General features: G+C 34.7%; 9 protein-coding genes across 11 annotated transcripts in view; 8 read left to right on the top strand and 1 right to left on the bottom strand.

The window, feature by feature from the left end:
• Positions 1-11,423, top strand: part of LOC129005416 (gamma-soluble NSF attachment protein-like) — a 13,835-nt gene extending 2,412 nt beyond the window's left edge. The window contains exons 2-9 of the mRNA XM_054434303.1: positions 276-343; positions 1,809-1,893; positions 2,316-2,333; positions 2,962-3,169; positions 8,629-8,699; positions 9,232-9,409; positions 9,978-10,208; positions 11,245-11,423. Of these exons, the coding sequence (XP_054290278.1) occupies positions 276-343; positions 1,809-1,893; positions 2,316-2,333; positions 2,962-3,169; positions 8,629-8,699; positions 9,232-9,409; positions 9,978-10,208; positions 11,245-11,289 (904 nt within the window). The 3' untranslated portion in view covers positions 11,290-11,423. The remainder of the gene's footprint in view (positions 1-275; positions 344-1,808; positions 1,894-2,315; positions 2,334-2,961; positions 3,170-8,628; positions 8,700-9,231; positions 9,410-9,977; positions 10,209-11,244) is intronic.
• Positions 11,424-17,104: 5,681 nt separating this feature from the next.
• LOC129005448 (uncharacterized protein K02A2.6-like) lies at positions 17,105-20,653 on the top strand. Its single transcript, XM_054434336.1, has 2 exons — positions 17,105-17,132; positions 17,898-20,653. The coding sequence occupies exons 1-2, from the start codon at positions 17,105-17,107 to the stop codon at positions 20,651-20,653; spliced, it is 2,784 nt and encodes a 927-aa protein (XP_054290311.1).
• Positions 20,654-22,633: 1,980 nt separating this feature from the next.
• LOC129005468 (autophagy protein 12-like) lies at positions 22,634-30,994 on the top strand. The gene is made up of 3 exons (XM_054434362.1): positions 22,634-23,081; positions 24,658-24,794; positions 30,459-30,994. The coding sequence occupies exons 1-3, from the start codon at positions 22,958-22,960 to the stop codon at positions 30,579-30,581; spliced, it is 384 nt and encodes a 127-aa protein (XP_054290337.1). The 5' UTR covers positions 22,634-22,957; the 3' UTR covers positions 30,582-30,994.
• Positions 30,995-32,649: 1,655 nt separating this feature from the next.
• LOC129005440 (uncharacterized) lies at positions 32,650-37,160 on the top strand. Its single transcript, XM_054434327.1, has 3 exons — positions 32,650-32,667; positions 34,155-35,200; positions 36,979-37,160. Exons 2-3 carry the CDS (start codon positions 34,160-34,162, stop codon positions 37,090-37,092), a joined length of 1,155 nt encoding a protein of 384 aa, XP_054290302.1. The 5' UTR covers positions 32,650-32,667; positions 34,155-34,159; the 3' UTR covers positions 37,093-37,160.
• Positions 37,161-39,950: 2,790 nt separating this feature from the next.
• LOC129005414 (PHAF1 protein CG7083-like) lies at positions 39,951-64,988 on the top strand. Its single transcript, XM_054434302.1, has 10 exons — positions 39,951-40,155; positions 50,727-50,809; positions 51,873-51,956; positions 52,489-52,532; positions 52,950-53,109; positions 53,347-53,563; positions 54,059-54,258; positions 60,345-60,494; positions 61,213-61,359; positions 61,733-64,988. Exons 1-10 carry the CDS (start codon positions 40,092-40,094, stop codon positions 61,796-61,798), a joined length of 1,215 nt encoding a protein of 404 aa, XP_054290277.1. The 5' UTR covers positions 39,951-40,091; the 3' UTR covers positions 61,799-64,988.
• Positions 64,989-68,568: 3,580 nt separating this feature from the next.
• On the top strand, positions 68,569-90,740 carry LOC129005422 (vacuolar protein sorting-associated protein 35-like). The gene is made up of 15 exons (XM_054434309.1): positions 68,569-68,628; positions 73,123-73,326; positions 79,295-79,418; positions 80,633-80,834; positions 82,571-82,765; positions 83,320-83,403; positions 83,894-84,109; positions 84,902-85,050; positions 85,289-85,496; positions 85,883-85,995; positions 86,836-87,001; positions 88,214-88,393; positions 88,588-88,821; positions 89,023-89,166; positions 89,537-90,740. The coding sequence occupies exons 2-15, from the start codon at positions 73,131-73,133 to the stop codon at positions 89,714-89,716; spliced, it is 2,391 nt and encodes a 796-aa protein (XP_054290284.1). The 5' UTR covers positions 68,569-68,628; positions 73,123-73,130; the 3' UTR covers positions 89,717-90,740.
• LOC129005423 (uncharacterized) lies at positions 74,124-78,428 on the top strand. The gene is made up of 2 exons (XM_054434310.1): positions 74,124-75,342; positions 78,395-78,428. Exon 1 carries the CDS (start codon positions 74,248-74,250, stop codon positions 75,226-75,228), a length of 981 nt encoding a protein of 326 aa, XP_054290285.1. The 5' UTR covers positions 74,124-74,247; the 3' UTR covers positions 75,229-75,342; positions 78,395-78,428.
• A 1,388-nt stretch (positions 90,741-92,128) lies between the features above and the next one.
• LOC129005456 (NADH dehydrogenase [ubiquinone] 1 beta subcomplex subunit 9-like) lies at positions 92,129-96,715 on the bottom strand. The gene is made up of 3 exons (XM_054434344.1): positions 96,557-96,715; positions 93,343-93,485; positions 92,129-92,550 (listed from the first exon to the last, which is right to left on the bottom strand). Exons 1-3 carry the CDS (start codon positions 96,661-96,663, stop codon positions 92,360-92,362), a joined length of 441 nt encoding a protein of 146 aa, XP_054290319.1. The 5' UTR covers positions 96,664-96,715; the 3' UTR covers positions 92,129-92,359.
• Positions 96,716-104,849: 8,134 nt separating this feature from the next.
• LOC129005402 (ornithine decarboxylase-like) lies at positions 104,850-138,421 on the top strand. 3 transcript variants are annotated; one of them, XM_054434280.1, is made up of 9 exons: positions 104,850-105,044; positions 123,503-123,787; positions 126,629-126,725; positions 128,702-128,793; positions 129,546-129,703; positions 129,924-130,221; positions 136,482-136,703; positions 137,169-137,377; positions 137,905-138,421. In XM_054434280.1, the coding sequence occupies exons 2-9, from the start codon at positions 123,698-123,700 to the stop codon at positions 138,053-138,055; spliced, it is 1,317 nt and encodes a 438-aa protein (XP_054290255.1). In that variant the 5' UTR covers positions 104,850-105,044; positions 123,503-123,697; the 3' UTR covers positions 138,056-138,421. The 3 variants fall into 3 exon arrangements, with proteins under 3 accessions (XP_054290255.1, XP_054290256.1, XP_054290257.1); XM_054434281.1 differs by lacking the exon at positions 104,850-105,044 and adding an exon at positions 118,577-118,721; XM_054434282.1 differs by lacking the exon at positions 104,850-105,044 and adding an exon at positions 118,587-118,726.
• Positions 138,422-144,179: the final 5,758 nt, after the last annotated feature.

Here is a 144,179-nt window from a genome sequence, read left to right as displayed (position 1 = left end):
TCATCCTTTTTCATGCAATTATTTAGTCTCTAGTTTATAGCTAATCATTTGAAACTAAATCAGACAACAATTCACAGCATTATTATGTGTACAGTTTAAGGCTTGTATCTGCGGGTAATAACACTGCTAGTAAATACCCACTTGACGATTTACCAAATTTATGTGCCGTAGAGGTGTATTTTACTCTTGAAATGTACATCTTTGAACTCAAAGCTGTATTTGATGTGATTTAACTATGCAGTAGTATAATTAAAACAATTACAAATTAATTTTAGTTTGAAGACATCTTTGCTGAAATGGCGACCGGAGTATGAGTTAGCTGCTGAGGAATACAACAAAGCAGGTGAGAATCAAACGTGTATTGGGTCAATAATATTAGATACTGATTAAAAGTGACTATATGCTTAACTGCTGGGCTTACATCTAAATTTTCAAACAGTAAATATAAGCTCTATATTATCAATAAGCTCATCATTTCAGTAAGAGGCCAATAAGTGAATCAACCCCCTTATAATGTATTTTTAAGGTCGGGAACAAATGTGTGTAGGATTCAGTCTTTGTTTGGTGTTGTGATTTAGTAAAGAGCTGAACATTATTGAATGTTGTATGCAATAAATACAAGCCCATGGGGCGTAGCCCAATGGAAATATGAAAATTAAATGATATAATATTGCATTGTTATCCATTTGTGAGCTATGTTTCAAGTTTCAAGTCTCTAGCTCATCGGGAAGTATTACAATTTTCAAGAAAGTGAGTTAATAAAAACAAGCCCGTGGGGCGTAGCCCAAGGGAAATATAAAAATTAAATGATATAATAATGCATTGTCTTCCATTTGTGAGCTATGTTTCAAGTCTCTAGCTCATCGGGAAGTTAGTATAAAATGTATTGCAAAATTTGTACCGGACAAGAAAGCGAGCTAATAAAAACGTTTTAAAAAAAGAGGAGTATTTTAGAATTAACAATTAACCTTAGTTGGAGGATAGACGTTTAATGAAGGCCTAATTTTCAACAGTACCTGCTAAAGACAACATTGCTTACATTAATTAGGCCTGATTAAAGTTCTGATCTTAACCGGAAAAAAATTTTGATGGAAAAATAAAAAGGTAAGATAATTTTATATTACAGGCTAACTTACCTTAAATCGTAATAATGAGAAAATAGGCCCTAATCCAAAATTTAAAGATCATTAATATAAAGCAGTAAAACAGGAACTTTTCAGCAAAAATTATTTACTTTGCGAGGGAAGTTTTATATAATTACACAAAACATGTTTCCAGTGCAATCCTTTTAAAAATCTCCAATGGCCAAAAGGTAGACTGTTTGGTCCGATCAATTACCGAGGGGTCTAAGCAGGGTTGCCACCCGTCCTGATTTTGTCGGGACAGTCCCAATTCTGGCCCCTTTGTGCCCGTGGTTATTTATGTCCATGTTAATACAGGTGGAGGGGAGGGGGGTCGTCCTGATTTTTCCCAAACCAATGGTGTAACCCTGGATCTAAAAAGCACCTGGCCACAAGAAAGCAATGTAGATTAGGGTTGACTCCATTTCAGTCAGTTCTAGCGTTCTAGTTTGCAACTGGCGACGAGTTCACTGCCCGTCGCAGAGTTTGATAGAAGAGGACCACCTAAAATGAATATTGGTTGGTGATAAGTCGATGATGCAGGCTGACCCAATCATATGCGTTGTGAATCACAACCACACAGCTTTTCTTAAATAGTTGTTGTAATTAAATATTTAGTGAATTTATTAATAAAGTACATAAAGTTTGACTCAAAAAACATTTCCTTTAAACTTAGTTTTGTTACAGCCACATGTTTTCGCATTGCCAAGTCTTTCGACCAGTGTAAGGAATGCCTGCTGAAAGCCGCCGAATGCCACAAGCAAAATCGATCGTATCCTTTAACATTCTTTGGTATTGCCTTGTGCTATACATTACTTTGTGAATGCTTCTTTATCTCACCTATTATCAAGTTCAATTAGTATTATTTCCATGTGAGATAGGGACGTCACCTATGTATTTTAACTTAAATATGGGTGAAGGGTGAGTGAATGGTGTGTCATGCCTTGTATAGCTTTGTTACTGACTAAGATCAGCTGTTGCATCAGTCAGGACCATTTATTGAAAGCCCAATGATCAAAGACAGCTGGGTCCAGTATCAAACCATCAATAGTTTATCAATTAATCAAATAAAACGTTTTTTGGGCGTTACCCTTGATTTATACATGTTCAGTCTTGTTCATTCTGATTTTGACTATACCATAATGATAGTCTAACTGTGAATTAATAAGTTTATTTCCTTAACTTGCAAGTCAGATGGTTTCACGCAGCAAAGTAAGTAATCTATTCTAATTTAAATGTAGATAGACCTATCTGTACTTAGACCTGATAAGTTGTCAAAATGCTATGTGTGCCCATATCAAAGACTGAAAAAACTTGAGATCTCTAAAACAAATCAAAACATAAAAATAGTTTTGAATATTTCCTGTAGGACAATAACATTTCTGTGGACAGGAAAATTAACGCAAAGATATATATATATATGCAAGATTTTTTCGCAAGCAAGGGATACGATAATGGTCTGTATGTGATTGCGGGACAGTTCAAGATTTTTTTGTGATCGGATTATATTCATGACGTTATGATAAATGCACACTAAACCAAACTTTTGGATACCAAAACCTGATACTGCTTTTTTATTGACGATAATACAAGGCATATGTTCAGTTCAGTAATAAAATAAATATTAACTAAATGTAATGTTTCAAATGGTGCTTACATTTCCCATAAGTGAAACTTAAGTTTAACCTGGAATAATCACCTCATTAAACTTTACAAAAGAAAATAATTATTTGTGTGACCAGGCTAAAATATAGTATGGCGATTTTATCTACAGTATTTATTTCCAAAAACTGATCAAACAAAAATCTTTCAACGTACACATCACTCCCATTGTGTTCAGGTGTATAGAGCAGGCGCTGTTGGTCAGCAAGGAGGTGGGAGACCTGAGGGAGGTGACACAGATGGCCGAGCGCGCCTGCAGCTTGTACCAGCAGCACGGCTCGTGTGACGCTGGTGCTTCAGTGCTGGACAAGGCTGCCAAGATACTGGAGCAGACCCAGCCTGAGGCAGCTCTGGCTTTGTATCAGCGAGCTGCCGACGTCTGCATGGTCAGTATCCGTCTTACTGTAAGCTTTAGATTAAATTAATGTTTTATAATTCCCATAATAAACCTTAACAAACTTGTAAAAAAGGATAAGGGTGTAAATTGGAGCACAAGAGCCTAGGTTATTAGGATTATTAGGCTTACCTGAATGAGAAAGAGTCCAAACTGGCTCAAAAAAACACACAAATTTACACTATATACACAAAGCATGGTGAGTCTGTGTCTCAGTCGGTAACGTCATAGACTTCAGGCACAAGGCAGGGATGTCGTAGGTTTTGATCCTGGTATCTACCGCTACTTGTTAACAGTACACTTCACCCTTGTACTGTATTGTACCAGATCATCCCTTACTTTGCTGGATACGTTCCATAGTCTATGTGGACAGGCAAATACAAGATTAAAAGTGGCCGCCCACCTCTTTTAGCGAATTTCCCATAGAGGGAATAAGCTGTTTTATATTCAAAGGGGAAAAAATATCCTTTACTGTAACTAACAGCATTTTCAACTAAGGAAGAGAGAGCTCGAAAGTACTAATATCTTAACTACTACTAAGTACTAATATCTTAAGTGAATAAAGGATGGGATCAATTGAATTATTTCGATACATATTTAGATTATGCACCATACAGGGTTTTCCTATATTCGTTGATCTTACAATGGTTATGAAACTTCAGTTAGGATTTATCCGAAGACTAAGATGGCATCTAGTTTTGTAAAGTTAACATCTTGAATTATGTCTCTGAATCAATTTAATAGCTCTGTTGAACAACGTTGCAAGTGAATAAAGTCAATATTTTTCAGAAAACACCAAAAAAGTTCTAGCCAAGCTAACCTATGTATTTAAAAAACAAAATACCAGTAGAGAATTTAATTTGCATTGTTGCTCTTTAGAAACCTCAATTTCACAAAATATGTTGTTTGCAATGTTATTCAGCGGTTATATTCAATTAAACTAGTCTCACAGTAAAATACAAAGAGCAGCTGCTACTTTTATAAATTTTATGAAATAATTTATAAATAAAAAACTTTTTTAAACAAAACGTTTTTAAACGCCCTAAAAAATGGAAAATAATTTACAAATAATTTATAAATATGTTGAGAGAGTATAAATACTTGTACGATTTAAAACAAAAAACGTGGGGTGCATGCAATAGATAGTTTACCTTCACCTACTGAACTAATGTATTATTATCAATTAATTGCATGCACCCAACGTTTTTCGTTTTAAATCGTACAAGGATTTATACTCTCTCAACATATTTATAAACTATTTGTAAATTATTTTCCATTTTTTAGGGCGTTTAAAAACGTTTTGTTTAAAAAAGTTTTTTATTTATAAATTATTTTATACTTTTTAGTTTTAATGTGTGTGCATGTTAAATCTATTTCAAGCATTTATATCAGATTAAGACAGAGGCATGTGGAAAATGTATGGCTCCGGTGAAATAGAACATTGTTTCATAACCTGATTAGGGTAGCACTTTTTCTTCCAGATATCACAACACTTGTCACAAAAAGTGTTTTTGGTTAGATGGAAATCACCTTCTCGTTGAGCATAGGCCTGACGCTGACGTAGTAGTCTTGCCGATTTACAAACCTGCGTAGCTCGCTTACGCCATTTGGCTAATCTTGCCGACTTACAAGTCTTCGATTCATGTTGCTTAACTTGTCTTTTTTTCTTCTCCTTCTCTAGCCGTAGCTTGCGTTGGGAGGCTGTCTCCTTCCAATAAGCCGTGGACTGAGCATAGGCCTGACGCTGACATAGTAGTCTTGCCGATTTACAAACCTCCGATTCCTGTTGAAGCTTAACTAGTCTGTAAAGAAAAAAAGAAATAAGGAAAAGGGTTTCCCCTTTCTACTACTTTTATATATTTAAATATTGTATTTAAATATATTTACTCCTTGCAATGCTCTTTAATGAATTCTTTACAAATGTTGGTTGCCCCTAGGTTGGAAGAACTCTAGAAAATAAAAATATCAGACAGAGCTTTTGGCAGTGGAAGCTTGATGTTATAAAAAATATGTGTGGGCCCTGCAAAATATAAATATTCCCCAAAGGTCCTTAGGGGACGCCCTTGGTACTGTTATGGTTCTTCCAAAAATGTAATACCTTTAATGAGAGCAATTTACCAGTCTTAATTCTACACTGAATTTACTTGCTCACTACTACACTAGTGTTTAGTGTTGCACTTAAAAGGTGAATCTTTTGTAGTGGCTTATGATTTACTGAATTACCTTTTGTTTACCAATTAGATACTATTGCATATACTGAATTACCAAGGTTATTGAGAACTAAAAAGTGAGTAACAATTTGATTTATTAAGCAGTATTTAAGATTTACAATGATTTCGGTTTGACAATTTCTGTTTGTGTGATGTAATATAAAATATGACCGTGAGTGATACAATCAGACTGAATTGTTTTGTTTGAGAACGTTGAATGGATTTATCAAAGGGGAATATTTGGCGCGGTTTCACACCGATCTCGAAGGTGTCAACGGAGGAGTGGTTTTTAATTTAATTTGAGATGACCAGTGCCAAGCAAGTCCTGTTCGTTGGCCAACGATGTAAATATGAAGGTTGATTCTCGAAGGTCAACTGATTAAACAGTATTGCGTTTAATCGTAATAATATTTACTGGAACGTCGCTTATTGTTTTATGGCTAATTTGACACTTTGGCGGTTCATCTATATGCAAACTGGCACAGCCTCCGATAACACTTCCGGATTCAGCCGAACCAGCTACCTAATCCCTCCTTTGATATTAATTGATTCCCCCAAATTTAAATACTGATTGTGACACTCTTTGATGAATTGTACCTTTAATAATGACTCTGTGCAAAATTCAAATACTATATAAAAATATTACAAAGCAACTCTGAATTACCCTATAAAAACATTTTCATCTATTTATTCTTAATGCTATTGTATTACCACAGTCTAATAAATAAAGAGGATTGTTACAATATGAATGGATATGAAAATCAGCGAATTGGGATCGAACCGGGGAACATGTGTTTATTCTACATGAATTAACAAAACAAGACAGGAAAATTTACAAAGTATGCGACTCACTGAAATTTAAATATATAACAAATAAATAACACAAATTACTTACAGTTTGGAAGTCCACAAATATAACACAAACAAAGGGATCAGGATGAGGAAATGTAACTAGTCGGTATTCTACAAGACGCGATCAATTGAAACTCGTGTGAACGTTTGAGAAATTTTCAAATGGCGGACCGCGTTTGGCTGGTAACGAACTTTTGCACTTTTTGACAACAACACAAATTCTAATTTCCGATCGCGAGGCAATTATATCCCTTAGGGATATAGGCTGAACGACTTTAAGGAAATTTGAGATTGCCCGACCAAACGCCGCGAGATGAATTTAATTTGCACAAACGAAAGTTTTACCGAACTAGTTACGTTGAGATTTGGAGAGGAACTGATACTGCTGGAAGCAAATGACCATCCGACTAGACCTTATCCCCTCTACTCCTTTAGTGCGTGGTGCATTCTGGTCTATACTGATCTATTGTTCAAAACAGCTGACTGTTCTTTGCGTTAACTTGTATTGATGTGTTGCCTTTTGCAACAAAATCGGTACAAGTCTTTTTTTTTCTTCTTCTCTAGGCGTCGCTTGTGTTGGGTGACTGTCTCCTTGACCATAATATGAGTTATCATGCAATATTCACAAATAATTGATATTATTACATGTTTACAGTTCGTTAATCCGAAAACTCACAGTATAAAATAAGTTTAACAACTATAGTTTGTTATGGAATTTCTCTGCAATGCATTCACTCGAAATATTTATTGTTTACTTTATAGAATACTAAATAAACAAAAATTGACATTATTTACAAACACCTTGATACCTGCAATCAGATTGTTTTTCTTTATTTTGAAATGTTTGTTTGTATAAAGAATCTCTTGGGAGCATAACCTGTACCTCTTAACCTCTGCTCATCGAACTGTCAAATTTGAGTATTTACAGCTGACTTAAATTAGTTGATATATTTACATCCTTTCAAAATGTAAACAAGAAAAATTTGGAAGCCCATGGGGCGTAGCCCAAGGGAAATATGAAAATTAAATGATATAATCCCTAATAGATGTCTTTTGTACTGTGTTTCTGATGTGGTGGGTTTTGTGTGTGTACAATTTTTACAAACACACACAAAACCCACCACATCAGAAACACAGTACAAAAGACATCTATTAGGGATGAAAATATCAAAGAAAGCTTCTCAAACATATTAGTTTTTTTATTTTTTCTCCGCTTTGTATAAATAAATGCCTGCATGGGCATAACTTTTCTTAGTGAGAGGTTATGTCTCAATTCATCAAATTTTCAGGAAACAAGAAACAAACGACAAACAAACGAATACTTTTTTTTCTCCAGTTAGACACTGCCTCTTCAATATTTGGAAACCCCTGGTCTATGAACCAGGAGAACAAAGACTTCGGAATGAAGCATTGATTATAAATCAGCAATTTTTTTCAAACCATATTAGAATTTTACATTTCTGCTGCCATTATTATGTAGCTTAGATAGGTGCCTGCCACAAACCGCCATGGAATTAGTAGCGCTAGAATATTTATATTTGTAAAAAGAAAAAGAAAAAAAAAATGTAAATTTTGTTTGTTACATTTTTGTGAATCAATTGGACCTCGCCGACAAGTTTTGCAAACTTGGCGAGGCCAGATTTTGTATTATCACAAATAAATAAATTTGAATTTTGAATTTTTGAATTTTTTGAATTTTGAATTTGAATATTGCATTGTCATGCATTTGTGAGCTATGTTTCAAATTTCAAGTCTCTAGCTTATCGGGAACATCGTTTAAAATTGATATCAAAATTTGTAGGAAAGCGAGCTAATAAAAACAAGCCCATGGGGCGTAGCCCGAAAGGAAATATGAAAATTAAATGATATAATATTGTAATATCATCCATTTGTGAGCTATGTTTCAAATTTCAAGTCTCTAGCTCATCGGGAAGTATCAAAATTTGCAAGAAATCGATTTAATAAAAACAAGCCCATGGGGCGTAGTCCAAGGGAAATATGAAAATTAAATTGTATAATACTGCATTGTCTTCCATTTGTGAGATATGTTTCAAGTTTCAAGTCCCTAGCTCATCGGGAAGTTAGTATAAAATCGGTTGCAAAATTTGTAGCGGACAAGAAAGTGACCTAATAAAAACGTTTTAAATAGCCTATTTTTCAAATTTATCACACTCTGAAGTAGCCTATGATGTATATTTAAATTGACTACCATGTTATTGCAAAAAAACTCAAAAACTTACTTGAGATAAAGGATATATTAGCAGAGCTTCATTACAATAAATTTATCATAGCAATTTGGTAATTAATCAATCATAATTTTTTTATAATAGGTTATAGCTTTTTTTCGTAATTCCGGTATATTTTTACACATGGATTTTTTTATTCGCAGGGCGAAGATAGCACCAGACAGGCAGCTGAATATATAAGCAAAACTGCCAGAATCCTTGTTAAACTGCAATTGTAAGTGGTCCTATTTAATATTCAATTTGTTTAGATGTACCACATAAACACAAGACTTGTCTCGTCTCAGATAACTATTGTAGTAAATAAATTGTTAAAGAAATGCTTGTAATGGATCAAAATACAATTTCCACCCTAGTGCTATTACTTATTTCAAATCAATAGAAAAAGTAGCCGTACCCCTTCGGCTTAAATGATTGGCAGGTTAGAGTTCAAAGTTTAAGATGTAAAAAACCTCTTTTCTTTTCTTCAGTAAACAACATTTTCAAATTTGAACACTGGTTTTATAATTATTTATCTCTGTATGTTTTACATTACAGTACTGAAGTTACTTGGTATGAGATACCTGTAATCTAAGTCACTTGAAAAGTATTTGAATTGCACCCATCTACATTTACTACCATTTGGGTTTTTCTCTGTAGTAACCCTTTTCACCGTGTCTTACCGAACCAATATTATCAACATGAGGTTATCATTTTATATATCTGAACATAGAAAGAGGTTAACGTAGCATGACCCTTTGGTGATACAGGTATGATAAGGCAGCCCACGCCATTCGCCAGGAGATAGGGCTGCACCAGCAGTCCGAGCACTTACCAGCTATTGGCCGGCTGGCCGTGGCGTTGGTGCTCGTACAGCTAGCCCGTGGAGACACTGTAGCCGCTGAGAAGGCTTTCAAGGAGTGGGGCAACTGCTGTGAAGCACCCGAGGTGAGAACTGAAATTACTCGGTGACATTTTGTTTGAAAAATGCTCGATGGGTGTACAGTAGACTGGGTAGTCCTTCCATGTGCTTTATTTGCTCCTCCAATACCTCACGCTTGTTTTAGGGATGGAATCTTGTACTACTACAACACTGCATTATTGAGTGCTAGATTATTTAGACCATACTGTAATTTAGTATCAAAAATTATTCAACAATGTGCTACTTTTAAACCATCTTTTTATGTCCCACCTTCACATCCTAGGACGATAGGCTCTAGCTGGGATCTGTTTCTCACATTCCTTCAGGCTTGGCCTAGAGGTTGTGGCATTATTACATGGATGAGGTAAAAGTATTTTACATCTAAGTAAACGTATTTTGTCAGGATCTTTTGAGCTGATTCAAATTAGCAACTTTGTTTAGTCATCTAGACCTTAAGATAAAGACTAGCGTTACTATGTTGTTTTAATAAAATTATTAAAAGCTTAGCGACTTCTTAACTTCACTTAAGGAGTGCTGACGGCCCTAGGCCAAATACTTGCCAAACACTATGCACTATACTTGTTACTTTTGTAGGTACAAACCCTGGAGATGCTTTTGACTGCGTATGACGAGGAGGATCCAGAAGCGGCACTCCGAGCTCTCAACTCTCCGTTCATCAAACACATGGACGTGGAGTATTCACGACTGGCACGTGACTTGTCTCTGCCCAAGGGACCGGACGTGGTGCCACCTAAAGCTTCAGTGATACCCGGCGCTGCACCGTCCTACGTCTCCCCCAATGCTAAGGGTGGCCAGGGCGAAGAGGTAAATTAGTTTGTTATTGAAGTTCGGAGGTGAATCACTAAATTGTCTGGTACAGGAAAACCTCACTAACACACTATGTGGACTCAGGGGTTGTCTAGAATAGATAAATTAAATAAATAAAATACTGAGAAATAAAAACACACCACGGACTGAAAACATGTTTATTATTTTGTTTATAGTTCAATTTTGGGGATGGTGACTTTATGTGATTAATGGGAGTCTTGCAAACATTCTCCACAAATTAAAAAAAGTATAAAAAGCCATTAACATAATCTTGTTATTTATTTACTTGTGTTAATTCACATTAGCATAGCATTAGTTAAACATTTCTTGAGAACAGTCCAAAGTCCAAACCATGGTCTTGTTAGGACCCTAGTGATAGTTCAATGACAAATGGTATCTAGGTCCAGTAACAATCTTAGACTTTAACCAGAGACCTAATAATTAGAGAAAAAATAGGATTCTTTGAAGCAACAGTAGTGGGTGTGTAAACAATAGCAACCCATCCCCCTCCACGCTAATTACCAGACAATCCATGGTCAGGTCTTGACTCCAAATTCCCTAGTTTTGGGATATCTTTTTGAGGCACACACTGACACTTTTTTCACCTCCACTTGCAACCTTTGACAACGAATTATATTTTCTTTGTGACTTGTGTATCTATTACTGTAGCCCCTGGACTCTATCTTTCTCAGGTAAGCCAGCTGAATTCCATGGAAAAAATTCTTTTCAACCACTTGGCTATCCTTTAAAATATAACTTAAAATCCCATTGGTAGTTAACTTTACAAATTTTACAATTAAACTGGAGCATTTATCCTAATGTCTCAAATTATCCTAATGTCTCTCGGAACGAAGGTCCTTCAAAGATCTTTATTTTTCAGAAATCTTAAATGGGGTTTCATTTTTCCAATGTTTTGACTAGGGGTTGATTTTATTCACTCAGTGTTTAATTTTTGATCGATCAGAAATATTTGTTCTGTTTCTAATAAACGTTGAATATGTGATTAAGCACCAAATGTATTTTTGATCTGCAGGCCAAGAAAGGAAGTGATGACGAGTATGATGAGGGTCTGTGTTGAACAACTCAAGGTCAACATAGTTCAAGGTCATCGGATCTCAAGTTCGGCAAACAGATGATGCATCAACACAACTCTTCACTCCACCTCTGGTTTTACCATTCTCTTTGCGAATACACATGGTTCGTCACATACAATCTATAGGCAGTTTCATTATTAAGCTTCTTGTTATTCAATTTTGTGGTCAGGTTTTTTTCTATGTGAAATAGTTTAGCTTGTTTACTTAAGAAAATTAGACCTACAAAAGTATAGCTACAAACAAATTGTCGTATAACATGACACTAACGCTCCTTTCACAATATACAATTTTGCTTGTACGATTATTAATCTGATTTGTAGTCGACCGTTGTAGCTTATGGCTTCTTTCAGGTTATAAGATTACCAATCGTATACGATTTTCACCCGCATAGCGACCGTAGGGGACCACTGCAGGTATCCGACTCACCTGCATGGGGTAGATGCATCCAGTGGAGACGGGCGCGTTTCTTTCTTTTCCTCCGCCGGTATATTATCAAAGCAGCAATAATTTGCTCGCAATCCATACTACTCAACACTCTCCAATGAAGTGTCAATGAACTCTGTTCCGGTGGAGTGGGAGGTTCTGATTTTTTAATCGTCCGATTCGATTACAAATCAGATAGTGTGAAAACAACTGACCCACGATGGTCTGCCCTTAAGATTTACAATCGTATGAGTAAAATCGTATAGTGTGAAAGGAGCGTAATTCCTCACCAATATAATCTGAGAAATTTTTCCCTTGGACGGAATATCACTAAGACCCTGGACTCAAAAAATAAACTAGCCGAACTCATTTTGGAAAAAAAATTCTTATCTGCCACATTGCTCTAAAAAGAATGTCTTATTTAACTTTTTTTATTTTATAAATATCTTGTGATAGTTTTGTATTTTGTATTGTTGTGCTTATTTTATAGCTTTTAACTATGTTATTTTTAGTATGGAAATTTGTCATAGAAAATATCACATTTTTATATTAATTGGTTGTTTGTTAAGTTCCAAGTGCCAGAAATATTTTTTTAAGCATTGTATTATTAAACACATTTAAATAAAAATCTAGTTTGATTTTATTCTAGACTATTATAGGCCATAGGGTCAACCATAATACATTCTTTAGTCCAGGAAATGCCAATTATTGTAAACATCAAAGTTGGCCTATATAATTTTTTTTGTTACACTATATTTTTTGTAGATTGCATTGCTTCTACGGTACTAATTTAGTAATTTAAAATGCCGAAAACTAACGACGATATTTCTGATGTTGATGTGTCATCTTAGTATTGAAGTCTAGTCTGTGAATATTTTAACTTGTTCATACATTCCTTTAAATGTTTATAGGTTGTTATTCCTTGTATGATAAGTAGACATTTTAAGCTACTTAACACGTTCGCTGCTGAGCGCTAGATGCCGGGACGGCGCCAGTTGCTGAACTACGCTCGGCCGCTGCGTGACATTGCCACCGATACACTGAATTACAGTAAAAACAACAGTAGTTATACTGGATGGCAATGTTCTGCAATAAAACTGGCTTTGGATATAGTACTAAGTGATTCTGATAGATAGCAGCACTACCCAGGTTACAGTCGGTAAAGTAGTGTCGCTATCTAGCAGGAAAGAGGTAAAACAAAGCCCTGTTCCAAACGACCCTGGTGGTGATTTGGGAAACTATATTTTTTATTGTCAGAAAAGTACGTCCCCACGAGCTGCAAAGAAATATAGAACGCTAGTGACGTGCTGGCTTATCCATAGCAACGTTAAACAACAATGAACGGTGACGTTCTGGAACGTTCTTAGCTCCTGGCGCCGGGGCCCGGCTGACGTTCCGGAACGTCCGTAGCAGCGAACGTGTTAAACAGTCGTTAACTGCTTTTCAAGTTTGAGCTAAAAAATTCCACTTGTAAAATTTTATAGATTACATAGCTGTTTTATTCACATTTTACCTCATACAAATTCTCTCGTCTTTGTAGTAACAACATCCGCAGACAGTCAGAATCGCGTTTAGTATTGTTTGGAAAACTACAATAATATTGTTAAAAAGTCAATTTATAACTGTTATTACAATAATCGGTTCCTTGTTGAATAGCTGTCACTTAAATTCTCTTCCTTATGGTTAACATCGTTAAGTCCTTTTGGCAGCCCTATAGGCATTTTCGAAGTTAACCCATAAATTTTCTTGTATAAGATTAATATTCAAGAAATGTGCAATTTTACTTTGCGTTTGCATACTATAGTATTATTTAGTTTTGTTTTTTTAAGAAAGATATTTTTGATCTCACGTTGTGTATTTTGTTTCATTTTGCAATTTATACTTAAAATTAAGATTATAGGTGTATTTTTATAAATAAAGTGGTATTGGTAGCCTGTGTTTTTTAAGCATTCAGTTAAATAAAAAACAATTGGAATTTTCTTAGCAGATGTAAGTTAGAATGTGATTAATAAGACGGTACTTGTACTCCGTTGGTAATCGTGACATTGTCGTGAAAAAAGGGGGTTCTTGTGTACCTACAGGAATTTAGCTTTTGTTGTTTAAAAAATTAAAATGCTTTGGCAAAAAAAGATGGAGCTGATCTAGTAGTTAAAGAAAAGGACTTTTATCATGGAAGGCTATAATCAAACCGATATATAGTATATATAGTCTATGCTTTTGGCTATACCTAATTCACCAGATATAGGTCCACCTCTCTAGAAAATCAAAAAGGTTAGATATTTTACGTGAATTTTCTTTGACGAGAACTCCCTTTGAAAGCGAAACTATCATATTTTTATCATAAGAAACTACACCGATTTAGAACTATTTAACATATCTATGATTGAACATAATAATTTATAACCTCTTTTTAGCCACTGTTTTTACATTTTGATCTGTTTTAAAAGGAAAGGGTGGTTTTAAGCTATAACTTACAGATATTTCTTGTAACTACACTAAATCTAAAATAAAACTGTAACTGACTGCTGGGTATGAAATTATATTCTCTTTAATTATGTCTCTTACTTTTGTGTTCAGTTTTTCATTAAAAGAAATAGTGAAAATTGTACAACAATGAAAAGTTTACACATTACCTTTCAAACCTGACGAGTCCTTTTACTACAATTTCAGATTCAGCTAGAAGACTATTTTCACCAGTAGAATAATTCTTAATGAAAATGAAGTATTGTCCAAAGGAACTATGAAATAGTAAATTTATATTGATTCAAAATGTATTAAATAAATTCATGGCCATGTGAATGAAATTCTGGTTTTGATTCCCATTAATCGATTACAAACGTTAGTGGTACAGCTAGCAAAACATAGACTATGTATTTAGTATGAAAATGCTTGAATGAGTTTATCATTTCCCGTACTGTTTTGATCTACTTTGTCACACATTCAATAGAGTTATTAGCTGTGTATATTGCAAGTAAATAATTGTGCTAACATGGTTTTGAATTTTGATCATAGTATTATGATATTTTGTACTCATACGATTTGAACGATATTACTGTTAAAGAACTGACTGTTATTGAGTACTTTTTTTGTTTCTTTCTTGCTTAAAACTGTATGTTTTCTGTTAATAAAATAAATAACTATCCTGTTACAACTGTCCAAATTCATTTGTCTCTCCAAAAATTATTTGTGTAACTACAATCATTTACTGTGTCTGTAAACTGGCAATATTTTGATCTCAATTTGAGTTTGGCAATCAGTGTTCCAAATGCTACCTATATACAACTGTCCAAATTCATTTGTCTCTCCAAAAATTATTTGTGTAACTACAATCATTTACTGTGTCTGTAAACTGGCAATATTTTGATCTCAATTTGAGTTTGGCAATCAGTGTTCCAAATGCTACCTATATACAGTCGTAGAATAATATCACATAGGTTTGATTTGGATTGGAGTTGACTAAAATTAATCCTAGATCCTTATTATTTAATGAGAAACAACCATAAAGAGTTTAATGGTATTTAAAAGTAGCCTTAGGTAAGAAGCTTTTAGTTATAACAAAATTATAATTGATTTTCATAAACATTACAAAATAAATTTCAACCAGGAAAATAGTTTGGAATCAGAATTTATTCTGATACGACAAAATCGTGAGCATCTTCGGTGACAGCAAACGTCATCATCGTCTCTACAGTAAGACAAGACTATATTGTAGTGTGAACGTCACACGTGTTGGAGGAATAATTGTCAATTCTCAATGGCACATTGTCACAGGCGCTTTTTTATCACTACACTCATTTCCATTCATACTTGGCTTAAAATGCCTACTTTGGTCGCCATTTCAATGTAAGTATTAAAATAAATGTTCGAGTCGGGTCTATCCAACCTGAGTTTTGGGCGAAAATTATTTCGGTACCCTAACAGGTTCATCAGGACAACGGTTAGCTGACTGACTCGACCCAACAATATCAGGGACCCTTACACACCTACCAAGAACTAGAACAGCTTGATGAGGGTTACTTCAAAGTTGTGAACCTATCTATTATGTTACAAAACCTAACAAAAGGTAGTATCATCAAGGACTTGTAAATATGAAAAATGAGCTGGACCGGCTATATTTTTTGTTTTGTAATGCAGGGACTGCTGAAGTTAAAACTAAGTACAACTCATTAAAGTTGCAGTACCGCAAAGAAATCAAGAAAGCCAAACTTGACCATAACAACAGTTTACTGCTAAACTCTAGTAATATTTCTAAAACATCCTGGTCAATCATTAATGAAATAAGCAACTGTAATAGTAAGCCTTTGTCTATTCCTGACTGCCTAACTGCCGATGGACTGAACTCCTACTTTGTCGACTGTGTTGAAAACCTGAGAAGTAATGTTCCCGCCTCTTCAAATGGTCCTGAGCAATATCTTAGAAATTTGACCTCTTGCAACGCTCTTCCGACTATTGAGGACAACAATGCTTTTAGGATTGGACTATTTACTGTAGAAGAGGTGTATGCAGCCATCAACAGTCTTAACAATAGCTCTTGTTTAGATATTTACGGAATTAATGTCCCCATCTTGAAGTTAGCTTCTAGTTACATAAGTGAAGTTTTGACTTACCTATTTAATCTTTGTATAACACAAGGCTGCTACCCAAACAAGTTCAAGATTTCTAAGGTTATACCAGTCCATAAAAAAGGGCCTAAAAATGTCATTGCTAACTATAGGCCTATATCTATTATCCCTGCAGTGTCGAAGGTCTTGGAACATCTCGTACATCGTAGATTTTCTCAGTATCTTGAGGATAGTAACCTTTTAGCAAGTAGTCAGTTTGGCTTTAGGCCCAAACACAGCACTGTCCAAGCTGTATTATAATGTTATATTCACATATCATCATATGTTAAATGTATCATATGTTAGTTGAAGGCTTGAAGGTAAACAATATCAGTCATGTTTATGTTTCAGTCTTGAGTGGAATTGGAAATAAACTTCTGAACTTTAAATGTTAAAGCTTCTAATTTTATTTATATTTTCTAACTAAAACATGGTGTCAGGTGTATTTTGAAACCTAGAAGAAATAATGGAAGTATCTGGATTGTTTAGGTTGCCTGAACCTATGAGTTTTGAAGGAAATGTGAGTGAAAATTGGAAAAGATTTCGTCAGAAGTTTGAACTGTACTTAATAGCTACTAGTCATGGTAAGAAACTTAAGGATGAAATTAAGATTGCGCAGCTGCTTAATCTGTTAGGCGATGATGGCCTAGATGTATATAATACTTTTAAATTTGAAGATAATGACAAAGATAGTTTTGATTGCGTACTTGATAAGTTTGAATCTTACTGTTGTCCTCTGAAAAATGTCATATTTGAGCGGTTTAAATTCTATAGAATGAAGCAGGAAGAAGGTCAAGACTTCAGTAAGTTTGTTATGCAGTTAAAAATAGCAGCTAAATCATGCGAGTTTCTTGAACCTGACAATATGATTAGAGATAGAATTGTCTTAGGTATAAGAGATAAAAGTACTCAAGAGCGTCTATTAAGAGATACAAAACTTGACTTGAAGAAAGCTATTGATTTCTGTATGATTGTAGAGAGTAGCAAGGATCAATGTAGGACTATTGTAGAGCACAATGAAACCAAGCTTTCGGGGACTAAGTCGGATCCATACAGTGTATGTGTTGTTAATAATGTACCAAATCAAGAACTTTCGCGGAGTATTGCAAAAGAAAAACAGAATGATCTATGTAGCTTTTGCGGCTACAAACATGTTCGGGGTAAATGTCCTGCATATGGCAAAACATGCTCGAAATGTGATGGTAAAAATCATTTTGCAAAGGTTTGTAGGAGTAAAACTATAAAATCTCATGCTGTTACAAACGAGGAACAACACGATGAAGACTCTTGTGTGAGCGATGTTAGTTTAGGCTCGGTAAGCTTAAACATTAGTGGAGTGAAAGGTCAAAGTGAAAAATCGTGGACGGAAAACTTGACTGTTGGTGGTACACAAGTTAAATTTAAACTAGATACAGGTGCAGAGATCAGTATTTTACCTGCTAGTTATGTACGGAAAATGAACATTACACACGTAAAACGTAGTTCTTGTGTACTCTCAGCCTGGGGAGATGAAAAATTCAAAATCAAACCACTAGGTCTTGTGATGTTACAATGTAAAACAATTACAGGTGTAACTGCAGATGTGAATTTTGCTGTAGTGAATGTCGAACATGAACTGCCAATTTTAGGACTGAACGATTGTGTCAATTTAGGACTCATTAAGAGAGTGTCATCGATATATTTGAATTTTAAGGATAAGGATGATGTTTTAACCGGCTACAAGACAGCTTTTGAAGGATTGGGACAGTTTCCAAGCACTCATCATATTCAGCTTAAGGAGGGTGCTATCCCACAAATTCGACAATCACGGAGAGTACCTTACAGTTTACAGGAAAAACTAAAGGAAAAGTTGGACCAACTTGAGGAAACTGGGGTGATTCGAAAAGTTGACAAACCTACAGCATGGGTCAATCCTCTGGTGATCGTGGAAAAACCCGATAAGTCTTTGAGAATCTGCATAGATCCGATGCCATTGAACAAGGTGGTAATGAGAGAGCACTTTCTAATGCCACACCCTGATGATATTCTGGTAACGTTGAGTGGTTACAAATATTTTACTGTTTTGGATCTTAAGGATGGGTTTTTTCAAATTGTTTTAGATGAGGAGAGTCGTGAACTGTGCACTGTCAGTACCCCATTTGGGAGATATCAATTTTGTAGATTTCCTTTTGGAATCTGTTCGGGTCCAGAATTGTGCCAGAAAAATAACTACAAATGCTTTGGAAACCTGAAGGGAGTTAACATAGTACATGATGATATTATTGTAGGAGGAACGACATCGGAAGAGCATGACGAAAATTTAAAGAGAGTTTTGGACGCAGCCCTTAAACTTGGAATCAAGTTTAATCCAAACAAGATGCAATTTAAGAAGAGCGAAGTTAAGTATCTGGGACACATAGTATCGGCTGAAGGAATCCAACCCGACCCAGATTATGTAAAGGCCATAGTTGAAATGGACCCACCCACGGACAAGAAAGGGGTAATGCGGTTATTGGGCATGCTAAAGTATTTATCGAGGTTCATACCAAATTTAGCAAAAATCACTGCACCCCTCAGACATTTGACAAGAAAGGATGTGGACTTCTTATGGACCGTAGAGCATGAAGATGCTCTGAAGATTATCAAGACGTTAATTTCCAGTGAACCAGTTTTGGTATACTTTGACTCTCGAAGACCTCTTGAAATACAAACAGACGCTTCTCAAGATGGCCTAGGATGTTGTTTGTTGCAGAGTGGGCAGCCAGTGGCTTTCATGTCCCGTTCATTGACTGATACAGAGAAGAGATATTCGCAAATCGAAAAGGAAACTCTAGCTATAGTTTTTGCTGTTGAGAAGTTTCACAGGTTTATTTATGGCTATAAAGTAACAGTTCAGACTGACCACAAGCCGCTTGTAAATATTTTTCAACAAGATTTGCACGTGGTACCAGGTCGGCTACAGAAAATGAGACTAAGGTGTTTGAATTATGATCTGGAAGTAAAGTACTTACCTGGTAGTAGCCAACTTATTGCTGATACGTTGTCAAGAGCAGCATTAAAATGCACAGGAATGACAGTGTCTTCAGAATTTCAAGTACACAGTTTAACAAGTTCATTGCCTATGACTGAAGAGAAGAAGAAATTATTCCAGCGTTACACTGAAGAGGACCAAGAAACTGCTATTGTGAAGAGATACTGCAAAGAAGTTTGGCCAGAAAGGAAGCAAGACACCCCAGAGATAGTACGCCACTATTGGAACCAAAGACATATGGTATCTGAAGAAGATGGTTTATTGTTTTTAAATCACAAACTGATTGTGCCACGACAGCTACGACAGGACATGCTTCAGCGAATCCATATCGCGCATGGAGGAATTGAAAAGTGCAAAGCTAGGGCTCGACAGATACTTTATTGGCCACGAATGGCTACAGACATTGAAAGTTTTGTGGCTCGTTGCAGGATATGTGAAAGGTTTTCCAGGAGTAATGCAAAGGAAACCCTTATGCCGTATCCTATACCTACTAGACCATGGGAGCGTATCGGATGTGACATATTTTCATATGGAGGAAATGTGTACTTGGTCATGATGGATGCTTACTCAAACTGGTTGGAGCTGGTTAAAATGCCATGTAAATCAGCAACGTCTGTAATATCAGCATGCAAAGACATCTTCAGTAGATTTGGCCCTCCTGATATAATGGTAGCGGATAATGTCCCTTACAACAGTGCCCAAATGAGGGAATTTGCCCGTGAATGGAATTTTGAAATTGTGACACGCAGTCCAGGCTATGCACAATCCAATGGGCTTGCTGAAAGGGCAGTTGGAATAGCCAAAGAGTTGATAAGGAAAGTACAGTATGACAATAAGGATTTGAAAATGGCTTTATTGGAGCTTAGGAACATGCCCGTTAAGCATCTGGGATATTCTCCAGCTCAGCTGATGTTTCAACGCAGGTGTAAGACAACAATCCCTGTTACCGAGGAACTGCTGAAACCAACGCTGAATGATGGAGTACAAGACAAGTTAAATACAAGACAACAGCTGCAGAAAAAATACTATGATCGGTCAGCCAAAGACTTAAGGGTTGTAAGAAATAACGAAAGAGTTGTCTACAGAAATGAAGGAAGGTGGGAGCAGGGAAAGATTGTTAATCAAGGACCAACTCCAAGAAGTTACTGGGTAGAAGGTGATAACGGAGCTATATTAAGAAGAAATCGCCGCCATCTGAAACCATCACTCACTCAACAAAACAATTCCCAGTCAGTTCCAAGGCAAGACGAGCCAGTACAACTAAGACCTCGTAGAGAAATCAAGCTACCATCAAGATTTCAGAATACAATATAATGGTCTTAAAAGAAGGGAGAAGTTTGGTTGGTTATTGTTTTTAGTTAATTCTTTCAAATTTGTTTGCTGTTTTTTAAAGGGGAAAGATGTATTATAATGTTATATTCACATATCATCATATGTTAAATGTATCATATGTTAGTTGAAGGCTTGAAGGTAAACAATATCAGTCATGTTTATGTTTCAGTCTTGAGTGGAATTGGAAATAAACTTCTGAACTTTAAATGTTAAAGCTTCTAATTTTATTTATATTTTCTAACTAAAACACAAGCAACCCAGGCACTGATATCAAATTGCTTTCAAAGTTTAGAGGCCAAAAGTGGTATAGTGTTCAGATCGTACGACATGTCTAAGGCCTTTGACACAGTGGCTCATGATCTCCTTGTGAATAAGCTTTCTTGCTATAACCTTGATGATGTTTTGGTTAGGTTTTTTCAATCTTATCTTAGTGACAGATGGCAAAAAGTCTATCTAAATGGCACTTATTCTAGTCCTGTTCGAGTGCCCCACGGAGTGCCCCAAGGCTCTATATTGGGCCCTACCCTGTTTATACTGTATATAAATGACTTACCTTGTAATATTAATGACTTATCTGTAAAAAGCTTTCTTTTTGCTGATGACTTGGCCTTGTGTGTACGGGGTAACTCTTTGAATGATGTTACAGACACATTGGACACAAAATCTGCTGTTATTAACGACTGGTGTAATGCAAACAAGTTATGTCTTAATGCTGATAAGACTCAGGACCTGACTATTAGTCTAAGCAGTAATGGTAATGATGTAAACACTCTGAAGTTTTTAGGTTTTCATTTGCAGTCAAACTTGAAGTGGTTTTCACATGTAGATTTTGTAGCATCTAAAATTGTAAAAGGCATATTTATGATAAGAGCACTTAGGTCCACTGTTTCAGATGATGTCCTTATTTGTATATATTATGGCCACATTCATAGCTATTTGTCCTATGGTACCTCACTGTGGGCCAACAGTTTTTATGCTAACAGGCTGCTTTTTACTTTACAAAAGAAGGCGGTGAGGTTAATTTGTAGTGTGAATAGAAGAACACATTGTAAGCCCCTTTTCGTGAGTCTTAACATTCTCTCATTTCCATCCTTGTATGTTTTGGCAAGTTTGTTGTAAAAGAAAACATTTCTCACTTTGAAAAGATATCTGATGTTCACAACTATTGTACTAGATATAAAGATAATCTGTCTACACTAAGGCATAAGTATACAGCCACTCAAAATAGTTTTGAGTACCAAGGTGTTAAAATGTACAATTTCTTGCCTGCATCCATCAAAAACCTGTGTGTTTCAAAATTTAAACATGTTTTAAAAACTACTCTAACCCAGGCTTGCCTGTATAAACATGAAGAGTACTTTGGTTTAGAGTTTTAGTTTTAGTTGCCATCTTGATTGTTTTCTTTTTCTTTTGACGATTGTCATGAACTTTGTACTCAGTTTTAACGACAATAAAGCATTTCATTTCATTTCATTTCATTACATATTTTACTTATATTGCATGTTAAAAATGACACTGTTTTGTTTATGTATGTAATGCTGAAGGACAATAAATTATTCAGATCCAATGTTAAATACAACAGTACTATTTAGTTTTTACATTACTTCGAGCTAGAACTAAATGTATTCTATCCACTTAGTTAGTCAGTCATCACGTTGATGACTTAGATCAAATCCATTGTTGATTGACGGGATTCAAACTCAGGACCTCGAGGACCGAAGTCCCACGCTCTACCACTAGACCAGCATGCCCCATTTCATTTGCATATTAACTACTCTATTACTGAAACCACTTGACTATAATCAATGCTGAAACTTATAGTGTGGCTACATGTTAACTTAACCAAGTGAGCTTTTAAGCGAACTACTAGAATAGAAAAAGAAGAAGAAGCTAAGTTGTCAAAGTGAAGTAGACTATGACAATTGACTTGACAATGTTATAGCTCAGTGACTAAGACTTCGACTGTACTGTCAAAATGTTCTAACCTTCATCTGCAATAACCTCTTCAGAATCTTCATTACAACTTCCAACAATTGAAGAATTGGCTGACAAAACACGACGGAAACCATAGAATATTATATTTTTATGAACTTTCAAAATCACGTCGAGATGAAGTTATACTTTTCTGAAATCAGCATACAGTTTCAGATCAGTCGGATGTTTTACTCTGCTGTTTAAATGAAGTATGGCCTAAATTAACACCAAAAATAGAGAAATCATTTTTCAGTGTGAAAAATATATATCTTCGTCTACGAATAGGCCTATCCTCAAAATAATTATATTACCATGGCTGAGTGTGAATCCCCTGTGAAGGAAAATTTAGAGGCCAGCCCTGAAGATATCAGTGAAACTGGTTTGAATGTAGTAGATAAACCTTCAGATGTCTCAAAATCGTCAAAAATAGAAAAAAGTAAGTAATGTAAGCTGGTATTTTTGGTCATGGATAATGAACAAGTGAGCAAAAGAGCTGTAATCACATTCATCCATAGGCCTAGACTCATCCTCCCTTAAAATATGCACCCTGGGGTGTGCCTTAAACTGTAACTTAATAGGCCTAGGCCTATCTAGGCTAATTATAAATTTGATTAGATTTTAGTTAAACCACTTATACGACATAAAATTATGCTACTACGCCAGGAAGTAAGTAGGTTTTTACAGTAGGCTTATGAGCATGCAAACGAACTGTAAACACCGTCACAGATGAGACGTGTATGATACTTTTGCCTCAGTGAACAAATATAACTTAGGCTACATGGTTTAAGTTAAGCCCCGTTCACACAGGGCGAGTTCACAAGCTACACGCCGGCTTTTTTACACGCAGCTAGTAAAATAGCTCAGTGTGAACGAAGTACTCGCTCAAAAGCTGCTTGTAAAAAGTTGACGCTGCCGCTATTTTACACACCAACTCGCCAGCTTTTGAGCGAGTAGGCGTGTAAAGTAGCCCAGTGTGAACACAGTTGCTTGTGCTTGTGCGCATGTTATTCAAAGATGTCGGAGGATTTGGTTCAAAAACATCGTGTGAACGACTACAAGTGCACTCGACGGCGTCTTACGTTGGCGAGTGGACAATCTCCGTGTGAACGAATAGGCCTACAAGCACACTCGCCAACTCGCCGGCTTCTTACATGCTGGCGAGTAGCTTGTAAACTCGCACCGTGCGAACGAGGCTTTACTGGTTTACAAGATTAATACAACCCACATTAGGCCTACATACAGTTTATAGAATCAAAGCATTGGCCTTACTAATTTTCTATCATTTTGCTACCTTGAAAAGATGAAATAACTTACTCCAACTCATGGCTGTTTTTGGAATCATCATGCATTCTGTAGTAACTAAATTAATAAATAACTTAATTTCAATAATCTTCACAATGGGTTCAATCAATCAAAGTGATTCACATTAAAACCAATGATATATTAGCATTGTTGCTGCTTGGCGAGCCTATTACGCCCGGGGGATTACAAAATTGACAGGTAAATTTCCCTTACTCCAGCTGACTCTACCGGTCCTTTTCTTTAAAGAATAACTTACTGGGCTAAAAAAACTATGCCTACAGAAAGCAGCTGCTTACTGTGTAGTACAGAGAAACCACAAAACAATGGAGATGTTTAAACAATAGTAAAGGTGTTTGTTGTTGGCCAGGGTTAAGAATGATTTGGTGACAGAGATATCTCTGCCCTACAGGCACTTATAAGGTGAGGTTGTAGTAGGTAGGTAAGTTAATCTGCATTTGATCACAATCCAACCAAAGCTGACCACAGCTAATTATTCCCCAATGGTGATTCACAATCATGGTTACTCTAGTGTCACAGGCTTGGCCCAGGGTTGCTGTTCAACAGTTTTACAATACTTTGTTCTAATAGTACTATTTAACCACCTCAGTTTTTATTAAATTATTCCAAGACAACAGTAACATTTCCATCGATCAAAAGAGTCTAATCCTATTGAATTTATAATAAAACTTATAACTTTTGTCCTTTTACAGTTGACATCCTCCTGAAACCTACAGCTAATGCACCAATAATGAAAAAGAAAAAGTGGTCTGTGGACCCAGATAAAAAGATTGGTATGGTTATAGAGTTCATCAAGAAATACCTGAAGCTGGATCCAGCAGAGACCTTGGTGGGTGGAAATTAATAGCATTTAATCTAGCCTGTTAAATAGTAGATAGGCCTAGCGTTAACATTATTATTGGGGACTGCAGTTATCTTATCCTCAACCCAGGCCCGCAGAGAGAAATCTCGGGCCCCTGGGCAATCGTTGCCGCGGGCCCACTCCACTCCCCCATCCCCCAAACGCAACGGCGCCGGCGCGGCGGTTGATGGTCTTAAACTTATTAATAGCACTTATCACACAATCTCAGAGTTTAAATACATTTTTAAGGCCATAAAGGACTTTTCTTTTTTTTCGAAAGAGATCTGTTATTTAAAGATCTCTAGCTTTTTAAATAAGAAGCTAGTTAGAGATATCTATATTTTCATACTTAAATACTGTTTATTGCTGTTAACACGTTCACTGTGGGTTACCGGACGCCCAGTAGTTCAAGCCCAAGCCAATGCCAAGCTTAGTCGAAGAAACCCACTAAGAGTTACTAGGTTATAATTTGATGGTAAAAAAAATAAATATCTGAATACAAAGGTTCAAGGCATGATTAAGGCACAATTTAAAAATTAAAACTAGTTACTAGTTTATTAATAGTTGGTCTCGAGTAAACAATTACATATATTCCCTTTAATGCATACATTAAGCAATTTTAGGTGAAAAAGGTTACACGTTCAATAATCTGTATATGGATAAACAATTATTACTCATTCTCAACATAAAGTACAGTAAGGAGAATTGCATAACTTTATGAGTTACCTACTAAATTGCCTACTAAAATGAGTTAGCAGTTTGCGTAACTTTCATTTTCCTAAAAGTTTATTTTTCTCGCTTTCTTGTTTGCAAACTCTACAATAATTTCACTAAAGTCAATTTGCCGTGCTAGATCACTTTCCATAGCAAGTGTTGTAAGGCCACACAGTCTTTCTTGTCCCATTGTAGAACGATTAAAGTTTTTGATCCGTTTCAAACTACTGAAAACTCTTTCGGCCCCAGCAACTGTCACAGGTAATGTCAAAAAAATTCTTAACGCCACACAAACATTGGGGAAAAGACAATCAAGCTTCATTTCCTTTAATTTGTTTAGAAGGTCAAATGGTTTCAGTGCCGTGCTTCCTAAATTTGTTCGATGGATTGTTTTCAGATGGATTATTTCTTCTTTAATATCCTTTGATATATCTTCTGGAAAAGTAACTGAAAGTCGGTTGGAATCCTCAACTATTGTCTCTTCTGTAGATGAGAGGTATTGCCACAATATTTTAAAAATATCATTTAGCTCTCTTGCGGTTTTAAATCTATGGGTCAATCCAGCTATCACTGCGTCAATAATTGTATAAAAAACATTAATTCTAAAATCTCTTTCTTGCTTGGTTTCGTCCTCGTTTCCATCATCAGTTTTTTCTTCTTCACATTCTTCATCAAAGAAAATTTTCCTTTTTTTACGTCTTCGTTCATTCAGTGTCGTTTCTGTGTTTTTGTCTATAGCAGACATAGCTTGAGTAACAAGTTTAGTCTCCGTCAAAATTTTGTAAAATTTTTCTCTTAAATCCTTCAACTCTTGTAATAGGCTTTCAATGTTAGAAATCTCAACATCAAGGGTTGCATCTCTTTTCTGCAGTATTTTGTTAAAGTGATCGATTGGCAATAATATTTTGTACCAAACGGAACACATTAAAGTACAATTGAAAGATTGGAGGTATTTCTCAATTCCGTTAAGTTCTGATTTTGCGTCAGCGCTCAGATTTAGCTCTGTGCATCTGGAAACAGCTCGTTTGACTCCAGGAAGATTTTGGGCTAGTGGTTTCACTGCGTCAACCCTAGCTGACCACCGTGTTTCAGACAGGTTATGGAGAGAACAATTAATTTCTTCTTCCAGAATTTTCCACCTGGTAGGAGATTTCGAAAAAAAATTGTACAAACGCTGCAGTATTCCAAAAAATGTCACTGCTTCTGTGCAGCATTCAGCAGCATTGGCACCACACAAATTAAGGCTGTGAGCGGCACAGTTTGAAAACAGAGCATATGGATTCTTTTGAAGTATCAGTGCCTGTACTCCTTTGTAAATGCCAGCCATGTTTGCGCCATTGTCAAAACCTTGACCTCGACAATCGTTTAAGGGAATCCCATGGTTGGCTAGTTCCTTTAATATCGCATCTGCAATGTCTTGGCCTGTTTTTTCACACAAACTGACATAACTAAGAAATCTTTCTGAAATTTTGAAACCGTCTTCATTTTCAAAAATGTATCTTAACACAAATGTAATCTGCTCTTCGTGAGAAACATCAGGGGTTGCATCAACTAAAATTGAGTAGTATTTGGCTTTTTCCCTTTCAGCCAAAATAACATTTACTACTTTATTGGCACATGTTTCTATAAACTCATTTTGGATTTGCCATGATAGATAATGTGCTTGAATTCTTTTTCCATCTTTTTGACACTCCCTCACTTTTGTTACGTGTTCATGCAGAACCGGGTCATACACGGAAAGTAGTTCAATGATCCCTAAAAAGTTTCCATTTTGCGGGTCACCGATTTTTGACGATGATCCTCTCAAGGGCAAACCTCGTTCAGCCAAAAACAAAATAACTGCTAAAATACGTTCTAACAGTTTATTCCAATATTTTGTTCTTTCTTTCAATTCTTTGTCTAATTGAGAACCAATGTCTGAACCTTCTTTTAGTCGCCTCTCTAGTTTTCTCCACTCTAAATAGCAAGTTTTATGGTGTTCACTCACTTCATGGTTAGGTAGCTTGTCATATAACTTTCTCCAAGTATATTCTTTTTTCCAACCTTCGTTGCTCATTAGTACTGAGTGATTTTTTTCAGAACTGTCATTCCTACTACGACCAAATAAACGGCATGGAAAACAGAAAAGTGATTCATTACTTTTATTCCATGTCAACCAATCCCTAGGCTGGGTTTCTCCATTCTTAGATTTGGAATATAGAACAACCTTCGGGAAGGGTCGTTTACCATCACTTGGGTCATACACGGAAAGTAGTTCAATGATCCCTAAAAAGTTTCCATTTTGCGGGTCACCGATTTTTGACGATGATCCTCTCAAGGGCAAACCTCGTTCAGCCAAAAACAAAATAACTGCTAAAATACGTTCTAACAGTTTATTCCAATATTTTGTTCTTTCTTTCAATTCTTTGTCTAATTGAGAACCAATGTCTGAACCTTCTTTTAGTCGCCTCTCTAGTTTTCTCCACTCTAAATAGCAAGTTTTATGGTGTTCACTCACTTCATGGTTAGGTAGCTTGTCATATAACTTTCTCCAAGTATATTCTTTTTTCCAACCTTCGTTGCTCATTAGTACTGAGTGATTTTTTTCAGAACTGTCATTCCTACTACGACCAAATAAACGGCATGGAAAACAGAAAAGTGATTCATTACTTTTATTCCATGTCAACCAATCCCTAGGCTGGGTTTCTCCATTCTTAGATTTGGAATATAGAACAACCTTCGGGAAGGGTCGTTTACCATCACTTGGTAAACATTCAGGAATTAAATTAGGCCCTTTACGGACATAACTTTCAAGTTGATCTGAAGTTGGACATCCTGGCAGTTGTAGTAGGTCATATTGATCAGATAATGTGTCTGTGACTAAATTAGGCCTAATTAAAGAAGCCTACTTTCGGGTGGAATATCCTCAATCGAAAACAGCTCACTCTCACTCTCACAAGTCTCAAATTGAAGCAATGGTTCTTTAGTACTAGTTTCTGCTTTATCCTTACATAGAGTAATCTCTGCATTCTGTGACTTTAATAATGGGGTTTCAAGCTGAATAGGCTTAGGCCTACTTGAGGATGGCTGTTCGTTTTCAACTTGAAATGAAGAGATTTGATTGTCATCTTTATCATTCTTACAACAGATTTCTGTACTTCTTGATGCACTTTCCAATGATACGTCTTCATTACTAGAATCTTCTTTTTTAAAACCAACTTCAAATAACGTCCTCAATCCCTTTTTACTAGCCTCAAGTCGCTTTTCTCGTTCTTTTCTTTTAAGGGCCCCCGATTTATGTTTATAAGGGTCCATAGTTGTAGTTACAAAACTCTCAGAAACGCACAGTTTTTCAATTAATAAACTAGGCCTATACACAGAACGATCGTCATTTCACAACAAAACAAGCTTAGAAAAACCAACGCCGGCAACGCCACTTCTCACACGGTAAACAGCAGAACAGAACATTAACCTCACTCACTGCACAATCAAAACAATGAACTGACACTAAAACAGTGTTTCCACTTCGCTTCGACAGTTCCTCCCTCGCCAAAGCCCGAAATTTCCCTTTTTTCCCTCAGGCTGAAACTGAAATTGCCCGTGGCGGGTATACAATCCTACGAATCGTAGCGAGCGTCACCCGCATAGAATTTAAATAAACACCGTGTTTGTTTAAATTCTATGGTCACTGGTCACCCGTCGTGCGTCGCCGTCGGTAATAATATCACATTAGACATTAGTGTCAGTGCCCCACAGCTTACGCAATAAGCCTTAAACTTAAAACTTTTGTAACAATTATCATCAATAAATCTTCATCATAAATCATCAATATGACGTTAAAAATGTTTTATTTTAAATACAACATGGATTGTGAAATTATTGAAAAAGTACGTTCAGCAATATTCTCTATTATATTATTACGTTATAACTACTTATACTACATACTACATTTTAGACCAGGCCCGGGCCCGGGCCCCTTGTAGGCCCGGGCCCCTGGGCAATGCCCCCGCTGGCCCCCCCCTCTCGGCGGGCCTGCCTCAACCGTTTGGAAAGAAACTACTATATGTAGGTATGAAATCAGTTTATAGTAAGTATCAGTTTATAGTAGTTTTGTTTTTTATAGTAAGTTTTTTATAAGAGTTTTTTTTTTATAGGATGCCTAGAGGTGACGAATAATGTATGAGGGATATAATTATAATATTTATAATTGATAATTTGGTAAAAATTTTGTAGGTTAGCAATGACAAGAACAAATACATGCAGGTTTTACAATTATGTTGTGATGTGAATTTGGGGTACGACATGTAATTGTTCGGACACCTGACTGACGTGTTTGAGGTTAGAAAATAGGGGTTTTTTTATATTTTAAATGATCGTAATTATATTTTACGTTAGTTACTGTTTTAAATAATCAACAAGATGGACGGTAAAAATTTGATTGAATATTGTGTTTTAATTTTTTTGAATTGACTGTAAATAAAGTGACAGAAGACTGACTGAAACCAAATGACTGAGAGATTACAGATGCGACTGTGACTGGTCTATGACAGAACTGTGCCGTAACTGATACTACGTGTAAATCGACCTTTATTCTCTTCTGAATCCTCACTGTGTAGCGTTGCACAGCAACTAGTTAATTTTAAGTAGTTTTGTTTTTCTTTACCTTTGATGTTTTTGTTTTTAAATCTGATGTGTTATTATTGAGGTCAATTTGTGGTTTTGAGAGGAGGAAAGAATGTATTTTTTTAGTTGTGGCTGTTGAGTAGAATGGATAAAAGTTGTAGAAAAAGTACTGGTTTTATTTTCTTATAAATCTTATAAATCTTTATTGGTCATTAAATAACATATGTTACAATAGACCTCGTTAACAAAAATTAATTGTATATACTCAATATAAAATCTTTGTGTGTGTTAAAGATGTTGGATGAATTAAGATTTACAAAAATTCATTTTTTTCAGTTTCTCTATGTAAATCAAGCATTTGCACCTTCGCCTGACCAACTAGTGAGGAACTTGTATGACTGTTACGAAACGGACGGGAAACTGATACTTCATTACTGTTTGGGACAGGCCTGGGGCTGAGTTTTTTCAACTATTTCAGGATGCTAAAGGAAAGAAGCCTTGGTAATTGTTAAGTCAATAGAAAAGTGTGTATCAGTCTTTGTGGTAGAACTTGAATATACAGCTGTACTGATCAATGGTGATTAATCTTTATTGTGATATTCAGAGTGTGTTGCTCCATTAAGAGTATGAAATTGAACTGATGATTCGTGATAATGCAGTGTGATTAATTTAATACTAGCTTTGTTATCTGAAATCCAAAGCACCCACTTTGGTGTTCCTGCACCTGGAAACCACAGAGGAACTGAGAGTAGTTTGAGTTTGATATAAATATTTTCATCCATTAGACTTGTCTGTGTAAATATTATTTAATGTGATTTATATATCTGTTTGTTGTTGTATATTAAAGCATATTTGTGTTTATTTTTAAAAAATGTGTCGTCTACTTACTATTCCCCATAGAGACAACCGTCTATTTAATATGTGTTAAGGGAAACGTTCCAAAGGAATATTTAAGTTTCATTGATAGTAAAAAAAGCTTAGGTTATTCAGTTCAAAGTTAGCAAAATATTAAAACGATACTTGTCACAACTGTACTTGACTCCACTCACAATTTGGAAGCTTTTTAATAGGTTCTCAATGTATAAATATGTATTTACATAGTTTTGTTAGTGATCATCAGGTAATCAAATTTCTTATCAAACAAGAACTTATTAACAATCTGCTCTTCTATACAAAGCTTATTGGGAAATTGACAGAAAAGCAGGTTTTTAAATAAGTCCATAGAGACACATATAAACAACACATAAGTTGAAATTTTCACTAGAGAAATGACAATTTTTGATAGAATATGTAAAATACATTCATTTCTTTACTTAACTATGAACATTTTACAACAAAAAATACCTTTTTACCCTCCCTGTTGCAGCAAACCTAAGTACTCGTTAAACTAATTCTATTTAAATTGGGAATAAATGTGATATTTTTCAGGAGGCATTATAGTGTAAATCTAATCAGGCAAATGGAAATTCGCTTAGTCTGCAGGTTTGCTGCAGCGGGGGTATTTTAAATATATATATATGTCCGTTAGCATAATAACTCAGGCAAAAATGATCCGATTTTGAAGAAATTTGGTACAAACGTGCATACCTACATTTATTCGAACGAGTTCGCGAACCAGCATAATCGGACAATGGGAACGGGGTTTTATGAAGTGAAAATAGGGTTTTCCCATTTTTGACCCTAAAAACAAACAAAACAGCAACTTATTTTCAAACCATTTTGCCGAGCTTAAAAAAAAAAAACAAATGATTTAGTATATTGAAGCGTTAAGCCCGAATGGCTACAGAGAAAATTTAAAAAAAAATTTTAATTAAAAATTCCCATGTTATTCTTATGAAGAAAATTTTAAACTGTTAATTGTAGTTTGCTTGTTTATGAGCATATTTTGAACAAATTTGGAAAATGCATTCATTTCATACTTAACTATTAATATTTTACAACATTTAATAATTTAATTTAATTTTAATATATTTAACATTTTACCTTTATAGGGAATACACGTGATATTTTTAAGGAGACATTTTAGTGTAAATCCAATCAGGCTCCTTCACAAAAACACGGAATCTAATACGACCTTCACGCAAATAGGATTGAGCACGAATACTAGAAAAATACTGGAATGGATCACAAACATAAACAAATGACGTTGTTGGCCCGAATCCTATACTAATAGCATTGAACATTTTATGTTTTGGCAGTTCCATTTAAGCAATGTTAAATACTGTTTATTTTCGGACCAAAAACGTCATTTGTTTATGTTTATGATCCATACCGGTATTTTTCTAGTAATCGTGGGATTGAGGCATCGGTGTTCGAAGTCATGATGTAATAAGAGCAAAAAGATAACTTTTTTGGCAGTTACTCAATTCACCCCCTAATCGTTAATTTACATAGTACGATGTCTTATAAAGCAATTAAACTCCGAGATCATAAAGGCTGTGGTTCTTTGACGGACCGTCGTGCACCTGTCTGCTTCTGTCAAGAAAGAACGTGAAATCCACAAGACACACGAAACCACCGTCCGTACTTTACTTTCTACTTTTAGGTTAGTAGAAGCTTAACAATTAATAGAGTGTTCGTAATTCGTCGAGTTTTTGAAACTGTAAGTTGAATGGTAAAAAGTAATATTCCATGTAATTAGAATAAATAAAATCTCCTAGCACAAATACTGTTATTATCATGCACCCTTTCAAACGAATAAAGATATTTAACTGGCTGTAATCGAAAGGTAAACAAACATCACTCAACTCAAATCTTAGGTCTCTTTTGAGCGGGGTTGGCCACTAGTATGAAAAAATAGTATTTTTTTTTTTCTTATTCTGAGCTCGTAAGGCTCAAGGCTTGGATAATTGCTCCACGCAGCCTGTTCCTGTTCGATGTCTAATGATAACTATTACCATGCTATTACTCACTGAATCCTTCTGTGGTTGTCTTTGGGCATTTTTGACACTTTCTGTTAGTGATGGGCGATACGGACGGGTATCGCGATACAGCGATACGATGCGTATCAGAAAAAAATATCGTATCGCCATATTTAATCGGGCGTTTGTATCGCGATACGCGAATCGTATCGTCAAAAATATCGAAAAACGATACGCATCGTATCGTTTCCCCCCTCCCCTACCTAACCTAGAAACGGCAAATTTATATAAGTAGGCCTACCTGGGGACCAAGCTTTGCTCGGGGAAAATCATTAGTTTACTCTGAAAACAGTCTTAGTATTGCAGATACATTAATCCATTTCCACACTCCACACTGCTCGCCTTTACTACTTCCTTCACAACTCCCTACGTCTTGGACCTGTTTCCCTATCCTTCCCATAGCATTTTAGGATTGCAGATACATTAATGTAATTGCCACAGACAGTTCCCACACTCTGCACTGCTAGTGCTAGATAGCACGCTAGTGGAAATGGACTGGTCTGGGATAGGACTGGTACATTATCAAGTAAAAACCAAAAATACAGACGTCAAAAACTCCTATTTCAAACTACACATCCACAGAGTACAGATTTTGCAGTTTGCTCGGCCTGCGCAAAAAAAGCTTAAAAATATCGTTTTGACATGAATCGTATCGCTCTATGTGCCGATATAAATACAAATACCTATCGTTTTAGGCGATACGATACGTATAGTTTTTCAAATATCGTATCGTCCCTCGCGCATCGCGATATTCCGATACGATACGTATCGCACATCACTACTTTCTGTAACAAAGGTTAGGTTATGTTAGTTACAAAGTTTACATTAATGTTGTTTTTATTTTGATTGTTATGTTTCTTTTTTTGTTAAGGAGCACACAATTGGCTATATAAGGGTTTGTTACGTTTTTTTCACGGATGTGTAAAACAGATATCTTTTTAAAAATAAAAGTTAAATTTAATAAAAAAAAATTTTGTATTGACCTACCAATTATTTTTTGAGTCTCATTGTGTACCTAACAGGTTTGCACAGTATATTCGCTGCTCCATCAAGCTGCTTTGGTGTTTGTTTATATTTTTTTTTATTCTAACAATCACTTTTTATCTTACAGGTACAATGGCATCTCCATCTGTTAAAATATGGGACCTACCAGATGAAATTCTTTGTTATATATTTTCAAAGTTGAATGCCAAATTTGTTATCAGAAGCATTATGCTTGTATGCACCAGGTGGCAATCAGTTGTGGAAGAAAACTACATTTTCTGGGTGACGATAGAAGCAGTCATTGATTGTGATTCCTTCTTAGGTCGCAGTTATCTACATGAAACTAATACCAGGTGGGAAGGCAAGGAAATATTGATCGGAGAAAAAGATGTTGAAAAAATATCCAAAGTTCAAAACTTTAAATTCATTGAAGGAAGTATGATACTTGACAAATCAATTTCCCTGCTCTTGGAGATTTTTGAAATTATTAATACAAACTGCAAAAATATTAAGAAAATAGAATTCTTCAATTGCATAGGTGTCACATCATATGAAGCTGTGAGGTTTTTAACAGCAAACTATCGCAACAGTATCACTGAAGTAAGTTTCGGTGTCAATGAGTTTACAGATGGGCTTTACAGATTTCCATGTGATGAAGTCTCAAAATTTGTTAATTTAAAAAGGCTAGTTTGTCATGACACAATGTTTCAAAGTGATAATTTGTATGATCTCTGTGAAAACTGTGAACACTTGGACAGTTTATGGATTTTATACTGTACATCTCTGGAGTCTGATGCGTTGATGTATTTTTTAGAAAAAAAGAAGCAGGTTTTAAAACAATTGGGCATAGGTGTGCTGTTGAATGACTGTATTCTTAACAAACTTAATAAATGTCATAATTTGGAAGCTCTGTTTGTTGCGAATGCCGGAAGTATAAGTGACATTTGCATAAGATCCTTTGCTCAGCAATCGAATCTAAGGTATTTTTCTCTTCAGCAAGCAAATATCAAACAAGATACACTAGCAGATCTTGTTTCATGTAATAGGAAACTAGGTGTGTTCAAATACTTGAAGATTTTAGACATGACTGGTCATTATCAATGGTGCAATGATGAAAGGATATACCCAAACTTGTTTGAAGAAGAATGTTGCACGAGCAAGAGGCATGACCAGGTAAGCCTGTTTAAAAAACTTAATCTACTGCTACTCTAAGGTGGTAACTGGCCAACACTGTCTCCAGGCTTCCTGATCTGCGGTCTCCTCTTCCCTTCTTCCTAGTCTTTGCTAATCTGGTCTTAGATCTCAGCTTTGGCCATTCTGCTAGTCTTCTACCCACGTGATTTTGAAACCGTATTGTTTCGACTAAGATGCTGATCTCTTCCCTTGGTACATACTCACCTGCTTTTGGGCCCCAGCCACAATATTCTGGTCCAAAGAAAATTAATAAAATTGCCTCAATTCTCTGTTTGTGTTAAGCTTTAATTCTTTATTCTCCATCTACAAAGGATGGCCCAAACACAAAAGCTTGTGATCCTAATAAACATTTTTTTACAAATTTAAAATAATTTAATCTGTAAAATTACTTTAACATTGTACCTACCCTAAAGCACCTATAAAGCTAAAGCAGTAAAGGAACCATTATGTTATTACATTTTATTTCTGTATCCAATACTAATGTATGAGCAATGTTTGCTTGTACGTATGCTTGCTTGAAAAAATATCTCAAAAACGGCTTTGACGATTTCCTTCAAATGTTGTAGGCCCTAAATAATTTCTGTCCTAAAAATGTGATTGAAAACAGCCACTACCTCAGGAAAATTTGTATTTCGCTAAACAACTCATTTGAAAAATTAACAATAATTTTTCATCGGCCTTATGGGTTGCCAAGTAACAATGTTGGTTGAACAAAATAACAAGGAAAACATAAACAAAATACTTGTCACATGTGTTTTAACAAGCCATCCACAATATACTATTAAATTACAATTTCCAGTACAAAGGGGGGGGGGGCTTGGCCCACGGTATTATATACTGTAGGCTACTATCTAAGTGCTCGTAGTTTGCAATTAATTAACTAATGGTATTAAAAATTTTAGCTCTTATTATTATTTTATTATAATCCAACAGTTTGCCCGGTCTACAAACCAAAATCTTGTAGGTAGTCAGTTAACACGTTCAATGCGGCACCAAAATTTGCTATATCACTCGTATGGCTAAAATATGATATCTTAAATTAACTTATCAAATGTCGTCTTGAATGATGATCAGATGTTATTTCGTCAAAATTTTCAATTTTTGGTGTGATATGATGTCATCATTCGTGACGGCAATACTTGTCATATGTCGCGCCGTCCAGTTGCCATGTAGAACTGACGCACGTGACACTAAAAGTAATCCCTAGCTTGAGTTGTGAACGGTTATTTTTCCGTATCTCCTAGTTCATCTTCAGTGTGAAAGTTTTGTGAAGAGTTAGCCATATTCATTCACTATTGCACACCACTTACATCATATAACACACTAACACACAGATAACAAAACCGTGCATGACGGGAACGACGCTGGATCGAGGATCATTTTGTAGTGGTGCTTTTATCAATTATCAATCAATCATTGAGATGGGGACACCACCTAGGTGCATATTTTAACCCAAATATAAGTTAAGGAGCCTGTCAGCACGAGCGGTGACAAGATTACTCGTTACCTGCATTGGACGTGTTAACACCTTACAAGCTGATATACCCGGAAGCTTTGCAACGGGAATAGAACGCGGGTGAGAATTAATAATGCCAGCTTGTTATTTAGATCTGCTGTATAAAATACAGTAGTTAGGCTACACATAAATTATCAATTTAAAAGAGTACAAACTTATTTTATTTTACCACATAGTAAATCGTTAAAAAGTATAAAAATTGAAAAGTAAATGTTGCTTGAATGTTATGCTTCTTTTTCAGACGCACATAAGAGTAATTTACAACAACCGGATGAACTTTAAGCAAAGATCTTATTCATCTTCTATTAGCCACTGGATGTTTGGCTCCCTAAGATATTTTGACTCTAACTGGTAAATATCCTCCTCCAATTAAGTGCAAAGGTCAATTTATGTAGCACTGGTACAAAAAAAAAACTCTACAAATCAGCATTTATCAAATAAATATAATGCTTCCTTAAGATATTTGTGGTTTAACTCATTTTTTGATCCCCAACCTTATTTCAATTATATCAATCATATCAATTATTTAAGATGGGGACACCACTATGTGCGTATTTTAACCCAAGTATAAGTGTAGGATGAGTGGCGTGATCTTGTAGTCTTGTTAGTGATTAAGGCCGACCCGACATATTCCTTAGACACATAGCCCATACAGCTAATGGCGACTAAGGGACCCACAGTTTATAGTAGAATCCCAACCACATTTTTGCCTTTGTATTAACGAATTGGTCTAATTATCAGTATAGTACTGCGGATTGTCATAGTACTCACTAGTTCGGACATTAATCCACACCAAGGAGTATCGCATCCACAATGCATGTCTATAAATATCCACAATTCGTGACCTAGTAGCTGGATTACAGGACGATGCCACTGTACCAGTCTATCAAAGTTATAATGCCGCAACCCCGAGGTCTAGCCTGAAGTAATGTGAAAAACAATCCCAGGCTTGTGCCCAACATCCTAGGACAAAAAAAGGGAGGCATGGTTCTTTGCCATTGCTGGAACCATGTAGGGTAAAATAATACAGGGTAGTAGTGCAGATAGGTGGTCACTATGATTACTGCAATGTCAAATGAGCACATATCGTCACGGGCACGTAGACAGCAGGACCGCTTTTATTAATGGGTCCAGGCCCAGGGGCGCAATTATCTGCAATCTGCGTGCCTGGTACACAGTCTGGCGTGGTATCAGTGAACCAAAACGTTTATCTCATTGTCAGTGGGAATATGGCTGGAGCATGCATAACGACATTTAATAATCGACGTTCTTGGATTCGCGTGTCCCACTTCAGGTTTTTACTATGGTATGTCTATTTTTTTTTTTTTTTTTTTTTTTAATTTCATTTGTTTATTTTTGGAGCAATTTTTCTCCTCCTGAGATCTGTCGCGAATAGGCACTATCAAGGAATTTAAAAATATGTCTGCTTAAGACTTACATGTCTTGCTGACAATTTTACAGAAAATAAATTGTTGGGCTCTGCCATATTCTTAGAACTGCTTGTCAATTATAGAATTAATTCTCACTCAATATGACCTTCAGGCAACGTCTTGGGAAATAGTGTCTTTGATTTCCGATCCGACAATAAAATGTGTGTGTGTGTTCCACTTCTTGACAGGTAACCAACTAGGCTGCAACCCACCAGAGAGTTACTGGACTTGACCTGCTCCACTGGGTTCTATTTTTGTACCCAAATAAGTGAAAGTTCTCTTGCTCTTCTTTATACTACTATATAAACGGTATCAGCAATCTGACACATACTTTCTCCCATTTAGCTTGTCAACAACCTTTATCATGGGTAATCGGTGGGAGTAGGTGGGGGTAATCACAAAATTTCCGATAACTTTTGAACCCTAATTTTAACAGCATTGAAGGGTTGCACTATTTTGTTCAGAATTATAAGAACCATAACATACTAATTTGAACCAAAACCGTTTTTTTTTTATCCGACTTTTTTTATGGGAAAATTACAGAAGTGAAGTTACAATAACTTTATACCAGTCTAAAGTAAATAGGTACCATTTTTGAAAAAAATCTATTCTTCTGTTAATTTATGGGTTTTATGAGAAAATGACAATTACAAATCAAAATTTAAAGAAAAAATAAAAAAAAGTGTGGACATACCATGGGTTAGTTACCTAAGTTAAATACAAAATTTCATCAAAATCGAACCACAGGCGGCATGGTCTGTAGCTCTGTACACATCCACACATACAGACAGACACTCACACTTAACATCACTTCAAAAACCACTTTTTAGGGTCCAGGAGGACCCATAACGGATGTATTCCCCACCACCACTCAAACTCAAAGTTTTTGACAAAAACAATACTTTCTCCATATAATTCTAGGGTATATAGGGAGAAAGTAAAATTTATCCGTATAGCAAAAACTTATAGTGTGAAAGGAGCAGGCTGTGCTAATATTCCACATTTGGTTGTGGACCGATATACTTTGTCATTTTAATGTCCCCTATTTTTGATAACTTGAGTAATTTTTGTCCGTTTTTGACGAAATTTGGCTTGAAGGTGTAGGGCGGGTTAAACTTGAATGAGTTCATGAACCAGCATGATCGGACCAGGAAAACAGGGTCTTATGGAGGCTTTATGGGGTAAAAATCGGGTTTTCTAAAGACATAAAATTTTCCAATTTCTCTCAAAACCACTTTAAAGAGCTTAAAAAAACAATTAATTTTGTACGGTTTGTTGAGGTGTTCTCTTTACTGGTTATTGTATTGGTTACAGAGAAAATTAAAAATATATTAATTAAAAATCCCCATGTTATTCCTATTGATAATAAGTAAACTATTGCAGTTTGATTGTTCTTGGATATATTTTGATCAAACTTGGCAAATTTATTTATTTTATACTCACCTATTAATATTTTTTTTAAACGCACCTTATTACCCTCCCTGTAGCAGCAAACCTAGGTACTGCATAATGTTAAATTAAATATATTTAATTAAAAACCAATCTAATCAGGTTAATATTAAATGCGCTTAGTCTGCAGGTTTGCTGCGGCGCGGCGGGGTTATTAATTATTTCACTTCACCTTCAAATTATCTCCATCAAAATACACGATGCGACGATGGACGATAATACATGTTCCGATGATTCCACCAATCCACGATCTTTGTCACATGAACAGCTGTTTCTGTGACGTCATTGATGGAAAACATATGATAGCGACAGCTGAGAGCTGAAACGTCAAAATGGCGTTTAGTGGATTGTTTTGAGTGTCAGGACAAAGGGAACTCAGTTACGTTACGATACGTTAGTGGTGAATCAAACGAAAAGATTCTAGTTTTCACATTCGTAAACTCCAATATCTTATTTTGTTTGCTTATTATAGATCATGCTTGAACTGGAAATTGTACCAGAAAGATCGATTGGATGCGAACAATGGGAATTTATATTAGGTGAGTCATTAATACAGAGGGGCAACTATTTTGCGTTCTAATTTATGAGCGACTTGTATCTCATTTCTCATTTCTAATATTATTAACACCTTTTCTATCTTTATTTTGTTATTTCACCCGTGATATGAATATTGGCTAACTTTTTACAATGAACAAAAATGATAAAATGCAAAAGAGGCCTAGGCATTTTTCTATTGGGTCAATGTCGTTTGGCATTTCTTCATTACACCTAAAGCAGTTGTAAACAATTGATGTATGTTCTAGAAATGAAAGTCGACAATAAGGTTGAATAAAATCCTATAGGCAGAGTTTAGACCTATGCCACATAACTTAAGACCAAGTATAAAAATTGACCCTGAGAACTTTCGAACCCTGATGTCACTCCTTAAGGGCCAAAAGTAATCATTTTGAGTACAGTTCCAGAAAGAACATAGGCTATAATCATAAGTATAAAATTTTCATTTGATATAGGGCCTAGGCTTAAGTTAAAATATTTTTCAATAAAAAAAAAATTCATTTGACAGATAGCCTAATCAGTAATTTACATACGTTAAGCACAATCAGCCAGTGGCTCACATCAGCTATGAATATTTTGATAAAAAAACTGGTGACAACTTTAACGTGGCCAACGTGGGGATTTGAATGTCTTAAGTTTATGTGTTTTCAATATTTAGGCTGTTTAAGGGAAGAGTACCTGGGGACCGAGCTTTGCTCGGGAAACTTTATCACTACGCTATACTCTGAGAGTATTCTTTGGTCAATGTAATTCTATCCCAAAAATAATAATTTGTGGTATATTTTTTCTCGACATCTATTTAACTTCTATTAAAATAATAATATCATAGTTTACTGAAATGATGAGATAGAAGAGTTTTTAAAAATTTGTTTGGTTCCCCTAAACGGCCCAAACTATAGAAATTACCCAGTATTTTTCACGCTGAATTCGAAAAAGGCTATCAGCAGTAACAAAATCTTCGTCACTGCAAGAACTTGGACTCGCTCTGAAACCAGAACCGAAACCTTTAATTTACCCTTAAATTTTAAAATGTAATAAGTTACAATTTTCCGGAAACTCAGGACACTTTCTGACTGAAAAAAATTACGGTTGATCCTTGTTGGTGAGTAGGCCTACTAAAAAGGAAACTTAGGTATAAACATGGTTGTATATCCAAGTTTGGTTGTCCTCGATATAATTGCATTATTTTATTTATTGACACTGAAAAATTATAGACTAGGCTGCCCTATAAGTTAATTGGGAGTTTATTTGATATCTCGTCCTAAACTTATAGTCCATCTTAAGGCAGACATAACTAAAACCTAACCACAGAGATATAAATATAAGTGATATAAAAATAAACACTTATATTTTATTTAGGTTAGGATTAGTAGCCTACTTTTTTGAGAGAGTGTCATTATGAACTGAACACACCTAGATGAGGTAGGGTATTTTATTTTATTTTGCTTCCAACGGTCCAAACAAACCAATTTACAATTATTTTTTTATATAATGCTTACTCAATGTTCCTATAACTAATTAAGGTAGTATTAGTAATTCATGAAATTATTCATTTATAAATAACAACCTAACCGAGTTACCGTACCTTAATGATGTCACCTACCCAGTATTTAATACAAAAATTAAAGCTTATGCCTATGTATATCTATCTATATATTAATAGGCAAGCATGTTTCTTTAAAACCTTTTTTCTCAGCTCGTGTTCATCGTAGGGAAAATCTACGCATACCGTTAGAAAACTATTTTCCTGTAGGTGTGCAGAATCCCTTTATAAATTTAAATAGGCTCAAAGATAAGCACAAAAAATGAGTTTAAAAATTTGAAAATATTAACATGGATCTTATGCGTTGCCATGCTGGTAACGAAAATAACAACGAAATATAAACAGAAAACCAAAACAAATGGAAGAAACTCAAATCACATGTTTTATTTACAGTGTGGGGTGAAAATAGATAAGTGAGTACATTACGTATTTTTGGTCGAGTTTCGACCACTGGACGACCTCTCGTTAGTTTTAAAACGAAAGAATACGGCACGTATAATCTAGAATAGGCATTGATTAGTGTTAATAAACTAAACATGGATGAACCACTAAGTCAAGCTACTAACCCAGTTGTTCAGGCTAGGCTAAACTGAGTCCTGAAAGCATCCATCTCAAAACGGCCAAAACTTAAGAACAGATCCTAGGGTTTGATTTATTTTAAACTATTTTTTCTCAAGTAGATAGCTAAACTGTCCAGTGCAATCATCCCACACTGCTTATAGCAACACTCAAACTTAGTTAGGTAAGCTAATTGTAGGTTACAATTAATTATTATCCCTGTGACCGATTCAGTGTAACATCTGACTTCAGTCAGAATCAGGCGACATTATTGACGACACGACTCGACAACCAACCAAAAGAGTAATTTAGTGATGATAATTATTATTAAGAGTATTAAAAATAATAAAAAATAAAAGATATCGCTCGTTAATATTGGCAAAAGTATTAAATAAACAGTAATAAAGCGGAGGATAATGTGGTAAGAATAGTTTATTAGTGGATTAGAAATGTATTACTCAGGAAAGTTTTATAATGTAAGGCCTAATACAAAATCTTATACATCAAACGATTTAATGAACTGGAGCAAAGTCGAGTCGTCCTCTTTCTCTCTGTCTCAAGTTGACAAAATTGTATGTCAGAAGCTAATACACATCAGAAGTACAACAAACAGTTACCTCGGAAAGTTCTTCAAGAGCTTTCTGCGCATGCGCAAGCTGAGGTGCCCGTGGGTACAGAATTTCGAGTTATGTCTTAAAATGTAAACAAATGACAATAATGGCGGAATGTTTTCTCATAAGGCCCATGTTAAATTTTCAAAAGTTTGTACTCATATTATGGCGAAAATAGATTTTTCCTGGCTATACCACTGGTCTAGAACTTATTTTTGACCCAGAACTTAGTTATTCCGTAAATATAAACGTTTTTGTTACAGCCGATTCCCAGATCGAAGTAACAAGTATTCAAACTTTACTCTTATTATATATAGGATATCCCACCACTTTTTTTGTAGTATACTTAATGTGTGTTACTTAATCAGCTGTTGAGCTATACAGTAATTTTAAAGGTAAGGGTTAAGTGGAGGGGAAGATTTCCTCTCCTGAAACCAACTAAATTTTGTGAACGTAGTAGGCCTAGTTGAATCAATAGTCAGATAATTTTATCTGTGAACAGTGGATGTAACATAAATCTAAAAGCTTAAGTCAGTTCTTCTTTCTTAACCTAAACTTTGACTTCCTAATTTGCTAACTTAAACCTGATTTTAAAACCCTTAATATAGGTAGTCATAAATCTGCATAAAACCTGACCTACCTTCCCTACATGCCTAAATGAGAACTTCATTACAATAGACAATAGACAATAGACAATTCTTTATTCCGTTAAACAATATACATTGCAATAGGAAAGGTCAATACAATTTAAACTATAATACAGTCATCGTTTTGTAAACATTAAACAAAAGTTTTACAATCTAAAAAATCTTTGGTAGAGAAAAAGGCATTTGCTTTAAGGAGTACAGAGATGGCTGACTTAAATTTGACATAATTGAGATTTCTTAATTCTAGTGGTAACTTATTGTATAACTGCAACTGTTGATACAAATGACAATTCAAGGTTTTACTTAGCCTAACATGGGGGGTGGACAGATCATTTCTATTTCTGGTTAAGTGTACATGACAAGAAGCTTGTGTAGAAAATGAGTTGATTTTTTGTTTTACATGGAGGAGGTTACTAAAAATATACAAAGAAGGCACAGTCATAATGTTTAGCTCTACAAAACTAGCTCTACAACAACCTCTAGAGGCAAGGTTAGCAAGTACTCTGATGGCTTTTCTCTGCCATCGAAAAACTTTGGTTACATGGGGGGAATTTCCCCAGAGACGGATGCCATAACTAATGAGTGAATGAAATAGACCATAATAAGTGGTAATCAAAGTATCCAGGTTTACAGACAATTTAAGTTTACGTAACAAGCCAACCACACGAGACAGTTTTTTACACAAATTAAGAATATGTGGTTTCCAGCTTAACTTGGAATCTAAAGTGAACCCCAGAAGTTTAACATCACTACTTACATAATCAGGAACTTGCTTGAGAGAGAAATAGATCAATTCAGTCTTTTCTTCATTTATAATTAAGTTGTTGGCTTTGAACCAAGATTTGGCACAAGTAAGAGCTTGAGACAAGTTCTGTTTTACATTATCAAATTCCAAATCAGAACACATTAATGTTGTGTCGTCCGCATAAAATACTGAAAAGGTTGGAACATTACAATACAAGTCATTTACATATATAAGATACAAAAAAGGTCCGAGAACGGAACCTTGCGGAACACCTGCTGATACATCAAGAAAAGTAGAACATTTGTCTTCAACAACAACCCTCTGCTTACGATTAGATAAATAAGATTTTATAAGATTCAACTCACTATTTCTTACACCATAAAAAGCTAACTTATCATATAATATTTGAAACGTAATACAGTCAAAGGCCTTTGTTAGGTCAATTAGGTTGGAGGCTACCACATGTTTATTTTCAAAGCTATTTACAATTTCGTTAACAACGGCTTCCAATGCAAGAACTGTGTTGTGATGGGGACGAAACCCATATTGATGTTTGTAAAGCAAGTTATTTACATTAAAAAAATTATAAAGTTGTAAAAACAGACATGATTCTATAATCTTACCTAATATTGGTACAATAGCAATAGGACGGTAGCATTCCGGTTTCATTCTGTCACCTTTCTTGAAAACTGGGGTCACATTGGTCATCTTCAGACAGTCTGGGAAAATGCCTTGAGAGAGAACTAAGTTAATTAAGAAGGTCAAGGGGTTGATAATAGAGTCACCAGTAGATTTGATTACATAATTGGATAGGCCGAAAATATCTTCACTTTTTGAATTGCTTAGACCTGAAAGAACTTTGGAGACCGTCTTGTTATCCACAGGTTTCCATCTGAAGCAGGAATCGGGTAAAGGCTTATTAAAGTTTTCCAGTAGATTGCAGTGGTTAACGTCACTTCCGTCTAAATCAGAGTTCAATTGAGCAGCTTTAACCGTAGTGGAAACATTTACAAAATAGTTATTTAAACTATCTGGGGGAATTGGTATTTCTTTTTTTGTTGTGACAAACCCAGATTCACTTCTGATAACCTTCCAGGCCATTTTACATTTGTTTTTAGCAGTCTTTATAAGATTATCATTAGCAGCTTTTTTCTCATTGCCAATCTGCTTGTTATAAATCTTTCTGAATTCAATATATCTACACTTATCTTCTATATTATTAGTATTTTTCCATCTGTCATACATTGCAAGTAAAACCCTCCGCATTAGGTGTAATTGCGGTGTAAACCATTTATTAGACGCTGAACTTTGTTGAGGTCTACTAGCAACTTTCCTGGGCAGAATGTTTATTGAGGGACACATATCATTAAAACAGGTAGACAAGATATTTACAAAGAACAAAAATGCAATATTTACATCACTTAGTCTATAGAGGCTAGACCAGTCATATTGAGATAGATAGTTTATGAAGTTCCCAAGCCTATCACCCCTGAGAAGGCGAACAGTTTTTTTTGGTATCTTCACATGATAGTTAGTTTTACTTTTGTTACCATTACAGTAGTTGAACTTTGTCCATACACCTGCATGATCCGAGATGCGATCCTGGCCCAGTAGCGAAACTTCAAAGTGCTCAGGTGTAAGGTTAGTGTAAATGTTATCAAGGCAAGCCTTGAAACGGGTTGGCCTGTTGTTTGTGTGATAGAGATCAAAAGATCTTAGTAAATTTAAAAGTTCAAAAGACTCAGAGCTATCACTTTCAAGCAAGTCTACATTTAAGTCACCAGCTAGAATTAGGCACTCGCCAGAACTGACATATTTGTTAGTGACATGGAGCAAAAGTTGTTCCATATTTTCAATAAAGATATTGAAGTTCACATCCGGTGTACGGTAGACACATAGGATCACCATATTAAGATTGGTAAGTCTAATAGCAGCCCCCTCACAGACACTATCTTGGCAATACCTGGATATGTTGACACAATCATATGAGAAGTCTTTTTTTACATAGATAGCTGAACCCCCGAAGGAGGAGAGCCTAGCATAATAATCTGCCAGTACAAAACCCTCAGGAACATAAAAATTAATCTCTTCCTTACTGAGCCAATGTTCATTTATGCAGACAATATCCGCCGGTTTTTCCAGCAGTACTAACTCTAGTAGGCCTAATTTATTTTTCAAAGACCTAATATTTAAGATACAAATGTCAATCAAAATATTATTACTTGGTTCATTTTCTGAGGTTCGGGCATTAGTTGATTTTAAAGAAATATCTTCTATACCGGCCCGTTCTGTTTGGATGTTTGTACTAAAAAAGACCTATTGTCATTAGGCTTACTTGTGGAGTACTTATTTAGTCTAGGAGCTCGGTACTTTCCCAGAATACAACCTTCAGGCCAGAGATCTGGTGTAAGGAAGACCTCGGACATGTCAATCGGAACCCCCACTTTAAAGGAATTGTAGCTCGAGTAGCGAGATTGAATTTTCTCACATACATATTGTTCATCTTTGACTATCTTCAGGAAAGAGTTAATATCTTCACAGTTGACTGAGGTGTCTAGTCCAGAGACAAAAAGCCAAAATAACCTTTTGGCAGCTTTCAGGTTGCTGTTACTACCTTTACTAGTCCCATGTATAACAGTTCTAGGCTTTAAGGATTTTAGAGCTTCACTATACGTTTTTGTTTGGGTAGATTGCTGTCCCTTATTTGAAGTAACCAAGGGACTTTTATTATCTGACAAATGACTAGAGTTGCTTACCCTTTGAGGCCCTAGCCTAGGCCTGCCCTCAGACCTAGGTCTACTTGCCGACTGAGATTGACTCTTCTTGTAATTCACGGTTTGCCAGTCATAATTTGAATTTTTAAACACTCTCCCATTCAAGTAGTGCTCAGAACTTGGGTCATTTATGTTTATCAACTTTTTATGTACTTTATTAGTTGATCTAGATTGACGTTTATCACTTGATTTAGAATTAGAAAAGGCTTCTGCTAAACTCACTAAACTTACTGCAATGATCAACCATAAGTAAATAATTTTTCTAGATGCCTTTGACGTTTTTTAATCTTTCCAATCGAAATGCCATGATAGGCCCATCATCCAAACCGCTCAATGGACCTTAAATTCGTAATCTTTTATTTTGTTTTTTGGACACTTATTACGTCTCTTTTCAACAATTTAAACAAATTATGTTTTAGGATTCAGCATGTAAAAACTGTAAGTGGGCACACAATAGGCTCTTAAACCTCACCTCAATAGGCTTAGTTGGTGTCTCAAACCTCACTGAAATCACCCAACAAAAAATGGAAAACCAAAACCTTCATATCTATTTTTTTTATATGGATCTATTGACACCATCATATTTGTGAAGGTATTGAACCAACAACATTGAACAGAAAACATTTCTAAATTATAGTATTTCCAATGGTATCACTCTATGCTGATTACTGTTACTTTTGAGAATCGTATCATATCAGTTAGCCTAATGCTTTCAGTCATTGATTAACACACGTTCGTACACAATGTATGAAACCCTAAAATTACACAATTACATAGGCAAATTAAATAGCCACAATAAATTAGAGAATGTGCACCGAATAAAATAAAATAGATTACTATCAAATATTAAATATCAAACAGCATTTGCAACACAGACTGAAATTGTTTCGGTACTTTGGTATTATCCAGAGGCCACCTTTATACAGTGTGCTGCAGCGGTTATGTTGGGTTGGTTAATCATTAATGGAAAGAACATACTTTAATTGACTTACTGTCCATATTTGACATGATTACAATTAACGGCCTTTGAGTTCTGCCTCGGCAGAAGGTAGCAAGGATTGAGTTGAATGCGTTCCCGCCGCTAGCTGCCACACCAGATACAGGCGGTGACAGGACAGGTGATGCGCACGCTCCATTCAACGACCTCACCTTGGCCTACTTGGAGGGGATTTGGCAAGCTAAAATATGACTCATCTGGTATTGTTTGATTAAAAAGAAACGAGGAAAGTCCTATAAACATATTTATGATACCCCAACCTAACATAGCCGCCGCAGTGCGCTGTAAAAGGGTGGCCTCTGGATAATACCAAAATATCATTGTTTCATTTCTCCACAACATGGGACCTAAAATGTATAATAAGCTTTCTTTCAACGATAAAAGAAATTGATAGCATATCAACATTTAAGAAAACACTTAGTTATGGCTTCTGGAGCCTTTATACCACTTAACGATTACCTAAAACATGTATAATTATTTTTACTACTGGTTTTCAGAATTTTGTTGGTTGTTGTTTGTTACAATAGATTTTAGTTTTAAGACAAAGTGTAGCCTAAAAGCTAGGAGGATTAAACATTAAGGAGAGGACACGCTGTAGTTTCGTTGAAGCCAGCGTACTGTGGAGGGGGGAGGCAGCGCTACTCTCCCGCCCCCCTCTCATACTGCGTTGTATGCGTTACTGGAAGATTTGGTAACAGAAATATCAATTAACTATTTAAAAATTAGACTTCATCATCCTACGAAAATTAAAAAGTTAAATTCTAACCGTAATATTAGGAACCTATTAAGAGGAAAGTCATATTTATGAACCAATAGTACGTTCAAAGGTGAGTAATTTACACAAGGATGACTTATTTTTTTAGAATTTGTTGTCCTTGTTTTTATTTTTTGTCATACTTGTATTGTGTTTTATTTATAATACTCTAACCAGAGCGCGGGACTCCGGTTCCTGGGGTCCCGGGTTCAAATCCCGCCATATCACCAATGGATTTTACTGTTCATAAATTAAAACTCAAATCATGAGTAGTACTGTATGTGTATTTGAACATTTTCTTAAAGAGAAATAAAATAAGTTTTTATCCTTTAAAAGAATGATAAACGCACTTTGGCGGTCAGAAGACGCGATGATTGTTGAACATTTACACTTTTTACTCGAAGTTTCTTTAGGTAAACAGATCAAATATAGTTCAATATGATATTAAAAAAATCAAGAATTTGATTGCCAAGAAATTGTTTTACTTTTTATGATTGCAATTTAATTGTAACGGCTGTTGGTGTAAAAAAAGTTAGAGCGGCTTTGCATTTTTTTCTTAACTTTGGCTATTTAAAATCACCTGCCTAGCACATAAATGACTTACAACTAGTAAAACATTATATTAACAAATCGAGAAAACTATGAAATATGCAAATTTAAAATGTATTTCATCACCCGAATTAAAATTTTCATTTTAACCTATTATTAGTAAGATTGTTTTATAAACTGGAAAGATTAAAAAAAAACTTTATTGTAATTATTTTTCTAAATACCACTTTTAAATATAGGTAAATATATATTTTTTATTTCCAGAAACTCTTAAGGAACACGAATAAATTGTTAATTTGTATAGATACATCATATTTTTTTCAAAAACGTAATTATAGTAATCATATGTTCAAAGTCCAGGTCAAACTTTGAACTTCAATAATAAATAATAGTTTTTATAGGAATGATTGACACCGTTCGATAGGAAATTTAATTTACTTTAAGAATGCCATCGGTGAATAACACAGGTGTTTTAGTTTAGCGGCAATTTTAATTTGAAACAGCGCGCGTCGCGTTTTTCCCTATCTCTCCCATGTTATAGCCGAGGCTTTTTGCCACTCTACGGCTCCGCGTGCCCCTCTAGTGTTCTGCTAAAGCTGGCTTCACCGCAACACGTGTATTCCTATTCGCGTGCCCTCTCCTTAATGTTTAATCCTCCTAGCCTAAAAGTGGCCAGAATATACAGAAAACTTTGAATTTTAAATGGTTATGCCAAAGCAGCTGCCAACCTGTGAAGCACTATTGTTAGGTTTACTTAGCTACCCTACCCTAAAAATCATCGCAAAAATATGATTGACTTAAAAGTATAACCAACTAGTATTTCCCCATGTGCTACAAACTTAAACTTATAACAACTATTCTGAGCGTTGTTTGATACATTTATTACCAAATTTTACTTAAGGGTCTTGCCGTAGGTGGCATGGCAATACCAAGACCTGGAATTTATTTACCTACTTTTTAATTTTCATGTTCCCAGAGGCCATAAAAAACATTAAGCGTTGACAAATATTTGAGGCCTGTATAAGTATTTCTTAGTATACAAAAATGTGTGTCCGCAAACACAATACCTAGGGTAATTTTGATCAGACTTTGCTGTAATCCATCATGAATGTGAAGGACTAAGCTTGAATGAGTTAACATAACAACCAGTAAGGTCATGGAAACGGAGTGTTATGGGGCTTTATTTTTTATTTTTTGATTACCGGTAGATTAAATTTTTACCAAAACTTAAAAATGTCCAAATATTATTATATCCATTTAGTGCTTGAAAAAAAAAACAATAATTTAGTATAGGTATTGAATTATGTTTGTTCTATGACTAGGTTTAGAGCAAAATGCTTAAGTTAAATTTTTTTTTTCACATCAAAAAATTTGCAGGAATGCACTTCAGCCAAGCAGTGGCTATCATACAATCACAAGTCGGAATCATCAAAGGTGTTCAAGCTATTTACAGCGATTCAGTAAGTCTGTCTTCAAACATTATGGCTATTGCTAACCTTTTTATGATAATACTATGATGTAGAATGTACTATCATTTGACCTTTTTAACTTTTGTCTCAAAACTTAAAAACCGATGTTTATAGTTTCAAGTAAAAAGGTAAATATTTATCAACAGGCCTACTTGCTAATTTACTAACATCTTTCTACCCGACGCCGTACCTAATAGACTACAACGTGTCTAAAAAGTATTGATTTAAAATGCTTTAAAGGTATGGTTATTAATAATCTATATAAAGACACTTTTCTTTTTAATTTGTAGTCTCAACAAACTAAATAAACAGTAAAACTACGAAGACGAGCATTAATTACAGCACGTTCATGCTTTTAGAAGTCTAGTTGTAAATTTTATTCATTTCAGAAAATTTTACTCCTTTAAGAGTCAAAGGTTTTAAACCAAACATCTTCTTAAAAAAAAGGTTCAAAACATCTTCTTAATTAGGCTTGCGTCGCATTTGATTTCTACAAGTTTGTTGTGGACAGTGTTTAACTAGAGCAACAATATGATAAGCTATCAAGTTCTGTTACTCTATCAACAACCTCCATATCTACACATTTTTATCTTTGCTGAGTTTGTTGAAAAAAATGTTTATTGAACCTGCAACTTTAGTCAACAAAGGTCGTGTTGCGTGTTTCACAACATGTGACTAAGAATTGTTTGTAAGGCTTATGTTTACAAACATGCTAAAAATTTTGAGGAACTAAATTAGCAGCATCCATAAAGTATTTATATTGAGCTTATAAACTGTTAAAGATTGTTTTGTTTCGTTATTTGTGCTCTTTTAATATTTCCTAGTTCGTTGACCCTTCAATATAATCCAGTCAGATTCCTCCTTTAATGATGATGACTTTAGTTTTTGATTAGACTTTTAGATTGGAAACCTCGTAATATTAATACTCGAGAAATATTATCGTTCAGTTCAAGACATTATTAAACTTGTTGAAAACAGTGATTGATCAATCAGGCTTGTTGACAAAAACAAACATGACTTTGCAAATCTCAACGCAAGTTTTCTGTGTACGCAGAACCCACTGGGGACTGACCTGGTGCTGAATCTTCCACAGGATGGGATTCGACTCGTCTTTGACTCTGTGGTTCAAAGACTTAAGGTAAACAAATCCGCATCAATACAATCCTCATATGTGAGAAATATTAAATGATTTAACACAGTTTTCTATATAATCACATTTAGTCATGAAAGTAACCCAAATGAATGTTGAAAGCAATATTATTTAGATGCCAGTTTATATTCAGCGAATTATTGTGAGAAAACATAGCACTTAAGTTCATAGACGTTTCAAAAATAATTTGAATATCTTAGAGTAAACATTTTTGACAAAACTTTTAATATTAAAACTGTTAACCATACATAATTATATTTTCCTAATAAGTAATATCATCCACATTTGACCCAGAGAACTTATCTAAATTAGATTCTATAGGTGTTTTTTTTAGCTTTAATGGCTGGAAAATGTAAGCAATAATTAAGTTTGAATTAAATTAATACCGGTACCTAATAATATTTTCAAGATATGGTTTTAGAGTGTGTATTGTACTTGTAATTTGACCATGTTTCAAATATTTACTTTCTAGATATCTTGACATATGCAAAGACAAATACCGTATAATATATTTTTTCAGATTATCGAGATTTATAACATGAAGCTGGTGAAGCTTAAATACTGGTAAGTGTATGTTATTCAGTTGTTAAAACTTACTTGAGACGTTTTCTATCCAGTAGCTCATGGACCAAAACCCTTCATAACATCAATTTATTATGTTTCAAGCGCTTATTGGTGGGCTTGTACTTTTACCAATTGTATAGCTTTGTATTTTTGTATTTATGTATTTATTGTACAATGGTTTTTGCTGTAAATAAAAAAAATAAAAACCATGACTGTTGTTTGTTTGGATGGTCACAACAGTTTGGTTAAATTAAAAATCTGGTCTTCAAATAGCCCTAGTTTAAGAATGTTGAATGTAAAGAACAGAGAATCCTGAATGAATAATATACTTTTAACATACATGTCTCCAACAGCCCAAACAAAACAGAAATCGAAAATCCTTGAAGTAAGTTTTCTAAGTTAACTCTCTGTTCACAGTGGACTGGTGTTCAACTCACCTGAAGTGTGTCCGAGCATTGAGCAGATTGAGCACTCATTTGGTGCGACACACCCGGGCGTGTACGACGCAGAGAAACAACTCTTTGTGCTCAACTTTCGAGGTCTTTCTTTCTCCTTCCACGTGGAGACCAAGTTTCAGGTATGTACATTTTGTCTAAATATTTACTGCAAAAACTTGCCTTGTGAAAGATTAAATAGTTTGAAAATTTTCTGATAATTCATCTAAAGTTGGGATTTAATCAAGCAGTTTTATGATGAGACATATTAAAATATTAGTATGTTTAAGCACAACCTAACTTTATCAACCTATGTAGATGTGCAGCTCTTGGGTGAAAAGGCTTTTAATTTACTTTTGTAATTTTGGTCTTGTTAACAGCCGAGCCACACAGCAGGGCTGGGGTCGTTGCAGTTCGCCAGTGGCTCTTCGCCTTGTGTCTCCGCCACCAGTGTATACTCGGGACAAAGCTTGGCTGACTGTTCGCCTCCTCCCCTCCCCCTCTCCTGTTACTACGCGCAGCTGTATCTCAGCTACGTTGACGTACTGCGAGACAACAAACGCACACGCGGACTGCGACTGCACCTGTATACAGAGGGTGAGTTATTGGCATTAGTAACATTATAAGGTTCTATGTTTTAAGTTTCCAAAATGAACACAGTATAGTTTATATAAACTTAATATGGAAAGCATTTTACCCTGCTAGACTAAGAAATTGAAATGTGCGGGAAAAGCGACAAGTCACCTGATATTTTAAACTCTTAATGGCCTTCAACATGATTGATTACTCAACAAAAAATTATAGAAAGCCCTAAAACTTTAAAGAATAACATATTTATAGATAAATAAATCAATTTAGAAAAGTTATTGAAAACATTTGAGTGTGGTATAGTTTGCTTTGTAGACACCACAATCTGACATGAAAATTTATCTGGATAACTCGTCATACAACTAAAAGAGGTTAAGAATTTAATCATAATTTACACGATTTCCCAATTTTTTGTCAATTGAATTGCCTATATAACCTAATCCTAACCGAACCAAATTTTTTTGCGCTTTATAAAACAAAAGTTATTTTAAAACTGTTTGGCAGGTCTGAACAGGCGCAAACAGACTCTTGTCAGAGAAGTTCATTTCTCTGACACTTGTCAGGACGTTGCTACGCTACTAGGCACTCCGCAGCGGGTCTTCTTCAAAGCCGAAGACAAAATGAAGATACACAGCCCCAACGCTCATCGTAGAGTAACGGCTCGTAGATCAGACTTCTTCTTCAATTACTTCTCTCTGGGAATGGTTCGTAACTAATGTTATATAATGGTATTATTTTTATTGTGTTTTTCTCCACCAATTGCAATATTGATATTTTTTTGTAAAGAGAATAATTTAAACCCGAGGTCTTTTTTAATCGTAATGTAAGTATTTTTTGTTTAGTTTCAGAACTAAATGATTTTATCTTTTATTCAGATTGTTATTTTTTTAAGTATGATAAAAGTGGTTTATATAACTTTTTACTGCCAAACAGTTCTTTTAGTCCTGTCTAGGCACCAAATATTTACACATTTTACTGCTATAGATTAGCATTACTATAAACAATACCTTCCTGCGCACCATTAGACTTGAAGATATCTGTCACCCAAACCCACCTTGGTTGTAGCTGTCAGTGACAGTTAAATATTCCAACATTTGTGTGAAGTGTAAAGTCTTTTGCCATTCTCGTGCTAGAGTAGACTCTTTTCACTCAGATAAGCCTAAAGCCCTAAAAATTCCTTAAAATTACTCCCTCGCTACAACCTTAACCTCACCAAAACTCTTATTACATACCATACATACAGGGTGTCCCACAAAGAGGTTTTAACATTTGATTTTATTTTTCTTGCCCATTTATAGACCGAATATTTTGAAACTTTACAAAATTTATAAAGTAGGTTTTAAAAATATTCTGAGAAAATTTCAGCTCCCTAACCCTAACCCTGAAAAATGATGCTTTAACAGGGTTGCCACCAGCCATGAAAACCTTGAAAAGCTTGAATTATGCATGAATTCTTGTGACCATGAAAATAGGCATGGATTATGCATGAATTTCTCCATTGCACCATGAATTTTAAAGATCAGGATTAATTATTCAATTAGTACAATTAAATTGGCCAAATAATTTTTGTTCATATTTAAAAACGGTTCAGAGAAACCAACACCAAGAGAATACTGTCTGGAAATGATTATTTAACATGTTCCACGATCAGAAACAATTGCTTAGTTAGTTCATTCCAAGTCATTCGAGGTTAGATGCTGATGTGAGCTGAGTCTTTCTGAAGACATAATATGGTTTGAAAAATCATTAGTAGGCCAACTTCCACGTATGTATAAAGGGACATGGCAATCACAAAAACAGAAGTTTTAGACCATGCTCGGAATTGAAACGGGGTGTGCAATAAAACAAAATTTCCGACTCTTGACGCCTGATTTTAATAGCTTTGTGGATAAACCAATCATATCTTAGTACGTTGAGTAATAAGATAAACCAGTAAAAATAAAGGATATTTTGTGACATTCATGTGGAGGGATAAAAAAGGACTTTTTGGCCAGGTGTGCGGGATCTTTGTTTTATTCCGGTGGAAAGACTGAATTAGACCTCTACTTATATATTTTACTATTCTTCTCCAATGTGTCATATAGAATAGCTGGACCCATTTTGTTTTCATCTTTGTTTTGAATGTATATTTATGAATTACTCTAAAATAGTTGAATTTCATGTATGGAAAGGTTATTCAATAGTAACACGCAAAGAAACTGCCTCTTTAACAATTTCTTAAGTCAGCAAAAATGAGCGCACCGACCATGATTTTTTTTTTTAACTGCCCATGAAAACCATGAATATTGCATAGATTTTTTCATCCCACTATGGTGGCAACCCTATGAACCTTTTCCAGTGTTTGAAGGAAAACAACTCCCAAACAGGAATATTTTGAGTTAGGAATAGTTTTCCAGAAACATTTATAAACTGGCCTTCCTAATTCTAAAATATTTCTAGGAATTTAAAAATGAGCTAAACAACGTACAGAGACGTAACATAATATCATTATGAGTAACGCATTTATTTACTCCATAAAATAATATGGTGATTAAATTTTTTTTTTAATTTGTAATTTTTTTAAGTCTTCTATTCCATATCTTCCAACTCCATGTCTTCTATTCCACATCTTCCAACTCCATGTCTTCTAGTCCACACCTTCCAACTTCATGTCTTCAAATTCCATATCTTCCAACTCCATGTCTTCAAATTCTATATCTTCCAACTCCATGTCTTCTATTCCACACCTTCCAACACCATGTCTTCTAGTCCACACCTTCCAACTCCATGTCTTCTATTCCACACCTTCCAACTTCATGTCTTCAAATTCCATATCTTCCAACTCCATGTCTTCAAATTCTATATCTTCCAACTCCATGTCTTCTATTCCACACCTTCCAACTCCATGTCTTCTAGTCCACACCTTCCAACTTCATGTCTTCAAATTCTATATCTTCCAACTCCATGTCTTCTATTCCACACCTTCCAACACCATGTCTTCTATTCCACATCTTCCAACTCCATGTCTTCAAATTCCATATCTTCCAACTGCATGTCTTCAAATTCCATATCTTCCAAATCCATGTATTCAAATTCCATATCTTCCAAATCCATGTCTTCAAATTCCATATCTTCCAACTCCATGTCTTCTATTCTACATCTTCCAACTGCATGTCTTCTATTCTACATCTTCCAACTCCATGTCTTCTATTCCACATCTTCCAACTCCATGTCTTCTAGTCCACACCTTCCAACTTCATGTCTTCAAATTCCATATCTTCCAACTCCATGTCTTCAAATTCTATATCTTCCAACTCCATGTCTTCTATTCCACACCTTCCAACACCATGTCTTCTATTCCACATCTTCCAACTCCATGTCTTCAAATTCCATATCTTCCAACTGCATGTCTTCAAATTCCATATCTTCCAAATCCATGTATTCAAATTCCATATCTTCCAAATCCATGTCTTCAAATTCCATACCTTCCAACACCATGTCTTCTATTACACATCTTCCAGCTCCATGTCTTCAAATTCCATACCTTCCAACTCCATGTCTTCAAATTCCATATCTTCCATCTCCATGTCTTCAAATTCCATATCTTCCAACTCCATGTCTTCAAATTCCATATCTTCCAACTCCATTTCTTCAAATTCCATATCTTCCAACTCCATGTCTTCAAATTCCATATCTTCCAATTACGTGTCTTACAGGTTGATCACGTTAAAAAAATGTCACGTTGGTTTATACCAGGTACATATATATAGTCAATTCTTTTAACAAAGTCTGCAGTTGAAATAACGGTTTGCAAAGTTTAAATTAATTTATTATTTTTAATATCCATGGCAACATAAATCAATAATAGTTTAAATAAGATAAAACACAAAGGCAAAAGCTATACAAAATGTTATAAAAGATTAATTTGTTGACCTTTAATACTCTGTGTTAAAAATTCTTTTTCTAGACTAGCTGTGTTCCCGTTCTACGCACGGATAGTGTAGTCAGTTGAAGTCACTGGTTAAAATACTACCTCAACCTCACAATTTAACACTTTATTCTGGTTGACATTTTCATTAACAAAGGTGCTCTTGTCTTTTTCGTGAAACACTGAGGAATAAAAACATTAATGCGTCAACACCAGACATACACACAAAAATACAAAAATTAATTAAGTTAGGAATCTTCTACGGTTTAACCATAGCAAAGTACATATAAAATTATTAGTAAGCGCCGTCAATGAGTGGAAACCTAATTTTTGCAAGCTATTGGCGACAATGATTTAAAAAAAGTAAGTTTCCCATCCGTAAACAACACTGATTCATGGTCTTTTTCCCGGTTATCAAAACCCAAGAACAATTTGATGCACAAAGAATCTCTGGTTCCTGACGTGGATGACGCCTAGTTATTTAATTTGATTTACCGTTACACAATATTGCACTTGCGATTAATTAAATCCGTTATCTAAGTAAAAACTTGTTTAATCTCACTTGGTTTGAATTTTCTTTCAAATCGTGATCCGAAATGGTTGCGGCATTTGTAAACAACATAATGAATGAATGAAAAAGTGCTTTATTAACACAAAAATAAACTGCATAAATACATATGAACTTATAACTAAACATAATCTTCTGCATAACAACAACAAAATTACTAAAAACAGCACATTACAGCAATGGTCATAAGACCGTCTGCTGGGTTGACAACATTTTATTTTATACAACTAAAAATGTGAAATATTTGTAATAAGCTATAATATGTATATTGTTTTGCTGCTAGACATTGAATTCTAAAACCAAAACCCACCTATACTTCCAAGCCTCTTTAAGAAAATTTGCCAGCGAACGCCAATCCTTACCATTAAAAAAATCTATAAACTCTGAGCGAGTTAAAACAGGTTTCAATAGCCATTTATTTCTAATTTGGGTTAAAATTGGACAACGAGCAACAAAATGATAAGTGTCCTCATTCCCATTTAGATTACACAAAGAACATATAAAATTAGCATCTGTCATCCAAGGTTTAAAATTTAAGGAAATAGTCTCTGTCCTTACTTTGAATACCCATCGTCTAACAATATCAGGAACGTTATCTGATAGATATCCATTATCTCCAAGGTCAAGATTCAGTGAAGCATAAGTTGTGTGCTATCGTGAGGCCAATGCCGCCTGGACTAACCTCCGCCTGCTCTCCCCCCTTACTGCTTCTACTACTGATAACAGGTGTCGCTGGGTATCCTCAATGGAATTCACATCAAAGGATAATTCAATTCCATGTTTACTTCCAAGACCCTTCCAATCTCTGCTCCAATAAATATTTTCGCTGATTATTTTCTTTGCTAATTTATTTGGTAGACGGTGGACGGTGGGTGGACCGATGCTTCTAGGTGTCGAATGAGGCAACTCAAACCGTGAATTACATTAATGTACTCACCCCAAACTGTTGTTAATTAATTGATTATGATTCAAGTAATGGTAAACAACATAATGTAAACATATCAGTGACGGCTAAAAAAAAGTAATCTTGATCCAAACTAACAGCTTTTTGTTATTTCATAGATGACGTATGTGATAAACATTAGGAAAAAACTTTGGAAACTGGGGAAAAACGCACAAAATTGGGTTTTTGAACGCCCGTCATTTTATTTACAAAGTAGTGAGGCCATATTTTAATGGCTAAAGACACTCTCGCCAATCATGTGAATACATGAAAATGATTTGAATCTTGATAGATACTCTCGTTTTCCTGGAGAAGATAGCGTAGAATGCCATCTTGAGTGTTGCAGACAGACAGAAATAGAGATAAGACTAGTTTCTGCTTCTTTAATGTATAAAACGTAAAAATAACCTAAAATATGTAATTCTGAGCAATGTACAGACAAAATTCTAATTTTATTTATATAGCATTATATAATCTTTTTCTAACACCTGCCCCACCAAATTACCAAATATTAGGGTAGAAGAGAATTTTGAAATTGGCGCTCTCTTTGAGTGACTATTCTAACTATTGTCATTGACCATAACAAAGGACCATAAGGCTGGGAATACACTATCATAGTTCTATGACATTTATCTATTACCAATTGTCTTTGATGAAAATATTATAGTGTAATGGACCAACTTACTATACAGTATGATATTGTGTCTATGAAAATCCTAAAACGATCTAATCATAAACAATAACTCGTCCCCTAGTTATACAGTAAAACCAACTAGCGTCACTAGCGATCGGTGTCACCGGACATGAACTAGACACAAAAAACGAGCATCAAAGTGTTCAATGGGATGAGAAGTCTACGTTACACCGAAACAAACCCAAAACTTATTGGCTGATAGACTCTCTAACAATTAATTTACTAAGATAAGATTTCATTAAAAATCATTAAAAATTGTGTTTTTGTCATTGTGAAATATTTTTATTGTTACATTCTTTGGAAATTAGGCTTTTTATCAGGAAACTAGAACATAGCCTGGTTAAATCCTAAAAGTAGAGTCCAAAATTATTCAAACTGTGATCAATCCACAGCAACACACTGAAAATTAACAAGCTTAACAAATTAACCGTAGGCTCTTACACAGTTTCTAATGATTTTTAAAGCATTTTTTTTTTCAATTTCTACCATTTTGTTTCTACTTGTTAGGGAGCTGAAATTGTTCCAGAATATTTTTAAAACCATCTTTATAGGTTGTGTAAAGTTTCAAAATTGTTGTGCACAAATTGGCGAGTGATATAATCAAACGTTAACCTCTTCGTGCGACATGCTGTACATTGCACCATGCCTACATTAATCCATAATAATGTTTGTTTTTAGGATATTCTATTCGATGCCCGGACTCAGAAGGTAAAGAAGTTTGTTTTGCACACTAACTATCCGGGCCATTACAACTTCAACATCTACCAGCGATGTGAGTTTCACTTGGGCTTCCCACCGCAAGCTGCTGAGGACAAGAAGACCATTCAGGTACTGAAGTAGACAACGGACGCCATAATCAGTGATGTAGTGGGAAGCTTTGCCACTCTGCCTTTTCCAGTATACTTTATATTAATAGGCCACCTGTGCTTTTGGGATTGAACTATAGCTAAAAGGGTTTTGTAAAAAATAAACTTTACAGTTGCCTTTGCTTGATATGCAGAAGAACTCCAACCATCTGAATCGTCAACTATCCAAATTGCTTACAGGAAGAATAATTTCCAAAACTCAAAACTATAGTAATAAGAATCGTTATTAAAGAAGGCAAGATTTACCCTTGTGCTACAGCGTTTTGTACAAAAACAATATTTTAGAACATAAATAAACAGTCTATTTTCTAAAATTAATAATTTGCCACGATTTTGAGTGACGATAATGATGTCCATATGGTTACAGGAATGTTTTGTAGAGATCATCGGCTCCCGCAGTCATGGGAACATTATCATCGTCTTCTGTAACCGTGACAAAATCCAGAACATGTTCCACAGTCTTGTTAGTTGGTTGTTGTTGGAATATCATCATTGTCCCCCGCAATAACGGCAAAAGAGTGAATTTTTTTTTATCTTTGCAAATACCATTGCAATATAGGCTTGACTCTAAAAAAGTATTTTATTCAATATATAACACTTTCGGTAAAACCATTATGTAAAAACTGAATCCAAAACATTATCGGCAATTTAATCTATAACCAGCTTTTGTTTTGTGGTAGATCTCGGCGTACACAAAGTGGGATAGTGTGTGTGAGAGTGTGAAGCCGTCCGAGCGCCCGGTGGTCCTCAACAGGGCTTCCTCTACCAACACCACCAACCCTTTCGGTTCCACCTTCTGCTACGGCTTTCAAGACATCATATTTGAGGTAAATACCACAAAAAAGTGTATTTTTCAATTTTCTTACTAACAACTCAAAACACATTCAACTCCATCTTCTGCTATAGCTTTTAGGACATCATATTTTTAAGGTAAATACCACTAAAGCAAGTGTATTTGATGATTTGCTAACACCTTCAACTTAAGTCCAACACAGAAATACATTTTTTTGATGCTCCTTTAGTGAAGAAATAGTAATCCAAAGTAATGTTAGTCAATATGTTTTTTTCACAGGATAGAGAGATTATATGTTGTCAGATTAGGGGTTTGTCTGAAAGAGTAAAAAAAGTTAAAAAAAAAAAAATCGCAAAACTTGATTGTTTGATATATTCTTTTCTGAGGTTTATTTTGTCTTGTCGCAGGTGATGTCCAACCAGCACATAGCCTCGGTGACCTTATACCTCGCCCAGGAAGGTAGTCAAGTATGACGATGGCTCACCGCCATGTATCTAGTCCTGGCGGGAACGTTTTGCCATTTCTGAGCTCTTTAGGTTCACGGGCTATTCAGTGCCAATCACAGTTTATTGAGTATTTTCAAATTCTGGCTTTTGTTCACATGAGGGCAGACATTGCTACGTTTGATTAGTGATAGATTAAAAAACCCAAAAAGATACTTTATCGATTGAAGCTCAGTTCAAAATTGTTAACTATTTTCGGTTATTTGTATAAGTATATAAAGGTTGCGGAACTTGTTTACATTTTACCATCCATTTCAATGTTACAAACCTCTATATTGAGCGTTGTTCAATATGAAGGTTAAGAGCATATTTATATCAAATCGGTTCTTACATTGAAAACTAGGAATTGGTTACTACATACTCCAAATTGCTACAAATGAGATATTTAAAAATATAAATAAAGAATCTTACTTTTGATGTTATTTCTATAGAGAATCAGGCAAGCAAGCACTATGTGTATTTTTGGAACTATTCTGATGGCGTTTTGTGACCTTTACATCATGAAATGCTGGTCATTATTTTTGTTTTCCTTCTGCAAAACAGCCTTAGACTCTTCTAACCCCATTGGCAAGGGGTTCACGGAAAAATTACAAAAAAAGAGGCATATAACACATTTAAATTGTAAAAAATAAAACAGGTAGGAAGGGGAAAATTTTCCTTGTAGGTCTGCTGTTACAGGGATGTTTCATATTACCTTTTAGCTCTGTCTGCCCTCTAAAATATTATCCATAGCTAAGTGACAGCAAAAATACTGTATAGATTACCCGTTTTAATTATTTTTAGGTTACAACATGATCCCCTCTACCCTACGATCTATTACATTAACTGGGTCCAAATTAATAATATAGATTTTAGTACTATTATCTGGTCAAGTAAATTACAAATCAAATAATTATAATTAATAATCAATTAATTACACGTATCTGTTTTAAAAGGAAATACAAAAACATTTTATGTTGTAAAAATGTTACATGTTTGACAAATGAAGGGTTGGTAGCTGTTTAAAATGTTGTTACTGTCTTCTTAAAGGAATGGTCTTTACGTGTTGGCAGTAAAATTTACAAAAGATTTAAAAGATATAATGATTGGTATTACCGTATTACTTAATCAGAAGGATTGTGGAGGATTAAGGCTACGTTTTATTTTCAAAAAATAAGTACGTATGTTGAAACTTGAATTAACTTAGTTTATTCAGTTTTATTTGAACGTGAGAATAACATTTATTTGTATATGCTTGGTAAAAGACCATTTGCATTAATTTTTTGTTCAAATCGCTGTGACTGCTGAGTTAAACACAGCATTCTGTTATAAGGTTTTTTGTTTGGGAGATTTGTTTATTTTGCTTACCTGCAGTAAACAAAAATCCTTAAATTTTCCCTTGTGCCATCACAGCATTCCGTTCGTTAATTTCTAATCAGTTTTGTGTAAAGTTAACTCTTTTTTTTCACCAGTACAGGGTAGAGTGGTAGATCTGTTATAAGGTTAAGTTAGCTATCACCATGTGCAATAGTTTGTAGTCCAACATTAAGTGATTTAGCCCTTATATCCCTAGAGTGCCTTTCTTCTTTACTGACTTGATCGGGTTCACAAAGATTTTAAATCCACCTCATTTTTAAATATTTGTTTTTTTTTACAATTTAACCTTTGTTTTTTAGCATTGCTGATCCAAGCGCAGTCCGAAATTTGTAAGCACTTTGTGTTTGATTGCAGTTACAGTAGATTTTCTCTCACTGAAAAACCTCTTATTCGAACTAAAAAGTCTGAATGATCAATTAATACCGAGTTAATGGATTGGTTTAAAACCATACATTATGCGTGCAAAATTAATTAACCATGGTACTGTAAAGGAAAAAAATAAGGAAAGCAGCAGTTATGGTTTTGTACCAAATATAGGTAAAAAAAGGTTTTTATATGTTGGTATGGTCAAAGTGTCACTTCAGTATAGGTTTTTTGAACCTAACAAATGCAAACCGATGTGATTGAATCTACTGTAACTTACCTCAAGTGTGTGCAGACTTAGCGTTAGTATAAAGTCAAGTTACTGAAGATAAATAAAATATAGTTATCAAGCTCCTCTTCTATTTTGTTCGCTCAGAAATCGGATAAAAAAGAAAAACGAAAAAAAATTAGTAATATTACAAAACCCCAAAAAAATGTAATGGGCAAGTAATAGATGTACTTATTAATCCCTGAGGAAGTGTTCATTTTAAGCAGTTGCTGTGTATATAGTGTATCGTGCATGTTTGAACCGCTTCTATGGACTTTGTTGTTTATTTTCTGTACATATCCAGATGAAATTGTTATTTATTCAGTGAATTGTTAAACCATTATTGGTTATTTTACACCAGTAAAGTCAAAATATTGTGATAATCGTGTGAGGTAGTGATGTTAAACCGTACCTCGTTTAATAGACATTTAATAGCAGATTAGTTTGCATCAATAATAGCGAGATACAACAGCATCTTCTCTTTTACCCATCCAGTGTTAGACTACATGACTACATACTTGTGTCAGTTGTATCGAGTTGAAAAAATAAAATCTACTAAATATTATATATTTTAGTATTTTGAATTTTTGTATAAATGTTAGATATTGTAACACTACACGTAAAAAGTTGGTTTCATTTGATTTACCCACTTATAAAGCAGTATTTGAAACCAATTTGTGAAATCTAATGAACTTAGTCCGCTGGACGGACGTTCAATTATGCAAATTGGTTTTCACCAAATCTTTTAACAAGTTTTGTTTCTTCAGTGTCCCGTTGTACACTACAGCAATAACTTTTGTTAGTATTACACTTTATAAGTAATATTTTGGTTGTAAATGTAGGTGAGTTCAAATGATTCTTCTTAGGGAAATGTGTTGTATTCGTCTGTATATTTTGATCAATTGAAGGATCTCAAAACAATTGTTGTGTGTTGTGTGCAGGTTTGTTATTCGTATTACGAGTGAACCTTAAGTATAACTATGGATTGTATTTAATTAATTCTAAACCCTGTTAACACCAAGTATACCTTATGGTTTGAAGGCAGGGACATTTTGAATGTTTATCACTAGGCCTATATAATACTTTGCAAGCATTGTTTAACCAATTTACACTCTTTAATATTGTTTTTTGCAATTATTTAACACTTTCAGTTAGTTGTAATAATATTATTGATAATCAGATTTGATTTGTGTCCATACAAAATTAGTATTTAATCTAATTGTAGATGTTACAAATATTTTATTAAAATTAGTGATAGTGTATGTCATAAAAAATACTTTTATTTTTGTATTTTGCACGAATATTTTGCTCAAAAGTGTCATATTTTATTTGAATGATGATTTAATTCCATGTTGTTATTTTACGTTTGGCAAATTTGACAATTAATAAACATTTGAAATATTTTAATGACTATTCCTGGAAGGTAGTCCATATAAATTATAATGTATAGCAAAAATTGTCAAAAATTTAAAAATTAAATTTTTAAAAATTTATTTTTTGGTGTCTTTTTCTCATTTAATACACATAACCTACTACTAAGCACTTTAATTTGCTTACTCAAGTAAATCTGTTGGCTATGGCATTGGCATGGGGAAAAATAACTATAGAATTACAAACTGCCATACTACTAATTAATTAGATATGATATAACTATAAAATATTTTTATCAGATCTCATACAAAGGCTGTATTTTTCAAAAAAAGTTGTTCCATGTGGCATTTCAGCATAATTTTTGTAGGCTGTATTAAAATGGCCCTCAAGGATATATTCTACTATCACGTATTACTTAGTAAAACAAATTGAATACATCATGTTTGTTTACCACAGAGCCGGCCAGTTTAAAATTACAATACAAAGAAACTTACCTTTGTTAAAAAAGTTGGTTTGTAATTTTAATCCACCACCGATTTGGCTTGGATAAACTGTTTGATGTCAGGTTTTTGGGGCTTTGTGTTTTCCCAATTGACCTTTTAAGTTAATTACTCCACTGATCGTCTAATAAAAAAAATTGAGATTTATAGTAGTATTTGCTCAGTTTCTTTGCATTTTACTGTAGCTCTAAATATAAAATTCCTTATGAGGAGTCTGTATATTAAAATGTAAAGGGGGCTTTTGCAAGGACATGAACATCACAGATTTTCATTAGTCTTCTATTGTAGAAATAAAGGTTATATTGAGGGAACAGTAGTGGTACTAGGACCTTGTCAAGGGGGGGGGGCTACCTAGTGGTTTGGGGTTTCCCAAGAAAGGAACTCCCCTGCTAAACTTGGTATTTTTAAAGCTGTTAGAGGACTTTCTAAAGCCATTTAAACGTTTAGAAATGTACCTGAAAACCTCTTTTCCGTTTATATGACAAAAAGTATGTTAAAATCTATTTTCCAGGTTTCAATTGGGGGAAAGGCTTGGCCCCTGTAGTCCTCCCCCCTTGGAATTGCTACTGGTAAGGGATGTTTAATTTTAGGGTTTATGTTAACATCAAATTTCCCATGTAGGGAATAAGCTGTTCCATTTACCGTAGGTCTCCTGGTAAGACCTGGACCCGGGACCAATTTACTTTATTGTTTTGGGGTCCCCGGAGGCCAACCGTTCAAATTCATATATACCGGGTGTCCCATAATACTCCCTCCCCCTGGTAAATTTTTGGACGGCTGCATACATTCAAACAAGCTGCGATACAAGTTAGGGTAATGTAAAGTACTTTTTGGTGGTATTTTCAAATTCACCCCACCCACAAGAGGGGCTAAACACTTTTAAATGCCAATCCCTATCAAGTAGTACATAATCTTAGAGCTCATAAATAAAGGAAATTGCTGCTGAAAATCCAACTTTGATACGAGGAATCTTCAAAAAGTTATGGCAAGAAATGTTAGACGTTAATTTAACTGGAATTTTACATTCCATCACTTTTATTTTTTCATGGGTGTAAATTTTCAAATAACCTTCAATACACACGGGCCCATGCACATGGGTGGGGAAGTGGAGGTGATATCACACACTTTTTAACATGATTTTGAATTTCATCACCCGTCCCGAAATAGTGGTTGGTGGGGTTTTGATATTAGCAAATTTCCCTATAGGGAAGTAGCTATTACCGTAGGTGCCAAGGTAAGATCTAGACCCGGCCCCCGGGACCGATTTACTTTTTCATTTTGATGTCCCCAGAGGCCAAAAACACCACTCGTTCAAATTTATATACCCGATAACGCGACAACGCAAGTAATTTTTGTCATTTTGATGAAATTCGGTTTAAAGGTGTAAAGCGCGATAAACTTGAATGAGTTCGCGAACCAGCATGATCAGACCATGGGATTCATGGGAACGGGGCTTTACGGGGGATTTATGGGGTAAAAATGGTCTTTTCTCACTTTTGACCCTCAAAACACAAAATTTCCCAATTTCTCTTTAGACCTTTTTAAAGAGCTTAAAAAACATATAATTTAGTATATAAAAGTATTTTTGTTCTGTTATTGGTAACAGAGAAAATTAAAAAAATTGTAAATTTAAAATTCCCATGTTATTCTTATGGAGAATATTGTAAAATGTAGTTTGCTTGTTTATGGATATATTTTGATCAAACTTGGCAAATTTATTTATTTTATACTAAGCTATCAGTATTTTACTACAAAAACAAACTTTTATTAGTTTCCTTGTAGCAGCAAACCTATAGGTACTCGTTAAACCGGGTAATGTTATTTAAATATATTTAATTGAAAATTAATTCAGAGAAATGGAAATTCGCTTAGTCGGGCGGGGGTATTTTTAATACAAGTGGCTGTGCCTCTTATCATTGTGAAAAGTCACAAACATTTGATAAAAACCAGCTCTTAGAATAAAATTGTTAAATAAATCATAAATCATTTTATTTGGCCATTAAATACAAACTGTACAATAGGCTATAAGTGATATCAAGCATTACAATTCAACATGCACAAATCAAACATCAAATAATAAAAAAGAAACATGCAAGCAAACAAAATAAAATCAAGAGTTCAAAGCAAACAGCATCTGCAAAGCAGCAAACCATGCATCTTACCACCAAGCTATACATTACTTGTTTCTTTAATCATGCTAGAGAGATCTGCTTCATAAAACTCATCCAAGCTATATAGAAGGTTTGACAAAAGCCATGATTTTATGGTTTTTACAAACTTAGTTCTACCATAGATAAAACATACTCCCTTGTGTTGGTTAGTCTATGGTTCTACACAGGTTTTTTACGGATGTTGGTAGGCGATTGAAAAATGTCATACCTGAAACGAAACAGGATAACAATTCAAGACCAAACTTAACCTAGATCTGTTCATGTGAATTTCTATTCCTTGTATTATACATATGAATGTCGCTGTTTGTCAGAAATACACTCTCATTATCTTTGATTGCTACTAGGCACTGAAAAATGTAAATATTAACAATTAGTCATTGCACCACACAGTTTGAACAATGATTTGCAATGGGCTCGGTGTTGTGCATTACATACAATTCTCACTGCTATTTTCTGCAACAGAAGAACATAAAACCCAATGTATCTCCAAAACACGTTGGAGATATATAATCAAAGCTTTATTTATAAAGCTCCGAGAACCTCTATGGATCTAGAATAGAAGCATAGAAACTCGAACTGTCAAAGCTGTCGCTGTCATACCAACCACCAGAAAAATAATCTACACTCAACAGTCAGCGAGAAATCGAGAAATGTCTATTTGTCCGGTTTAGTTTATGGTATTTTTGTGGTTACCAAATAGATTTTGCTCATAATCATTGTAACAGTAGTGCATAATTTTACCATCCTAGCTTATTTTAAAAGCTTAAGAAGGTGGGCCTTTTTTTACTTACTTATTCTTAAATTAAATTCATAGTAGATTGTTTTCTTGTTGAAAAAATCAAACAACTCCTTGGGAAGGGCACTTGATCCTAGTATATCGTATTTGGATATTAGGTTGGGACCTGATTAATTTTGTTTCTTTACTGGTTGTTTTGTTAGGCCTATTTATATAGTTGGTTAGGATATCTTTTAAAGTATGATTTTACCACTAAGTTAACTTAGGCTATGTTGTAGGCTAGTCCTGTACATCAAATAGGGTTCTGCCATATTTTTGCCTAAGAAAACTGAGACCAACACATCCCATTGAAGGGGTGAAAGGAACTGGACTAGGAGTCTATCACATATAACTTAAGCTATTGGAATTAAAATAATTCTGTTTAAGTTTAACACTTAAGTTACCTATAACAACAAGGTGACCAGAGCACTTAGCGCTAGCCTGTTATGAAATTTAGCAAGTGACTTACCGGTATTCATTCTATTAAGGTTATCTTGAAAAACATCCGAGGTAAGTTAAGTTTACTGTTCTGGAAACAGAGTCAACTAGAAATGAAAGTGAATGTATAAAAAACATTACAAGTTAGGCCTACATTAGGCCTAACTCGCCTTTTAACTGCAGCCTGTTAAATCAGTTCTATTACTAGGTACAGTTCCGCAGAGAACTTGCTAGGTATATATTATTTGTTTAAATCTAGATTTTGATTTGGATCGATATTAAAATGGCATCAAATTAAATTTTACCATATGACATAAATTAAAACAACAACAACATTAACTTAATAAAGTTGTTTGTTCATTTTATTGGTACTTTGATACTATCCGGAGGCCGGCTGCACTTTACTTTAGGTCCTATACTCATTCGAATGAAAATATCTATTAATCGATTGTTTCATTCGATATATCGTTTGGTTAGTTAGGTTAGGTTAACCTTACCTAACTAACCAAACGATATATCGAATGAAATAATCGATATGTCGATCGATATTTTCATTCGAATGAGTGTAGGACCTAAAGTAAAGTGCAGCCCGGAGGCCACCCTTATACAGCGCGCTGCGGCGGTTGTATTAGTTTGGGTTATCATAAATATGTTAGTAGGACTTTCCTCGTTCCGTTATGAATCGAACGATACCAGATGAGTCATACTTTCGCACGCCAAATCCCCTCCAAGTAGGCCAAGGTCAGGTCGTCACCTGTTACTGCCTGTATCTGAGGTATTCGGTGGGCGAAAGTAAAACTCATCTGGTATCGTTCGATTCATAACGAAACGAGGAAAGTCCTATTAACATTTATGATAACCCAACCTAACATATAACATAGGCCTAAACCCAATACATACCCCATACAGAACAACTTAAAAATTATTTGTTTTTTAAGCTCTTAAAAAAGGTCTAGAGAGAAATTGGGTAATTTTGTGTGTAGGCCTAGAGGGTCAAAAATTAGAAAACCCATTTTTTACCTCATAAAATCCCCGTAAAACCCCGTTCCCATGGTCTGATCATGCTGGTTCGCAAACTCATTCAAATTTATCCCACCTTACACCTTTAATCCAAATTTGATCAAAATCGGACAAAAATTACTGAACTTGACTGACTTATATATACAGGGTGTTTTTTTTTAAACTTGCATCTTTATTTATGTAAAAACCGCGATAGATAGAAATATGCAGTTTGCGGGAATCATCTATTGACGTAGGGGGCCCAATTTTTTTTTAATTCAACGTTACATTCACATTCCCCCACTTTCCCCCCCTTCCACCAACTTAATTTTTTTAAATAGAAAGGTACCCCTTGTGACATATCAAATAAAAGAGCATGAAAAAAGAAAATGTTTGATGAAAGAAAATTGAAAATCGGTTCATAAATTTGCGAGATATATCCCTCCCCGGAACTTTTTTTTTTTTAATCGCAAGGTACCCCTTGTGACATATCAAATGAAAGAGCATGAAAAAAGAAAATTTTTGGTGAAATTTATTTTTCATTTGATTGGTCACAAGGGGGGGTACCTTGCTATTTTAAAAAAAGTTATGGGTAGGGGAAAAGGGGGGGGATTATCTCACAAATTCATGAGCCGATTTTCAATTTTTTTTCACCAAACATTTTATTTTTTCATGCTCTTTCATTTGATATGTCACAAGGGGTACCTTGCTATAAAAAAAAAAAAAGTACCGGGTGGGGAGGGGGGGAATATCTCACAAGTTTATGAACCGATTTTCAATTTTTTTTCATCAAACATTTTCTTTTTTTATGCTCTTTCATTTGATATGTCACAAGGGGTACCTTGCTATTTAAAAAAAATAAGTTGGGGGAAGGGGGGGAATGTGAATGTAACATTGAATTCAAAAAAGTTGTGCCCCCTACGTCAATAGATGATTCCCGCAAACTGAATTGGTATTTCTATCTATTGCGGTTTTCACATAAATAAAGATGCAAGTTTAAAAAAAAAACACCCTGTATATATAAATTTGAATGAATAGTGTTTTTGGCCTCTGGGGACATCAGAATTAAAAAGCAAATCGGTCCCGGGCCTAGGTCTTACCGTGCCACCTACGGTAATAACTACTTCCCTATAGGGAAATTCGCTAAAAAACTACTATTGTAGATTACTATTGTAGACTACTATGTTTATAAAATTGTTTGAATTGATAAATAGAAAAAAATAAGCTAAAACTGAAACGGCTTTCCTCATTTGTTGTTATGAATAATTTTATCCGAGTCATTGTCATTTCTAAGGTGTTACAACTCTTAGGCATAATATCATTACTTTTGAACTTTGACCTATAGGCTACCTTAAAAATCTATTGCAAATATATCGCATCCATCTATTTATCCTCAGGATTGGTCTGGCAACCTTAGCATTAAGTAACCAAAAATATAATCTTCTGACTCACTGTCTCTGCCAAGTTTCACATAAGATTTTTCCATCAGAACATTTACATCTGTGAACCGGTCACTTTTAATCATAGTTTTAACAGGATGTGATCGGCTAGAAATAATAGCTGAGGATGTTTTTCTAAACTTAACTCTATTACTCTCGGTTTCAAATGATAAAGCTTTAAATCTGTTTACGTAATAAGTTTTAGAGCACTTATTTTTATCTGGCCAAATCATCCGGTCAGGCCTTCGGTTGGCTGGGTGAATAAATGATAACTCTGTAGCCTATAATGTACTTAATAAGTAACAATTTTTTGGTTTTGTACTCTTAAAATAATAGTCATATATTTGTATAATTTATAACATCGAGTTTAATAATATTAATTTTTCCATTAAATTTAAACAATGATTACAGTTTCTATAATGACGTGATAGTTTGTAGGCCTAATATTAGCTGAAAGACTTAAACATTGTTGTTTGTGTAAACGGCAATAAACAAATCAATCTGTAAACAGGCCTAAAGAGTCATTGTTGGCATATAACATAACATATTATTTGATTTGATTTGATTTTAATACATTTTCAATTTATAGAAACTAAATTGTATACATTTGATTAGAGTTAAATTATTGTAAATTACATCCTCGATATTATCTTCAATGGAGATTCAGCATTTGAATGTTAGGTGACCTCCAAACCTCTGGTATCTTATCAGTACCCCTTCAGTTGAGATCTCAGCATAGTCATGTCACAGTTCATTTACTATTTAAACGTACGAAATGATGACTCCACTGATGGTAATGTAATAAAAAACAATTATCGTTTGAAGTTTATAATATGGTGTAGCTAAGTGTTTCAGAGACGAAGTATTTTTAATTTTTATTTTTGCCACCTTAAGTTGTGTTTATTTTCTTCAATACCGATTTTAATTTTATACTTAACTAACTGTTACCCTTAATAAATAACCATAAAATCTCATTGGTTAGCCATGTTTGGACACAGTTAAATTTTCACAGGGATAATATAATCCAATTATATTTAGTCAACTTAATTTTACTCCTCTATCAAATCCTAAATCCTAGATAGCGATACAGGTATCAGCAATTGAAAATGTTAATAACTCTGATTATCTGATAACGTTAAGATAACCTATTTTGAGAGGTGATCCTGTTAAACAAAATATTTTTGTGTTATTTAATCTTGTTTTAAGTCTTGAAAGATGCAACACACACATAAATTCAATGGCATATTAAGAGGTAAATAATTGTACCCATGTTAAGTATCATGGGTTTTGTTAACCCTTTAACAATTTTGTATTAAAAAAAGCTTTGATAAATAGCTACGATTACATTCATTAGTAGTTTTACTAGTCCAATATAATATGACTATAGTGTAATATCGGGAATTGGAATTCTGTAGGCTCTTTAGCTAGTGTTGAGTACATGAAATAAAAATTCCTTCTGGTTGAGTAAAAAGGGCTTTTGTGTTCACTGTTTGTTGTGGTAGCTTTAGAGTACTTTTTCCACCCCGGTTCACACCACATTGAGAAGCGAGAGTAAAGCTGGTTCAAAATGAAAACAACGTTATGCCACTGTTGTATTTTCATGTTTGTTTACAGTGGGAGCGATGACGCCGCAACTGTCACCCGTCGAGGAGCAAGACAAGTTACTGGAGGAGGCCCTGGCCGTAGTGAAGGTCCAGGCATTCCAGATGAAGAGATGTCTGGACAAGAGCAAACTGATGGACGGGCTCAAACACGCCTCCACCATGCTGGGCGAACTACGCACCTCTCTGCTGTCTCCCAAGAGCTACTACGAGCTTTGTATCCTTTGGTAGCAAATGTCTAAACTATAGATGGTAGTCATCCCTTTCTCATCTTTGAGTAGCCTTGAATAAGAACAATTGTACAGTCTCGTTCACGCGTCACAGAGGCTAGGATGGATAACCTTTTTAGTCAAAATTCATGTTTTTGGCCACTGGACTATATTGTTAAGACAATAGGTTTTACATACCTCCGTCAAAGCTTAGTCCAATGATCCAAACATAGTCCAATGATTAATATTTGCAACTCATCAAAAACACTATTAAAGCAAAGACAACACAAACCTAAAAATCATTAAAATGATACGAATAACTTGCACAAACATTAAGATAACGCACACAATAATACTGATTTAGTCCGGCACAACGCGGGGCTGGTAGCAGACTCGGACACGTTACTGAGTGTGTTAACTGTTAACTGTTAATTTGAGGGGTGGCAGTTAGTACATTTTTGTTCCCAGGGTTGTTACCAGAGTACTAGCAACTAGGCCTATGCCATTTCTGTTATATATTGGCAGCTATTTTAAAATTAAAATTATCAAGTGCTCTTCCAGTATGATGTATTGTTTATGGTCTCTGTGCTTGTTGGTTTGTTGTTTACTGAGCCAATAAATTAAAAGGTTGGCACTACTGGTGCGATTCAAAGCAGACGTGCGCGATTGCAAGCTCCTAAATATTCTTCAATTTTCACAATTTAACGACATTTTATCAGTAAATCTGAGTGAAATCCGGTTATGTTGACTGATTTACACGGAGTGATAAGCTAAATTTACCGCAAACCGGCAGTAAACAGCAGTTATAAGCGATAAGTGGTGCGGCAACGTGGTCTCGGCTAAACCAGTGTGGACTCGATAGTGGACAGTGAGTGACTAGTGGATTTACCATCTAATTATTACAATTGTAGTGCGTGTTAAGTGGTCATATGACAGAATCAAAAATCGATAAATATTTTACACCAGTAAATAGGTCATTCAAACGACAGAGATCTTATTCGTCGCCGGAGTGTGCAGACGACGTCGAGACGGTAACGGCCAACATGGGCAGCGAAGAAAAGGTAGGCGATATTACACGATCCCAACTTCTGAAGGACTTGGGCCAGTTGCTTGATAGTAAATTAGAAAATATGGCAACCAAAAAGGAGTTCTCTCAACTCACGGGGCAAGTGTCGGAGTTACAAAAGGAGAATATTGTACTAAGGAAACAAATAGAGGACTTACAACAGAGAGAGAGTGTGGTTATGTCTAGGTTAGTCGATCTTGAAGGAAGATCTAGGCGTAACAACCTCATATTTAGGGGGTTGAAGTGGTCCAAGGAAACTCGTAACTTCAATGAAATCGTGCGAAAGTTTTGCAACGATGTTTTCGGGAGTGCGGATACTATATTTGTAAATAGAGCCCACCCTCTAGGGGGAAGTAACAATGCAATCATTGCACACCTACCAAATGACGCCGACATCTACTATATTATGTCACGTGTAAGAGAGTTAAAAGGCACCGGTTATTCAGTGCATAGAGACTATCCTAAAGAAGTGCGTGAAAAACGAGCATGTCTGTCAAAGCTTAGAGACGAAATTGAAAGTGTGGCGGGGAAACAAAAGAATAAGATATCATTATATTTCGACCATATGACTTTCAAAGGACATCGGTTCACATGGGAGGGAGGTGAACTAAAGGCAGGCAACCAGGATGGTGCTCAATTGTTGCAGACACTCTTCAAACGTGATTTTTCAGACTTCTTACGTGATCTTAAAGTACCCAGATCTACAGTAGTGATGGACATGTCAACAGAGAGGACAACAGCTTCAACAACGCAGGGGTCGGCGAGTGCTACGGGTACGTCGAAGAACGTGTCAGTTTCAACACCTACGCAGTCGCCTCGCGTTTCCAACCACGACAATGAGTGAGGAGGTGACGCCAATCCATCTACAGAGGGACTAACTCCAAACCACAACCCAACGACGACCGGGCTTACTCAATTCAAGGTTTTATCTTATAACGTTTGTGGATTAAAAAATAAGGTAAATGATTTATTATTTTTAGAGTTCATAAAGGAGTTTGATTTAATTATATTTTTAGAGACATTTGTCGCGGAAAATGATCAAGATATTATTGTAAATAGGTTAAGTAACTTTGATTTAACTTTTACTTTCGCAGTTAGAACTGCTAATGTTGGTAGATATTCAGGTGGTCTAGTTTACGCATTAAATCGTAACTCTCATTTTATAAGCGATGTAACGTTTGTAAACTTTGAATATTTTAATGTGGTTAGGCTCGACAATATTGTTGTTGGCTGCGAGCAATTGTTTATAGTGCCTGTTTACCTAAATTTCAATTGTTGGCAAATAGATTATAATAGGCTTCAAAGTTTCTTTGATAATAGCTGTTTCCAGAATATAGTCCTTATAGGGGATTTAAATGGGCGTATTGGAATAGAACAGAGTTTTTCTGAAAATATAATTAGCATTTCGAATAATAGGATTGAGGACATTAGACATTCAAAAGACAACATTTTAAATTCAAATGGGCGTAAAATATTAGATTTGTGTGACAATTTAGGATTAGTAGTTTTAAACGGAAGGTCCATAGGGGACAAAGAGGGTGAATTTACTTTTGTTGGACATAGGGGTAACTCAGTCATAGATATAGCAGCGGTAACTTTTAATTGTTTACATTCGATTCACGACTTCAAAGTTGTTGGTTTTCCCGGATCAGATCATATGCCAATAGAAGTAAGTTTAAATGTTGAGACTCCTGGGCCTGTGGGAGGGGGTGCAGGGGAGGAGAAAATTATACCATTGTTGCCAAAGCTGAAATGGACGAATTTTGATTGTCTGAACTATACTAGCAAAGTTGAGGAAAGTATGAAATCTTTTTCGCCGCAAACTGTTAATGATGTATTAAATGTTATAACTAATTCTGCACATTATAAGCTAGGTTCAAAGAGTAATACACCTTTTGTTGGTAAACAACCTTGGTTTGACTATCACTGTTTAAACGCCAGAAAGAGAGTGTTTAAACTGTTACAGCTTTTTAGACAAACCAATTCAACTGAAATAAAGGCTAAGTATGTTGAGGAGCAGAGGAAATATAAACAGCTATGTACAGGAAAGAAGAACGAATACAACTATTCTTTAATCTCAACTCTTACTGTGTCTAAAGATTCCAAAACGTGTTGGCGAGCAATAAACTCGTTTAAGTGTAAAAACAACATAAACCGAGTAGGAAATATAAAACCTGAAGAATGGGTTACACACTTTAAAACTTTACTAAATCCTCTGGTGGAGAGTACTATCTCGTTTGCAGAACCTTTTATTGCCGATGATTATCTTGATAAAGACTTTGATTTCCTAGAATTAAAAGTTGTTTTGTCCAGCTTGAAAAATAATAAAGCACCGGGCCTAGATAGAGTCCCATATGAGTTTTATAAGAATGCCCCAGACCTATTTTTGACTAAACTACTTAGTATTTATAATGACATTTTTCGGAATAAGGTCATACCTGAAAGCTTTAAGAAATCGATAGTTTTTCCATTGTTTAAAAAGGGTGATATTAATTCAGTTCAAAATTATAGAGGATTGTCTTTTATAAATTGTATTGGTAAAATATTTATAGGAATGCTAAATAATAGACTTACAAATTGGGTCAATGAAAACCACATCTTATCGGAGTTCCAGGCGGGTTTCAGACAAAACTATTCCACTATAGATAATATTTTTAATTTGGCATCGATGATCAAACTACGTTTAGCGGAGAAAGGTGGCAAATTGTATGCATTTTTTGTGGATTTTTCAAGTGCGTTTGACACTATTGATAGACGATCGCTTATGTTAAAACTTTCATCAATCGGCGTATCAACGCACGTTTTAGATGTTTTGAGGAGTTATTATTGTAACACATCTGCAGCGGTTTGGTGTAAGGGCGGCATTTCAGATGAGTTTGAGACAAAGACAGGTTTAAGACAAGGATGTATAGGAAGTCCTCTCCTGTTCAGCTTATTCGTAAATGATTTGCCAGAGGTGCTGGAAGGTGGCTGTAATTTCGGTGGAAAGAGAGTAAATGTTTTGATGTATGCAGACGACATCGTATTGTTGGCCCCCACAGCAACAGCATTACAAATGATGATTAAAAACTTGGAGTGTTACAGTTCAATTTGGAACCTTACAGTAAATATATCCAAATCCAAAATAATGGTTTTCAGGAAAGGCGGTAGATTATCAGGACATGATAGATGGTGGTATAAGGGCAAACAGGTTGAAGTGGTAGATAGTTATAGATATTTGGGAATGTTATTTACAACGACATTGTCATGGGAAAAACATTTCATAGAGAAGAGGAGGCTAACTAATTATGCAATTAATTCAGTATGGCAAAGGCTAGTAGACAACAACAAAGTCCCGCTGCAGATTAAAATATTATGCTTCGAATCTATTCTCAGAGCTATTTTGTGTTACGGCGCACAAGTATGGGGGTTTTCAGAAATTTCTCAGTTAGAAAATGCTCAGAAAACGTTTATTAAAAGGATGTTTAGATTGCCACATAACACTCCCAACTATATTGTTTACTTAGAAACATGTTTTGAAAAGTTGTATTTCTTTAATCTACAAATTAACGCAACATACATTTTTAAGGTTTTTAATATGCCAGAATCACGCCTACCAAAAATTATTGCTAAATCTGTAATTGGAAAAGGTATTTTTTGGACCAAAGAGTGGAAATGTCTAGGGCGAAAACACGGTTTGGATATTAATTTCGAGTCAGCAGATGTTTTTGAGGGATTAGTGAAGATAATTGAGGCGGAAAGAGATAGCTGGAGAATTGATATGGTTGGCAGAGCGCGTACATCGCAATATCACCAACAACTGCTTGCCGTTGACCTTGACCTAGGGCCCAGGAGTTTTCTCACTGATAGCATCAATATAAGTCTTATCTCATGGGTCATTAAGGCCCGAGCAGAGCTGGTTGATTTGAATCACAAACCATGGATAACGAATAAAAATCATTTCTGTAGTTTGTGCAATTTGCGTGAATTTGAAACAGTTTTTCATTTTGTTTCTATTTGCCCAATTTTAGGTGATATCAGGGAGTATTGGTTTGGAAAACGAAGCATGCATTGGGAAGAACACATAGAATACATAAATGGTAGGGATTGGCGTAAATTAGCAAACTTTATGAGGGAGGCGTGGAGAAGGAGGTGGGAGTTAATTAGAGAATTTAATTACGAATAAATTAAATGATTTTTTTTTTTTTTCAAATTCAAAATTGTTTTATTATCTTTCTAATTTATAAATTAAATCAAAACAATAATTATGTCAAACAACTTGTCAGTCTGTCTTCTTAAATATTCATAGTAATTGTTATAGTTTTCATTATGCGTAAACCTTTTAAATTCTAATAATTTAAAAAATAAAATAATAAAAGTTATGTAAACAATATTATGGAAAAGGTATTTTTTTTAGTTTTGTTGAAAATGGATGTAAAATTGTATGTATATTTGTGTATGTTAGTAAGTGTATTTTGTTTCAAGTTAATTTTCATAAATGTGTTTTCCAGGTGTGCCAACCAAACAGACGGTCGTAGACCATTGTTTAATTAAGTGTATGCTTATGTCATGAGAGGAATGTTTATGTTAAAATAAAGCACTTTATTCATTCATTCATTCATTCATTCATTCATAAAAGTGAACTTGTTTGTTTGAAACTGGAGTACCGGTATATATACAAGTTTCAGTATATTTATTAGATAATTAATTTATCTGTTATTTATGTTAAGAGCTTTTATTTTCAAAATAGTACAAAGTATAATTGCTGCTGACAAAACCTCGCACAAAATAGCAGAAACTAGCTACTCAGACATCAATATTGCTGTCCTTTTTTTACAGAAGGAAGTACTGACATAATGGGCTCTGGAAACCCGTTTAAGCTACATATAGTGAACTTATTTTACCTATTTTTCACCTTAATCAATGTTTAGACATGGCAATCACTGATGAACTGAGGCATCTGGAACTGTACCTCCTGGACGAGTTCCAGAAAGGACGGAAAGTCGCAGATCTGTACGAACTAGTTCAGTACGCTGGCAACATCGTCCCTAGGCTGTGAGTTTACTTTGCTTTCAAACTTTAACGTTGAGGAAAAACTGATAAAGTAATAATAAGTATTTTTATATTATCCATATATTTTATATTATAGTTTACCATATTGGTCCATTTAAAAGTTGTAGTCTCGACACCATAAGGGCAGTGCAAGTAGTTAACCAATATTTAATGAAGGGTCCTTACACAAATTGCTTACTTTTATATAGTTCAAACCTTGTTAGCGAGACACATAATCCAATACCCTTTTCCACTTCAAAGATTAAGTACAGCAGACTCCCTCTTACCTGGACACCTTTTAACCGGACATCAGATTTAACCGGACAATTTTGATCAGCACATTGGTTTAACCGGACTAGATCGGCAGGAAGCAGGCAGTACTGAAACGACCGTTCTCTTGGGAAAGATTTGAGAGACAACCACAGAAGGATTCAATGAGTTATAGTTAACATTAGAAATCGAACAGGCTGCGTGGAACAATTATCCAAACCTTGAGCCTTAAGAGCTCAGAATAAGAAAAAAAAAAGATTTGAGACCAGTGATCACGTGTCTAAATACAATGCTCTCCTAAATATAAGTTGAATAACACAGCAAACAGTCCGTTTTAACGAGTTTTTGGGGACATTGCTTTAACCGGAAAACCTGTTATCCGGACTGGTCTCGGTCCCGAGGAGTCCGGATAAGAGGGAGTCTACTGTATGTTTGTTTAAGACAATTATTAGGTGAATAAAACTAATAATTTACAATAAATTAAATTTGTTGGTTGTAGATCTATACTATAAAAAAGTGTTTTACCTATGTAGGTTACAATAATTACTAAAAGTAGTGTAGGTCATTTCAAACCCATTTTCAAAAACTGTTTCGTCTCTTGCTAACATCTGACTGTGGTTAAACATTCAACTGAAGTATCAGCTGTTATTAAACTACAACTCACATATTAAATCTTTATATAGAAGGTTGGGCTGCATAACTGGATCTTTGATAAAGGACTTTAGAAATGAAATGAAAGTGATGGGGAGTGAATCCCTAAAAGAAATGACCTGTTTAATTACCATTCGCAGGTGCACTAGACCGTAAGCATTAAAATGACTCATAAATCGTAAAATCTAGTTAAGTAGGAAGGACAGAAAAGGGATGTTTTAGAGAAAACACTGATTGTATTTGAGTATGTACATAGATAATTTCATTTCATTACATGTGTATTTTTCTGGTTTCAGCTACCTGTTGATTACTGTTGGCCTGGTTTATATCAAGACCAACACCAGTCTAAAGCGAGATCTGCTGAAAGACTTGGTGGAGATGTGTCGAGGCGTGCAGCATCCGTTGCGAGGACTGTTTCTGCGTAACTACTTGTTGCAGTGCACGCGCAACGTTCTGCCTGACAACCCTGACACAACGGGGGACGACGCCGAGGGAACCGTGAGTCAGATTTGATACATAATTGTTTTCTTCCTATTAACTATACTCAAACATTTTTAGCTTGGAACAGAACATTCAGAAATCATTATAAACATCCTCAGTAACCCCTTGAAATAATAAGAGACCTTATTCTTTGACCAGCAACATTCTGAGAATAGTCACAAAATAACACAAGAGAAATGTTCTTGAATTATTTTGAAATTTTCTGGAAATATTCTGAGAACATAACATGGAATTTTCCCAGAATGTTGGACAAGTACCTATGATGTAGAATATTCCATCTAGTTTTCTAAAGCGGAATATCCCCAATATATCAGGTAACCTCCGAAGAATATTGTCTTTGTTTTATGAGTTATTTTACTTTTAACTACCTGTCAACGTAGATTACTGACATTGACTTTAGAATACTGAAGTAAACACTATCTGAGTGGACCATCTCCAGCCAATCTTATACAGTAGACTCCATACTATTAAAACAAACAAAAATATAACAATAACAATCCATTGGTTGTAATTGGTGAAGTAAACAATAGCAATTCTATAGCCTCCCTGTGCCATGATGGACCTCCTCACGCTAAATATCACTGGCCGTCACTGTATAATAACTTGCTTGGTATATTTTTTATTCTTATTGTTTGGTAATTGTGTTTAATCTACTCGTGGATAATTGGGAGTCTACTGTAGTTGAATTTAAGCCCGTAGATATTAGTGAGGTTTCACAAATTTCTCGGAATATTTCAGAATTTACTAATAAGTAACTATTTGACTGTTTAAAACGAAATTCAAAATATTTCCAATGTTTCTGAAGCCATTAAATTTTTCTAACATTTATTTATTGATCTGGTTAGAAACAAAATTATCTTGTCAATACTTTATTTCTTATGTCTGCAACATTGTGTTAGCTGTTATGTCAAATGAGCCATCGATGACATCAGACTTAAGATCATTTTTCTGAAATGCACATCAGCAAAACATAACTTAGTTCATACACAAGTCTGAGACATTATTAGTAGTTGAACAGACTACTGTATGATTACTACTGTATGATATAAATATTTATTTTTATTTATACGTTTGGTGAGTGCAAAACCGTGTGTTAATTCCCTTAAGCTCGTAAAATGATGGGACAGTGTTGTTATTGTATTGGTGGACATGACGAGGTAATTTTGGTTTAATTTAACGTCAATACAATTAGTACTAGGCCTATTTGAAAGTGAAACATCATTAGTTTAATTTATCGGATTCCATGCAAACGCTTAAGTGATTTGTTGCAAAGTAAGTTGAATCTAACTAACTAGATCATAATATTTTGTCTACAGCAGTACTAGTGCTCAAGCCTGCATTCTTTTGTTATGGTAGAAAACCTTTAACCTTGTCAATAATAAAATTTTTAGTAGTTGGTTCTTTAGAGTACGGTACACGTCATACTTCAAAATAATTTTTCCATTTTGACTAAAATTTTTTGAAAGTGTAAGACACACAATCTTGGTGTGATACGGACTGGAAGCCGAGTTTGAGAAATGCTTGGTTATTGGGTAGAAGGAGAAAAATTAAAACTGACACATAATCAGTATCACTCTTCTTATCAGTTAATTTTATCTTTAAAATGAGTTATGTAGATGATAAATTTTGACCGCCATGTAACTATGTGCTGAGTTTGCCGGACTACACTTTATTTAAAATCACATTTCCTATTTTGATAAATATATGTACTTCTTGGCAAGTTCTTGCTACAGGTTAGGGACTCCATCGACTTTGTGCTGATGAACTTTGCGGAGATGAACAAACTGTGGGTTCGGATGCAGCATCAAGGTCATTCACGGGACAAAGAGAGACGGGAGCGAGAGAGAGAGGAACTGAGGATACTTGTGGGTACGAACCTAGTGAGACTCTCGCAACTTGAGTCCATCAACCTGGACAAGTACCGCAAGGTAATTAATTTTACGTTCAGTGTCATGAAAATGTGTAATTGTCATTGGTCAGACAGTTGAGGTATATTTACCCGGACCTCACAAAATAAAATAAATGCCATCTTGGATACAAAGAACTGGCAGAGTAATAAGGAATCTGCCGTGTTGTTGAGGCTCTTTTACTCTGCGGTGCACCACAAGTCGCTAGTTTGCGTGGGGTATAAAAGCTCCTATTTCTGCTATATATTCGGTGCACATTTCTGCAGCTTGTAGCTGCGTCACCGTGAATCCAGCCCGCCGCATAGTATGAAAGCTCTCATTCTTAAAACACTTACCAAGCCACAAGACACAGCAGCATGGTATAGCGTTATGGAGCTTAGAGAAATTGAAGGTTGTTATGTTTTTATTAATTACTGATTCTTCAATTTTTTGAGCTTAAAACAGTTGATTTTTAGTTTTGGTGCAGTCAAACAATTTATTTTTGTACTACTTTTAAAATTTCTAATGATATTTTGTATTAGATATTGTATTTATATTATGTAGGAACGTTGTATTTACTGGCACTAATGTTTCAGCTGGTGTTACCTGGTATCTTGGAACAAGTGGTCAGCTGTAGAGATGCCATCGCTCAAGAATACCTCATGGAGTGTATAATACAGGTAAGTCAAGAAATTCATTATTTTAACACACTGTGATGGACCCAGCTATCCTTGATCAAACAGCTGGTCTTAGTCAGTAACAAAGCTACATGTACCTCACTCCATTCTACACTCATCCTTGCATTCATATTCAGCTTGTAATACAAATCTTAGTAATCACTGTCTGACTGAATTGCGTAGAACCTATAAAAGTACTTTGTAAGAAGTTAAGTTGTTTGATAACACTACTAAATTTGTATCAATAAGAAGTATATTATTTAATGTTTTATGCAAATTGTTTTGGTCATACTCATGATTAAAAATGAAATTAACCTTGGTAACAAAATTTATGAGTTATTGTTTCTTAGAACCCAACATGTAGGAGGAGGTTTCTTTAGCTATGTTACCCAATTTATCAACTAGGCAATCTGAGCCTATTAAGAACCTTGCTGTTTTAGTTCTGAATCTTACTTTTGTCATGAATTTATGACTTCATTTTGTTGTCACACAGGTATTTCCTGATGAGTTCCACCTGGCCACACTGAACGCATTCCTCAAGTCGTGTGCTGAGCTACAGGCCGGAGTGAATGTCAAGAACGTTGTCATCTCGCTGATCGATCGGCTCGCCACGTTCTCTCAACGTTCCGAGGTGCTCACTCCTGACATGGAGCAGGAGATATCAAAACTCTTTGATATCTTCTCGGATCAAGTCGCATCCATCATTGAGGTAAGGGACGATTTGATAAGATCTAGGTGGGTCATACTGATACCTTATACATTGTGTTGTGTCATACATGTGAGTTTTGTTTGTCTAACTATTTATGTATGACGTCTTTTAAATTACCTACCAACCTATTTCACGAGCAACCTGGCACTCTTGCAACAAAGAGACGTAGTGTCACATTGATGTCTTGAGCTGTGTGTAGTTGGTTTTGGAGAAAAATGTCTCACAAACAATAGAGGTCAAAAACATGATGTATGTACCAAAGTGTGAATTGCCTAGAATTACATCTTGCTCTTAGTTATTGTAATTTCAAAACTAAACCTTTTCAGTAGGCAATTAGATGGTTGAATACTTAAGCTTGTAATGAAGAGTTTTTGATATCTTTCAAACGGCACTAGTGTAGTCTTGCTTAGATATAATAAAATAGCCTTCCTGCGCGAATCCCAGGTCTACCTGTATAACACAGTTCTGTTATTGTTGTAGTCTCGTGTGGACATGCCACCAGAAGACATAGCCTCTCTGCAGGTCTCCCTGTATAACACAGTTCTGTTATTGTTGTAATCTCGTGTGGACATGCCACCAGAAGACATAGCCTCTCTGCAGGTCTCCCTGTATAACACAGTTCTTTTATTGTTGTAGTCTCGTGTGGACATGCCACCAGAAGACATAGCCTCTCTGCAGGTCTCCCTATATAACACAGTTCTTTTATTGTTGTAGTCTTGTGTGGACATGCCACCAGAAGACATAGCCTCTCTGCAGGTCTCCCTGTAAAACACAGTTCTGTTATTGTTGTAGTCTCGTGTGGACATGCCACCAGAAGACATAGCCTCTCTGCAGGTCTCCCTGGTCAATCTTGCACTCAAGTGTTACCCTGATAGACTAGACTATGTGGACAAAGTGCTGCAGTCTACTGTGACTGTTCTGCAGCGACTGGGACTGACCACGTGAGTATCCTCCTACAGTGCTCATATTCATTTTATGTATTGATTAAGTAAAGTATAATTTTTACTGATTTGTGTTAAATATTCAAACAGAAAAAAACAAAAAAAAAATTTATTATTTTAAATAAGGCCACTACATCAACTTTAGTTATTATGTGAATCTATGATATAACACTAGACAAAATAAATTGCATATATTAAACCGGAGTATTACACTCCACTACATTACTCTCTGTTACAGTGTGGTGTACTCCAGTGGTGTTGGAAAGGAGATGATGCACTTGCTCCGTCTACCAGTCGACCAGTACAACAACGTGTTGACAGTGTTGCAATTGGAGCACTACACTCCGTTGTTGCAATGTTTCGACTACCACGGCCGCAAGACATTGTCCGTTTACCTCATCAACAACGCACTTAACAGTGACACCTATATCAACACACCAGAGCAGGTAGCCTCAATATTCTGGCATAGGTCTAAAGGCCAAACAGTTTTATAAACGATTGGCAGTGTCTTAAGATACACAATAATGGCTTGCAGGGCAACGATTTCCTTTTATGCTCTAAAATTAGCTGTATGATTGCTAGTTTCGCAATAACAGGGGTTTTTAAAGACATTTAATAATCTTGCACCTCCAAAGTCCCAAACGAGCCGGTAAATGAGCATCCACTGTATCTATCTTTGCAAGCTAATTTTTTGATTCTTCTATGAATACAATTTGCTTGGATAGCAAAGACAATTACTAGTTAGTAATCTCTATACTGTTTCTTGTACAAAAACTGTATATTCTTTGTGAGGTAGCACAAGTAATGAAAAATAACAAGATTTATATTGTAGGTTGACACCGTGCTTACCATGATCAGCACTCTTGTGGAGGATCAGGCTGACCAACCGCCTATTGAGGAAGAAGATCCGGAGGACTTTGCTGATGAGCAAGGACTCCTGGGCAGGTAGGATGGCATCACTAACACTGAACTAATAACCATCAGTTAGTTTTTTTTAAAAAGTATCCTGTCTCAGCTCAGTTTAGAGGTTTTTTTCTTTGTTCAGATTTTGATGAAGAACGACCTCCTAAAATGTCAAACTGTTAAGGTGGAACCTGATGGGATGAGTTAATATTTATTGATTTGCATGTCTGGTTATATATTTCACTTTTTTTATCCATGACTCCCTCTTGGACAACTTGCTAACCGAACCCTTTTCTGAGCTAGTAAAAATTCAAACTTTGAAAATTAAAATTGGATAGCTAGTGTTCTAAAGTCACAAATTGTGTGTGCAAAATTAGTGAATTACAGTACTATACAAAACGATAAAGGAATGTAGGAATAACATTTGCTTACACCGACTGGCCCCGAGACGGAGCTTGATGAAGAGGTTGTGACTTACAAAATTACGAACAAAGCGGTGTGCTCCAGTCTTACAAAGGATCAAAACAAGAAGGTGTCTACTGTATTTTTAACTTATGTTACTCCGTTAAATTTGGCATTATAAACGTTTGAAAAAACGAATAAAAACCTAGTTAACCTTGAGTAGTTATTTCATTCAGTTCAAGTGGTAGAGGGTGGGGGTTTTGGTCCTGGGTTGATTTCCTGCCAATCACTGATGACTATGTGACTCTGCCGTGACCCTCTTGGCCTTGGAGTATTTTGTAAAACGGTTCCGAGCTAGAGCCTTGCGTCCTAGGACATCAAGGATAGGATAAAATTCAATTTAAGTCATAAACAGTCAAATAGTTGATCCTGATTATCAATGCAGTTGATAAAACTTAATCTAAATGTCATGATTGACAGGTTTATCCACCACCTAAAGTCCGAAGTGCCAGACCAACAGTACCTCATCCTCAGTACAGCCAGGAAGCACCTAGGAAGTGGAGGTCGGCGCATCCGACATACGTTGCCACCTCTGGTGTTCCAGGCTTACCAACTGGCGTTCAAGTACAGCGCCATGAGCAATGAGGTAACGTTTGTTTTTTTGTCAGAATTACTTTGTAGTAACTTGATATGAGCACTCATTGGTATAGATCGTGTGATTGGTTATAAGGGGGATGGCATGTAAGGAGAATAATGCAAGAAAGACATAAATCTTTTCTAACCACTCTTCTACTACTCTGAATATGTACGGTTAATTTAAAAATTAGCTCCTTAAAATTGAACTGTAAAAAAACAAAAGCTACGATGGGTGAGAAAGGGTTCTTTTGCCAATGTACATCCTGCTCGCCACTTTAAATTATTCTATCTAAATTCTAAACCCTTAGTTAAGTAAGATAAATAGTGTTAGATGTTTTCACCAGAGGATAAAACGGGTACGGGCAGTAGTGTGCAGGATCATGTTTTTTAACTGGCGGCTGTTTTAAATTGTATTTGATCATGATAAAGTGAAAATGAGTAGATAAAACCAACTGCTGTAGTTCTCGTTTGGTGGATCAATGTTAAATTTCAATGTACAGTAGACTCCCTCTAGTTTAGCTTCAAGGTCCCACTTGCACTGACAATCATCTGCTCTTGCTCTTTACCCAACTGATGTCTGCTGTGTGCTTGCTATCTCACAATAGTTTGTGATTGGGTGATTAGTAACCATGGCAACTTGTTGAATGTGTGGATAAAGAGAAACCAAAGAAAGAATAGGAGAACAAAGAAGAAAGAATAAGCGGTGTTTTTCGTCATCCATTGTTATCTTTATCATATTTTACGACTGTCTTTATCATCTTTAAGACTAAATACTATGATTTTATGCTGTTTTATGAATGATCTAATGTTTTTGTCGACATTCTTAAGTTCTGAAACAATATGTACTCGTAGCCTATGCTGACTACAGTAGCAGTAGCTTGCAGTACTAGACTCTCTAATGTACTGTTCTTTACGTGATTTATTGCTGTACGTACAGTGTTGTGTAATTTTTGTTTTGCTTGAGTAAGCGGGATTTTAAACGTTACAGTTTTTATTACTGAAACAAGGTTAATGACTTAACATATCACGATTGCGCAATATTATTATTTGTACTTTGATTATTTGAAATGCACTACAGCCGGTTAGTCCGGCCGTTTTGTAGTCCGGCCAGTGGTCCGGTCCCGAGGTGGCCGAACTAGAGGGAGTCTACTGTAATAGGAATCTTAGAGAAATTCTGCCAGAGGCCTTTGTTGTTCTGCTGTAACCAAAGTTGATGTCGTAGGATGAGAACTGGCAGAAGAAGTGCACCAAGATATTCCAGTTCTGCCACCAGACGATCAGTGCGCTGTGCAAGGCGGAGTTGGCAGAACTTCCCCTGAGACTGTTCCTCCACGGAGCTCTAGCCATTGGACAGATCAAGTTTGAGAACCACGAGAGTTTGGCTTACGAGTTCCTCTCACAGGTAATTCACAAAATGTCCATAGATAACTTATAAAAACTAGTTACACCTCCCTGATATCTCCAACCTTATGGAAAAGTCCCCTATATTTCATTTTGGTTCTAAATGTCCTGGAATCTGCAGAATTATATAATGCATTTATCTAATTTTTAGACAGTCCTCCATAAACTAAACATTATGCTACTTTGCATCCACAGGCGTTCTCCCTGTACGAGGATGAGATCTCAGACAGCAAGAGCCAGCTGGCGGCCATCACACTGATTGTTGCGTCGTTTGAGCGCATGACGTGCTTCGGTGAGGAGAACGCAGAACCAGTCCGCACTCAGTGTGCGCTCGCTGCCAGCAAACTGCTCAAGAAGCCAGACCAGTGTCGCGGCGTTGCCACCTGCTGCCATCTGTTCTGGTCAGGGAAAACCAACTCCGGTGAAGAGGTCAGTGTTTAAATATCTCTGTTTCAAGTTTATTGTGAAAGCTTAGCAGCGTTTATTTTATATCAGACACAAAAGTAACAGAACAAAACTTCCACTTACAATCTATGCAAGTATAACTCAACCAAAACAACTCATTGCTACTCTTGTCCACTTTACTTATTTGTAAAGTACAACCTATTACTAATTGTATGATTTTTTCAGCTGCACGAAGGCAAGAGGGTTGTAGAATGTCTAAAGAAGGGAGTGCGAATCGCCAGCCAATGTATGGACATGTCAGTCCAGACTCAACTGTTTGTAGAGTTATTGAACCACTACTTGTACTTCTACGAGAAGGGCAACGATCAGGTATGTTGCTTATGAAGTTTTTAAAATCACACCTTTGCTCTCATATGATTTAAACAAACATTATAACAAAATTACTGCAAAGAATTAAAAAATTGAATGTTAAATCCAGTTTTCCACTTCTAGATGCATGCACACTTACTTAATAGTTGTTGGGGGGGGGGGAGCGTAAAATCAGACGCTTGTTTGTTTGGTGTATTGTGCCTGAAAATTTGTTGTAAATTGAGTAAATGGCCCAGGTTTTTTTTAACCTCTACTAGTTAATAACATGCAGATCCACTTCAATGATGTATCTCGAGTCCTATTTTTACAATCTAAAATACATTTTAGATATTCTTTACGCAACAGCTTGTTCAAATAGTTTAATTTCCAGATAACTGTGGCAATGCTGAATCAAGTCGTTAGCAAGATCAGGGAGGAACTGCCTAACCTCGAGTCTAACGAGGAGACAGAACAAATCAGTAAGCATTTCTCCAACACTATCGAGCATCTTCGTAACCGCATCGAGAGCCCGGAGTCAGAAGGAGTTAACTACGAGGGACTGGTGTTATAAATCATCATAAACTATAATAAATGTCTGAGGAAGTAGGTTTACAAACCGCGAGAGTTAAAAACTATTATGTTCTTCAAGAACTTATTTAAATGTTTTAATATTTTATACGTATTAAAAATAAGTTATACTTATTGTTTATTGTGCTAAATGTATTAAACAGATCTGAGTATTGAATTTTAAATTATATATTTTAATTGTATATACATAAGATCATTTTTGCATGGAAATTCGGGAAGCGATTAGGGTTGAACAGATTTTATATAGTAATCACCAGTGAATTGGTCAATGGGACAGAGACGAGTAAACGTTCCTCCACTGGAAAATTAAGACTACACCACTGGTGATTACAGATTAATATATGGAACCAGTTTTTTACTATTTATAATTATAGCTGTATATTTTATATTTTCTTTGAATTATGTTTGTTTCCTTTTATTTCTGTTGAAGAACATTGCATGTGTCTATAACCCGAGGTTTATAATGCCCTATTGGTAATGAAAGTCTGTAACTTTCTGTCTTGTAATTTTTGTTGAACACATTTTCTATGAGATAATCGTGTTTTTAAAATTGTTATATTATACAGTATTTTATATCATCTAGCAATTTATGTTTAATTGTTATTAAACACATATTAATTTGAATCATTGCTAACAAATGTTGGCAAAAACATTCCTCTTTCCCATAAGATTAAAATTTTAATTAGAAATTGCTGGACAATGCCTTGTTTGTTAGAAATATGTTATTTTATAGTAATACATGATGCTTGTTGTTTTGTTATTTACTCGGAATCAATGGCCAATAAATCAGTAATGTCCAAGTAAGTACTATTACTTAAAAAGATCCGACTACTTTTAGAAAAAGTTTATAACATCTTATTTCTTAAACTAACCAAAACTAAAAACGTGATCTATTAAAAAAAAAAAAATTTTAAATAGGAATATGGAAAATCTGTGTTTTTTTTAGGTAATTTACTTGTTATTTTCCTTAGAATTACAGAATGTGAGATTTTATGTATTAGGCCAACCGGTATTGCATTAATCCTGTTATATCAATGTACAGATAGATTAATCTTTGTAAAAACCTTATTGTATTGTAATAAAACTATATTACGTTATTGATTTTTTTTTTCTTATCAATATACTTTATATTAATGGTTTTCCCTGTAACATCCCTTTTCCAGCCGTCCTACTTAACAGATTTTTAAAATTTAGACGTCAATTTAAAGCTTATGATCTTGCTAGCTAGAGCACCTGCGAAGGGTAGTAAACAGGTAATTTAATTTAGGGCTTCGCCCTCCTCAAGTTTAATTTATTTCTAGAGTCCATTTTCAAAGACCCAGTTACGCTGACCGACTTTCCTTATGACAGTTTGATTGTGAATTGCAATTTAACAGCTTCAGTTCAATCTTTAACCAAACAGATAATAAAAATGTATTTTCAATAGGCTACTTTGTTTGAAAACTGTAGTTAAGGTCTAAAATCAACAAATTTGTAGTAAATTAGTAGTTCTATTCACCTAATAACTGTACTAAAGAAGCTTAATCTCGAAAAGGTAATTGGGTACCCTATTGCACTGGATTCATTTTGCCTCAGATACAAGTTTTGGACAATTAAACATGCTGCTTATTGTTCCTAGAAAGCTTTATTACTCATCCCCTTCTAGTGCCTGCCAAATAGCCAATAATTGATCAATTTGTTTACGCCACACTACACTATTTTGACAAACTCCCACGCAAGGATTTAGTCCAGAAAACAGCTGTTTGCCACCAGCTTAATCAAATAGGGTTTGTTGATTACATACTACTGTACTGTAATGAGTTTTACCGGACACCAATCAGCTGATTATACTATATTTGGGTGGCAATGAGTGGTTATAAACAAAAAAATAACCTCTCCTAGAGGTTATGACAAGTGATTTTTAGTCCTTTAGTTGGTGGTAATATATAAGGATTTGTTCAGATTTAGTAGCATGGCGTAACTATGGTACGTAACTCGTCCAAAATGTGTGTACCGGACTCTTATGGTGATCCCGTACTAGAATTCGTCTCGCAAGGGAACGCCCAAACTCATCCGGTAAACACTTATTTTCAGGATGCCAACTAGTAACTTGATATACTCTTTCGTTTTGCTTGAAAGGCCAATTCTATGGATCACAACTACAGTATCAACATACTAACTATTTATACTGGATTACAAAATTTTTACTGAAAAGATATAATGTCATATTGCATTTTTGGTAACGCTCTGAGAAATCAAATTACTGTATTATTTACCTATTAGTCTCACTTCACACTTTTTACTAAAGTACAGGGACTAGAGCTTAGCATTTAGTGTTTTTCAATGTTTCAAAATCAAAACAGCAGTGTTGAAATAATTGAGTTGTATTTAAAACACCGGTAATAGAAATAATTAATTAACAGAAACAAAACCTTTATTGGATAATTATAATTATTTTTTATTACAAACATTTGCAGCTACATGGATAAAATCTTTTCTTACATTGAAATTACAATCAACCAATAACCTTCCTCAATAAATTAATGTTTCAAAATGTACATTGTCAAGATATAATTTTGATTTTACAAAAACTGCCCCATGTAGCTGAGAATGTTTAAAAAAATTTACTACTAAGAACTATGAGTATTTAGTGGTGATCGTCCAGTGAAGGTTTGCCGTAAGTCTTCTCCCACCATTCTATGTACTCCTTCTTGCGCTGTTCTCTGCGAGCGAAGTATTCGGGATACTGAGCCTTCTCTAGTGGATGCCAGTAGTCCAGGACCCAATCCGGGGTGGGCACGTACCTGTTGTAGGCACATCCGCCAACAGAGTCCGGGACTAAAAACAATGGTCAAAATCAAATTGGAGGCTTTCAACATACAACAAATTAATCAATATTTTAAGAAAATCGTAAACAGTAATTTTTTTGAACACATTTACCCAGGACTTGTTGGAGGATTTCTCTATACAAAATAAGCTTGCTAGGCGGTTAAGATGGGTTTGTGGGTAATTGGCTTCAGTTGACTGTAGTAAGGAAAATGCCTCATACTGGTACCAATCAACAGCCCTTAAATTGACTCTCACTTTCAGAAGTTAACCCTTACTCTTGTAATATTGGATCATTGACTACTTCATTGTAATTGGATCATCTTTGGCATTTTTTAAATTTTATCATAACTAGCTTTGAAGTGAAAAACTACAAAACAACTAGGACTGAAAGTGAATGACTTAAAAAAATAAAGAAAAACTATATGTATACTTTTACGCTTTATCAGAAATCAATAAAGCATATCCACGATGGAATGGCCTCTAGAGATCGTCTGAATTAACCTATAGTGGTTTGTATTACCTTGTTACTGTCCAAAATGAACCTTTAGGAAAGTGGGAAGGATCGTTTTGGACAGTAACATGGTAACAGTAACAAGCCACATAGCGTAGTTCAAGGCCCTCTCCGAGGTGATGGTTATGAAAGATAAAAATGTCCTGCTGAACAATGAGACGTTTAGTTAGAACATACCTATAACTCTTTCTTGGGTGTTGATTGGTAACGCAAGATTAGGCCTACCCAATAAGCTGGGGAAGAAAACAATATTGTTACAAAATCACTCAACATAATAATTGTATACTTACATTTTTTTGGCTGATAGTGACTGTTCTGGAAAAGTTCTTTGTCAGCCTCTTCCAACAGTAAATTGGCTCTTACAGAATCTTTGCAATTTATAATTTCATCAAATTTTGCTCTGGTTTTAACAGCTTCAACTCTGAAGTCGGCCCTGGAATTAAAATTGTCTTTCAGTAAAAACATGTATCATGTACAAGTTTGTTAGTTTTTGCCTGTCTATAAAATATATTTTATATTCTTTAGGTTTAAAATGCAATAACGTAATAATGTAGTATTCATTTTGGTAGCCCCTGGACTATGGTATGTCTTTTTAGGCTTAGGCCCTACTTCCGTCATTAGTCCAAAATTGTGTCTAACTTATATTATTAATAGGTGACATGTTTTATTGCAATGCAACATTATCGGAGCTTGCAACATGTCAAAAATATCAAAATTTAAACACATAATACACACACATTTATACACAACACGGGACATTTAAACATGAAACATTAAGATAGCGCTACCATGACACAGCGGCGGTTGTAGGTAGACTCTACGCTACAGGGTTATAGCAATATTGCTTTGCAACGAAACATGTCAGCTTTGAATAGGCTAATTGAAGTTAGACACAATTTTGGACTACTGACCTCAAGCCTTAATAATAATAAAGGTAACATTTTACCTGAATAGAAAACAATTCAAAATCAAGATGAAGATGTATCTCATCCCCCATCTCCATAAATGGATCATTAAAATTAAGAAATAACACAATCCTAAATGTCTATTCACCAGTCTGCAAATTACTGGATACAGTAACTTGAATTAGGCCTAGTCCTTAGAGCCTATTTAAATCTACACCCATCGTCTGGATGCTAGGCTCCATCCCCAAACTATTTTACACTATATTTGAGGCTAGACCTGGAGAGTTGCGGGATAATCACATAGCTAAAGCCATTGATAACTGGTGGGATTTGAACCCGGGAACTCAAAGACTGTAGCCCCAAGCTCTACCAATTCATTGGCTTGCTGCCCAATCATTAAGTACATACATTCTACAAGATCTATCTGGTAGGCCTACTGACCAACTTTGGTATAATATGGAGGCCACATATTTTACAGCACGGTGGTTATGTTAGGTTGGGCTATCATAAAGATTGTAGGACTTTCCTCGTTTCATAATGATGAGTCTTACTTTCTATTTATGATAACTCAACCTAACATAACCGCAGAGCCCGCTGTATAAGCGTGGCCTCCATATAGGCTAGTACTAAAGTAACTTACCCTAACTTTGTTAATAGGCCTATTTTTTAAATTTTTTATTTAGGTAGGCCTAATATTTCATATGATAAAATTAAAATCGATGAAATATTAATACCAAACCAAATCAAAATTGATAATATCGATATTTAAACTGCATACCGCAGGTTCTCTACGGAAATGTAATAGGCTAAGTTAAACTTACAGTAGCGCATTGAACCTGAGATTTATTATAGGATTGAATATCGATAACTTATTTATCTGTTTTGATTAATAGGTGTAAATAGGCTATATAGGATTTAAGGTAAACTTAAGTAGGGTTATAATTTATGAATAGTTCCAGGTTCCAAACAAAATAGACCAGATAGCCTAGTGATAGGAAAGCTAGCAATCAATCAAAAGGTTGCTAGTTTGATTCTAAAATGAATCTCTGGACTAGTGTTGGGACATCGAACCAGTAACATCGATCTTAGTATCGATAGTCATATCGGCCTTTAAACATCGATGTCAAAAAAATATTGAAGTCAAAATATCGATAAATAACGGAGAAAAACATTGATATTGAGTAAAACATTGATCAAATGCTAAATAATTAAAAATATCATTTAGGTCTATATTTTGTTAGTTACAGCAGAATATAAGTTTAAATAGGGTATAACTTAAACCAAAAAAGTTTGCCTCTCAATGTTTTCTTTGTAGGTACTTATTGGACTTATCCCAAAAGGGCCGCTTACCCCAAATCTATATTAACACAGACAATCGTGGTTTAGACTAAGTTTTAACCTCATATTAAACCTCAGGCTTAAAACTAATTAGAGAAAAAATTACTTCCGATGCACCGTGAGGCCGTGACAAGTTATGGTAGAAAATTAATATTGGAGTAAAATATACTAATATAGCCTATAAGCTATTAACTTAGGCTAGCAAAAATATTGGAGTAAAATATCGATACTAAAAATATATCGAAAGAAGCTATCAATGGAAAAAATGGCTGCACTTTACTTGACGTCCTACACTCATTCGAATGAAAATATCGATCGATATATCGATTAATCGATTGATTTATTCGATATATCTTTTGGCTAGTTAACTTAGGTAAGGTTAACCTAACCTAACTAACCAAACGATATATCGAATATGAAAGAATCAAATGAAAATATTGAATCGAAAAAACCAATCGAATGAGTGTAGGACGTCAAGTAAAGTGCAGCCGAAAAAACATAAACTTTCGGCTTCAAAACATCTATATTTTCTATATATAGACTATCGATATCCAACACTCTTCTGGAGTCCGGAGCATTGGGATGTACATTAACCTCATTATGCTTTCCCTACAGGTCAACTTCCAAAAATAATATGGCCAGGATAAGAAATGTTTTCTTAGGCCGACAAATATTGTTACCGGTTAAGTTAAGACACAGACTCTTATACACCATGAGGATATATATAAAATACAGCTATTCTGTTTTAAAAAGGAAGTTTAACATAGCCTATTAAGTTATTTTATGGCTGGGGTACACTTCCATATCTGTTGGCACAAACAACAGAATGAAAATATCGATGATGTATCGATCATTTGATATATTGTTTGGTTTGTTAGGTAACGTTAACCTAGCCTAACTAACCAAACGATAGTATGGAATTAAACAATTGATTAATCAATATTACTCATTCGGTTGTTTGTGCCAACAGATATACCAATTTATTACATTGTATTTCATATGGAAGTGTACCCTATGGCTGGACGTAGGTGTAGGCTAGGTCTGAGATTCAATAGGCTTAATCTAAAAAGATTTAGGTAGGCTGATTGGTCTATGGAATTCAATAGAAGTTGAAGTATCTTAGATATCCATCATAAACAATACTTCAAAATGACATGTATAAAAACCACAAACTGAAATAATAATAGCTTAATTGATTAAAATACATCTCTAATCACCTTGAAGTAACCTAAGAAAAATAACTTAGATTTATGTACACTACCTGTCATGTATCCAGTCTTCTAGGTTCCTTAAAGATTTCTTGTACAATATCTTCACTTTATCGTTAAAATTTAGATATCTATAAGGAATAGTTATTGCTTTTGACATATTTAACAACTATAATTAATATTATTACAAGTAACTAAACAGGCAAGAGAGAAACAAGACGGACGACGACGGTCGACAGCTACTGAAAGATGAAAACATTGCAGTTGCAGACAGAACAGAATAAAAATTTATTGCTATTATGTATAGCAGGGTTTTATGCTATGCAGTTTTAAACCCATTTTATGAGTTTCAGCTATGTTTTGTTTCACACATAAATATACTCATATCATTTAAGCATTGAGAGCAAGACATTTTATTGAAATTACTGAACAAAACACTAAAATACCGGTAGTATGTGTCAAGACAATATTCCTGATTCCTAATGAAATCAAATAATGGAATATTTGTTCATATTTATTCTCTTTACTTAGTTTATCGACATCTAATGGAGTTATTTTATTTCAAAACAACTTTAATAAAACAATTTTTCAGTTCTTCCACAACGTTTTTAATCTCACTTGGTTTGGATGTGCTAACAAAACTTGATCGGAAATGGTTGCGGTATTTGTAAACAAATTTTTGAGCGGAGCGAGCGAAGCGAGCGAAGCTCTTAGACGTCGACTCTTATGCATTTCGTAATACGCAAACTCCTCCTAGACGGATGAATCAATCGTTTTCAAATTTTGCATGGTGATAGAGACCATATCGATGAGTGCCAACATCTATATGGCGTTAAAAAAGTCTCTCAGGAATCCGCCCCACTGGGTCTCAAAGTTTCAATGTAATCCTTATGGAAGCAGTATTTGACACATAAACAAAAACATATGATCAGCTGTTGACTTTTGAATGCAGTAGAAAAGAAATAGCTGATAGCATTAATCCACAGATATTAGAACAGAAACGGTATGGATCATAAATATAATCAAATGACGACACTAGCTTGAGGTCCGTGACGTGGGAAGTGGTGAAGGAAGTAGTAAAGGAGAGCAGTCTGGAGTGTGGAAACTGTTTATGACGATTAGATTTAGGTATCTGCATTCCTAAAATTTTATAGGAAGGGAGGAAAACTGGTCCGCGACGTAGGAAGTGGTAAAGGAAGTAGTCAAGGCGAGCTGTCCAGAGTGTGGGGACTGTTTATAACGATTAGATAAAGGTAATATTAAAGGCATTCCTAAAATTCTATTGGAAGGGAGGAAAAGGGGTCCGCGACGTAGGAATTGGTGAAGGAAATAGTCAAGGCGAGCTGTAGGGAGTGTGGACTGTTTATGACGATTATATTAAGGTATCTGCAATCCTAAAATGCTATTAGAAGGAAGGAAACAGGTTCTCGACGTAGGAAGTGGTGAAGGAAGTAGTAAAGGCGAGCTGTTCGGGATATGGAATCTGTTTATGACCCTTAGATAAAGGTATTTGCAATCCTAAAATGCTATGGGAAGGGTGGAAAACAGGTCCGCGACGTAGGAAGTGATGAATGAAGTAGTCAAGGCGAGCTGTCCGGAGTGTGGAAACTGTTTATGACGATTAGATTAAGGTATCTACAAACTTAAAATGCTATGAGAAGGGAGAAAACAGGTCCGTGACGTAGAAAGTGGTGAAGGAAGTAGTAAAGGCGAGTTGTCTGGAGTGTTGGATCTGTTTATGATCAATAGCTTAAGGTATCTACAAACCTAAAATGCTATGGGAAGGGAGGAAAACAGGTCCGCGACGTATGAAGTGGTGAGGGAAGTAGTCAAGGCAAGCTGTCCGGAGTGTGGAAACTGTTTATGACGATTAGATAAAGGTAATATTAAAGGCATTCCTAAAATTCTATGGAAATGGAGGAAAAGGGGTCCGAGACGTAGGAATTGGTGAAGGAAGTAGTAAAGGCGAGCTGTTCGGGGTATGGAATCTGTTTATGACCATTAAGGTATTTGCAAACCTAAAATGCTGTAGGAAGGGAGGAAAAGGGGTCTGCGACGTAGGAAGTGGTGAAGGAAGTAGTCAAGGCAAGCTGTCCGGAGTGTGGAAACTGTTCATGACGATTGGATTAAGGTATCTACAAACCTAAAATGCTATGGGAAGGGAGGAAAACAGGTCCGTGACGAAGGAAGTGGTGAATGAAGTAGTAAAGGCGAGTTGTCTGGAGTGTTGGATCTGTTTATGACCAATAGATTAAGGTATCTACAAACCTAAAATGCTATGGGAAGGGAGGATAACAGGTCCGCGACGTATGAAGTGGCGGAGGAAGTAGTCAAGGCGAGCTGTCCGGAGAGTGTGGAAACTGTTTATGACGATTAGATAAAGGTATCTACAAACCTAAAATGTTATGGGAAGGGAGGTAAACAGGTCTGTGACGTAGAAAGTGACGAAGGAAGTAGTAAAGGCGAGTTTTTTGGAGTGTGGCAACTGTTTATGACGATTAGTTTAAGGTATCTGTAATCCTAAAATGTTATGGAAAGGGAGGGAAACGGGTCGTGACGTAGGAAGTGGTGAAGGAAGTAGTGAAGGAGAGTTGTCCGGAGTTTGGGAACTGTTTATGACGATTAGATTAAGGTATCTGCAATCCGAAAATGCTATGGAAAGGGAGGGAAACAGGTCCGTGACGTAGGAGGTGGTGAAGGAAGCAGTAAATGTGAGCTGTCCGGAGTGAGGGAACTGTTTATGCCGATTAGATTAAGGTATATGCAATCCTAAAATGCTATGGAAAGGGAGGGAATCAGGTCGGTGACGTAGGAAGTTGCGAAGGAAGTAGTAAAAGAAATGTTGTTCAGAGTGTGGGATATGTTTATAACCAATAGATTAAGGTATTTGCAATCCAATAATGCTAAGGGTAGGGAGGGAAACAGGTCCGAGACGTAGGAAGTGGTGAAGGAAGTAGTCAAGGCGAGCTTTTCGGAGTGTGGGAACTGTTTATGATGATTAGATTAAGGTATCTACAATCTTAAAATTCTATGGGAATAGAGAGAAACAGGCCCGCGACGTAAGAAGAGGTGAAGGAAGTAGTAAGGTGAGCAGTGTGGAGTGTGGGAACTGGGAACCCTTTGTAGCAGTTAGATTAACTTATCTGCAATGCTGAAATGCTATGAGAAGGGATGGAAGCATGCCCACGACATAGAAAATGGTGAAAGAAGTAGTAAAGGCTAGAGGTGTGAAGTGTGGGCAATGTTTGTGGCAATTATATTAACGTATCTAAAATACTAAAATGCTATGGAAAGTGATGAAAACAGGTCCACGATGTAGGAAGTAGTAAAGTATGAGCATAATGTGAGAACCGTCTGTGGCAGTTAGATTAATGTATCTTCAATCCTAAAATGCCAAGAGAAGAGAAGGAAACAGGCCCAACGACGTAGGAAGTGGTGAAGGAAGTTTTAAAGGCTGGCAGTGGAGAGTGGGGGAACCGTTTGGGCAGTTAGATAAATGTATCTAATACCATTATATAGTCAATATACCAATATATAGTCAATTCTAATACTTAAATGTACGAGAAGGGAAGGAAACAGGTCTATGGCGTAGGAAATGGTGAAGGAAGTAGTAAGGCTTGCAGTGCAAAGTGTGGGAACTGCCTTTGGCAATTACATTAATGTATCTGCAATCCTAAAATGCTATGGGAAGAGAGGGAAACAGGTCCACGACGTAGGGGGTGATGAAGGAAGTAGTAAAGGTGAGCAGTGTTGCGTGTGGGAATGGATTAATGTATCTGCAATGCTAAAATGCTATGGGAAGAGACTGTAGACTGTAGGTTAAAATGATTACAAAGCACAAATTGATACATATTTCGATACATGCAATCGTTTACAATAGAAATTCACAACTGAGTTGTCAACAACTGATTTTTACTCCATAGAGGCTAAAAACGATCTTTACTCCCTAAAGAGTAAAAATGCTACTTTAGACCCGCAACGCATGCATTAAAAACAACTGTTTTTACTGCAGTATGACAAAAACAATATAGTATGAACCCCTGATGACTCCGCTCAATTTTGTGGATGCCTCTGCAAACGCCACCTAGTAATGTAAACATATCAGTGACAGCTAGAAGTGAGAACTACTCCAAACAGCTGATCGTTATTTCATAAAATGTAATAGTAAACATTGGGAGAAAATTTAACAAAAATCGAAAAATAGTTATTTGTGTAACTAGTGGTGAAAGTGGCACTTTGCTGCACACGAGAGCAATGTTTACGCACGAGCCGCAGGCGAGTGTGGAATGATCTCGAGTGCAGCAAAGGCCTTTTTCACTCGTGTTACACATTATATTTTTCCTACAGTCACTATAAAGCATATAAATAATTAGTCTTTCAAACACTATGCAACACGTTTTTAGGTTCAGCTGGCAACACAAATGGTGCCCTAGAGAAAGTAGTACCCGCGGTCCATATCACTCCGCTATTTTTCCTCGGCAAGAAATGTGCTCCGCGTTTTGAGAATATAGTTCCGTATGTTTTTGTAATTTGAAGTGGTTACCGCGCCTAAAAAAAATGCTCAAAAGGTATTTTCTTGTTTTTTAAGATCGTAGGAAGGTTTTAAAAACGTTTAAAAGAAGTCCAGAAAGTTCAGAAATACCGAAACTATAAACACGAAATGACAGGTTAAATCGTAGTTATAATAGTCAATCAGCTGCTCATAGTATAATTATCTTTAAGTGTTGCCAACCTATTTCCAAGCGTACACGGATTACGTGCATAATGGAACCACGCTGTTTTGTGTTGTTTCGTTGGAATCCTGATGTGCGGCAAAGTATAAACCGTACGGCAAAGTATAAACCGTACGGCAAAGTATAAATATGCAGCAATTAGCAGCTTTCTGTACTATAAACAGTACAAGGAAGCCAACTTTGTCGGGTGACTGTAGGAAAAATTGGTTTTTTGATGGTTCGTTATTTTGTTTTCAAAGAAGCGAGGCCATTTTAATATAGCCAAAGACACTTTCACCAATCCAGTAAATACAGAAAAATGATTAGAACCTTGGCATAATCGGACCATGGGAACAGGGGTTTATGGGGGGTTTTATGGGGTGAAAATGGGTTTTCCCATTTTTGACCCTAAAAACAAAACAATTTGCAATTTCTTTCTAAACCGTTTTAAAAATAATTTAGTATATTGAAGCGCTGTTGTATTGTATGCCTAACTGTCACGGAGAAAATTCAAAAATAGTGTAATTTAAAATTCCCATGTTATTCTTATGGAGAAAATGAAAATTGTTGTACTTAACTTGTTTATGGATATATGAAAGACGGCATTTCAAAATGGCAAACCATCAATTGTGGTGTACCCCAAGGATCAATTTTAGGTCCCTTGTTATTTTTAATATTCATTAACGATGTACCTAACAATGTATCATCAAACCTAATATTATATGCTGATGACACTACAGCCATAGTAAAAGCAAAAGATGTACATACTCTTAGATTAGAACTTGATCAATCAATTGTAGACTTAACTAACTGGTTTGCGGCAAATGGTTTAAAACTTAATAATGCTAAAACACATATTATGCAATTCCAAACACTACAAAATAAGCAAAACATAATTTTTGAATTACCGTACAAAAATGATATTTTAGCTTTTGTTGAACAAACTAAATTTTTAGGCATAAATATTGATAAAAATTTGACATGGAAACTTCACATTGAAATACTAGCTAAAAGATTACATACAGCTTGTTTCCAGATGTATGTTTTAAGAAACATAATTGATTCTAAAACAAAGCTGATAGTTTATTATGCGATATTTTTTTCCATTATGCAATATGGTATTGAGTTATGGGGCTCAACATCATATGCCTCAACAATTTTTAAGGTACAAAAGAAGTTTTTAAGAATCTTATCATTTACACACAAAAAAAGTCATGTAAACCGCTTTTTGAAACATATGGAATTTTAACAATGCCTTCACTTTACATTTATAAAATTCTGGTATACTTTAAGAGTAATCCACAATTATTTATAAAAAATCAATTTATTCATCACTACCCAACACGTTCAAAAAATAATTTGCAGTATCCAAGACATCGGCTATGTGTTTACGAAAGATCACCGTACTATATGAGTCTGAGGCTTTACAACGGTTTACCTGCTCATTTTAAAAACATCAATAGTATTATAAAGTTTAAGAAAGAATTCAAATTATTCCTTATAAAAAAGAAATACTATACAATAGAAGAATATTTAAATGATTGTTTTTTAAAAAGTGACTAATTAATTTTAATTTTAATTCTTAGATTTAGTTTTTCATTTTTGTTAGCTAAGAAATGACAATGTCATCTGTTTCACCAGCTTTGCTGGAAATGTGAAATGTTTTATGACAATAAAGTGATATTATTATTATTATTATTATATATTGATAACATTATGCAAATTTATTTATTTCATCCTATACTGACGTATGGTCAAAAAACACTTTTTACCTTCCCCGTAGCAGCAAACCTAAGCACTCGTTAAATCTAATGTTATTTAAATAGGGAATAAATAACCTATGTCTTATTTATGGAAATATAATCAGACAAGTTGAAATTTGCTTAGTCTGCAGGTTTGCTACGGCGGTGGTATTATTTATATAGAAGATAACCCTATTACTACAATAGTTTTATAATTATTTATTTTACAGAATGATTGGTTTTATCAGTGTGACACACTTTTTTTTTTGTAAATACAAAGTAAATGAAGTGTGATGATGCATATATTTATAAGAGGTTCCAAGTCTAAAAATTAGCTACCCAAAGAATTAGGTATTTTAAGTTTTTTGAAAATAACCATGTTTTTAAACTTATAATACAGCAATTTCTCAATTACCTGTAAATGGATTTAAGTAGATAATGTCATTCGTGTAAATTTTGAATAAGAATAATAGAAAATGACAGAGGTTCAGTAGTAAAAACTCCATTGTAAATAGATTCAAAGATAAAAATTAAGATGTTTGATAAAAAAAGTATTGGTCTATTGCATTTTTCTACACCCTGTATACAAGAAGGGTGCCGAATATGAAAAACTGCGCCATTTTATAAGCTTTCCAACCATATGCTTGAATTTATATTTATATATTTGATTTACCTAATGTTACGTGTGCTTTTTGAAAAGTTTAGTGTTCAGGTATTTTAAGTCAAATCAATTGGTCAATATGTTTTTTATGGTAGAAAAGTCAAAATGGGAAAATTTGTTTTAAGAATGCCAAAGATTTAAGAATATAAATAATGGATTGAAAAGTAAGAATTGTTGAATAATTGGAAAAAGTATAGGCACACATCTGCATGACTGATAAAAACAGATTTTTAAAATAGTGTAATTTAAAATTAAAATAGCTATTACTTCTATATATGAGGAAAAGATTGTGGTATGTTAGTATTGTTCACTTTGTACCTGTAACTCAACTTACACAATAATTTGAGAGCCACTCAATGATAAAGAGACATGATTCACCATGTTAACAGGCAAAAATGTCTGTTGACACATGGGATTCTGCTTAAATTGACTAAGCAGTTCATGAATAGAGGTACCATTCAAATTCAAAAACTTAACTTTTAACCATAAAGAAACAAAAGTGTTGCTAACAAAGTTATCAAGCTTTGAACTTATTCAAACAAAGTTGTATGGTGCATACACTTGGTGTGTATTATTTGTTTTCTCTTACAATATGTAAACATATTTCAACGAACTTTCTGGTTTCTCACTCATGACCCATATTTCAAAGTTTTATGATTAAAATTTGCTTATATAGTGACTCATAGAAAAATAATTTGATAAACTATAATGTCTAAATTTGAAAAAAATATAGTCTAACTATGCATTTATATACCGTAATGTAAAAATACTCTGTCTGTTTCCGCAATAAAATTACCGTACTAATACAATAAGTAAAATTATTTTCAAACTATCGTAAAAATTAATTGTTGTTCAACAATATTTGACACTTGCTGTAAAAAAACACTAGCGAATTTGCGGGCAAAATTTAATTAGTAGTTAAAAATCATTCAATTCCAATTGAATTGGGAAATCAACTTTGAATTGAAATAGAATTTGCGAATTGTGATATTGACACATTCCATTGTTAAAAGTAGTTCCTTTATCTAAAGCTTACGAATTTTTCGAGGAGCTATAAAACCACTTAGAGGGAATCAGTTTGTTTTTGAATAACTATATAATTGTTTTTAAGTTGACTTGCACCGTATAACAAGCTATAAGAGCACTGAACCAAGTAATATTGCGTAGGGATATCAGCGTTGACATCAAATTGTGCAAGGCTACACAGTACACAGACAGAACGAGTTTACCTCGACAGCAGCGCCCCCTTCGTTCGGTCCTTTCAGATTTGAACCTAGCATGGTGGTAGTCTGCTCTATTACAGTGTCTTAAATAGTGGTCAATTTCCTTGGAATTGTCGATTTTTCTCTCTGAAAGTGGCTAAATACCCTCCACCATTCCGCAATTAATTAAAAGCCAGCCGAAAGGGTGGCTTTCGTCCAGTAAGGTAAGCGACATTTTCCTACTTTGTTGAGCTAGGTATAACCATAACCTTATCGGTCGGTGGTGATGTTGCAGATAAAATTACTATCAGCTCTTATCTCCCATAAGGGTCGACACTTTACCTTATTTTAAATAGTTATTCGTTATTTCATAATTTACATTTGATATCTTTCATTGATGATAGTTAATCCTATTAGTTTAGGCTCCTAAATTATGTTTTATTTCCCAGTTGAACCGTAATGATGATGGTGACTAAGTTAATGATATCACCCACCAGCTTTTAGACCTAAAATGTGTCAACTACTTAATACTAGGCCTACTTGTTGGTTAAATACTCCAATTTATTTGAAGAATATCTTATTGCGTTTGACACATGTTTGTGATGAACTTTGCCAAAGCCTTATACAAATTAATTATAACTTATTTATCCCCACCTAAGTTGAGGCTAGTTGGCTAGTTTACTATAAAAGGATTGGCCTAGGTCCCTATCCCGTTTGCTGTTAACATTTTTATATTTACACCCTGCAATCATAAGTTATGTACATCAAACAAATCTGACTTATGACCTTTAAGTTAAGTTATGCCTTATACACTTTTGTATGAGTTTAAAAGACAAGACCTAAAAAGGCTAAAGAGCTTAGCTATCCTAAGTTAACTTACCACTGATTACAAGTAACCTAGCCAACCATAAGTTAGCATATAGAGATTTAATACTTGAACTTTGCATTCATTTTTATTAAATCCAAAACATCCATTTGTTACTTAGACTGGGTCTGTTTTAAAATTTAATCTTGTTAACTTGTACTTGTGCGAGCATTTCCCAACATGTTGGAAAGTAACTCGAACGGCAAAATGTCATTCGTGCTCGCATTCCACTACTAAGTTAGCATGCGAGTAAATTTGTGGTTGACACTTGTTCGAGCACGAACGCGAGCAGAACTGGAATGCGAGCTTGAATTAATGTAAACGCACCTTTAAGTTAGGCAGTGTTTCCATATGGAAGATTTTTATCCTGAAAAACAGGGGTTAGACCAGGATCAAAACGGGATGAAACAAAATTGTAGGTTCTGATGCCCAATCTTCTGATACCCTCCCCTCCCTGTAGCAGAAAACCTAGGTACTTGTTAAACCTAATGTTATTGAACTAAATTTAATTGAAAATCAAATCAGGCAATTGGAAATTGGAAAAAGGTTTGCTGTGGCGGTGGTATTAATACCTTTCATTGAAATGGTGACCATACGAAAGTAGGTATTTTTTGAGCTAAGTATGAATGGAGATGAGTGTAGGATGAGTGGCCCGATCTTGTAGTCTTGTTAGTACCTAAGGCCGATATATTCCTTAGAAACAGCTGTTAATTAATAGCCATACAGCTAACGGCAATGTGTAGCCTATAGCCTACTGAGTTAAGTGCACTTTAGCAGATATGGATATAGGCAGAATCGCAGCACAGTTACGTCATCTTTTTTCCATCGTCCTCTGGTATATCTGAGCATTTTGAGTCTCTATATTGTACAAAAAGTTAATATAAGCGAATATGAGGTACACCATGTTGTTCTCAACAATGTGACGATGTGTGAGACATGTATGGGGAATGTTTTCTCATTTGCAAAACGTTTCTTCCGATACCACTGATTGTGTGCATTCATTTGTAGGCTAGAAAGTGAGGCCTACATGACGTAAATATAAAAAATAGATGCCTTTGCGTGAATTTTTCATTTTATAGTTTTTTTACTTCCTGAATCCAAATACAGTAGACTCCCTCTTATCCGGACTCCTCGGGACCGTGGCCAGTCCTGATAACGGGTTTTCCGGTTAAACCAATGTTCCCAAAAACTTGTTTAAACAGAACGTTTAAATGCATAATGTATACAGTTTATTTGACTTAAATTTAGGAAAGCATTGTATACACGTGATTGCTGGTCTCAAATCTTTCCCACGACAACAGTCGTTTCAGTACCGCCCACTTCCTGCCAATCTGGTCCGGTTAAATCGATGTGCTGGTAAAAATTGTCCGATTAAAGAGATGTAATTTCTGCCGAGTGTAGTCCGGTTAAACCGATGTCCGGTTAAAAGGTGTCCGGATTAGAGGGAGTCTACTGTATACCATAATTTTTAACGCAAATTTAAATATTAGTAGGTGATATCACTGTTCAAATATACATTTTTCGGAGGTCTGTCATCGACAGTAGGCCTAACGTCACTTTACTTAACTGTACTGAGGTGAAGGCAGTAAAATATGAGATGAAGATTAATACCCCTGCCACAGCAAACCTGCATACTTATCAAATTTCTATTTGCCTGATTGGATTTACACTAAAATGTCTCCTTAAAAATATCACATCTATTCCCTATTTAAATAACATTAGTTTAACGAGTACTTGCAACAACAGGGAGGGTAAAAAGGTGTTTTTTTGTAAAATGTTAATAGTTTAGTATGAAATAAATGTATTTTCCAAATTTGATCAAAATATGTTCATAAACAAGCAACCTACAACAGTTTGCATATTCTCCATAAGAATAACATGGGAATTTTAAATTTACAGTTCTTTGGAATTTTCTCCGTTAACCATTAGGCGCATAATAACGCTTCATTCTACTAAATTATTTGTTTTTTTTTAAGCTCTCTACAAAATGGTTTGGAAAGAAAATCCTAAATTTTAAGTTTTTAGGTTTTTTTTTAAAACCCCCCTTAAACCCCTGTTCCCATAGTCCGATCATGCTGGTTCGCGAACTCGTTTGAATAAACGTAGGTTTACACGTTTGTACCAAATTTCATCAAAATCGGATGATTTTTTTTTAGTTATCGCGCTAACGGACACATATATAAATATATATGGTGTTTTTGGCCTTTAGGGACCTCAAAACGAAAAAGTAAATCGGTCCCGGGTCCAGGTCTTACCATGAGTATTACGGTAATAGCTTATTCCCTATATGGGAAATTCGCTAAAAATATGTTTGATAAAAAATAGAAAATTATCGTTGATTTTCAAAACACCACTAAGTGATTCTTTAGTTAATAATGTTTCCAGGTACAGAATTTTGGATGGGGATATATGTAATGGGAGACTATTTGAACTTAGTCCTTATTTAGGCATGTGAGGGTGGTAGCCTAGATTGTTCTTTCCGAATTCAGGGCTGTATTAAGTGTTGTTGGATTAGAAAGGTTAAGTTTAAGTTAGCTTATAACTTGTAATGAACCGAGTTTTTAGTTTATATCTCCATACGGTACTGTTTTTGTACAGTTAAAACACTAAAAAATACTATTTTAAAAATTGAAAAGTGGTTAATACTACTCATGTAAAGTGTAATGTGTTACTGTATAACAGATAAACATAATTTGGTTCCAAGTTCAGGACGTGGACTTCATGTGATAACATTGCCTTTTATCTCATTCTTCGTGCGTCATAAAATCACACTGTGAGAAGCTGACTCATTCAGTAATCCGCTCCTTAACTTTGCTCCAAATAACGTTTTGTGTGATTTTAAAAACTTAGAATTGAGTTTTGTTTAAAAAACTTAAATCCTTTAATTATGTATTATTAGCCTAATATAAGAGCTTCTAGATCAACAATCTTTACATTTCTATTAGGGAAGTTTAAGTGATACTTGTACAAATGTGGATAAATTACCCATATTTCAGCCTGTACCCCATTACTGAAACCCCAGATTTTATCTTTTCAGTAGGCTATGTCGTTCATTAAGGCAAGTTGTAGATGTTGTGACTTGTAAGGCCTACCGTAAATGTTTTATAGGCCTACAGTGTAAAATCAGCCAAGTAAAAAAGTGTAAAGCAGTATAGTGTCTCGGCCTATTAGTTTTCCTCAGATGCCAGAAGGCGGAAGTTGAAGTAGAGAATGATACACTATCCAGCTGACCCGATAATGCGGCTTTGATTCTGAGCTCTAGATTATGAAACAGTTGGGTTACCTATTTTTCTGGTCAGTATGACTGAGGCCAACTTGGATTTAATCCTCTGTTTGCAAGCTGGACTGTTAAAGTTTCACAGTTTTTCACTGCATAAAATGTTATTCTTACCGATGCTAACTTAAGTTTTATAATAAATATTTCCAGAGTGCCATGGCGGTTAACACGAATAAGTTAGATTCCAAAGTGCAGGAATAAAATTGGTCTTCTAGAACAGTTAATCAGTCACTGAGAGTCAGAACCTAAACTGTTCTGTCCACTTGTAAACAATTTACACTAATTGAAGCCAATGTAGGGCATATATTCACTGGGTTTTCAGATTTACAATCACATGCCAGTGTGTTGAATAGCTGTAGTAGAATGTCCAAGTAGATTCGTCAACATTTTGTGTGCTCAAGATTTTTCTTGTATCAGCTTACCAGGGATAGTGCAAGGTTTAAAATGCCAAATTTGCCCTTCCAGTTTTTCCCCTGACACAACTCCAAAGCATCTATTTAGGCCTAATTACTGAATGACTATTGAATATTTTTATAATTAATTGAAAACTTTAACTAGCCTATAAAAAAAATGGATGAAAATCATTTAAAGTTTATTTCTTATCCTTTTCCGTCTAAACATATTCAACTTAAGCATGTGCCTTGTTTGCATTTTTCATGATTATAAAATTATTTCATAAATCATTTTTTTTATGAATTGCTTGAATTTCCTACAGCTTAGAATGTTCGTTTGCGGTCCTGGAGGAATTTTAGGAACAGGGTATAGATAGGTACTTACAAATCTGTAACATAAGCAAATGAGTGAATCGTGTTGTTAAAGTAACGTTTAGAAGCCTTTAAGGTGTTTGCACGTAAACTGCTTCTATCTTCAGAAAGATTTAGCTAGTCACGTGATCTGGCGTAGTAGGGCCTTGTTTAATCTTGTTATTTCCAGTTCCAATATTGTAGGTTGTTGATCGCAAACACTGACAGCTTTTGTGTTGTTCCACTTTTATAGTTTGAGAAAAGCAAAATTTTGTACTCATGCAAATAAAAAAAAAATCAAATTTAGAATTGAATTAAAATTTATATAGGTAGTAAAATTTATCATTTTTTAAAATTTAAATTCCAGTTATTTTATATTCATACCAGCCAAATTTCTGTAACCAAATTTCAACTTGTGTAGAAATATAAAGTTATTTTCTGTTTAGGCCTACATTTATATCTCTTGTTCAACTGTCTGTTCTTTGTTTTTTGGTGCTGTTGAGTTTAGGTTATTTGAGAAGTTTTTGCGGACATTTACCATCTCTTAGTAGCAAAAAGGTTTTTACGTTTTTCGGATCTGGAATCTAATCTCGTCATCACATGAAAAAGTTGTTAAAAACTATACATGATTAGTAGTTACATAACCCAGATATTCTCGCTTTAGCCGATTTAGTGTTTGGTATTAATATTTTCATGTTTTACTTACTTTTCTGAGTACGAAATAAAGTTCCAGATCCCAAAACGCTGTGAAAACTTTTTGTTATTAATTGTTGTGGAAAATTACCACAATAGTTTCTTATATAACAGTTATTGTCTACCTATTTGTTTAATATACCTACTATACCATTTATTTAGTTGGTAAAATTCTGTAAAATCCATAAAATTTTCCTTAGTGCAAATTTACCTAAGTAGATACAATTCAACAATGCTTGAAATTAACAAAAAAAATTCTGCCTATTTATCGTAACTTTTTTTATAAACGCAGTTTAAATATTAAAATTGTTAAATGCGCATTAGATTGTGAAAGTAAACATGTGGGGTGAAGTGATAAGATTTGTTGAATGTTCTCATCTCCAATGGACCCAAGTTCATCTTACGATCCCACACTCTTGGAGTGTTTGTTGATTGGTCCATCCATTGACAATGATTGAAGGTCGATGCCTCGTGAGTCACGTCGCCCCTCGCCTTTACTTGTCTCCAATCATCTTATTTTGGCAAACAACAACAACAACAAACTGGCCTTCCTTGCAATGTTTGTCAGATTAACAGTTTTTACAAGGCAAAGAGATCAGATGTTTCTGTTTTCCTCAAGCAACCTCATATTGAATTCAGATTGTTTTGGCTTTTGAATAAAAAATATGGTTGTTAATTGTTTCCCCCACTTGCTCTTTGTAGCAAAAATGTTCTTATGTTTCCCCTTGAATTGTTTGTATTGACTTGAATCGCATAATGTTTTTTGCGTTTTCACTGACCTACAAGATTCTAAAGTCTGTAGGGGGTTTGATTAGTTTTTAAAATAAAAAACAGATTATTCAAACATATCTTTAAAGACAATTAAAAGTCAAAACAGAAAATTAAATCTAAATAACTATGTAACTTTTTAAAAGTAAATAGTTTTAAATGTACTATTCTTTGAATACTGTTGTCTGTAAAAACATATCATGTCTTTTGTATGAAAATGTAAAGTAATTTGTATTATAGAAAATTGAACTTTACCTCTTTTCTGTTCTTTTTCGATCATTAATGGAATGTTCTTAAACAAAAGAATTGAAGAAATAATGAAAATCAATATTCTATCGGTTAATAGAAGCGTGTTTTAACTTCACAGATCAAAGGTACATTGTTGGTTGTATTCATCTCAGGTGTTTTACACCAACTACTAAATTACTCTTATTACTTCGTAGTCATGCAGCATTTATGTGTGTACCAAAGCCTTTTAGGCTACCATTGCCACGCAAAACTGCATATTCTTTAAAAAAATCCTTGTGAAGTACATACAATTAAAAGTTGACAATAGTAAATGTTTAATTTTCATTTTGCTGTGGAGGTTTAAATGTGAGAAGATATTGATAGTTGTGAGCCGACCTTGTAGCAAGTGTCGGCCGCTCAGCGTTTTTTCATTATTCACCATCTTTTGATAGCCGTCTTTGTCATGTTATCTATTTTTGGTTGGATCGATAATCTGCTTTGTTCACTCACCAATGTTAGTTTCTTTGATCATTGAATCAAACTCTATATTCACAATTATATAGATAAATTATTTAAATTGTTGAAAACTAAAATAATAAATGTGCCAATTGGAGTGAGGTCCTATGTGGGTTCTTATACTGTAGTAACTAAATTCAAATGAGAAAGTGAAAATAATTAGGTAGGTTTAATCTTTAGGTTGAAAATACATTGTTTGAAATTGATTTAGGCTAATAAAAAAATTGTCAGTACTATTTTACCATAAGCAGTAGCCTACTTGAAAATCTACTTATTTTGAAATAGATATTAGCGGCAGAAAAATCATCCCTTTGACAACAAATTGCAATTTGACAAACTCATAAAAATAAAAATAAAAATCGTAGTGAAGCGTTGTTGGTAGGCCTATCATAGCACTGGGGATTTCATAATAATCTATTTAACTTGTTAATTGGAAATTTGATTTAGGCTATGTAAACCAATGTTCGTAAAAAATTCAGATACAGAACTTATTTATTTGACATGAAGTTTCAGAAAAAAATTGCCTTTTAGATTTCACGCATAGTGCAGTCAAGTCATACAGCATTAAAGTGCATATATTTTGATATTTTGCAAAATGTTGGTCAGTAAAAAATTAACATTATTTTTGCAATAATATTAGATCTACTGCATGAAAGGCTATGTGTCATATCACAGCAGGGACTTTAAAACTTCATAACTAGATAGATAAGGAAATCTGAATACAAATTCAAATGTTTTTACATCCAACTAGAAATCAGTAATTATAGATAACCTAGTTTTCAATTAATGCAATCATTGAGTTGTTTGTGTCAAGGAAAGAATTTCTAGGTTTATAAGTTAGAGAAAATAAATATCTGGAACAATGCATCTGTAAATGGTAGACATATGAAACTATTATACATACTAGTTGGGATTCTGGTGAAGGTTATTTAATGTAAGAGGTGTTACAACACATGGAAGTTATTAATTGCCTGCTAATCATTAAATAAGTTGCCTAGTATGTTGTGTAACAAAATGTTTTCTTGCAACTTGCAACTGGTGTTTTGGCGATTGGAACTTGTGTAGGCCTGTATTAGGTTTAACATTACAATTGTGTGTCTAATTTAAATGAGTTTTTGAAAAACTTTTTATTCCAAGGGAATGTTTCTTTCATACATAAACCCACCTCCATTCTAACCTTCGTTTCTCCCCCATCAAATTGATTCAAGTATTTTTTGTTTATATATATAAAATCCAATGTATGTTTGTTTGTCCTTTATGGACTCCGAAACCGCTCGACAGATTGTAATGAAACTTTCAGGCATTATTAAGCATTATTCAAGGATGGTTTGTGTGAAGTTTGGTGCAGATCTGTCAAAAGGGCTCCGCCCCAGTGGCTCTGGAGTTTCCCATGTTAACCTTATGAGTACTCATATTTAAATGGAATTAAAGAATCTTAACAGCTGGTTCAACTAAAAAATTAGATTCTGTGATGTTCAATAGCATTAAAAAGGTAATAGGTTCACCAACAGGGTGCAGCACTATATTTTTCTTAATTCATGACAACAGCTAATTTGCAACCAAAAAAAATGAGTGAGCGTAGCGAACGAACTTCAACCTGGAGGCGAGTTAGTGTAGCGAACGAGCTAACCTGAAGGCAAGGGAGCGCAGCGAACGAGCTCCAACCTAAAGGCGAGTGAGCATCGCAAACGAACATCAACCAGGACATGATTGAGTCATGCGAACGAGCTCATCTTGAAAATGGCATTGACATAAAACCAAATTAGGACAGGACGACGTCTGTCTGGCCAGCTAGTAGCCTATAAAACTCAACCTAACTCGAGCTATTGACTTTGTGCCCTGTTATTTTTGTTATTAATATTATGTATTTGTAAATAATTATAAGTACAGCATCGGTACTAAAAATTATGGTAGTGAAAAATTCTGCAAAACTATCAGAATCTTGTAGTATGGGAAAAAAAAATTTCTTTGACAGTTTTTAATTTTCAACATGTAAAATTACCTATTACAAAACAATTAATTACAAAACAACTTTAAATTATTAAATACCTTATATTATAGGCCTATTTTTCATTCAATTAAATAAAAAATAAACATCTTATTCTGTACCTATGGATTTTTAGCAAAACAAGGAAGTGCTTATTATTCCAAGCAGTTTGTTGCCAGCCAAGTGATGTGGCCTCAATATGAGGTCATCTGCTTGCTGATTCATCTTGCATAAAATTGTTGGAATTTCCTTATAACAATATTGTCCTGATAACGATCTCCGGGTAAACCACACTTGCTTCATACTTGCATCATACTTGTACACTATACTGAGAGAATGTTGTGATGTGTGAAATTGACTTATTGTGAGGCTCACTTAGGCCGCCCAAGACAGCTGTTGAGTTGCCAATTGTTTGAAGGCTGTCTGCCATGTGTCCCAGTTCTTAACGAATTGGCTGTAACGTTATCTTCAATACTTCACAACTTGATTGTTTTATTCTTTCAATTTTACGACATTGACATTTGTTTTGTAAAGGGGTCATTCAGAATACTGGTCTTTTTACTATCTAATATCAATAGCTTAATTAATTTACAGACCAATTTCTTTTTGAGGTCAGTTAATTTATATGCTGGTAGTAACTTATTACATTTTTCCTAATGATTTGAAATGATTGACTACTTTGAGTTTTAATTGAATAGTAAATAGATATTTAAGTTAAGGTTTACAGTGAAGAGTTTTTTGCGAACAACAATCTGGTATAAAGGTAAAGATTGGGAGTCACTTTTAATTTGGGCAAGATAAGTACCGGTATGGAATAATGTATTTCAGAAGTAAATGGTTTGATAAAAATGTTATGACTTTCAATGTATCCAAAAACTAATTCAATAGTTCAATAAATATTTTGTGGTAGACTTGAGTTGTAAATCATTGTTTTCAACGTTTTGATATTGTAGGTTGGTGACTGTCCAGTAATGGTCCAAAAATACCTCTGCAGAGGCCTAATATTTGTTTATGAACTTTCAGTGGTGTATCAGATTTCTCGTCTAAAAAATAAATTTAAAATTTTTCTTTTAGTTAGCTTCAACAGGTGTTGGAATTTAAAATTCACAATCTAAATTTTCCCTTTCTTCAATCACTGAGTCAATCAAGCTTGAGATAGTGCATGCAGGAACATTTTACAGAGAAATAGGCTTTAAAAACATTGGAAAAACCGTATGCAGGTTGCACTACTTTTTAGACCCATTTTTTTGTGAAATGAATGATCTTGACAGTATATGATAATGTGACCTACATATTTTTCCATTTTTAAACACTTACTGCACGACTGCTAATCTATACATGTGGTTGGGGGAATTTTATAGTGAGACTCGACATAACATACTCCATACATTTAACTTACTATATTACTAAAGTAGGGGAGCGAGCTGGTCTAGTGGTAAAAGGTAGTACTTTGGTCCCTGAGGTCACGGATTTAATTCCCACCAAAACTTCAATGGATATTTAAGTGAACCTCTAGGTCTAGCCTGAAGTTACGTGAAAATCGAACCCATGCTAGAGCCTAACTTCCTAGGGCAAAAAGTATGTTACCCACTATCTATATTGACCTGCCTCATATATTTTATGGGAATAATGTTTTTTATCACTTATCTTTATCTTGTTTTACACATTATGTTACGTATATAGTATCGTAAGGTCGGGGGCAAAAGGTTGGAAATCTTAACTTACAGACAATAACCAAACAATCAACTGATAAGGGTAAAAGTACAACTTTGTGTGTGCTTTCGGACTTTTAAGAGAATGCTTTCTATGATCAGAGAGGCATTGATAAAATGTTTCTTGGAGATTTTTAATACTTTATAATCTGTTCTTAACTGTATATTTATTAGCGAATTTCCCTATAGGGAAGTAGCTATTACCGTAGGTGGCACGGTAAGACCTAGACCCGGGACCAATTTACTTTTTCATTTTGATGTCCCCAGAGGCCAAAAACACCATTCGTTCAAATTTTTATATATGTATATATATATATATATATATATACTTCCGTGAACGCGATAACTTGAGTAATTTTTGTCCGATTTTGATGAAATTTGGTTTAAGGGTGTAAAGCGTGTTAACTTGAATGAGTTCGCGAACCAGCACGATCGGACCATGGGAACGGGGCTTTACGGGGGGTTTTATGGGGTAAAAATTGGTTTTTCTTACTTTTGACCCTCAAGATTTCTCTTTAGACCTTTTTAAAGAGCTTAAAAAAACAAATAATTTAGTATATAAAAGTATTTTTGTTTGATTATTAGTAACGGAGAAAATTAAAAAAATTGTAAATTTAAAATTCCCATGTTATTCTTATGGAGAATATTGTCAAATGTTGTAGTTTGCTTGTTTATGGATATATTTTGATCAAATTTATTTATTTTGTACTAAGCTATCAATATTTTACTCAAAAACACACTTTATTAGTTTCCTTGTAGCAACAAACCTAGGTACTCACTCGTTAGACCTAATGTTATTAAAATATATTTAACTGAAAATCAATTCAGACAAATGGAAATTCGCTTAGTCGGCAGGTTTTTCTGCGGCGGGGGTATATTTTAAATTGTTTTGCGTCTTCATGACAACAATACATTGGACTATAAGGTTGACGTTCGTAACAAGATCAGAGTTGGACTGTACCTTTAGAAATTAGGTTAAAAAAATTATTGTAGTATAGCACACTAAAAGAAACACGTCAAATAACTTGAACTCATTACACGTCATAATAATCAAATAACTCTACCGTGGAAGCCTATCCAGGAAGAGGCCAAATAACTATTTACAAACAAGAAGAAACAGAAAAACTGCTTACAACACTTTGTTGATGTTTTAGAATTTATCGTGAACAAATCAAGAAAAACTCATTTAAATAAATAAGATCTTTTAAAATGCAGACTACATAATTAGGAATTGCATAACATCTTTATTAAATTAAATTTGTAAACAATCCCATCTATGAATTTGCTCTCAATATGAATGTGAGCGATAGAGTTAATTTTTCATGTCAAGTGTTCGTGCTTTTGGTCTGTATCAAATTCACAACATTTATTACCATATGTTACAATTAACCAGATTGTTTACTTTTTGTTGTCAGTTAGTTTTTACATGATTAAAGTCAAGTTTCGTTTCACTAAGTTGTACTTTTTAATTGTATAAGTAAATACACGTCAAGTAATACACTCGTGCCTTTGCCGTGCTCATAGTTCGTATGAAAGCCATTTAACATGGAAAAATTACCATTAAGACAAGGTACAGGTGAAGTATAGCTACTCAATCAATCACATGTTACACAGCTATCTTTAACATGTGTCCTCTTACTCAAATTGTGATCAGTAAATGTTGAAGACAATTTAGGTTAATACAGACACTTGAAACAGTATGATCACTTATTATATAACATGCACAACCATTCGGTATGATACCAGTTTAAGTGATCAAATAACGTTATCAAAGGTAATGGCTTCCTACCAAATTGAAATTTTGTGGCCCTAGAAGATAAAATGCACTAGAGGTAAATTAAAGATCTTAAATTAATAATGCTGGATTAAAAACAGCAATTCTTAGATAAGTCTACTCAAGGCATATTATTTATTTTACACCCAAACACTTTGTACTAAACACTAGTGATAAAGTGTCTTGAAGATATAGAAAAGTCAATGCTTATCTAACAGTAAGAGTGGAGTAGACGAAAAGTATCGGGTCATATGATACCGGTTGGTAATTAATTTGAATATTTCACTCCAGTTGTAAAATAGGCTCAACATATCTTGTATAACTTCTTGATCAGCATTGTACATGTTATTAAATTTACAGGAAGTAAATAAAAGAAACGTCTTATAACACTTAAAACACATATTTACGCTTATACTGTTACTCACAAGACAGTAAATATACAAAAAAGATGGTAAGTGGTGATCAATTTCGAGTGGAGACTCCAATCATCATCAGACCCAGTGGGCGAATGATGATATTCACATATTGGGTCTGATAATGACATTCGCCTATTGGGTCTGATGATGATTGGAGTCTCCAATCGGAATCGATCACCACTTACCATCTTTTTTGTATATTTACTGTCTTGTGAGTAACAGTATAAGCGTAAATATATGTTTTAAGTGTTATAAGACGTTTCTTTTATTTACTTTCCGTATATCTTGTATCTAAAATCAATAACTTCATGTTAATTTAAAGATTATTTCAAACGATTTAAATCAAACCACTGGATATGTTTTACCTTAAACATTACCATTGAAATTCTCTATATTAAATCAATTGAACCCTGGAATAATTCAATATGCATACATTCCTAAAATTTAAGATTTTAAGCATTCTTATACAGATCAATTTAAAATGTTACCTCATTGATATAAAATTAACAAGTTAATCCTCCAAACATATATTACTCTACTAAAATGAAAAACTATAATTCGAAGTACGCCTTACCCAAAAATTATCAGGACTAAAAAAACAAATGATTAAACTTTTTCGAACCAATTAAAGCTACAGATGCGCATACAGGGGGCACCGATTAATTGGGAGATGATAATTGGAGGGCTGGCTGTGTGAGAGGGTCATAGATAGCAGCACTTGTGTAACTACTGATAACAACATGGCTGTCACTGATACCCCGTATATAAGCCAGCTGAGCACGCGGGCCAGACTTCAGAAGCTTTGCGAATGAGTGTCTAGGACGGCTCGAATTATCGAGCTATTGTTTGTGTTTCGGGGCTCAGCCGACCCTAGCCGTTTCTACTTCTTGTGTCCGAGTGTTTTTGAAAGTGGAGTCGAAAGGTAGGGTGAGTTTTCCCAAAACTTTTGTGATGTGTTGTACAGTGAGAGGTTAGATTGTTAGTAGTTGTGTTAGTATTTAGTAACTTAGGAGGCAATGGATTCTGTTGGTTTTGTTGTTTCCAATGTTAGGTTTGATTACAGAAAAATTCTAATTTCTTTGTATTTTTCTAATTGAAGCTTAATTTATTTATAATTACTATATTAAAATTGGAAATCTGTAAGCAAAATCAATGGTGCTAGAATGCTAACAAGGAAGACAAATTAAAGAATTGCATATTTTGTTATTAAACATATCAAAACTATTTTGATAATATACATTCTTTATTCTTAATGTGTAAAATACCTTCACAGATCTTAGTGAACCGAACATTCAATACACGTTTATAATTACTTTTTTTCATTGATTAGCCTACTAATTGTAAGATTAGTGAAAACTGTTAGCTAGACTTTACTGTATGTTCTTGTTTCGTAAAAATGTAGCAACAAATTAAACTTACTTTTTGTGATAGGTACCTATCTCACCTATAAAACCAACCTATTAAACTTATTTTTCATCTCAAAGTTGCATTATTGTGCAATAACCTTCAATTTGAAATAAATGTAGCGAATACACAAATTTGTACACATATTACGTTTGAATAGTAATACTCATTTTCTTTTCCCTTACTAGTAAATATTCATTATTTGTTTGTAAAGATTACAAAACAGATTTTTCCAACGCCATTGACATATTGACAAAACACAAACAAGGAAACAATGAAAAAGTGGTCATAACAGGTCACGAAGTCCATTCACTTCCATTATCATCTTCGAGATGATTCATTGTTGTTGTATTGCAACTAAATGCGAGGACAGTAAAAATTACTGTTAGAATATATACTCTTAAAATCATAACTTTAATTACTTACTAATTCCATAAGTGATGTAGTGAGAGAAATAGCAAGCCTATTAATGAAAAGACATTGTAATTTATTACATATTTTAAATAATCCTAAATAATTTATATTTATGGAGTAGTGTTTAACTAAAGAAGATTAATTTCCCACTGTAGGGTTGATATCAATCAATTTATCTTGATTGATTGCTTAGTAATTCAGTCTTGTCAAATAGTCTTTGGTAATCATTCCACACTTGTTTATCACAGGTTGATTATCTGTGTTTGTTGAGTCTAAAATGACGGGGATCATTCAAGGCCCCACTAGGCCATGCTGCAGGATCCATGACGTCACACTAGTGGATAGATTCATTGTTAAATTCATTGTAATTGCCATTCCCATATGTTTTAGGTAAATAAGCAAGCTGGCTGTTTGTAAGATTTTAAGTACAACTATCCACCACTGTGACGTAGTTGCAGCATAGCCTGTTTTTCTAGTGGCCTTGGATCCTTGCAGCATTTGATGATTTTATTGTTTTATCTGTTGATTAAATTATGCTAGTACTGTATACAGTACAACACATGCTGTAAACAAACAAACCATTCATACAATCAATTCATATTTATTTTAAACTAAATATCAATAGCTTATCATATTAGACCGTTTAAAAAATTGTATTCAAAATTTGAATGTGTAAGCATTAAACAAACAATTTTCCGCATATTCTCTGCAGGGTTGATTTAGAGACAACTTACGTTACCCCCTTAGTGTTTTGAGTATTTAAGTAAAAATCATGTTATTTAGTAAAACTAGTGCTCTTGTTGCTCAAATTCGAGCAATTTGCAAAGTATTACAATTTCAAAACGAGTAACAGTCATAATTTTAGATGACTTAAAAGAGTCAACTTTAGGATAATGAAATGAATCACTCCACTCCAGTTATCGAAACTAAAATCAAACTCACTCTAAAAACGAAGGCTCTTGTGTGTATCATGTGTTTACTATGAACAGCTGTAATCAATACAAATTTTTCGTCTGATTAAGTAAACAAAATCTTTTCGTTATAAGAAATACATTGGAATTTTGATTGCCTGTGGGACGAAGCCCGAGGACTTTTATTACAGGAATTGGTAAAAGGGGGCGTCTACACAAAAAATACTTTATTTTCACACATTGTTTGTAAATATCCGTCCATTATTAACGGAGGAGTAGTGTTTCGTAGAAATCGCCTTCACGTATTATATATATATAAGGATGTTTGTGTCAAGTTTAAAATAGAAATGAAAGTCATTTAGGATGTAATGAGCTTATATTTTTCTGATATAATAGTACAAACACTTTAAATGAACAATTTTAACATTTTTTTACGTTGACTCACTGAAATAGCGTATTTTCCAATTCAAGAGAAGCAGAAAATTTGATATATCAGAAAATAACTTATAGAGTTAAAAACATTTTCTCATTAAATTTTTATTATTTTTTTATGTTACAAAAAACTGTCATTATTCTCTAATCAATCTGGTCACTATGTCGCTCAAATTTTTGTTTAGTTGAAAGATAATTTTTTTTAAATCAGATGGTTATGAGGCTCAAATTTAAACAGTCAAGAGTTTTGTCAAAAATAAAAATAAGTTTGGACAATTTAAACACTAAATTTTTTTCTCTTAGTAAAAATGTCCACATCTACCTTAACAATTTATGAACTACAAGCATGAACATCATTGGCATGTTGGCAAGCCTTTACCAAACCTTATTGAAATTGTTTCAATGATGATGGTATTTTTGCTAATAATATACATAGCTGTGATAAGTAAATAACACAGAAATTGATGTTCCACCACCTTACCTGCCATAATCAATTAGTCAGATAATTTTATCCGTTGATAACAGGTTCCAAGATAACTAGGTTCTTCAAGGTATTTAGTTGCGAATTGTTTGTGCATCAGAAACATAATTAACAGTTAGGTTTGTATAATTATAATTTTGATATGTTCGTAATATTTGTAAATGTCGATTCAACCTGTTCCAGACATCTATCTGGTTCTAACTCTCTAGAAAATACAATTTTATTTAATAAATTTGCTCGATTGTGCAATGGTTTCATTATGTTCAGAATCGGAAGATGAAATATGAGTCTCATGAAATTTGATCAAAGCTGGGTTTTCTATAGCTTATTAGAAATGATCTAAGTATCTCCCTACTAAAAGTCTCTCATGTGTTTGTTTGGTTGTCAAAACATAAATTTGTTTATCAAAAGTATGCTTTTAATGGTCATGGTTAGGTAAGAGGTTTTAGGTTGCCCATTTATTATCATCTTCTTGCAAGTGACCTTGAATTTCCTAGGGCTGAAGCGCTAATTCGTTGAAGCCTTCTTACTAACCAAGCATGCTACCTCCTTGAGTTAGCAATGTTTGTCTAATTTGGTCATGTTAGAAAACGATTTACACTTGGCCATTTATTTGTTACTTAAAATATTCATTAGAAAAATTAGCGCTTCTTTCTTCATCATTCTTTATTTTGAATATTCTGATTGGGAAACAAGTACATAAAAAACTTTTTCTTTTGTTTAGAGACTTAATGTTTAATGTTGTAATGTGTTGATGTAGGCTAGTTAATCTTTGTTGCAACCAAACCAAATCTGTAAGGTTTGAATAATTCGAGTGAAATCCTTTTATTAAGGATTTACTTGTTGAAGTTTGTTATATTGAGGTTTTTGAGCTATGATTTTTACCTATAGGGGACTAAATAAATCTTTCTAAGTTACTTCACTGTATAATGACTTTCTACTTTACTGTTATTTAATTTAGGTTGTATTCTTAAAATCCCTTGACAAAATTTATGGAGTAGGCCTATACAGAAAACTACAAATTAAAATTATTTGCACCATGGAACTTATTGTTATATTGATCTTGGTTGCATCAAGGCTTGAATGTTTGTTCACTAATATATTAGACACAAATGTGGTTTTATTTTTAAGAAAACAAAAGACAACCTTGAACTACAATAAATATTCAAAGAAATTTGTTTTTAAACGCGTCATCCTCATTGATGATGTGGTTGTTTGCTCGCTTCGGTTTGGTATTTTTTCTATTACGATTTTCAGCGCCTTTCCGTGTATCATGCAGATGTTCTTTTACTTCTTTCCGTCGTCTTTTCACAGCAAGCCTCTCCTCATCTGAACTGCTATCTGAATTGTACAAAGGATAATTACTACAATCATCTCGTTCTTTTGTTCTTTCGTCAACATTTGGTCGTTTAAGATGATTTTTCGGTCTTCTTCGATATCCTTTATTGGGTTCTCTGTTTTTGTTGTCATTTTGCTTTGTTTCGTTTCCAGAGTTAGACTTATTTTTGTCGGTATAGAATGTTTTCTTTGTCCTTCTCTTGGTATATTTAGTTCTCACTGTTGTCAGTTTAGCGACAAAGTGTTTTGATTTTTGCTGTTTTCTTTTTTTAACTGTATCTGTTTTTTTGTTAGTTGACATATTTACTTTTTGAATTTTCTGTACAGATCTAATTTTCTTCCAAAAAATTATCTAATTATTTTTGTTGTATTATTTGCTTTTAACAGTTGCTATAGTGACAACATAATATTAAAAACTATTTATGATTTTCTTCATGTTGTTACCAATATCAGTTGATGCCTTCACAGAATTTGACTATAAGTTAAAAATCAATCGACTTTTATTTGTAAAATACTTGTGACTGAATCATTTAAACAATCACTACATTTTTGTGCCTAACCATTATTGGCACTGACTACCACAGTACTTAATTGCAAGTTGCACAACCCTGACCAAATAGACTTGGGAGCTTCTAAACTAAGAACTAAATTTACAAAACATTTTTACTTGGGTGATTCTGCTAAACTTACAGCTTTTTATAATAATTTTGTTTATTGTTGCAGGGTTCGGGTCGGCTGGTGCGCAGCCCTCTAAACTTTGTCGACTGGCGTGAGGCGCTCAACGGCGACCCCCCGTGGCAGTGCTGACAACCGCAAATTAATTATTAGACTTTAGTTTAAACACAACTCTGTCCAAGACTGGACAAGAGCTGCCTCTTTGCTTGTTCGGATTTGTGACACGTCTTCTGCTGTCTCGCCATGAGGAATGTATCTGTGACGGACATGATCCACGTCCTGGACACCGACACTGCGCCGATGGACGTGCTGCGCGCCATCGCGCAGTCCGGGGTGAGTACAGTAGAACCTGGATAACTAGACTCTCATGGTGATTATTAAATAGGACTTAAAGGTTGACTTATTATGGAGATTTGCAATAAAATGTGATTAGATATAAATTAATTCAAGGGGATTTAAAAATGACACTTGTTATCAAGAGTGACTTGTTATTGATACCGATTTTCCATTGTATCAAACTTGCAAATTGAATGATCTTAATTTAAGGAAGCCTTAGGGTATTATTTTGAAAAAGTTAGTTCTACTAACTCATCTGAGAAAATTCTCAGGCTTACATATTTCTCTTGATCTTTAAATGAAGTCCTGCAAATTATATCAATGTTATTTTCGTTTATTGTTAGCCCTTGGATTTTTCTTCGAGCAAGCTAGCTGAACCTTATACTTTTTGAAAATATTTCCTTAAGGTATGTTTTTTCTAGCAGTTTGTATCATTTAACATTTACTATTTAAGTAGCCATGTATCAATTCCAATGTTTCCATAACACCAAATTTGTATGCTCCTTGAGAAGGTTTTTAAAATTGCATAGTATATAACTTGTTTGTGAGCAATCACACCTATAGCCAAACAAATAAGACCACCAAATTTTAGTTCACAGACATAAAAACGTCAATTTAAAAAGCTTTGAACAACTTTATGACAAAATGGGCTTCCTTAGTTGTCAAAATATGTCGTAACAAAATGGTGCTGACTCGCTTTGTTGCAAGCAAAACATTGCCTTGTGTATTGTTGCAGCTTTGTCAATGTTATATTTACGACAAAACTAGTCAGTTGGTCAGCACCATTTTTTTGACGAACATTTTTACTAAAGACAGATAATGAAACTGTTTCATTGTTATGTTTCTTTTGACTTTTTTATATCTTGTTTATTAGATTTTTCTAAACCACTTTAATCTTGCTAACAGTTGCCTGCTTTGAAAATACAAGTTTATCTGAATTAGTTATTAACCTAAATTATTTTCAATGAAAACCTTATCATAGGCCTACTATTTGACACATGACTACTCAATGTCTGCTCTGTCATTCCAAGTGTTTCACACCAAATGTTTTCAAGGTCTCTGCGTGTGAGACTGATGTCAGTTGACTTTGTCCATGATACAAGCTGTTTTTACAGTCTTGAACAAATTTACATTTATTTATCAGACAAAATAAAGAACACACTGTCACCAATATGGCGTGGCGTTCTTTTGTTTTTAAATGTTAAGCCATGTTTATTTTGAAATGGAACAACGTAGCCTATAGTAATTCTTAACATTTGTGAACGGAATTATGTGTATTTAAATCAAATTAACTATCGCCAAAACTCTTAATAGTTACCGTAATACTTACTATCTGTTTCCTTAAATTCTTTGATGTAAGAAAGAAATTGTTGGTTAAGGATCTGGATATGGTAGAGGAATCCTTTGAAGATCCATATTTTTCCCCTGTATAGCCTTGTTTTTAGGTTTCCTTTTTCTATTTTATTTAATTATGTATAACTTCATGACTGAAGGTGGTAATGTATTGTAACCCTTAGAACTACTTTATAATTATTTGTTAGCTCAGAATAGGATGAATTCAATTAGGTATGATTTTAAATTACTAGCCTAAAACCCAATCAATTTGCTAATTGTTGTTTATTAAAATGTTATTTATGACCTTAACTTTCTTAAGAACCAATATTTTATTGTTTAGATATTTTATTGCAACGAGAATATTTTTGCAAGAAATCTTTGAACTTTCTTTAAGGAAGATTAGATATGTTCCAAAATAAGTTTAATATATTATTGATTTCTCACACATTTTCTGTTGTGTTTCTGCGTAGTAATTTTAAGTTATTTGCTGTCGCTAAAAACCAATTCCAGTTCTCTCTTTGTAAATTAGGTTTCTTCAACTGTTTTATTGAGTTTTAAAGATGAAAGAACGCTATTTCGGGTGCCGTAGTTGAAAATAGCAAAGAGCAGAAATTGCCAAAAATACAAAATGTTGGTTGGTATTAAGGTAACATGTGAGACTTGAATTGAACCACATGGGCTGGCTGGCTCGCTGCCAACATTAACTTTGATTGAAAGTTCCTCTCTTCGACCCTCGCACTCCAGGTTCATCCTCTCTCTTTCTCTCTCCCCCTCTCTGCCTCTCTCACTAGTTCCGCTTTTACCCTCCTTTATTCATCGTTGAACCAACATACATACCATTTCAAATCTATTTCCAACCAAGGCCTCTTTAGAAGAAGGAAGAGTCACTATTTCCGTTTTCTGTTTTTGGAGTTAGTTTGTTGTTTTGAATTATCAAGTGATTCATTTTGCAGAGAAAGTTGAACGTAAAAAATTTATTTAAATCTGTTTGCACGTTTCCATTGATTTCTTCCAGCGTGATGTTTTTAACTTTGAAAACATAGACTAAATAATAATTAAATAGATACATTCCAAAGGAAATCGGAACCATTTGCTATGATAAGTGAATTTGTATTTGGTTGTAAATAAAATAACATCAAAATAATTTATTAAAAAAGTACAAAGACAATTGCTAATTTTCAAAAGACGAAAAATTTGGTTATAGTGTCAAATGTATGTGGTGACATTAAAAATATGAATCAGGCGAATGCAAACTTCTATAAAATTATTTACTGGTTCTTAAGTAAATTGAAAATTTCAGTAGCTTTGAAATTCTATGCATATATAAAAACAACATTTATTAAAATATGTAGTTCTTGAAATAAGTGCTCGGAGAAGTATTTTTCTCTCACATTATTCAACCAGGCAAAATCTGTTTCTACATTTTTTTAATACTTAGGCATTATAATTTTGTAGTAGTTCTTCCTCAATCATGCAATGTTGTAAACCTATTTTTGTCTGTAGGTCCAGGAGAATGCTTTTTATGTCCTCGACATTGGGGATATTGTCCACAAACACTCAGAATGGAAGATGAAGATGCCCAGAGTTGAACCTTTTTACGGTCAGTCGTCACAAAACATTCTTCTAATACAATTAATTTTAGTGTAATTTTAAAATATACTGATAAACTTGTAAGGAGAGATGTTAAATTTAGTGAGTCAGAGTCTCAGTTGGTAGTGCCACTCATTTTGGGCCCGAGGCAGCAATGTCGTGAGTTCAGATTCTGGTACGCCACTAGTTTTTATCAGTACAGTTCGCCCTTGTACTGCACTGGCTCATCCCTTGCTTTGCTGGATACGTTCCTTTTTCAAATCCATAGCATATGTGGACGAGAAAAGAAAACTGCCAACCTCTTCGGAAAAAAAAATGGGTGATTCAAAGATACACTTGCTAATTAATAAAATCATGAATACTTAAAGATCGGACTTTTAATGTATCCTTTTTATACTTTACTGTAAAAAAAAAACAGATCCACACTTATTAGCTGTAATAGTATATTTCGAACCTAGGGCCAAAAATGAGGTTTTGCCGGCTCGAGAAAGTTTTTAAGTTCGAGACGAAGTCTAGAACTTAAATCGATCGAGAGCTGCAAAACCATTTCGGTCCGTGGTACGAACGCTATTTTTCACCAAACTATACCCTATTACCACTATTCACCACTATAATAATGCACACTGATGGTAAACACAACTACAACTTTAAGGTTATGTGAAGAAATAATTTGATTAATCAGCAAAAATAAAAATAAATAGTTGCTAGGCAACGATGACAATAACACAATTCTATTGCAATGCTATGGATTTTGATTGTGTATTTAAAATGTGTTCATGTTTTAAGTTAGCGGACAGCTGATTTTGCGGCCCCGGCCTGTAAAAACCTGCTCGGTACCCAAATTACGATGACAGCTGGCATGGCCAGCAAAACGTAACTTTCAGCCACCAATTAACGTATGTAATACAGCCAAAAACATCATAGTGTGGTGAAAATATATTTTCACCACACTATGATGTTTTTAGCGGTTTTACATATGTTAATTGGTGGCTGAAAGTTACGTTTTGCTGGCCATGCCAGCTGTCTTGTTATTTTGGGACCGAGCAGGTTTTTACATCCCTAGGACCGCAAAATCAGCTGCCCGCTTACTTACTTAAAACATGAATGCATATTAAATACACAATCAAATTCCATAGCGTTGCAATAGAATTGTTATTGTCACCGTTGCCTAGCAACTATTTATTTTTATTTTTGCTGATTCCTCAAATTATTTCTTCACATAACCTTAAAGTTGTAGTTGTGTTGACTATCAGTGTGCATTATTATTGAGGTGAATAGTGGTAATAGGGTATAGTGTGGTGAAAAATAGCGTTCGTACCACAGACCGAAATGGTTTTGCAGCTCTCAATCGATTTAAGTTCTCGACTTTGTCTTGAACTTAAAAACTATCTCGAGCCTACAAAACCCCATTTTCGGCCCTAGGTACGAAATGTGCTATTCTGCTGTGCTTTACATTTAAGTATTAGATTCAATGTAATTCACCTATCTGTTTTGCCCATAGTTTATAATGTCCGTCTTTTTTTAAAATTTAATTATCCTTAAGTTTGGTTCAGTCAATTATAGACTAAAATCTTTATGTTTTGGAAATACTTACAACACACAAGGAATTTATGTGAAAATAAGATAAATATACCTAAGCTACATTTTTTGAGAAAATTGATGTCGAAGGGCTTACATGTTGCAAAAAAATATTTCTACATTCTACAACTTTTTTGTCACAACTGATCTTTTGACCTAGTACAGAGATTCTTCATAGAGTGAATAGAGAAACATTTTATGTTTTTATCTTTATTTGCAGTGTAGCGAGTTAAATTATTTAAAAAACCTCATGGTATTGCGAAGTATCTCTCAAGAAGTTAAGATTTATTTTCACAATCGTGCTTGTCCAAAAATTTAGAAATATTTTCATAAATTTAGCTATTTCTCAATATTAATGTTTTTATAGTTACATACAACTAATAGACTAATAACTGTTTCCGTTTGTAGCGGTGAAGTGCAATGACAGTCAGCTCGTCCTGGCTACCCTCGCGGCTCTAGGAACCGGGTTCGACTGTGCGTCCAAGACAGAAATCGCCAAGGTACTGTTTCATGTTAAAAATTATCAATTTGAAATAAAAACCATAATATATTGTAGCCTAGACTAGTGTTTCCAAACATCTTTTCTTTGAACCACTTCACAAGACAAAAATATATTGCGTATGTAAATTCAGGAGGTAATTGTAATGGATGTGTTTATTATTGTGCTAACCTAACCATTCCATTTTCTAAACATAAGTTTTAACCTTTCCTAAGAAGGTTATATTTTTGCAATTGATGCATATCTGAGTGAACTACAAAGCACAATGCATGAGAGTTTACTTATTGCTTGAATATTTCGTGTGTGCTAAATTTCAAGTCGGTCGCATAGGTTTCTATAATCCTGTCTCCTCTGTAACGTATTGTTGACTGTACAAAGTTGCCGTTGCCGATCGGGAGTGAAATAATACTGACGCGTCAACCTAAACAATCCTGACATATTATAGAATACTTCTATTTAAAACTTTATTACGTACACCACAATGACCTCTGCATACCAAAGGTTGGGAAACACTGGTCAGACGATGCTGTAGGAACATGTTCTAGACGTTGTTTTGGAATCTTACAAGTATTTTGACTATATTAATATGACTCAACTACAGTACTGTATTGCCAAATAAATTCTGCTGGTTTTACACAGCTGACAACCCAAGTAATGTCAGTATGTTTTCATTGTTTATATCTTCATTCTAAAGTTGAAAGCAATTTCACCTTGTAAATGCTGTATGTGACAAAAGATGAAATTTTCCTGTAGGTGATGGACCTAGGAGTTGATGGCAGCCGTATAATTTTTGCCAATCCTGCCAAAATGGCGTCTCACATCCGCTATGCAGCCTCACAAGACGTCAACACTATGACCTTCGATAACGAGTGTGAACTGTACAAGGTCAAGCAAATGCACCCTAACGCCAGGTAATTTGGGAAGAATATAAAACATTGTTGAAAAAATAAGCTTTTGAATTTTTCCTGAATATTTCAAAGAATGTACTTTTTGAATTTGCCTTACAAAAAATTCAAAATGACCAATTGTGTTGAAGATATATATTATTTTTGAGAATACAAAATGTAATGGACATCTAATTGAGCATTTGAGGTAACTAGGCTTGGTGTACTGAAGATGTTTTGTCTGCAGGATGGTGTTGCGTATTCGGTGTGACGCTACAGTAGCCCAATGTCAGCTGGGGATGAAGTTCGGCTGTGATCCGCTGGTCGAGGCTCCTCGTCTGCTCAAGCTGGCCGCTGCGCTGGGAGTTACGGTGGTGGGGGTGAGTTTCCACGTCGGCTCCGGCTGTCAAGATCCTCCCGTGTTCCGTCGAGCCATCTCTGCCGCCCGTGACCTGTTTGACCTCGGCGGCCAGCTGGGCTTCAACATGAGCTTGTTGGACATCGGTGGTGGTTACCCCGGCAACCGAGGCAGCAGCATTGATCAGGTGAGTTGGCAAAAACGGTATGGGTCTTGCACTACGGTGTGAGTGTTGGAGTAGGAATATACGGATTATCTTAACAGAGTGTACTGTGATAACATTGTTCCACAGAGAAGTAAGGCACAGAGGAAACAGGCTTACAAGACAACCGTGGGCTTTCAACTCTTGTATTTTATGCCGGAAATATAATTGTGACGAGCAAGGAAGGGCCAAAATGGCAAGCATTTTGTGGAAATTTCTATTGCACAGTGCACCAGGGTCTTCCCTCACCGTGAGCGTTGTAGTACATGAAGGTGATGGCCGGTGCGGGACCTTTCAATAAACGCCACTTAATTGTACCAAGGAGTCTATCCTCTGTTCCTTACTTCTCTGTATTATTCATAGATATAGTCCACCAGAACTGTTTGATGTACATGACAAATTTTCCATCAACTTTTGACTCCTCGAAGTGGATGTTGGGTTTGGACTTCTATCAAGCTATATCATACAACCTGAATCAAGGATCTGACAAAGAATATGCTATGGCTTGATAGAAGCCCATACCCAACATCTACTTCAAAGAGTCAGATTTGTGACGGAACATTTGGTACATACCTTGTAGGGAACTTAATTTAAGCATTCCAACAGAAAATTATTGGTCAGAAAGCTCGGGAATGTCTTTTTCAAGCATTTGTTATTTGTATCCTGTAGATTTAAGTTTATTTATTTTCGCTCTTGAGCTTGACATCATAATTTATAATCTGAGTGGTTTCTGCCTACTGATATTTTCTCTAACTAAGTAAGTATTATCTGGTGTAAAATGGTCCAGTGATACTAATACTCCATGTGATATCAATATAGGTTTTTAATTTATTAAGATTTACAAATATCTTCTTTCGGTGCACCATAATTTCTACTCTTCTTTGTTTAATCGGTTTGTTGGATTTTGTTATGCTTCTCTAAGATTTTTCTTAGGTTTTTGAATTATTTAGGTGATTCAAGGTGACGTCATTGATAGTCTATGAAGTTCTTTGCTTGAAGTCCTGAAAATGTACTATAATAACTCATACAGCCTACATTATTATTAGTATTATTACCCATGGACCAAATTTAGTTGTAAAGTTTATATTTTTAAATTACTGCCGTATGGTTTGTAAAATACATGATACCTTTGACCTATTTGCACATATTTTATTATAACTATCTCATCATCATTAGATCCAGACGTCTGTGTTCACATACCATCAATTTTTCCTCAACTCATCAAGAATTTAATGGTTTTGCAATCATCCTTTGAACAACTTCTTTTTTGCCATCCAAGCTATAGGAACAAAATTATTACCCTCGAATCACAAGCTTAGATCTTTCATAGTTCACCATTGTCTCTTGTTTTTCATTGTAGTACACAAGTGTTCAAATTTCACATTTTTCATTTCGGCACATTTTGTTCTACAAAACTATTGCTATGTATTTTTAGGTTGATGGTGTATTTACTAAAATGTTCAGCAACATCATACTGACAGGAAGTTTATTCTTTAACAAAGAAATGGCATCAGTGCTGATTCCAGAAAGTTTGAGTTATAGCGTTGTGTAGAAATAAATTATTTTCTAGACTATCCTCATGTTCATGAGATATTAAATAATGCATTTCAACTCGTCTATTCTTATGTTTGTGTTTATTATTTTCTGCCCAGTCAATCTTAATAATGACTCTGATCTCAGTATAGTTGTTCTCTTTTCAAAGGATTTCAGTCAAATATAACAATGGAGTTTCTATCTTCTATTGTGATGCTGTGTTATTTCCTGTTGTCAGTGAGAATATTTCACACAAAAGAATCATTAGACTTGGCAGGGTCTGGAGTTTAACGATTTAAAAAATATTTCTTCTTGTTAAGCGCTGACGTCATCTACAAAACTGGCTGTGTTTACTTGTTCTTTTTTTAGATAAATCATCACTCTCACTCACAGTTAAGACTGAAACATTACTTTTACTTTTAGGCATTCATCTTAAGATTGTGTCCATTGGATTTAGGAATTTATATTTTGCTTCAGACAAGATCAGGCATGGCTAACTTTTCACGTTTGTATACTTTGGTTAGGAATGTTAGGAGGGTCTGTATATTTCTCACCTTACTTACTGCTTACTGCCATGTCCACTTGTACTCAAGCTGGTACCTTGCCTCGCCAAAATGTTGTCGGCAATTCTCTCAGTTTTCTGAATCTTCCTCTATTAGTCTTAATTTTTTCCATATTTTTCACCTAGATTTGGAAAATCTTCTATTGAAAACCAAAGTACACTCTTGGCTTATAGGTTTACTCTTTAATTGTGGATTGCAGTGAAACCTTGATCAATGAAATCTCATGCAAAACAAGCACTTGGTATTGTTTCTTTTTATATAAAACTTGTATCACCAATCAAAAATGTTTTGCTTCTGGTGTTTGGTCAACTCAAGATGCAGATCCATATAACATGAATAAGATGTTGTCAAATTTCCTTGCTCATTAACATTAAATTTACATTGCTTCATCTGCAGACATAACTGGTTTAGTGCTGTTGTATAATGACATGTTCACTGTTCAGCTAAAAAGTTAAACCACATGTGGGGTCAAATAAAATAAGCATTTATAGGAGATATTATTGTTGGTTTTAATATGCACATTTTTACATATATTTTAACCTCAATGTTTCAGAATACATTAAAATGAGTATGTCTTAATAGCAATGGGTGCAAGTTAGATATGTCTCTATTTATTCTGGTTGGTTTTAACTAAAAAATAATATTATTTAAGATTTCTGCTGCAATTTAATTTGTTGTTAGCAATGTATTATAAAGCTTTAAGTGATGTATAAAAGACAATTTAATAATATTTTTGTGTTTGTTATTTTAAAGATAGGCCTACTTATCTATATTTTAAAATTAAGTTCCAACCAAGCCAAAGCCAAGCAATCTAGATCAAATATAAGACCACTGTTGTGTTCTTAACTTCATCCACTACTGTTCTAGGTGAGTTCCATCCTTTAAGATTATTCACGTATATTTTTCTTCACATCATTTTTGGCAACAAGGACTTGACTATTCGTCCCATAACTGTGGGATCAATCTTGAATGGCAGTGAATAAAGTGAACACTGCAGTGGTCTCAAATTTGAGATAGCTAGCTTGCTTAGTCACGACGAGAGCTTAATTTATGGACAGCCCTCGTATTAACAACAAACCTTGATTTAAAGGCACCCTTTATGTTTGACCTTAAGTCATTCTTCAAGTGTTAAATTAAATCTTGATATCAGATACACATTGTCATTTTGACCAAAAATTTGTATTTGTTATTCTGTGTTTGACTTATCTCAGAAACAACTCTACAATGAAACCAGTCTTGTTTAGTTGAGAACTAAGTAGAAGCATTTCCGTATGTTTGTACCTCATGCCCATGATTAAAAAGCCTAATAAAACTGTTTGATTGGTCTGCGTTGTCATTCACGCCTATCCCAGTTACGTCCGCAATAACCTAACCATAGTGATAAGAGCGCGCCCAGTCCACAGGTAGGTAGGACAGTGGATTTGGTCGCGGCGCGAACATTGCCTCAACTCAATCTGCTCTATTTCCAGTTTGGAGGAAAGTGGAAACATCAAATGGAAAAGAGGTTTCGACAAGTGTGTTTACGCTCGGAGAGACGGCAAAAGCACGGAGCGAAAGCGTGTACTAGGGAGCAAATTTGGCTAACGGGGCCTCTTAGGCCCGGAGTTACATGAGTGATCCTGAAACATTAGTTGCATACTGCACAAGTTTGTATTTAGGTGAATTTTAGCTCTAAGTTTTTAACTTTAGCGTTAGTTATTTCAGTGTTGTAAATACTGATTGCCGAGGGTTTTGCTGCTTTTGAACCTGGTTCGCCCAGTTGATGAGTTGTTATTGTCATCTCTTGAATGTTCTGTTTACACTTTAATCAGTCTTTCTTCTCCATTGCCAAGCCAGTGAACAAAGATCTGTTAGTTTAATCATTTTCATGTAGAACACTCATAAGTTAATTAATGTTTTTCTGTTTTACTTGTACAATCATCTTGCCACCTGTGCTATACAAACAACCACATGTGTTGTACTTTAAAAACTTATCCATCTCCTATGGTAAATTCTGAATTGTGTTTGGTAACAGTTACGACCAAAATCTACTTTTGACGGATCATATTTTATATAATTTTATTGCCTTCCTTGGACCAGTTAATGTTTTCTGGCATTAATCCACTTTTCCTTAACTTAATATTGAATTCCCTTCTTTTGGAATCACGCCCATTTTCTGTGTGTCAACCTTCATTTTTTATTTAGTTTATTTATCCCAAACTATATCTTCTTTAAGCTCTGAAATCCATCTGTTTACTTGTTCCATAACTGTAGTATTTTTTTCTGATTCGGTCCTAAGTAGCTCAAATCAAGTTACTGAGAAACAAGATGTGATTTCTTTATTTTGCTTGTACTGGTGGCTCTATTTTCTTTTACTATATTACTTAATAAAGCATTATGCTTTTAATGTCATGCTTGAATATTAAGAAGAGTACATCTTCATTATTGTATGCTTCATCCACTGATGACCATATTACGTTTATGACCTCATTCCATCGTCTCCTGATATCCTCGGTAAATCTCTAATTTTTAATTGTGAGATTTTCTTTAACTATTATGTCCTATCAAAGGATTAACCAATTTTTTCCTGTCTGTCTTTAAATGTGTCATTTGATTTGATTTTGTTTTGAGCTATCTATATTAAATAATACTGATCGATTCTATTGGACGACTTTCAACCCTTTAAACTGAAATTACTTTTCTATATTTAATATTAAATAAAAGCTTCCTACATGAAGCTTTCCTGGGCCTGAAGAAAATTCACCTCAAGGCTCCGTTCCATTAGCGTTCTTGCGTATTATCATTATTTTATCATCAAATTCTTTTGAACTGAATATTTTCCAGAAATCAATGAGATGTAATTCACCCTTATATATCTTCTGACATTTATTTGAACAACTTCTTCTTGTCCGAAAGTGTCAATGTTCATCTCACTCATATTCTGAGGATTTGGATTTTATAACGTTGGATCTTGACTTTTCACATGATGCTCTTCTGAGAATTAAAAACTTTGATCATTGGCTTTCAATAAATGGTCTTATTTAAGGAACCAGCTGATCTTAGTCAGTAACAAAGCAACAATACTTTCATTCAAAACCAATGTTTCACTAATTTCATCAGTGTATGGACATCTTTGTTGATCAATATTTAGTTACTTCATCGTCACAATGTGAATTCTACCCTGTCCTATTAGAAGGAATTTTCAAGTTTTAAAATAGGTTGTTTAAGCGCCCTGGGCAATCAGTATAGTAATAATAAGCATTGTAATTTTATTGTAATATTCCAAAGTAACATGTAACTAACATTAAACTTTTCAGCTCTTTTAATTCCACCGGTAATCATTCTTCAGTGTAGCTTATTTTACAAATTTTTGTTTTGTTCATGCTTTTGTATCATGTGTATGTTGTTAGGTGTTCAAATTTTAATTCTCTCATATAAAAATAGCTCATAAACACAACAATTTATCAATTGAACTTTCGCTGGAAAATATTTCAATATCAAATACGTTAATACACTTCATAAATCATTCATAATTAATTCACCCAAAATAATACATAACACAAAACATTTAGGAAACAGTTTTTTTCTTAACACAAATACTTGACACCTTAATAATGTACTTTTTCTATCATTGTTACAGTTATACATTTTCATTGAACTATCCATTTGACATCAATTTGTTTTTAAATCTAGCCAAATATTTGACATGTATCTTTATATCTTTAGTAGGGTTAATTTTTTTTTTTTTTTTTTTTTTTTTTTTTGTAAAATTGTCATTTATTGTATGTTATGGGCAATTGGTGTAATACACATAGCTTAAAAAAACTCACTTTAAACTACATAACATAAAATCTATTTTTGTTATTGAAAGCCTTAGATCTATCTAAAAAATTATGTACCTCATAATTGTGTTCCAAGCATTTTTTGTTAGGGTATAAAATAAAGACTCTTTCATGTGTAAGCCTTTAGATTTATTAACAAATATATTGTTAATATTGTTAATTTCTTAGGAAAATTCTAGTTGATCAGTATTAACATCACATCAGTCTCTTTTTAAGTTTTTATGTTTTCAATTAATGTTATGTGTAAAAACATCATTTCCCACAGCAGTCAGCTTCTTGCTACTGAGGTGTCTGTTAGAGTCTACATAACGTGTTTGTCTGCCTTTAGATCTCCGAGGTGGTGAATGCAGCTTTGGACGACTACTTCCCCATCTCACTTGGCGTGCAGATCATCGCAGAGCCCGGCAGGTTCTACGTTGCCTCCGCCTACACTCTGGCCACACTCATACACTCAAAGCGGGACACCATGTACTACATCAATGACGGTGTCTACGGCTCCTTCAACTGCATCTTGTACGATCACGCTGTCGTTAAGGCGATCCCACTCGAGGTGTGTGTTGTTTAATTTAAGTTGATTTGTATCTATAGTTGAGCAAAAGGGGGGAAAAATTAAATTTTGCACCAATCAAAAGTTTAGTGAGCGACTGTTGTTCAGGTTCGCCTACGTAAATGAACTCTCGTCTCCACTCATTTGCCTGTGGGAATTCGTTAGACAGTTTGTACGCAGTTCTGTTGTGTTTGATCCCAACTGTCCAAGTCTAAACATAGTATACAGTGTTTCTGATACAGGAGGGGAAAACGGATCAAGTTTAGCTCAAAATGTGGAGTCAGAATACAACACAACCATGTCAGAGAGATATAAGAATCGTTTGACTGTATAAATAGGAGTTTATATACAAAAACGGTGAAAGTTGTAAAAACATAAAACCAGTAAAAATATACATGTAATCATATAAAAATAATAACTTGAAATGTTATCAATCAATGAGAGTTTCTGATTATATTATGTGTGCAGAACAAGGGAGGCAAGCCGCTGCTGTCGTCTGTGTGGGGCCCGACCTGCGATGGACTTGACCAGGTGTTGGACAGTGTGTTGCTGCCGCCCCTGGACATAGGGGACTGGCTTGTGTTTGAGGACATGGGCGCCTACACTCTACCTGTCGCCTCAACCTTCAACGGCTTCCCCGTACCCAAGGTGCATGCTGTCATCGATGAATCCGTCTGGTGAGTTGCTACGTTTGAATGTCAGTTTGTTGTTCTTTTATGTCCTACCTTGACATCCTCCATAATCTCTAGCTCGGAACTGCTTCACATTACTTCAGGCTAGGCCTAGAATGTCATGGCATTGTCACGTAAACATAATCCATTGGTTATTGGTGGCATTTGAACCCATAACCATTAGACTAGCTCGCTAGCCAATGTCATTGTAGATATAAGGTTAAATATTAAAAGCTTATATTAAAGGCTTACATCGTTTGTAACGGATTAGGCCTAGAGTTTACCTAGCTTTAATTTGAGAAAATTAGAGTCCAAGGTCAAATAGACACTAGACACATAATAAAATGCATAAAACATAACTCTTCATATTTTGTTCTAATGTAGGACCCCATCTTAAAATGCAACCAATTCTTCTAAGAAAAACAAATTTAAATTTGTTTTAGACTGCTGTATCTCATGAATTAGTTGAACCCAATCAATTAAATTGTAACCATTGTCAAAATTAAACAGGAATTCTTTCTATTCTGTTCCAGGCGTTTCTTGAAAGGCTGTCTTCCCCTGACAGAGGACCACTTCATTGCACAGAACAACAACTGGACGTCAGTCTGGGACATTCCCTCCCCTGAGCAGTCTACCCCCTCCTCCCCCTCTCCTTCTCCCTACATATATGAACTCATGGCTTGATGGATACTCGGCTCTGCTCGGCGACCCTGGTTGTCATGGCAACATCACAATCTGCTATCAACGTTCCACCTCGTACACAAATCCTCATCGATTGTCAGCTTTATTTTGATTTAAAATTGTTTAAATTTTACAAGTAACTGTTAAGTTATAATTTAACATCATTAAAATGTTTTGTTGTAAATTGTTTCCAAGTGCAGTTTAATTTTTTTTGTGATGAGGATGACTGTGTAGTTGTGCTTTGACAACCAAACCGGCTTCTGATTTTCGGTTGACGGATGATTGTTTTACTCAGGTCTATTTTAGTATAGTCTGGTTTTTATAGTCACCTTCGCACAATTTTATGTCAATAGTAATCATTATCATTCTCCTTTTGAATTGATTTTAAAAGCTACATTTTACATGTTTACATTTCAAGGTGACTATAATATTATAACATTCTTTATTGTTATCTGAATATATTAAATACTAGTCATCATTGACATTGATAGCTTATTTTTAATATGCCTATAGATTTTGTAACAATTTCACGACAAAAATCAAGTGTATTGATTAATTGGTCTTTTAATACAGCACAACAGTAATCTTTATTTAGTAATAATATTTTCAATCAATGATGACTTGATTGTAACCTTTAGTCCGTTTAGGGAAAGAACCATTCCAACAAATCAGTAAACAGTCTTATTCTTTTTATGTTTATACAATTTCTATTTGGGTTTTTTGGGTAAGGTCATGGTGGGAGAGTAGAAGACGTGGACAGCCCTGGTGGCGCGGGGCTTGTTGTTCGAATTTGCGAAGAGGCAGCTTTGGTGGTGCATCAAAGTAAATAATATTTTTGTTTTATTAAAATAAATTGTGTGTTATAACTGTAAAACTGTGTAGATGTAGCAATAAAATTACCAATGAAAATGTGTGATTTTTTTACCCACAATCTTTGTAGAAGTTTTAGAAAATTGTGGTTTTGTTGTGATACATAATGTTGGAATATATTCAATTTGATGTAGTTGAGAAACTACACACTTCTCTGAATGCATAACGTTTTATCATATTATGGCATGTATATAGAGCAGTGTTGGGGAAGCTACTTTTAAAATGTAGCTAGCTACAACTTCTGCTACATTTTCAAAAAAAGTAGCTTAGCTACAGTTCCGAAAAAGTAGCTTAGCTACAGTTCCGAAAAAGTAGCTCAGCTACAGTTCCGAAAAAGTAGCTAGCTACAACTACAGCTACAGTTCCGAAAAAGTAGCTAGCTACAACTACAGCTACAATGAAATGTAGCTACAGGTACAATTTTAGCTACTTTTCCAAAGACGTTACTTTTTTTCCAAGCACATTAGGTAAATGTAAAATTAATTGCAACTAAATTTTTATTGAACAAACATTTAGACAAAAAATGTCAGTATTGTACTTGGAAAACAAATTATTCCTAGATTGTATTTAATTTGTTGGCATTATAAACCTAACATTACAACAACAGAACCAAATAGTTGGGTGTCCCATCATATTTAGTACTTATTTTTAAATATAGCATTATTTTTAAGCATCTTATCTGTAAATTTCATTAGGTTCAAAAGACATGCAACCAAACTAGATTAATTTATATATTATGTCTTATATCAACAATTAAGACCAATAAAACTGTAAAACTATTTTTTGTGTTACAGAGCCTAGCCTACTGAATTTGGAGTTTATTGCCTTTCTTTATTTTTAATGTTAAAAACGACATTGCTATAACTTTTAACCATAGTGATGAGTTACTTGTTCTATGAATAACACTTTTCAATGTCAAGAAATCGTCCTTTATTGTCATTATGCATAGGGCAAATTGTGCTTCAACCTAGTTGGTGCAGAAAACAGTATTCAGCAACTTATCCTGAAATCGGCTTTTAATTTAAACATATTGAAAATTCTAAAGCAAAAATTAATAGACGAGTGTCTCACTAAGTAAGAGCAATATTTTTGAATTAATATACCAGTTGTATGAAACATTACTAATTAGAAACTCTATGGTTATAAAAAATACATATGTAAAAAAAATGCCCTCGAGTATCATTTGATTCTGATTGATCAAAACAAAATGGCGGTGTAACCAAATTAACAAATCAGGTTTGCTGACGGGATAAGAAAATTGTAAGCGATTTATGGACTTCAAACTTAAGCTTTGTATTGATCAAACTGAAGTCCATTAATCACATTTTTGCATCAAATTAATTTCAATTATGATTTAAGTCCAAATGTATCTCTATAACTTGCGTGTCATTTTAAAGAAATACGACAAATTGAAATTGTTGTGCAAATAAAATTTCGTAGTGATTGGTCACGATCAAGTGGGACTCGGAGGTGTTTGTTTACTCATTTTTGTGTTTTGTTGCAGCTTCGATGTGTTTGGTATATTAGTTCAAAAATAGCAATATTTGTGTAGCACACCCTGTATATATTATTTTATTACGTTGAGTTTATTAGAAAGCATATATGTTTTCCAAAGACGACATAAAGACTACAGAAAAACTTGACAATACTCAACATTTTTACAATTAAGTCTCCACTTGTATTGTTTTTAGATACTAAGTTACCTTTTGGCTTTTACGTATAGAATATGTATAAAAGATCTTAAGCTGACAGACTTTTGTCAAATATTCAGGAATTCAAAATTTCAGAAAAGACCCAGACTGGGGACCGGTTTACTTTTTCTTAAAATCCATGTTTTAGCCCCTGAGCTGTATAATAACTAAAAATAGGCTTTACCTTCGTCACTGCAGCTCAAACACACCACAAGATGACGTACCATGATTAATCATTGATAAAAAAAACCCCTCAATATATTTCATATAAGTTTGCCAAAAGACTGTTTAATAATTAATATATAAACAGTCATATGTTTTTCAATTGTTTTGTTAAAAAACAGTAAATAGTTTAGTGTGTTGTTTTGTTGAATACAATAAAGAAGATAAAGTTTTTGTTAAAATTTATTTTGTCATTTCTAATGTTTGATATTAATCATCCGTGATATCAAAGGAATTGAATCACGTATAGTGACGACCTCAAAGAATTTGAGCTGCAGTGACAAAGGTAAAGCCTATTTTTAGTTACTTTTTCTATTTGATGTCCCCAGAGGCAAAAACACTATTGGTTAAAATTGTTAATATTGTGTGCACCTAAAAATGCATGCTCGATTTTGATGAAATTAGACATGAACGTGTAAGGCGGGATGAACTTGAATGAGTTTGCAGTCCAGCAAGACTGGGTCTTATAAACGGAGTGTTATGTTGTTTTGAAATTCTTATGCTGATGCTTAGTTATACAATAATTACAGGTTACGAATAAAATTTTAAAAATTCATTAAAATTCCTATGTTATTCTTATGGAGAAAAATAAAACTGTTGTAGTTTCAATTCATCGATATATTTTTATTTAATTTGGCGAATTCATTTATTTCATGTTATTAAACCAAATTCAAAAAGCTGTAATTTACAAATTAAAATTAGATGCATAAATATTTTTTTACATGATTTTCAACCAGATGCACATAGTTTCATAAAGATCCGTTGTTGGAAAATAAGGGGTTTTGGGAACTATTTTGTTATCGATTTTCTCTGTGAAATTTTAACCCCTGTAGAACTATATCCCGGATTTTGGCTGTTCACTTATGGGACACTTTATTTGTATAAGCATTCTTGGGATGCCTTTTGTAGTAAGGTTGCGGCCTCATCATTCTTCAGTTTTCAAGTTCCGGTTAACGTGTCTGTAGAATGTTTAGTCAAAGAGTTTTTTTGAACAATTTTGTTATGGAATTTTTTATATTTTGATTTGACTCATAAAACTATTTTCAGGAGTCAATGTTTGGTGTATAAGTGCAGGTTCAGGTCTCGTAAAATAAGTTGTCAATGTGATTACTTAATGAAATTAATGTAAATACCTGTTTCGTGGTAATCCTAATTATTGCAACTAGTTAAGACTTTCTTGTTAGTCATCACAGGAGTGAAGGATGTCAAAAGAAGATTACTTAAGAATGAAGGTCATAGTTACAAACGTACCTTATGGTAAAAACGGCACATTAAATCAAATAAAAAACGGTAACTACAGTATTTGGGGAATGATATGTCACGACCAGATCGATTTAAAGTATTGACTCGTCACTTTAAGACTTTTCTAAGTTTTTTGTTTTAAATGCACCGTTTTTACCATTTTAATGTCCGTGTTCGTGTTATTGTGTGTAATGAACCTTCTTATGAAGTGATCTTTCTTTTGACATCCTTGACGCCTGAAGATGACCTAGTAGAAGTCAAAACTAGTTGCTACACTAGCAGCAATTATATACCATACGTTTACCACAAATCAGGCATTAACAATCAGTCAATCAATTAATCAGGCATATATACTCAACGTAATATATGGAGGCTAACATAAAAATATAACTTTACATTTTACATCACTTTGTTTTACTGGTGTGTCATTGGAATAAAAAAATGTGACAAAGATCAAAATCCACTTTATATTGAACAATTTGGGGTCTGATGTCTAATTGAAATTTCTACAAGTTCATCGTCAACAGTGAGTGGTGAAGTTGTTGATTTGTGAAATGTTGTGAACGCTCATCACCATTCATCGTCCAAGGATATCAGAGCAGATCCAGGGCCGGATTTAGCATTTTGGCGCCCCTAGGCCCAAATAATTTTTCCGCCCCCTGTTCTGGTCACAGTTTCTTTCCTACAAACCTTTATTAAAAACGATATCATGCCTAAAGGCCTATGTTAATTGCTTGAACACCTCTCCTCGTCGGAATTTTTTTATTGCAAGTTTTTTTAAGAATAATTATCTTGTTTAGCATCAACAAAATGCCGTCTTAAACACTTTTGGCAATTTTATGCTTTTAGCAAATGCTCACGCTTGTGGGACTGAAACAAAACAATCCAACCCACAGAGCTCTGCAAAAAAAGCATGTCCACTGATTCCAATTTCAGGCCCCAAAACATGAACTCCATAACAGTACGTGATACCATAGATTAAACATAGGCATTTAGTAGATTTGTCATCCTTAGGGATTAGCTGAAAACAATTCTTTTTATTTAAGTTATATGTTATTTAAACCTAGTTTGTCCAAAATAAAACGATCTAATCATAAACAATAGGTCGTCCCCTGGTTATATTACAAGAAACTAAAACACTCACAACGACAACATAGAATAATAGACAATGATAGAAACAAAATTACGTCAAAACTAACTTCCAGTGTGACCAACATTATACAGGGTGACACAAAGGAACTGGACGTTTTTTAAATAAGTAGTACACAGTAGTTAAAAGGAGTAAACTGGATTTAATACTGTACATAGTGAGGTAAACATTTGCCATTTGTTATAAAACAGTCATTATTTGAAAATGACGTCATGCAAATGGTGGCCATGTACTTATCTACAAATGTTCATTCTGGTCTGAAAATCATCTGAAACTCGGGCCAGGAGGTTCAATGCTATTGATATCTTCTATGATTGCAAACTTAAAATCCCCTAGAGTGGTTTGTGAGCATGAACACGCTCCTTAAGAAACCCCCAAAGGATATAATCACTAGTGGACAAGCCGGGTGATCTTGGCGGCCACGGCATGTCACCAAAGCGAGAGATCACCTTAGGAAACATTCATTCAATACTGCTCTCTTTCTGGTGATGTTTTCGGGTGTTCTCGAAGTTCTGACAAGGCCTGGTGGTTTCTTTCTTGTTATATTCCCAGTTGTTCGGAACCCTGAAACCCATCTTAATAGCGTATTTCAACTTGGAACTGTTCCATGGCGTTCAATATTAAAATGTCGACTAAATTCCCGCTGGATTTGACGACGGATTCACCATTTCGGACCAAAGTATCGTATGCGAAAACGCGATGGTCTAGGGTCCACTGAGCCACTTCAACAAAAATGGCAAGCCTCACTGAAGGTAATGATATAACTTCAATCTTCCTATCACATGCAACAACAATGGGACAGCTGTTTAAAAAACGTCCGGTTCCTTTGTGTCACCCTGATATGAACTAGACATGAAAAACTATATTTAGGATTAACAATATGATAACAAGTCGACTTGAGTCTATGGTTAATCTATGGTGGTACTGCATTCAGATTATATTTGCAAAGCAA

This window comes from Macrosteles quadrilineatus, unplaced genomic scaffold (genome assembly GCF_028750875.1).
Source record: "Macrosteles quadrilineatus isolate MER2022 unplaced genomic scaffold, UCM_ALF_1.0 Scaffold_21__1_contigs__length_2333173, whole genome shotgun sequence".
NCBI lineage: Eukaryota > Metazoa > Arthropoda > Insecta > Hemiptera > Cicadellidae > Macrosteles > Macrosteles quadrilineatus.
The sequence above is the reverse complement of the archived record's forward strand: the minus strand, read 5'-3'. Positions and strand labels throughout refer to the sequence as shown.

Bases quoted from the DNA above. Each gene is read 5' to 3' on its own strand.
- LOC129005448 (XM_054434336.1), top strand. From the start codon at position 17,105: ATGAAGCAGGAAGAAGGTCAAGACTTCA. The intron at 17,133-17,897 runs GTAAGTTTGTTA...AAACAATTACAG, and splicing joins GGAAGAAGGTCAAGACTTCA to GTGTAACTGCAGATGTGAAT.
- LOC129005468 (XM_054434362.1), top strand. From the start codon at position 22,958: ATGGCTGAGTGTGAATCCCCTGTGAAGGAAAATTTAGAGGCCAGCCCT. The intron at 23,082-24,657 runs GTAAGTAATGTA...GTCCTTTTACAG, and splicing joins ATCGTCAAAAATAGAAAAAA to TTGACATCCTCCTGAAACCT. The intron at 24,795-30,458 runs GTGGGTGGAAAT...CATTTTTTTCAG, and splicing joins TGGATCCAGCAGAGACCTTG to TTTCTCTATGTAAATCAAGC.
- LOC129005440 (XM_054434327.1), top strand. From the start codon at position 34,160: ATGGCATCTCCATCTGTTAAAATATGGGACCTACCAGATGAAATTCTT. The intron at 35,201-36,978 runs GTAAGCCTGTTT...CTTCTTTTTCAG, and splicing joins CGAGCAAGAGGCATGACCAG to ACGCACATAAGAGTAATTTA.
- LOC129005414 (XM_054434302.1), top strand. From the start codon at position 40,092: ATGCTTGAACTGGAAATTGTACCAGAAAGATCGATTGGATGCGAACAA. The intron at 51,957-52,488 runs GTAAACAAATCC...ATATTTTTTCAG, and splicing joins CTGTGGTTCAAAGACTTAAG to ATTATCGAGATTTATAACAT. The intron at 60,495-61,212 runs GTACTGAAGTAG...GTTTTGTGGTAG, and splicing joins AGGACAAGAAGACCATTCAG to ATCTCGGCGTACACAAAGTG.
- LOC129005422 (XM_054434309.1), top strand. From the start codon at position 73,131: ATGACGCCGCAACTGTCACCCGTCGAGGAGCAAGACAAGTTACTGGAG. The intron at 80,835-82,570 runs GTGAGTCAGATT...TTCTTGCTACAG, and splicing joins GGGACGACGCCGAGGGAACC to GTTAGGGACTCCATCGACTT. The intron at 82,766-83,319 runs GTAATTAATTTT...CTAATGTTTCAG, and splicing joins ACCTGGACAAGTACCGCAAG to CTGGTGTTACCTGGTATCTT.
- LOC129005423 (XM_054434310.1), top strand. From the start codon at position 74,248: ATGACAGAATCAAAAATCGATAAATATTTTACACCAGTAAATAGGTCA.
- LOC129005456 (XM_054434344.1), bottom strand. From the start codon at position 96,663: ATGTCAAAAGCAATAACTATTCCTTATAGATATCTAAATTTTAACGAT. The intron at 93,486-96,556 runs GTAGTGTACATA...TTTTAATTCCAG, and splicing joins GAAGACTGGATACATGACAG to GGCCGACTTCAGAGTTGAAG. The intron at 92,551-93,342 runs GTAAGTATACAA...CATTGTTTTTAG, and splicing joins TCACTATCAGCCAAAAAAAT to TCCCGGACTCTGTTGGCGGA.
- LOC129005402 (XM_054434280.1), top strand. From the start codon at position 123,698: ATGAGGAATGTATCTGTGACGGACATGATCCACGTCCTGGACACCGAC. The intron at 129,704-129,923 runs GTAATTTGGGAA...TTTTGTCTGCAG, and splicing joins CAAATGCACCCTAACGCCAG to GATGGTGTTGCGTATTCGGT. The intron at 136,704-137,168 runs GTGTGTGTTGTT...TTATGTGTGCAG, and splicing joins TTAAGGCGATCCCACTCGAG to AACAAGGGAGGCAAGCCGCT.